General features: G+C 40.3%; 2 protein-coding genes and 1 long non-coding RNA gene across 28 annotated transcripts; 1 reads left to right on the top strand and 2 right to left on the bottom strand.

Moving 5' to 3' along the window:
- Window positions 1–13,276: 13,276 nt before the first annotated feature.
- SHISAL1 (shisa like 1) lies at window positions 13,277–99,934 on the bottom strand. 24 transcript variants are annotated; one of them, XM_050709151.1, is made up of 8 exons: window positions 99,751–99,925; window positions 66,014–66,112; window positions 57,768–57,981; window positions 50,516–50,845; window positions 23,513–23,575; window positions 20,241–20,366; window positions 17,048–17,265; window positions 13,277–14,771 (listed from the first exon to the last, which is right to left on the bottom strand). In XM_050709151.1, exons 2-6 carry the CDS (start codon window positions 66,078–66,080, stop codon window positions 20,312–20,314), a joined length of 729 nt encoding a protein of 242 aa, XP_050565108.1. In that variant the 5' UTR covers window positions 66,081–66,112; window positions 99,751–99,925; the 3' UTR covers window positions 13,277–14,771; window positions 17,048–17,265; window positions 20,241–20,311. The 24 variants fall into 24 exon arrangements, with proteins under 24 accessions (XP_050565108.1, XP_050565111.1, XP_050565102.1 ...); XM_050709154.1 differs by lacking the exon at window positions 23,513–23,575 and adding an exon at window positions 74,897–75,040 and having other exon boundaries at window positions 13,277–17,265; XM_050709145.1 differs by having other exon boundaries at window positions 13,277–17,265.
- A 2,314-nt stretch (window positions 99,935–102,248) lies between these two features.
- Window positions 102,249–106,501, bottom strand: LOC126913282 (uncharacterized). The gene is given in 3 exon segments (XM_050710328.1): window positions 102,249–102,482; window positions 103,937–104,113; window positions 104,522–106,501. Coding segments are annotated over 3 exon segments (2,391 nt in total).
- Window positions 106,502–109,966: 3,465 nt separating this feature from the next.
- LOC118250159 (uncharacterized) lies at window positions 109,967–123,611 on the top strand. 3 transcript variants are annotated; one of them, XR_004779338.2, is made up of 6 exons: window positions 109,967–110,112; window positions 111,932–112,038; window positions 114,267–114,407; window positions 117,924–118,042; window positions 121,953–122,238; window positions 122,346–123,611. It is a non-coding gene; the product is annotated as an uncharacterized LOC118250159 (long non-coding RNA). The 3 variants fall into 3 exon arrangements; XR_004779337.2 differs by having other exon boundaries at window positions 121,929–122,238; XR_004779336.2 differs by lacking the exon at window positions 117,924–118,042 and having other exon boundaries at window positions 109,970–110,112; window positions 121,929–122,238.
- The last annotated feature ends 10,700 nt before the right edge of the window (window positions 123,612–134,311 follow it).

Raw genomic sequence — 134,311 nt, 5'->3', positions numbered from 1 at the left:
CTTGGGCTATTTTTGCTGGGGTGGGTGAGCATGACAATAGCAAACCTGGGAGACCGAGGCTGCTCCACAACTGGAAGTCTGTAAGCACAGGTTAGGGCAGCTCAGCAGCTGCTTGGTCCTGCTTTGTGCCCTGGAAATGGATGAGGCAACCACTGAGGCTTCTGCTAGCACTGCTTCTTGTGATTTGATAGTTTATTAATGTTCTGGGTAATCTGGGCATCTACAGTCGATGAGACAGAGAGACAAATAGGGTTTCTTTGCAGATCTGCCTGCATGTAAGCCTGCTGGAACCTAATTGTGTTACAGTGGAAACAGAACAAACAGACCACAACAGGGTGCATGTAACTCTCTTTTAACGCTGAGAGGGGACAAATCCATTCCTTTTGTGTAAGCAGTTTAGAAGCTGCAGCTGATCTGTATTGTGTTTTTTATTGTTATTCTGGGGCAATAGTAATTTATGTGTCTTTAGCCTGATGCCTTGTTTTTCCTTTAAAATGTAATATAATCCTTTAAAAGCTTTGATACAGCTATGTAATTGAGGAAAGAAGGTAATAAAGGCAAAAAAAATGAAGAAAAAAATGAGTAAAGGTGAAATCAAGTAGATAGGAAAGCGAAGGAGATGACTTATTTCCTAACTCTGTCAGCAACCTGGTATGGAAAGTCAGAGGAGATGGCTACAGCTCCCTGGCAAATGGAAACCCACACCTGTGGGCACCTTTGCACCCCTCCCAGGTCTGAAAAACCCTCAGGAGCTGGGGTATTGCTTCCACCCCAAGTGATGTGGGTGCCACTGGCAACCCCTAAGAGGACATGGGTGAATTCTCTTCAGTCTCTTTTCTCAGGTGACAACTGACAGGATGTGAGGAAACGGTTTCAAGTTGTGCCAGGGGAGGTTTAGATTGGACATTAGGAATATTTCTTCATGGAGAAGGTGGTTCAGCTTTGGAACAGGCAGCCCAGGGGAGTGGTGGAGTCCCCATCCCTGGAGGTATTCAAGAGATGTGGATGTGGCACTAAAGACCATGGTTTAGAGATGGGAATCAGTAGGTCAGGTTGGTGGTTGGGCTTGGTGATCTTGAAGGTCTTTTCCAACTTAGATGATTCAATGATTCTGTGAACTGAGGAGGACAGCTTCCACTGCTGCTGCTGCAGCTGGGCTGCTGGCCAAACTTGTGCACCACTGAAGGCAACAAACGTGGTGGTGGCCAGGCCACCACTCAGGCGTTTCTGAGTGCCACAAGCTTCTCAACAGCTTGCTTGTTTGGCAGCATCTTATTTTCATGATATGAGGCTTTTGTTGTGCAAGTGAGCACCACACCAGCCTCTGAGGCAAACGCCGCAGAAGGTTCTCTGTGTTGCTGGAAAATAGCCCGATAAAATAAACAGATGTTGTCAATAAAAATAAAGCAGAAGGAAAGCCTACTAAATAGAGCTGCCCCTGAAGAAAAGAAAATGTTTCATGCAGCATACATTGTATTTGTTGGGTTATATTTTGGTAATTTTGACCTGCTTGAGGTAGGGTTACTGAAGCCCCAGTCATGTGCTTGCTGCTGCCATGCTAGGGAGGGCTGTGGACCCCACACTTTGAAAATGCAGCACCTGAATTTTTCAGTGATACCTCAACGTTGGCAGAGTGCATGCTCTGACTTTTTAGAGGAGCTGTCTATTCAGTTTTACATGCAAAGAAAAATAGTTGAGGCATTATATAGTTTGAACTCAGGAGACCCCAACTATTATTTTTTTAAATCTTATTTGAAGAGAAGGAAGCTGCTCCTTATGGAGCAGAAAACTTGCCAAGATGAAATTGGTAGATGTTGAGAGTAGGCCAGTTGTAGGGGGGATGCTGAAGTGGAAACTCTTCTGCTTTGGGGCAGCCTCAGCTCTCTGGAAGTAAGAAGGGATGAGGACAGCATCAGCCTGTGATACTTCCCGAGGATGAATGTTACGGTAGTTCAGAGGAGACAGTAGAAGTGCCTCCACAGACTTGGGAACAGTTTCTCAAGGGAAGTCAAGAAAAGCAGTAATCCTCCTTTGCTCAGTGGTCTACTGACACAAGCCAGACTTCAGTGTTATTGAGAAGACAGCAAATGATTTAGTTCGTATTAAACCTGCCAGTTTTATGGCTATGTGGCTGAATTACTGCTTTCCCTGAGGGATGCAACAGGAACTATTAATGAGCAGACAGGGAGGAGGTAAAGTTGGTATGGTAACAGGGATCCAGGAACAGCACTAACAGCCTAGCCTATTTTCAACCCCCTCATATCATGTCATTCCTAGTTTTAGCTTTGCTGACATCTTATTTTGTCCAAGACATTCCCATTTTAAGGTCTTGCACTCTGTGTGATTGCTTTTTTTTTTTTTTTTTTGGGGGGGGGGGTTGTTACTTTCTAAAACAGATTTCTTAAGATAGACTGCGGTTAGCAGTCTATTTGCCAATGCGGTGCTTGGATACTGCGGTGCTCTGGCACATCTGGGAATGTGTTTACCTCTTTGCACAGCTTTTTGAATAGTTCCTTACGAGAGGCTGGTTTGGATGTGGTTGAGCTTGTGCTCTCATAGTCATCCTACAGGGAAACTTGATCAGGCCCGAAGTCCAGCAAACAAATTCGTGTTTTAAGGTTTCTCTGATAATTGCTTTTCCAGATGTTAGGGGAATTCATTCCATAACTTCTGTGAACTTTGAATTTCCCATTCCTTGTCAGCACTTCAACCTCTTCAGAAGTTTTTGATCCTCCTGAACAATTTTCCTAGTAAGCTGATGTTGGAAAATCTTTCCCTCATTATTTTAAAGAAAAATGAATTAATAAACAAAAGCGTCGTATGCTATAACATTGAAGGCTAATCTTTTTACAACTCCACAAAAGCAAGGAAATGGAAAATGGCACTCCATCTTGGTTCATGTGCTACTTACTAACAGAGGGAACTCCCAACCTGAGAGTATGAACTTCTTCAGCTTGAGTTAAGCTTCCCTTTACCTCTGACAGATGTTTGTTTTCTATGGATCAGGGCAGAGAAGGACCTGAGCAGCTAAGGGTGTATCTGTGCTAGTAGTTCTGATCAGAGAACAGATCATTTGATCCTGAAAAAAGCATTGAAATTTTGAGGGAGCTCCCCCTCCTCACTACAAATTAAGCATTTCCAGAGACTGTGCTAGTGGCAATGACTGACATGTGACAATGCATTTTATTTCCATTTTAGACTTTAGAAGAAAATGTAATATAGTACATACACCTTGAAACTGAAACTGTATGGTTTATTTAAATTCACGTTGGAATATTTTTTTCTGAAACATTTGTATCAGAATAGGGTCCAGCTTCATTTTCAGGAGATTATTTCTCTATACTTTCTTCCAATTTTGGTAGAATTGAAGTGGCATTTCCCACTGAAAAGCTGTCAGTAAAGAAACCATCATGTTTCTGGCCACTTCCTGTGTGTGCCCTTACCTGTGGACCTCCTGGGAGTTGTGGAAGAGGTGCTCCTTACTTGGTGGACTCAGCCTTGTCCTCAGGCAGGGCAGCATTCCTTCATGGCCTTCCTTGAACCATGCACAAACCTTCTCTGTTGTTCTTGGTGTTCCTCTGGACAACTAGCCTCGCCTCTGTATGTTTTCCATAAAGATGGAAGCAGGTTCCTTGTAATCTCAAAATGTGAAATACCTTTTATCATGGGGCCTTTGTGGATGTTGTGACTACTGCCGATGAAAAAGTTGTTGTTGTTGGTTAATCAAACATGGAAGGACCGTAACTCTGCTACTAAAAGTATATTTCTTTTTCATGAAGAAGAGTGATACCTATAGTTACCATTGCCTAGCTATGTATTATGAAATTCATTTGCACTGAAAAAAAAAAATCTATGTAACGAGTACATAAATAAAAGGTTATATAAAAAAGTTATAATTAAGTTTATTTAAGTTATAAACGAAAGGTTATAAGTAAAAAAATATTAAGTTAAATACACAAATTATGTTTGACAGTGCATCAAGGAATCCAGGAAGGCTTAGAAAGACACCTTAAAAACTGGCATGTTGAGGCCAGATCAAAGTATATTTTTGGTGCCATCTTGATGTTTTTTATGCTCTTTGTTCTGGCTAAGGATGTTCTTCCTTAACTTTTCAGCTTGGATATTTGCATGTTTATTTGTTGTTCTTTTTTTCTTTTCTTTTCTTTTGGAGAATATATATATATATATTTTTTCCTAGATATATTTTCTTGCATTAACCTTCTACAAAGTTCCTCCAGTTCAGCTCAAGGGATAGCAAATATCTGTGTCGTGTTTGCTGGAGCTCATAGCAGCGCTCCTTGCTTCTAGTACCCATAGAGAGGAGAGTGCCACCTGAATATCATTTTTCATCTTGGCCTTTTATTGGGATGTAAAGAATTCTGTTGTTACTATTTTATATGCTGAGCAGATGGCCTCGCTGAAGCATGCACTGGGGAAAAAGTCATTTTTTTTACAAAGTCGCTGTGGGATTTAGGGGGGTTACTTTGATTCTCTGGTCCCCAGATCAATAAACAAACATCTACTTTCACAGTGGCAATCATTTTGAAATGGCCAGGACCCCAAATGAAGGTGGCAAGGTGGTGGGCTTGTTTCAGTGGTGGGAAGCAAGTCTGGATCCCCCTGGCTGCCCAGAAGCTCCTGCAAGCCAAACCCCTGCCTGAAACCTTGGCATCAGAGCGAGATGCTTCCCAGACATGCAGGGGGGACCATGCTGTGTCCCTTCCCGTTTTCTGCTTGAGGGGAGGAAGCCTGGCACAGAGGTGCTGGGGGTCACCTGGGTACCAACATGCATAACCCCAGGGGTGAGGAAGGCAGGCACGGGCAGCAAGATCCACTCTGCAGCTCCACATCGCTTCCCACCAGGGCCATAAGGAGATCGTTGCCCTGCCTCAGCACTTGCAGAAACAAATGCAGGCCCAGTGATTCAACAGACGGAAGCGAAGTGTGCAGGTGTCTATGGCAGCATCCGAGAGGGCTGCTGGTACAAGGTGAAACCTTCACTGCCGTTGGTAACGTCACCTACAACACTGATGCTATCGCTGCCAGTACCACACAGGCTATCAGCAACCTTAAGCTTCCAGACATTAAGCCTTTTAACCTCTTTGTATTTTAAGCAATGTTACAAGTTAGCAGAGTTCCTTTTTTTTCTTTTCTTTTTTTTTTTCTCTCATCTCATCTTATTTTCCTTTGGCAAACAAATTCGATTCACTTTATTCTTCTCAAATGAAAGGCAATGCCATGGGAATTGTGTCAGGATTGAAATGGTGCTTTTCTGCTAATATGTTTTTGCCACTAGTTGTTTGCTCAGTGTGTTTTAATTTTTGGATAAAAAAGAAAAGTCCAGAGACAGCTGGATATACATTAAACTTAGCTAGAAGCTTGTTAGCAGATTGACCCTGGAAGGCAGAAAGGATGTGAACACAGCTGGAATGAATGATTGTTTTTTATTTCAAAGGAATATCCATAAAGCTCTCTATTTTGGGGTCTCACTCATAGTATTACAAAATTCTCTCTCTTTGCCTTTCTTCAGACTTCCCTTTAGAAGTGTCCCAAGACTGACTTACTATATACATTTATTTCTCTTGAGCTGTTGAAATACTTTCCCAGAATCCTCCCAATCCCTCTTCCACACTATCAGTGCTAGCTACAATTTCTTAAGGATTTTTATCTGTTTATGGTAAACTTGTTATGAATCCATTAGCTGTAAGACTAAAATCTAGTATCACCAAGCATACACATAGCTTGGTGCTTGTGTCACACTACTGTATTAGTAATCTAGTTTCCTAAAAAGTGCATCTTTTAGTGTTTTTGCCTGGAGGGCAGCCAGAATCCTCCCTGGGGTACGAGCTTCAATTACTAACCATCTACCACCACCAAAGAGTCAGAAGTAAGATGTCAGAATTTCATCTTGGAGGCAGAAACTGAAAATAGAGAAGAAGAATAGTGTGAGGGATTAAAAAACAACAACAACAACACCTTAATCTTTGAACAAAACCTTTTGCTCTCCAGGTGTCATGATATGCATGTGCAGATGTACTATCCCACCCAGGCACTTGAGGAGAGAAGAGAAGGGTCTGATTCCTCTGCCACGCGGCATCTGCCGAATACCCTGCCTCCACCAGGCAGGAGATGATCTTGCTTTCATGTTGACTTTACGTTGGTGAATTGGACCAGAAACCAAACCCAGATTCACTCAACCCCAAGCTACCTTTCTGGTTGGTTGGTTGGTTTTGGCAAGTACAAGCTCTCGTTTGCACTAAAGTTTGCACTGTGCTTATGGGCAGACAATCCCTCCTTCTGTGCTCAGTTCTCCTCCTGCAAGGTGGGGGCACAGCAATGCTTCCTTTGGCCCTTTCATATCACCAGCTCTCTGGTATCAAAGCTCACACTGTGCCCAGTGCTAACTGTGGTGGGACAGGTGAAGAATTGCTGCAGTGATATCCATGAACATGCAACCTTGCAGAGACTGCCACGTTGCAGTCACTGCCATGTTGCCACTTTGATCCTGAATTTTTCTACCTCCCCTTTACATGGAAGTGGCTTCTGCATTTGGGTTGGCTTTCAAAAAAAAATATTTGGGTTGGCTTTCAAAAAAGAAAAAAAGCTCATCACAAAGGAGCAATTCAGTTTGTCTGGAAAGGGCAGGTTTCAAGTGTCAGCTAATGACGCTGGACTCTAACTGCTGCTGTGCAGGCAAAGTGCGCCGAGTACAGTTACAATGATGTATGGACTATGTTTTTGCCATGACTGACAGATGCAGCACTGAAACATGAATGTCGCAGTTCGGCTTGGGGACACTTTGCAAGTGGAAGGGGAGCAGACACTCAAAAAGGGCACGCCACCTACAGAGACAGTGTAATTGCTCCTTTAGCAACTGTATGATATGGGGGCCCTGAAATGGTAGGAGAGGTGAACCAGGGAGCCCAAGGGCTTGCAGACAGCCACTAACAGCCAAAACCTGACCCGACCTCCCACTGCATTCAGACATTGGAGCCATAACACCTGCCTGCATCATTCATGAGGGCAGATTGAATCCTGAGAAAATATTGCAGGGTGGATTTGGAGACGGTAATTTAGATGAAAGTGGTATTAAGGAGTATTCTGAGGCAAACATCCAGTGGTGACTTTTGACAAATTGTTTATTAACCTGCAATTTTTTTTCTACTTTTCATTTGGGGAAAAAACAAAACAAACAAACAAACAAAAAACAGGATAATCCAAACCTCTAAAATTTTCAGTGCCCGTATGACATCAGATTTCCTGTTAAGCTAAGGGTTTTGATTAGAAAATATTGCAATTACATTTTATCTGATTCTTTAGCGTCATTTTGGTAGGGGTTTACCCTGTTGCTGGCTGAGGATGCATGTGCTTGAGCTCCCTGCTTTCTAACAGAGCTGTAGCCACTGCGGCTCATAGGGGAGGAAAAGTTCCTCTGTTTCTGACAATTGGAGCACTCTTTGTTATTCTAGGGCTAAAAAATTATGAGAAAGACTGATGGCAGCAGCACTGTGGGCATCCCTGCAGCATCTTCCCATTGCCACGGCTGCTGCCTTCCAGGCAGAGTACACCAGGCACCTCAGCTGGCTGCGTCAGTGCCTGGGGCTGGAGGCACAGGTGCTGCAAACTCCTTACTGAATTTCTGGCAAAGAAAGAAGCCTTCCCTCTTGTTCATTTATCAACATTATAAGGGATAACTCAAGCTCCATGGGGAGGGGGACCTTAGTACACTTCTATGATAGTGTAAGCTCATGTTGTGGTTTAGCCCAGCTGGCAGCCAAACACCACACAGCCGTTTGCTCACCCTCTCCCCTCCCTCTCCGGGATGGGGGAGAGAAACGGGAAAGTGAAGTCTGTGAGTTGAGATAAAGACAGTTTATTAAGACAGGGAAAAGAATAACAATAATAATAATAATAATAATAATAGTATTAATAGTAATAATGTGTACGAAATAAGTGATGCACAATGCAATTGCTCACCACCCGTTGACCGATGCCCAGCCTATCCCCAAGCAGCCGCCCCCCCCCTCCACCCTGGCTAGCCACCCCTGTATATTGTTCAGCATGACGTCAGATGGTATGGAATACCCCTTTGGCCAGTTTGGGTCAGCTGTCCTGGGTCTGTCCCCTCCCAGCTCCTGCTGCATCCCTAGCCTGCTCGCTAGCAGGACAGAGCGAGAAGCTGAAAAGTCCTTGGCTTGGTGTAAGCACTGCTCTACAACAATTAAAACATCAGCATGTTATCAGCGCTCTTCTCATTCTAATCCAAAACATAGCACCCTGCCAGCTACTAGGAGGAAAATTAACTCTGTCCTACCTGAAACCAAGACAGCTCATAATGAAATTTTGGCTTTGGTTTCACGGTAGGCATTTATCTCCTTTGTGCATTTCAATTTGGGGGAAAAAATGGAGAAAAACCTCAGACAATCTATTTTATTCTTTCCTGGGGTTTATTAATGACCAGAAAGCAAGCAATACTTTCTATAGAAGGTGGTTATTATTGTTTTGTTCTTGCTTATTGTATAAATTTTTGTGAGGTGTCCCAATCTTCTGAATATGTTTGCACTAAATCAGTAGTTCTATTTTGTTTATTAAAATGAAGCTCTTCCTTATTGTCTATTGTTGTAGAATTAATTACCACCCTTTTATTAAGTTCCTTCCTTTTTCAACAAGGGAGCATTTAAGCAGTAGACACTGAGGGTACATAAACTACAATGGTTTTCATAGAGCTCTGACTTGAATTGTCCATTTTGTTGTGCACACGACTTGACCTACAAATTTTCTGCATCAAGGTGTTAGAAGAAAACCCTTATATTTACATTCAGTAAGGCCCTTCTAGGATGACCTGAGAAGAAGACAGTGCAATATTTTGCAGAGCAGGCATTTTCTCTGTTTCCTCCCTTTGATACAGCTGATGGCAAGAAGTAGCTTAACCTTTTTCTTTTTACTCTCTTCTGTGAAAGTCCCATGAACTGCAGTACCATGCTGACCTGTTGTGTCTGGTTGACACCAATGTGGTACACCCAAGCTGTCTGCATTATTGTCACACCCTGCTTTGGCTTTGTGGGACCAGACAGCACGTAGAAACCCATGTGTACTTCTGCTACAGCCAATGGTTTGGGGTAAACCAGGGTATGGTTTTTTGGCTGAGAAACCTGGCTACTTCCCTGAAATGGCAAACCTTGCAGCTGCTTTGGCAAAAGCCTCTTGTTTTTGCAGAAGCCCCACCAATGCCATCCATGTTTTCCTGTGACTTCTGATATTTAGGAATTCAGGAGGTATTTCTGATGTACAGGTTGGAACAGCAGGGCAGAGCGGGTGGCTCACGCTGAGAGCTGGCACAGAGGAGGTGAGTCCAAGCCTTGCAGACCCAAGCCAAGCAGACTGAAACTCTTTGTCCTCTTGTTTCTGTCCTAAAGAATAAACAAGGGAATTGCATTGCTGCCTGCTGATGCAGCAAGGTTGACAAGCAGTGGTGGGGTGAGTGAGGGCTGAGGGCTGGAAAAAACAACCTGCAACAAGGGGGGGACCTGGCCAAGGCAACTGTAGTGTTTCAGCAGTAGGGCCTTTGGGGAGAGGACAGCAAAGGGGACCCTGGACCAAACCACAATAAGCAGTGTAGAAATACAGCCCAAGCATACAGCTGCAAGAGCTCATCACAGCTCTGGCAGAGTCTCTTTTGGGAAATGCTTGGTCCAGAAGCATGCTAGATGTGCAGCACTGGTCCTGTGCTGCAGGCTCACGCAGGAGGTCTTTGCGTCCAGTGACTGCAGATGTGGGCTTGCAAGGACTGTAGGGGAGAGCAGGCTTTTAGCACCAGCCGGAGAGAGATGGTGAGTGCAGACCATGATCCAGCCAATGTATCCTTCATTTAACTGTCAGGGACGAGAAATGAAGTAGAAAATTAATTTGCCCAATTTGTCCATTCCTGCTGAGAAGGAATGTGTGTCTGTGCATAATGATGATGGAAGATTTAATGCATACTTCATTTGTGGGGCTAGAAAGAAGAAGAGGTGATAAGAAAAGGAGATTTCTTAATACTGGTTATTCTGCCCTGCAATACCATGACCTGATTTCCTGTTGTCTAAGCACTGGGAAATGGGAGGAGGAGTTAAGAGGAAGTTGCAGTGTTCAAGTAATCCAAGTATTCCTAGACTTAAAGGATTGTTTGTTAAACACTTGCCAGAATTCGGAAAACTTTGCCATGTTTATGTTTCATTTGATACCTTTTCTGATTGTACATATGTATAGGCGTACTCGGGTTTCCTATGAATATGTAAAAGCAATGTTCTATATATTTAGAAAGTTAGACGGTTGTGTGTGCGTGTTGGTAGAGCGTAGACTCCCCGCGCACTCAGCGCTGTTTACTTGCCTTTTATAAATATTACTAAATTCAGATTGAATTGTATCTTCACTTATAACACTAGAGGAAGCTGAGTTCACGGTGCACAGTTTGATATTGTGTAGTATTAATTATCAATGACATAATTAATTTCTAGGCCAGCAAATACTGGAGAAAGAAGCTAGTAGATCCTCTTTTTTTCTTTGGTCTCCAGCAGACGTCAAATGAAACATAGCTTTTTAGTTGCTTAGATAAAGAAGCAGAGAGATGGTCAAGAAGTATTATGTTCATATCCCTAGCTTAATAAATAAATAAATAGAAAAAAAATGGCTTGCACAATAGTAGAGGCAAGTATGCAGGCACACACCTCACATTAAAGTGCGTTGTTTTAGTTTTTGTGATGAGCACAAGTCACTGGGGAGATGTGAACTGCATTCCTGCTGGAAAGCTGGGAGAGTGTGTGCTTCAGGAAAGGTTTAGTCCTAAGAGTGCTGTCCTGCAAAGTGGGGATGTAAAAGGGAAGTACAGGTGTCTCTAATGGTAGGCTTTGTAGCAGAGCAAATCACTTTATATTTTTGTTGGAAAAGTACATAAAAAGAAAGGTGCAAAGGCTAGCTGATGAAAATATATTGAAGAGAGCCACAAGAGTTTCCCTCTCTTTAGGTGACCTTTCAGTTCTTCATAAAATTATTTTGATTTCTCATTATCCTCACAAATAAAAACCAGTGATGGGATTGCACTTAAGGATGAGATGATGAACAGAAAATTTAGAAAAGCTTGAGGCTCTGTACAGTCCAGCAAAGAACGGTTAGAATTCTGATTCAGACATTCAAGACATTATATGCTTATACACGAATGCCCACACATGCCTAAAATATTAGTGTCTCCCCCACAATCTCCCTTTTATGCACAGATTGTAGTAAGTGTTGAGAACATCTTGAGTGAGATGTACAGGAGTGTGTGTTCCTGAAAGTAAATATCAACATTGAGATAGGGTTTCTCTCCTTGTCCTTTGGTATGTGTGAATGACAAGCAGCTCAACACCATCTTTGCTTTCCAATAAGAGTCATCTCTTAATTTAAAGGAACTGAAGCTCCTGTTTGTTTGTGTGTCAGTGATAATGGCTTGGTAATGTCAGTCTCTAAGTCACTATCAACATCCTAACATCTTCTGTGGCATTTTCAGAGATACTTAATTTGCTTGCTTGGTATATAAAAGCTGTTCCTGCTGAGCATAATGTGTTGAATATAATGCTTACTCAATTCCCAGAAACATGCTGTAAAAAATGTTGAAATTTGGTAAGGGAGCCGTAACACACCCAATGTATCAATTTATTTTTTTCTTCTCATTTGTCTGACATTGTAAATGTATTAATGTTCATAATTGTAAATACAGTTTGAGAAGGGAAGCGGGTTGTGATTGTTTGTAGCTATTTTTAAAATTGTCTTTTGTCCTCTCTTTCTTTCTGCAATATGTCTCCATACTCTTAGCACAGTGGGATGTAATGGTAGTCTCTTACAGTTGCAAGTAAACTAAGAATTATTGAAGTGTTGCTTTAATGAAAATGATCTTTCTCCATTTTTGAGCTGACGCGTGTAGTTACAGAAGCTGCAGGAATGATCTGTATTGCATGCAGTAACTGGCATTACAAAGGATTTCTCATATATACACATACTTTAATTTTGCTTTAAAATTCCTCTACCTTTTTGATCATTTAGTTTTATTCCTGCAACCTAGTCTCTAGTCTGGTGCTAGTTACTACCTGATACTATAACCATTATTTTTAATTTGAAAAGGTACATTTTGTGTTTATAAATTCTTGTGTTTCACCAAGACATGAATAATGCTGGATGAGTCAAGAAGGCCAACCAGGCTAGACAGAGGACAACAGCTTAGGAAAACCTACACTTGGGAGCTGTAGGACAGAGAAGAGCAAGAACAGCTTCTGCCTAGGGAACCAGAGGCAAGAAGGCCCCCATGACTCTCCCTCCTGTCCATGTCTTGTGCTAGGACCTAGGCTCACTGTGAATGTTACTGCAGATACCAGTGAAATTTTCTTGAGGATTGGGTGGATGAAGGAGAAACTTTGCAAGGCTACTAACACAAAACAGCCGTTGCATTTCTATTGGTGTGTTTGTGGAATCCAGGTGTCAAAAATGTCTCATTTTACTAGTTCAAAAGCTGAAATTTCAGCTAGGCATGTGGAAGATTTTTTGGAATATTGTCAGTGATGCTTCTGAAATGGTCTGTTACAAAGGGACTTGAGAGCACAGTGTGTTTAGTAGGTCTAAGCCTTTCTGGAAAACACTGTTGCCTTCAGCCCATCAGAAGAAAAATATAAGTCCTGCCTTTGTGAGCTGTTGATCCTACCTTTTTACAAAGCAAGCTGAACTGTATTTGCCCCTGCCTCAGCTGGGTAGGTGGAGCTGCCATCACATACATGTGTGACACTGCATCACGTATGGAAAGCAAAATGTTGCATTCTTTCTTTCTCCTTAGTTGCACATTTGGCCTTCTCAGCTAGCCTTGAGAAGTGGAAAGGTGATGTTTATTTCTAGCAGTCTTTGTTCAGCATCCCACATTTCCCTCTTAAGTATCTGGTATTAGCATCTGGTGGAAATGTGATGCAGACTAAATAGCCCATGTGTTTGTTGGCAAATAATACCTGTGACACCAATCCAATGGCCTTCGCTTTTTTTTTTTTCCTTTTCTTTTCTTTTTCTGGTTCTTCAGGTCCAAGCATCATTCTTTGCACTGAATATACTTTCTTTCTTTCCACCTGTATAAACTATAGAGTATTGGTATCAAGGGATTTCCCTGCAGATGGAAAAGGAAGACAAGAAGTCTGAAGCTACTGAAAGAAGTTGGAAACTCAGATCTATAAAGCTATTCCAGAAGGTCTTGAAACATTAAAGCAAGTTTTATTACAGAGATTAGTTTATGTTACACTCATTTATTAAAACCTAAGGACATCTTTATAAAAACTACTGTATATAAAGACAAGAGCAGTGCAATAGCAGTGTAAAACACATTTTTGGTTTACTTGGCAATCACTTTAGAAAGACAACATGACTCATAATATGAAGTTAGAGTATGCTGCAAAAATAGGACAGGATTAGATCAAAAACTAGATTAGCAAATCACTGGACACTGGCACGTATTGATTTTAAACATCGAGTGTTATGTAAACAGTATTATTGTCAATGCATCAATAAAGAGTGAGTAATCACTGTAACCCTAGAATTTCTAGTTAGCTTAATTAGCCTAAAATTTGATTGCAGACTATTAAAATAGACTATCGTACTGCATATCTTAGCTTCTTAGTTATTTACTATTTATGTAAAAGGAGGACTAGAAGAAATGCCTCTTTTACAAGAGGATTTTCAAGGGTGAGAAAAGATGTTTCTTCCCAGCAAGTTGGTAGGGTTTTGTTTTTGTTGCGCTAATTTTCATATACCATCACTGGTAGTTAAATAGAACTGAGTTTAAAAATCACTTTGATGTATTACTTCAATGCTTCTGCAAATGGACAGTCCTCATATAGAAATTACAGCCATAATAAAACTATTAAAAACAGTTATCTAAAATAGCTGCTACAATACGCTGATGTATACATCAAGAGGCCAGGTTGTTTTCACTTTGTGTTCTTGTAAGATCGATAACCAGGCACAACAGATGGTTAATTACAACACCAAGTCCTGCACAAGCTTTATAACTTATGAACTTATAACTTTTAGAACTTATGTTCTATGTTATACACAGCAATTATTAAGAAGTTGGGTACTCAGTTCTTAGTAAAACATGGGAGAGAAAATGAGTTGGACAGGGAAGGAGGTTTCTGGAGTACGAATGTCATTAATAGCCACTGAAATAGTTGCTATTGGTGAATGGGATGCACAATGAAATTATGCGCTTTCATTAATGTTAATTTTATATCCCTTATTTTTCCAACTATATCAGGATGGACATAGAGAAATATATCTATTTTAGTCCAAGTCTTTTCTTTTAGAAAGAGATTGCATTTGAACCAGGCTTTTCCTGCAGAAATAACTGAGTGATTCATTGCCATTCATCTGGTTCACAATAATTACTTTTGATCAGGTGAATGCATAAGGGTATCAAAGCACTGCTATACAGATGGTTGGGATGTTCAGCCAGCGCTCTTCTGCAATGTCTCATCAATAAGGGAGAAGGGCTGATAGCAATGGTGGTAGGGAAGTACATGTGGTGCAATGTTTCCCTTTAGTTTGAGGCCCGGCAAGCATTAGCCTTATTCAAGATCTTATATTCTGCTAAATTAGGTAGGCTATCAGATGATTATAACAACACAATTGATGAACATCATCAGCTACGATGTGGATTTATCCATAAGTTAATTGGTAGGCAAAATCAGAATTTCAGCCAGAGAGTATCTACCTTATATTAGCTGGCTCTGTATAGAAAATCAAAAGAAAACAAACAAACAAAAAGCACATCGATTACAAGGTATACATGTACTAGAAGTAAAGCATAAAACTGCTCATTAATAACGCACAGTTCCCAAAGGGAAAAAAAACCTTTACAAAATACAGTAAGTAACACAAACCAGTATCTAATACAAATTCCTTCATGAACATAAGCTTTTTACAAAGCTCTCTGTGGTGGTCATCACCTCACAATGAAAGTAGGTGCTGATAGAAGGTAAAAGGAGCAAAGCGCCAACGTAAGACTGATTACTGGAGATATATACTTTGGTGGCTGTCTGCAAGGGTTACGGATCTTGGAGCCAAAGTGGGAGTGGGGAGAAGACATGATGCCAGTAGAGGCATTGATGTCATTGTTCCCAGCTACTTGGCTTCCTTTGCTTTTCTTGCAAGTTGGCACCACTTTACATCCTCAATGGGATAGGTCTCCCAGCACCAGGAGCTCCGACCCTTTCCCTGCTGAAGTGCTAATCTCCGAGGAGAGAGCAGCCAGGACTGTCTGCCACTATCTGCAAGCTCCTTACAGTGCTTGTTTGCTGGAGGTCCTTTTTGTGCCCAGCCGAAGTGCTTTAAATGGTTCTGCAATGCTCTAATTAAATGTTCTTGTTAGAAAACTAAAGTCTCTTATGTTTATAGTGAAACAAGGTTTAAAAAATACTGTCTGCTTTTTATTTGAAATGCTGCATTTCTTTCAGTGTCAAACACCCCAGTTGCACTATGACAGCTCTGCAAGCAGGGTTGCATTCAGAGGAGCCTGCACAGGAGCTTCTGTGAAGAGCAAGAGTGGGCCAGGCGTATGCTTACCTAGAACAGGTTGGAGCCTAATGCCTGGAGGGTGACACACTTATCTGTGGCATTTGAATTCTTGCTAGTTAACTGTTGCCTGCCCTTACACAGTGATACTCTGCTTTTATTTATTTATTTATTTTACTATTTGGATTGCAAAGAAAAGGGGCATGAGCATATTAATATGCCACTCAGATTGGGTCTTCTTTGGAGACTGGACACTCCTATGCCCTCCAGTCTTGGCTCCCCCAACAGTATTTATTCCTGGGTGGGTTTGGTCATGTACCATCATACACTCCAATAACTATAAATTAGCTCATATCACACTCAGTAGTCTATTCCTGTTGAGTTCAATGGAAGGCTAAAATGCACTCAAATCAAAGAGGTACAAAAAACCACCCCAACTTGATTGTTCACTAACAAGGTGTTTCTTAATACTCATTGGCAAGGTGTTCCTCACACTGGTTGTACAATAAAATATAACATTATTATAAAATTACTGATTTGCGGCATGCCTCAAAATATGAGGCATGAAGAATTAATTTGGCATTAGCATGGCACTGTGCTACAACTTCTAGATGAACTACTCTGTTTAGCTGTCATTGCCAGGTTCTCCATTTCTCTTTCTCTCTCTTAATAAATGACTAAATTTCACAGGGTCTGCTCATATAATTGATACTATATGATTTTAAAATAAACCTGTCCTGTGGAAAGTTAAGTCAAGCTATCGCAACTTAGTGACCAAGTACTCCACGTGCTTCCGTGGTAGCATCATTGCCCTTTTGGCTTACAAATGAATTCTTAGATTTGTGAGGGATAAACTCTGATGCCAGTCAGTAGATGGATTGTAAATTGGATTATTGCCTTGTAAAGCAGAGGGACAATGGTATTATTGCTTTTGTAATATAAAGTTTGTTGCTTTTCTTCTAATTTTCTTTCAGCTTCAAGGAGTATGGGGGAGGAATGGGGTATCTGTTTTGCTTTTTAATAAAAGTTCCCCTCCTCAGGAAAGCATGCGAAGCTGAAGCTGAGCTGTGCTCAGATGTTTGATGTCTTATCAGAATCACTGCCAATGATCCTAAAATGTGTACTAAGACTGAACCAGTTGCTACCCTGCAGTTTGATTGGGTGGGAAGTCTTTACTCATCTTGTAGTTCATGACAACATGGGTAGCAGTGACGGGGATTGCCAGCATCTACCCCATTGTGACAAAATATTCATCAGAGAACTTTGGAAAAACTCACATTCAGTATTCTGACACTTAGATTAGGCTCAAATGGCAATAGATGGATGGGGAGGCAAACAAAAGTTATCTACCAAAGGTTTGTCTTGTGATCTTTTTCCACCTTTGTGTGGATTTGCCAGAGCAACTTAATTTTCTTCCTACTGAGCATTTTCTCAAACATGATGATTCCTTTGAAAGATAATATTGTCGGTCAAAAATTAAAATATTGCTTACAGACTACTTTCTTCTGGAAACTCTTATCATTTGCCTATAGAAGTTGTCTGAAAGGTGTTTCTCTTCAGGTGACTTGATCAATCTCCATCCTGTAGCTTTTCTCTCTCTGCTGCTTATCAACCATTTTTAATTCTTTGTCATTTAATTGGTTTTCTTGAAAGCTGCTCCGTGGAGTCTGATCTTACCTCTCCCATCTTGAGGCACATCAATATATTTTTCTGGAAGACATAAAACACACACGTTCCTGTAATGTTTCATAAGCATGCAACATCAAAGCATTTTCTGTAAATATATATGTGTCATTTTCTGAGATGTGGATTTGATCTGTAGAGAAAACAGGTGAGAAAGAAAGGTGTTGGGAGGCCTTTACCTTCCTTCATTAGCTTTATTTAGCCTAGTGTGAGCTCATGTGCTATGGATGGTTGCATTCCCCTTCTTTTTTTTTTTTGTTTGTTTTGTTTGTTCTGTTTTTTTTTTATTTATTTATTTTGGTTTGTTTTGTTTTTACAGTCAGAGTGGGAGGCTAACCCTGTTTCTCCTTATTCATTACAAATTGGTCCTGGTCCTGGACATCAACCACATATTAGGTGTGCAAGTTGCATGTGCTCACCTGAGCAGGGCTCAGGTGTAGGCTACTGAGCACCCTCAGCCCACGGAGACGTGGATAACAATCAAACCTACAGATATGGCTGGAATCTGAGACAGAGATAAAAATCAGATTTTATTCCAAATACCTCTTCTGTGCGTATACCAGCATACTGTTCCATGTTGCTGAGCTGTCTACTACCTGAGATAAAATGATCAAATATTTGCCTGAAAAGGTGAAAGAAGAAATGCAAACAACTGCTAAACTCTTCATTTCTACTGCATGAAGTCTATTTTGAAAGTGCAAAATGCAGAGGACTTCCTTCTCAACCATAAATTTACTTCGAAGCAAATTTTATTTGCTTATACAGTCTCACCAGGGCTGTTTGCCTGAGTAAAGTGTATTCCCGTGACCATATGGTAAAGCCTTTATCAAATGTCACGGAGTCTTCTTGTTGCACTGGTTACCAAGGTGAGCATCAGACCAAACATGGACTGCTTACTCTAACTCCGATTCCTTTCACATGATGAGAAAATGCATTTCTGTTTCCACGTATGTAAATGAGTAAATATATTCATGTGCTTTCCTCACAGAAGTGTTTCATTTATTTATTTATTTATTTATTTATTGCAACTTGTCTGGAACATAACAAATGTGTTAAATCTGCCCATCTTCACCTTGTGCAGAGAGGGCATGTGTACCTGGCTATGTTGATCCTTTTGTATGTGAGCTATGGTAGTGTGTATGGTAGCCTAACTAGATTAAGTTTTGAGTTAGACCAGGATTATTAATCATAATAATAAATTAAAGTGATCCATCTGTTTCCTGGAGTAGGAAAGCATAGCAGTATAAACACAAGCTGCTGGAGGCACAATTTGGTATCCTAGTAGCAGCGACACTTAATTAATTTTTCCAAACAGTGTTCTTTACATGTTGGGTATTCACAAGTCTGTGCACTACATTATACATATTGCATTCCACTAATGTATAAAATATAAAGAAACACCTGGTTCAAACACCAGGATATCTGTGGGAATCAGCATGTCTGAGGTTATCTAGCGTTTCCCATCAAACCCGTTGAGTATATGAGGCTTGATCTCCAACCTTTGTCTCAGTGTCACGCCACTGAAATGGCAGGGGTGGGCTTGCTGGGATGTGCAAGTCTGTCGGGCAACCGCCTCGGATGCAGCTGAAGTATGCTGCCTTTGGCCAGGTTCAGGTCTTCCTCGCAGCGCTGCTGGTCAGGGAGGACCGCTACAGAAATATGCTGTCCTCCCTCTAGCTCACGCTGAGGATCTAAGCCTTTATCCAATACTCACTCAAAGTAAACCTACATCAAGGTTTTACTGATAATTGCTTTCTAATAATTGAATATCCTAGTCAGCCTTATTTGCCTTGGAAATACAGCAAAATTACTTTGGATTTTGTTCTTTCGCTGTCCTTTTTTGACCTTGGTAGAAATTGGCACTAAAGAAACATGCAGATGTGCCTCTTGTAAGGTCTGCAGACAGAAGAAGTTTAACGCAAGTTTGTTTGTATCTAGAAGAGAACCTCCTGAGACCTTGCTATAAGTAATTAAAAAAACAAAACAAACAAACAAAAAAAACCTTGAGAGAGGGGAAACAGAAGAGTAAGAGCACGTCATGGCTTGGAGACACTCGTGTCCTTTGCAGCACCTTCAGTTGTTTCTTTTCACTCTTCTGTAGAGTGCTACACGTGCTTTAGCTCAGATGAAGTGTTTTACAAATCTGCAGTCTGCATAGTTTAAATTCCTTCCTTCCTTCCTTCCTTCCTTCCTTCCTTCCTTCCTTCCTTCCTTCCTTCCTTCCTCCCTCCCTCCCTCCCTCCCTCCCTCCCCTCCCCTCCCCTCCCCTCCCCTCCCCTCCCCTCCCCTCCCCTCCCCTCCCCTCCCCTTCCCTTCCTTCCCTTCCCTTCCCTTCCCTTCCCTTCCCTTCCCTTCCCTTCCCTTCCCTTCCCTTCCCTTCCCTTCCCTTCCCTTCCCTTCCCTTCCCTTCCCTTCCCTTCCCTTCCCTTCCCTTCCCTCCTCCCCTCCCCTCCCCTCCCCCTTTTCCTTTTTTCCTTTTTTCCTTTTTTCCTTTTTTCCTTTTTCAAAGTATTCACCCTCTGTTCTCTCAGCTCTTGGCTAAGGCTGGTGCCAAATCAGTTGCTTCAGACTGAAACCAAACCTTGGCAGCACAGGTAGGTGCCAGGTAAAAGCTGCCAAGCAGTGCTCACTAAATGGGTGACAAGCTGTTGAATAACAAAAAGGCCCAACAGAGACCACGTTCTGCACGTGTTCTCCTTCCTCTCAGCGTGATCCACTTCTTATAGTGAGGAGTGAGCATGGATGGTGAACAACAGATTGACTGATGATGGATCAGTAAAACTGGGAGGTTCTGCTTTAGATTAATTGCTCTGCAACAGTGGGATCATCGAAAATACTTGCATTTCCTAAGAAAAAGAAATGCTGATTTCCACACGTGGTCAGCCAGAGTGCACCTGGCAACAGAAACCCCATGTTTGTCACTTCTGGTCACTTCTGGACTTTTATGTATCAAGAGAGTAGAAGTGTGTGCTCTGGAGGTGGCTCAGCTTGCTCCTACTCACTGGCAAGGGTTACCACCAATGTGGCACCCCAGACTGCATCGATTTTCATTGCCCGGCGAGGAAGTAGCTAACTAAAAGATTGCCTCTTTTTTCACATCAATGACTTTGCTAGGCGGCTTAGTTCCACTGAAAAAAAAAAAAAAAAAAGACATCCATTAATAACAAAGGAATGATTCAGAGCCTCTGCAGACAAGATTTTTTTTCAGGAACTTTTGTCATTTTCTGACAAATGAAGTAAACAGTTGCCACACTCACAGTTCCACGGAATCTTGCTAAGTTAGTGTTCACATAAAAGCACTATCAATCACCACAGCCCCTTCAGACCTGAGATAACACAGTAAGCAGCCTCTGCAAATGTCCAGATCCTCTCTCTGGTATAAAATTGCATTACACTGATCTAACAGACCAACCCTAATCTACGACTGCTGAGGGTCTGCAATGCCTTCAACTCTGTTCATACTGGGAGTGGAAGAAAGGCTTTTGCTCTCTCTTGTCATAGGAAGAGCTCGGCTACCAGGCTAACAGACAGCTTTCTGCTGCAAGTAGCCCTTGGCGGACACACTGATTATTATAGGCAAGAGGAAAGTCCTCCTTTTCCATACATGGAAGGACAAGGGAGGACAATGCACAATGCACTAGATTAAAAAAAAAAAAAAAAAAAAAAAAAAAGCCTCACGAGTTTGAAAGGAAAGGATGCAAGGAATGAATTGCAGGACAAGTACCAAATGAAAAGCCATTCAGTTGTCTAAATATATTGCAAACCAGAAAGAAATAGAACATAATCTAATCCCTCTGCCTGCGGAGTCTGCCAAAGAGCAGGGAAATAATTTTCATAGCTTGGCATCTGTACAGTGCAATGGTTGTATTATACATAGCATATAACATTGCATCTAAAATGTATGCTGAAAGACTGCTCAGGTTACTCAGTCTTAAAAACTATGAAATACACAAATGAACGCTGCCTGTGTGATCTTAATTTGTCCATCTAGTTTGTGTGAAAGAAAGCAGAAAGTTTTAGTCTTTAAATAGGCCTTGTTTGTCTTTTTTTTTTTTTTTCCTTAGAGAAATCTTTTCTTTCATTGGGAGAACATCAAAATAGCTGAATGATTCAGGTTTTTCTCATGCAGAGGAAACACTTCAGACACAACTAAAATTTGTTTCAGGTTCGCTCAGTAACTTGAAGAGGTTGCAAATCTTGTTCTTCTGAATTGATTATGAACATTTCAACACTAAGCAGTCACATGGGATGTTGCTATCTTGCCAAAAAGAAGCAGCAGCATGGCCCCCAGGCTGAGTGATTGTTCTCCTCTGGTGCCACACAATTTCCCCTCTGTTCTAGTGAAATGGGTCATGACACATGCAGGAGGTCAGATGAAAGGACTGCCTTAACTGGTGGCAAATCAGTTTTGTTGCAATCCTCATGTAAAATTACCATCATCACTGGTAGCCATTGCTAATGTTTCTAATATATTCATTGGCTCAGGGAAGATAGACGTCTGGTGCTTAAGAGTTTAAAAAAAAACAGGCTCTGGAATTTTTCAACCTGAGAAACAGACTCTGAATTTTCAACTCGTGTGTTATTTCCACTTTAGCTGACAATTCTGCAAAGGTGGAGAGAAATTTCTAAATGTGTTTGAAAGCAAATACCTCAGGAAGGTGTTAGGGATTAAACTGAATGAATGTGTAGTGAATGTCAGATTGATCAGATTTAAGCTTATTCCTTAGCTACAGACCTAAGAAAAGGAGGCAGAAATACCAGGGTATGTGAAGAACAAACCCAAGAGCTTCTGCTCTGATAGGTGTGTTCTTGGCAGGTGGGGGGACACATAAATGGGGCCAACTGAGAAACCCCTTTGCTAGGTAGTCAGAAATGTCTGAGACATTTCTATCAGTTGTTAAGAAACACCAAGGGTCTTATGCCCAGGGCAGGCATGGGACTAATGGATATATTGAATTTTGCTCATATTCTGCAGGAGTATTTTGGGGGGGTGGTCCTATTTGTGGGCACCTACCAAATGTATTAAGCTGGTGGCCCATTGGTTACTCAATGCATGTGTGAATGGCAACTAGAAATGTTATTACATGCTCTGAATTAAGCACCAATGGAGAAATGTGAACTTCAGCTTGTGTGCCACGGTTCTGAGGTGTAGCATCAAAGTGGTCAGGAAATCACAGTAGCTCATGAATCACGATCATATGAAAGAGGCTGTCTGTTCATAATGTTTCTTCGCTGGTGGAAAAAAAACACAAAACAAAACAAAAAAAAACAGTTTCCTTTCGATTGTTCTTGCAGCAATGTATTTATTTGCTCATGCTGCAGTGCTCGACCATCAATACAGTGGAGTACTTGATGAGGAACAAGTCAGACAGAGGGCATGAATGGGACTAACTCAAGAGTGCAGGTGGAATAGGCCATACCTGTCACTCACTGGAAATGGGGCTGCATGTCACCTCTGACAATCTCTTCTCCTCCCTTCCACCTGGAAAGCAGGTAGGTGGGGAAATAGGCCTGTGCTTACTTCCATCATGGGGCATGATGCTGAGCTTATTTCTCAGCCCTGAATTGTCCAGTGTGATTGTCCAGGAGATGGTAGAAAGAGTCCCTGTGGAGAGCTCATTTATGGTCAGTGTCTTCTTCTACTTGAGGGACTCTGCCACCATACTGTGTAGCACTTTACTTTAGACTGCTCCGGTACATGTCCTGCAGCCAATTATGCCCAATTCTTCCCCTGTTGCTTAGCTTACTTTTCAGAATCCTCTTCGCAGAGGTCCAAACTGGAATTGTTTGGCAAGGGCAATTTAAAAGTACACTTTTTTTTTTTTTTTTCATCCAGAGGTAGGAAAGGAAGATTTCTTCTCCTTGTGTTTTGGGTCAGAGTACTACTACAAGCTGCAACTTTGTTTCCTATATGACTGCTTTCATACCATCTCTCTTTACTTACCTCCCAGGTTGTTTTGAGTGCAAATCACAATTTTTGAGAACACAACATTTAATTTATTTTAAAAATTCAGCAGAGATAATGGTCTGTGTAAGGGGAAAAGGTAGAAGAATGGAAGTGACAGTTTAGGTGCAATTTTTTTTGGAAAATATTGGTGACAAAGAATTGAGAGTGCAAGGAATAATCTTTCAAACCTCAGCTAGAAAAATATCTATCCATGTCAAGGAATCATTTATTTGCCAATAATTAGCAATAAATCTACATGTGGGGAGGGCAAATAATATGTTTGGGAATAAGGTGCAAAGGAAATTGACTTTAAATCTGAGGAAGTACCTTGAGTTTCTCCTGAATGGGGTGTTTCCATCACCAAAGTGTAGAGGCAGAAGGGATGGTGACCTGAGATACAGCAGCAAACCTTCATTTTGTGCCAATTTCCGAGAGACTGAGCTGCTAACCTAACAATCTTTATGAAATACTTTTCAACTAATACAATGCAATATGATAATCAGCACTGAACAGTATTTGAATGAAAGTACTGGTGTGAAGAAAAACACTGCTATGCATCAGCTTAAAATGCACACACAAATTCTCATTTTACACATTTCGATAACTTCATGCTGTAATATGAAAGTGCAAACTATGCACACCTAAGCAAATCACTGATAGCCATCTTTTCCCTGTGCTGGAATCCCTTTTGGTGACTTTGATCTGGAGCTAGCATGGAAATTGTCAAGGAAAAGGCAAAATTTTCACCCTCAGTTGAAGCCATTCATCCCTAAAATATATTCCATGATAATAAATGGATAGATCAGTAATTGGCTAAACTGTTTCATGACCTGATAATAGAGATGGCAGGAATCCTTCACCAGCAGCAGCTCTGAGGTTCCTTTGCCCCCCAAGTCCCTCTTCTGAACCAGTCACTGAACTAAACATTGAGGCTGTCCACCACTTTTGCTCAAGGTGCATATTCTTCTGTTGACCCTGGACACTGGAGTTTTTTCCCAGTCTGGTACTCCCTATGACCTTGTCCCAAACATAAGCCCACCTGATTTCAGAAATTTACCCAGCACAACCCTATGCTCGGAAATTGAATTGCAGGGAAGAAGTTTGGTTGAGATGCGAGAGCAGTGAGTTGATGAGGTGTCGGCTGAAATCTGTTGAAGCACTACCCCGAGCGCTAGGCGCCACTCAGCCACAACTGGCATGGGAAATGCTGGTTTTGCACAATCCTGTGTGTGAATGTGAGGGTACACACCAGTCCCTGTACAGACAGAGGAAACAGCTGGAAAAGCAGAGGGACACAGACACTGAAAGGTACTCAGCACCTGCAATCAGAACCGAATCTCCTCTAACGTGCAAAAGAAGTGAGTGACAACACATAAAGAAGTAGAATTTGATGTTGTGTGGAAAACATATATGTGCCTGTGATATTCTCCTGTGGGGAGAAGGTGGTGGTGGTAGAGTATCTACCTTTTGAAAGCAGATCTAGCCATTGGGTCAATCTGATTTTCAAGTGCCACAGTGTTGTCATAGGAAGGCTTTAAGAAATAATGATGATGTTTTCAGAGACTCCACAGATAAAATAAGGAGGATTAGTACAAAGGAACTGTAGAATATCAGTATGTAAAAACTCAAATCAAGGAGACTGGTAATAAGATTTCTTTTCGTATCTAACATAAATTCACTAGTAGTGGATTATTTAGAGTATTTAAGAACAGTATGCTTTTATATCCTGGGAATGCTGGTCTCATGAAAAATTATTTTTTTTAATTTTAGTATATTTGTGCAGAATATTTCCTAAGAGACAGTGGCTTAAAATTCAAGACTTTTTTGCTGAGTACTGGGAAGAGAAAATACATTGAGCTGAATTGATGGTACTTTATGTATGTATATATATATATATTTAAATATAGCTACAGAAAATTCTCAGTTTCTAGTCAGGAAAGTGTTAGAGCTTGGAGTTTTTCATTATCTGTAGCTATGGGAAACATTAAATAAGATAATCACCTAACAGTTATTTTCATAAATTAAACTGATCAAGCAGGAGGAATGTTCAGGATGTACTTGCTAGTTGGTTTTAAATATCCTTATTTTACATACAAGTTAGCTACGCGCTTTCAGGGCAGAATTGCCTGTCTGTATTATGTAAGGTAATTCTCATGTATAGGCTTAATATGTTGTAAAAGTGAATGCTGTGTCAGCTGTCTTAGAGATTGGAGCATTGTAACAATACATTCAAGAGTAGCAATGACCATTTACAATACTTGAGAAAGGGTTACTCAAAAAAGTTCAAGTGCATGAGTTATGAAAGTGCAAAAATGAAAAAAAAGAAAAAGAAATTTTAATAATTTAGGTTATGAGTGTTGGTAAACCTGGACTATAAATTGCTCTTTCCACATGTTAAGAATCTTGCCTGTTTTAGTCTAGATTGAGAGTGTGCAAGTCCTTTAAAGACTGGGGGCTACAAAATAACCTGCCTTTCACATCACTGCTTTTAGCTGCTCTTTGCCTTTAAAGGCACTTTAGGGAAGATGTGCTCCCCAGGGCTTGGGCCCTTGCACGGGAGAAGGAGCTGCTGGTGGATGGCCAACCCTGCCGGCCAGGCCTTGGCTGTGCTCCTGCCCTGCGGAGGAAACGCCTCGGGGTCAGGGGAGGAGCGGGGCTGCAGACAACCTGGCTGCTTCCTTGGTATCCTTGGTACATGGAGCTCGGGATCTGCTTGGGACGGAGACGAGGCTTTTGGGGCACAGCTGGAACTGCAGGGGCAGGGACCTGCCTCCCCTGCCGCCTTCCCCAGCATGGCGGGTGCTGGAACAGCAGCTGGCTTTGCTTCTGTTATTAACATGGTGCCTGGCTAACACACCAAAACTAAAGGAGAAGAGACGAGTTTCCTGCAGAGGTTCTGCGATATCCGTAATTGTACAAATTAAATACATCTTTTGTCCCATCAGCTGGGTTGGATGGGAGAAGAATGAAACCACACAGGATACAATTTTCTCTATATTTTACTGAAGGCCATATTTTACAATTCTCACAAAGCACAGTGTACTGAAATCAATAGGGTGGCTAACATAAATAATTCTGAGTAATGGCTCTGAAGTAATCCTACGCTTCTAAAGGCAAGTATTTTTCAATTAGTAGCAATGTTTTTCATTTGATAGTTCCTGAAATGGTAGATACTCCTGAACACAGTTCTGGAGACTGAAACCATCCAGTTCTCTTGGAGAAATGTTGAGTATTTTTAAAGGAAATACGAAACATTCTAACTTCTGATTTATGTGTTGAACAGAGAAACAGATGAAGGTTTGAGGACATAAATTGAAAGATGATCACTCAAAAGTTGTATGTGTCTTCCCTCACTGAAGCATACCAGGCTGATTTTTTAATGACTTGAAATGTTTTATTCTTTCTGTTAAGGTTATTTAACATAAATAGTCAAAACACCCTGGGACTCCCAAAGCATCTTAAAAGAGTGGCTAGTGAACTATAAGTAAAACTGAAAGTGGGCTGGACTTCCTGATTTGCCAGACATCCATGAAACACTCAAGTCTTCCCCACAGTGTCTGAATCAGCTGCATGAATTGAGGTTGAAATTCATCTGGCTGATTGCTGCCAATTTTTCCTGCAGGCTATTGTGTGGCAGCCATTAAATTACTGATACACTTGAAAGCCAATTAATCTGCATGGTTTACAAGAAAAACTGGTTTTATTATATATAGTTTGAACTACTTTCAAATTTTTTTTGAGACTTCTAGGAATTCTGATGATAAACTCAGTAGGGATATCATATAATGAACTCAGGCTTCTTCCTTTTTTATTTTTATTTTTTATTTTTTTTCCTGCTTCTTTGAGCTCTGGGGCAAGCATGCTGCTTCAGAAAATGGCTAGATGCCTTCATTTTGAGGGAGTCACCTTGGGCCCCTTTATTGTCACTGAAAATCAACAGGCGCCTCTGCAGAGCGGTTCTCCTCCTGTGACAGGCATCAAGTTGGGCAAGTGGTGCTGTGGAGATTCCCTTTGTCCCCACCAGCTCTACAGTAAGTTGCTGGGTGATTAGTTCAGGTGCAGGTATCCAGAAGTAGGATGTCTAACCTAGGGCATCAGAAGACCAACTCTGCTGAAAACTGAATTAGAAAAATTTATAATGCCAGGGTGGATTTCTGTTACCATCATGTTCAATCTCTTACTCTTACAGGCAATTATAGAATTTTCTAAGTAAATATACTCAACTGTGCTATTTACAATCCAGTATTGCTAAGTGGAAGCTGTTCTGTAGTCTCCATGTTCTGGTTAGAAACGTTTTTGCCTCAGGTTTATTCACGAGCAGTTCTGATGCATGTGTTTAAGACCTACAACATACTAAAAGATTTTGATGGAAAAACCAGGCCATGTGAGTATTTCCTCACATATAGCTACATCTGGTAAAGAAAAGCAGCTTCTTACACCAGATGTGCATGTGCAGCCCCAAACATTTTTCCCCCTCCCTCTTGAACTTCCAGTGGTTCAGGTGCAGCCCTGAGGCTTGTGACTGCAGCAGCCTGGTGACAGTCATGCTGCAGTCCTGCCTGCTCCTGTGGATGGGTCAATAGATGGGCATTCTTTGGAGCTGGGCTCAACATGCTTTTTTTTTTTTTTTTTTTGTGTGTGTGGTTTTGCAGTCAATGCTCTTGATATTGCTGTCAAACATTTAAAAATAAAAAATCTGTGAACCTTTGAATATTTCTACATCAGTGGTAAGGACTGATTATCTGAATGTCTCCAATTTCAGCTCATCCCAATTTCCCAGAAGCTGATGTTACAGGCTTTCAAGATCTGTTTCCACAAAGGGACTCTGGCATACCTAAGATATTCAAGTATTCTTCACATTTGCTGAGCTCTTACATAGCAGTGTCAACCACACATCTAAAATCCAAGAGAGCACAACGAAAAGTACAAGAGTCTTTACAAGAGCATGCCCTTCTATGTAAAACTGAAGTACATGATATGAGGAAAAGGCTCCTTCCTTGCTGGCTGACAATTTGAATTTAACAGATCCACATTTTTTATAAGATACTACTTGCTGTAAATGCAAAGCCAGGTCGAAAAAGCAGACAGTAAAACTCGCCGTGTGATATATGATGTTGCTTGCTACTACACAGCCATTCTCTGTTTGTACAACCTCTTAACGTACCCCAGAACAATACAATGGATACTTTAAAAACAAAAAGCTCATAGAAGAAAAAAACAAAACAAACTTGCTTATGACATTAGTGTTTGATTCAGAAAGATGAGCAGTTATGGAGTGTGTTATTTTATTAAGTATAGTAACTTTTTTTTCTTCTTCTCATCTGTAAGTCTTTGGCCACACAGTGGCCAATAATTTATTTATAAATGAAGGACAAAATTTAAAACGACATTTATGAAGGCTATACTCAGTGTATCTTTACTCAGGTGGATGGTCAATACTAAGAGTTGTAATTGGTCTTTGCCACTTAGAGCTGAGGCCAAATGCTGGCTTTAAAATACAGGACAAAGTGTATGGTTTTCAACTTGAAGTTAACTGAGCTGTGCAGAAAACATACCATGTGAAGGAAAAACGTGGCCATGTGGAAGTGTGTAGGTATGCGCATAGGGGTGCAAGTGCAAGCATGTATTTGTATATACAGCTGTGTATCACATTACATTTTTACCTATTATTTCTAATTCATATTTGTTGGGTCCTCAGTTTCTGTATATACTCTACCAGATTCTACACATAACTGTACACAGACAGGATAGAAATTGTAGCTTAGTTTCTTTGTAAAATTCAAGAAAGATGGACTGAGCTAAACCAAAGTGAGCTAACCTTCGTCAGGTGAATAGCTTGCTCCTTATATTACAGCTCTTTTTGTCTCAGTGCTCTTTGCCACCTTGGCATCAGCCAAATCTCTCATTTTAAAATTGCTGCCTAGCATGTCCTGAAGGCCAACAGAGGATAACACCACCTACATTCCTGGAAATGGAACAGTTGAAGTCTGCTGAAGGCGTGAAGGCAGCTATCCAAACATTACATCTGAATGGGCTGGTACCATTTGCAGAGCTGCAAGGTGCTGACTTCTTTCAGGTCCCAGAGAGGTCACTAAGACTGAAAGACTGAATTTTCTGAGGAATTACTTTAGAAGAAGGAGATTTTTTTTCTGTATTCCACCAGAAAGATGGCACCAAAGTTGGTTTCCAAAGCAGATCAGATGAATGCCTGGCTTGAACTGGATCTCAGCTGGGTCACCCACCATCGTTCCTGATGCTGCAGAAGGGTCCAGGCTCAGCCTGCCCAGCCCCCGCACTTTTTTCTCCTTATTAATTCCTCCCCTTTCTCTCTCTTCTTTCCTTTTTTTTTTTTTTTTTTTCTCTCCTCTGCATTAAAGGCCTTCTAGAATAGCTGCTTTTTCCTCCAGGAGAGTTGAAACAATATGCCTATGCTACTTCCTGTAGCCTTGCCAGAGGATGAACTTGCTCCAGCTGCAGAACAGTCAATTTACAGGGGAAAAGTCTATTTCAGCACCTGAATTTCAATCTCCAAACCTGTGGTTTAACCCAGGGTCTTATATTTACTCCCAATTAAATCAGACTTTTTAATTCTCTCAGCATCATGCAGGAAATTCTTTCATTTCTGGAAAGAAAAGGCTTATTAACGGCGTATGGAAAAAATAGTATTTCTTGAAATACTTATTTCTTTTACCAAAAAGCCTTGTTTTCTGCTTTTACTTTTCAGTACTAAGAAGGCTAGCCTTCTGATTCAGAGCTCAAGAAAAAATATGTAGTAATTTCTGTGTTGAGAGATGGATTTCCATGTAGGATGAAACATCGTGTCATCATGTTGCCTGTAACTGTTCTTTTTCTGTAGGATTTTTCTTTTCTTCAGCCATTTGTGTGGCTTTTCCAGCAGTATGAAACCTAAAACTATTTTTTTTAATAAGTGTCTGAAGACACTTCAAAACAAGAACACAGAACAGCTTTTTAACATTAATGGAACAATTGTGGCAACAATTAAAAAAAAATAAAAGCAAAGCTGTTGCAGTGTAACATGGTTATGTGTTTGGCTTCCTGTTGCAGTTCTAGTATATATTTCTCTACACATAACAACCCAAGCAATAAATAATTTTTAACTTCATTTGTAGTTAGGAGCAGAGGTGTAACACCTGCAAGGCCCACACCAGAACAGTACCACATGCTGGAAGGAACGTTAGAAAGAGAGTTTTGTGCAGAATGTCTCCTCCCACATAAAAAACCATGGGAGAAGTGGAGGTGTGGAAAGAGAAGAAGCCAAGGAGCCTGGCTAATTTTAGCAGAGTGAAGGAGGGAAGAAAACAATTTCTCTTTTCTGGTTACCCGAGATGTATTGCCAGCTTCACAAAGAAACATGCTTTGGCTCCAGTGCTAGAACTGTGACTGGTTTATTATTTTTGTATTGTCCCAGGGCTGCATCTGCTTCCTTTAGCTGCAACAGGCGCCTTGTGCATAGATTGGTGGCAGTGTGTGAGCCCTGCTGAGGAGCATTTCTTGAGTGCGGAGAAAGAAAAACAGTGCGTGCTTGGCGTCATCTGGAGGAGGTATCCTACTTGGTATGGCTTGGTTTGAATGATAATTTATGAATCATGGAGATTTTTGTTTTGAGCAATTATGAAGGCCAGCTGGTGGTTATTCTCTGTTAGTTCCATGTTTTATTTATGTTAGTTCCATTATTTATTTGTTTGTGGATGCGCATGTTTGTATTGCGGATCCAATACATGCTCATTTTTTCATGACAGATATTTATGCGTTTTGCAGTTGCCCAGTGATGACTGTGGTTTTCAGTTGTGCACTTTAATATTAGATGAGAGGCGGAAAGAAAGTAATAATTCACAATGAATAATTCAACTACAAGTATCACATGCACGCACTGCAACAGAGAATCCTGATGCGCTGTGTCAATGTTCTTGTGTCCACTACAATCTTACAACACTTGTAAATAAAAAATTGGAAGCCAGCTACACACAAAAATAATCCTCACCTTCTCAGCCCTCCTATGACCATCGGCCTTCTGTGCCCACAGAACAGTAGAGATGAGGATTTCGCAGGTGATGCTGAGATGAGAATTTGCCCAGAGATTTCCATTCTTTGGTCTGATTATGCAACCACCACGTAGTCCCACTGGCATCAGCAGCTATTATGCAGCAGCTGCATAATCAAGCATTTATTGGAAGAGGTGGAGAGAAGGAAGGACACGTTTGTCCCCCGTGTTCCCAAATGGTGGAGGCAACCATTGGAAAAAGCATTGTGTGATTTTGATGTGCAGCCGTGGCCCCCTGTTTTCTGACTACTTTGTAAGTCTGATGAGAATGCAATGCCACGATAGAAAAACTGATGTTGGTGCGAGTCTTTTGGGAACCCAGCCTCACATATTCCCCAGCTAACCCAGACTTCAAAGAACAGTTCTGCTTAGGGTCCTCTGCTTGCCCTCCTGTGCAGACCTACATTCCCAGCCTGATGTACCACGTATTGGATTTTTTTTTTATTTCTTTGTTTGCTACAGTCCTCCATTATCTGAAATCTCCTCACAGAGAATTTACAGACTGGGATCAAATTGCTTTTTAATGTTCTTCTAGCCTTGAGCTTCTTAAACTTCTCACAGTTTATCAGACTTTCCAAAAGTCAAATAAGCTCTGCAGCTCTTTTCTGAATGCCTTTGCATCTGCCATTACAGTGTTTTCTGCTACAGGCACTAGTGAAGGTGATGTTTCCCTCCAGCATTATCACCACTGCTAGTGAGATAACAACTCGCTAATTAGCATCTCTTCTAACTAGCATCTCCATCTTTATATACTCAATAATATAATTAGCTTGCTTAGCTATCACACAGCGTAGGAAATACATGGTGTGTAGTTGCCTAATGTATTCTGGTATCTTAGATGGTTCCAGGACACTCTACCAGCAGTGCCTACAACTGAACAGTCAGGCAGGTGATGTGCTTTTACCGTGGACCTTATCTCCCCTGTTTCTACTACATAATACAAAATATGTGACCTCGGAGCTGTGAGGCAGGAGCGCTGCTGCCCAGGTAAGGTGTTCTATATTTCAGATACCAAAGCAGAGAGCAGTATGCTCTGTCTTTAAGAGCCTTATTATAGTTTGTCATATGGCTAATCTTTGTAACACATTTGCAAATCTTTATGGAACTAAGGGAGTGACACGTAGAAACTGCACGGAGTGGCAGCAGTTTGTAAATCCTTTAATGACCCCTTTGTCTCCTCTCTGGCAGTCTCTTAGAACCTCACCAAAGCACTCGATCATGTACTGCACTGCGCAAGCAAACCTACTCAGTGTGCTGCCATGTCATTTCCTCATATTATGTCAGGTGAGGAACAAAACCCAAATGGAAAAATCAGCGTTCACTTATGTTTGTGTGTAGAGCACATTGCACTCAGACTGCTGGAGCCCTAATCTACAGTCTTCTGTTCACCTCCACGATCCCAGGCTTATTGCCTCCCAATTTTCAAGGAGGTCTGATCCCCTGGAAACTGCAGCCTGTGGGGAGAGGGCTGGGCCAGTTTCTTGCTCTTGTCAAATACTTCCAGCAAGGCCCTCTGCAACAGGTAAGCTTTTCTGCCTCATCTCTCAAACTGAAATAACAGAATGCACATAAGCACTGTGAGGATAAATACATCTCAGACTACCAAGTATTCATTTACTTCTCTAACATATAGGAGCAGAATGTAACTCCAGCTATAGCCAGTGGTCACAAGAACTGACTTTAAGAAAGATAGGATAAATGCTAGCCAGTTCCTTAGTTTTTCATTATTTTTTTTTCTAAAGCTTTCCAGACCAAGTTTGCACTAATCTAAATGGAATAAAGGAACTAAGAAAATGAGGCAGAGATTTCCCATGCAACAAACACTGGAAGATCGGGACTTAAAATGGGAAGATGTAGATTACTTTTGTCACTACCCTAATGCTGAGCAAGCCCTTCTTCTGTCACTTTACTTGTCTGTAACCCCTCCAAAACCTGCCCCTTTTCAGCTAGCATCATCTTGTGGATATACTCGAGTTAAGTATTTGGAATAATTGTTGGACTGCTTCAGGCACTTTCACTCTGAGTTCCTTTTACTTTATGTATTTCCAAGGAAAATAGAAGAGTCAACCTGAGCGAAGGCTGGCAAACGAACCAAATTTATTTTTGGTTTCAATAGCATCACAATTTGTTTGTATTTTTAACACATTTACAAAAATTCATCCACATTTTTATCTTCTTTTAGTAGTGCAAGCAAACGGTGGGGCTCTTTTTAGCTGGAACGCTGTTCTTACTCTGAGCGTTGAGAGGCTTCACTGACCAGTAAAAAAGAAAAAGTCAACCCCCAGCCCCTCACATAATTTTCTTTAAAATGTCTAAAAGAAAATAAATTAAGCAAGCATTTTTTTAGATGGAATCAGTTATTAACTTCAGCCACTGTTTGAGAGTTTTTTGGTGATCAGAAAGGGTGAATTCTGGCTGCTTTCCAATCAGAATTTCTTTAGAATATTTTAGGTGGAACTGTGACTGAGATGACCTGCTAGCATAAGACTGATAAAAGGTACTGTGCCCAGCAGCTCCCAATGACGTATCACATCCAAGAGCTGAGAAGTTGGTAATGCAATGGAAAATAACTTGCTGCCCTTGTCTGCATGACTGATTAAAATCTATATCACTTATCAACCTAGAATATACTTAATGACTTTAATTAATTTACTGTAATTTTTGATGAAACTCACTGCAACTACTTTTCCACATGCTGCTATTTGATAGTAATGATTTTCAACAGGAAGGAAGCAGGCTGCTCACTGTGTTTCAGCTCTCAGAACAGCATCACTTTAATGACTGCAAAGAATTGCTCTAATGCGAATCCACCTCAGTGGTATGATTCACCACTATTAACACAAAGTGCCCTTAACTATGAAGACTCCTTTGTGCATAAACTACTCAGCTACGTACTAGAGCACCCATCCTTCAGAAAAATTGCAGGCAGACCTTGCACCATTTTAGATTTAAGCCCATCAGTCACTGTTCTGCAAAGTGATTGCATGAACCTCTGAGCAAACACCTTTCCATCGCTGCTTTTAACGTTTGCTGTAAATGGCCATGTCTCCACCACTATTCCATCTTTCAGGCTCTTTGGAGCCCAAGTAAAGGTTACCAGTACGTACAAACAACAGGAAACAGATTACCCTGCCGGGACGTCAAATGAACTGGTCTATTTATTTTCCACATAGCTACTTTTTACATAGGTTCCTGTAGTTTAAGATGTGTGCCCACTTTCCACCAATTATTCCTGTTATGCTGCTCTGTGTAGGCTACGTAATTGTGCTGACTAGCCTGTCTTCTCTGATGTTTAAAGTACTATGTCTCAGGCTTGCCTACTTGTTCTGTTTTGGGATCATGTCATCACCTGCCATTGGACACTGCCATTAGTGGCATTTTTAATTGTTTGAGCTGCATTTGTCATCTTCCTGCTGTTTAGTGTCTTAAACTTGGGTTCACCTCCCTAGCATTTGTGATTTCCAAGAAACATTTTACAGTGCACTTCAAAGTTTTTTCAGAGGCTTTTTTTTTTTTCAGTGAATAGATTTTCTTTACAATTATGGTTATAGATACCTGTGTACATATATTTATGACAATGTTGGTCACATAACTTCTCCAAAACATTTTCTGTTCTTGAAAATGGTTTCCTGACTCGCATGTGTTCTCTCCTGACCTAATGGACAGTAAAATGACTCTAATGTTCCCCAAATTTCAATGCTTTTTGATCTATTTTGCTTTTGAGACTTAAACAACCATTTATCTGATACTTTCCTAATGATGAACAAACTGACTGTGTCTAATTTCTGGCCTTTTCTTGAACTGCGCAGTGAAAGATCATTATAAAACCAAGGTCATACAAACATGTTTTATCACTTTTCTGATGAAATGCCTATTTGCTTGCTGCATCATGATCTAATCGGGGAACAGTAACAAAGTAATGATGTGGGAGATCCGTGACCTCAGCTGTCACTTCAAATAATTGTCTGACATTGTTACCATTTACGGTCACAGATTCAGCATCATCACATCAGCTTTTTATGATTATTGTTTGGAATTCTGCAGTGTGCCATTATTTCATGCAGAAATGTTAGCATACTTGAACAGATCTTCTGCAACCCTATAAAAGAATTATTACATACAGCTGTTGTTTAGTAGTAACTGAGAATAATGAACTGGTCTGTACATGACCTTCAGCCGTACTACCTGCTTGTTCCTCCTTGAGTTAGGAGGTAAGTTATCTGTTTCTTCATAACCAAAATATATGCTGGCGTTGACTTTCCCAGACACTGACAGCAATGGGATTTTAATTCATAGGCTCTTATTTCCACTGGATTTTTGCTTTCTTCTTCTTCATTCTCACTTCTGTTAAAAACACACAGTGTACATAGATAGTCATTTTGCAGGTTTTTAGTAGTTTTCTGGGGTGTAGCCTATTTAAGATGGACAATATTCTGTCCATCATTTCCTTTTTTCCCCCCCTTCTTTAATTTTTCAAGATATATTTTCTTTCAGTTCTGAAATCTGGTAAGTTATGCTAAATTTCCTACTCAGAAATCCTGCTGCAACTTTCCATGAATGCAGGAAGGCTTGCCTGTTTGGATCAGTAATGCCAGCTCCTTGCCACTTTCCCTTTCATCTCTTCTGCCACCTGCAAAGTCACTGGCTGAAGCTATTGATTATCCGTCTCACTTCCTTGTCCATCTGCCTTATTTAGATTCTAGAAAACTGAAAGCAATTAATTGCATTTTATTAGTAATAATTTTTGGTCCCTGCCAGTTAAACTTTAACTCGGCTGAGGCTGCATAATTCAATACAAAGTATGGGAGCAACTCTCTCCTTCTTCCGTTTGCCAGATACAGCTGCTCTTAACAATATGTCAGATGCAGCTAAGCTGATTTGCAGCTACATTTGTATTTACAGATCTAAATCAAGGGTGACTGTGAGCAGTTGACTTGGATTTTTTAAATGCAGATATGCAGATATGCAGATATGAATTTCAAATCACCCAGCCTGGACACCTTTAAAGTGCTATTAAGAGAAATGAACAGACTGCTGCATGAATATATATATGTGAGTACTTTTCCTTGAAGCTCAGCAGTTGCACTCAGCTTATTTGAAAAGTGCTTGGGGATGCTTTAAAGTTTCTCTGATTCTGATGCTTCAGAATCTATGTGAGGAGCTTCAGAATAACCTAGTCATTTTATTTCTCAGTGCATATATAAAATGTATGAAAAGTGTATGTGCTGTTGAGCATCTGACTCCAAGGTGAAGGTAAGGGGTAGGAGAAAGAACTATCCAAATAGCTCTAATTGTCTTTAAAATTAAGTGGTGTTTGCTGCGAGAGAGATGATGGGTTTTGTTGATAAAACTTGTGATGTCATACTCATTCCTGTGTATGACACTATAGTGTTGTTACATTATACAGTAAAATTGCAGTCTTAATTGATTTCTTCTGATTTCACATGAATTGCATGCTGCTATCTGCTACTTCAGCAGTGCTACACTCTTGATTTGTTATTATCTAGATAAGCTAAGGATCTGGCTGCAAGAAAATCTACTCAAAATATATGAGAAAATTTAAATATGGAAGTTGTTCAGAATTGGTTTCCAGTATTTTGACTAACCTTCATCTCTCAGCATGCAGAGTTCATTTATCAATAACTTTCAGATATCCATTTAACTACTCACTTTTCTACTAATTGCTGTTTTCTGACAATTCATTATCATATTTAAGATAGTTAAATCACTTTAACTGTACAGTCCATTTAAAGGAAAGACTTTCATAAAGTTGATGAATATGACAGTCGCAGATTGATGGACAGGCTGAGAAATAACTACATAGGGAATATCGATCATCTCATATCCAATGAATCTGCAGTTTACACAAATGTGAAGAAATAAATGTTGCATTATTGGGTCTATAACTTACAGAACAAAAGCAAAAAGAGAATAGGCATGAAATGAACCGTATGTATTATTTATGTAGCAGTGTCTATCAACATATAGAAGGATTGCTGGGATTCAGACTGAAGTGGGCAGAAGCCTTGCATATTGTCTTCATGTCAGTAGTGAATTTCTAAAAACAACAAAGAAAGCACTCATTTATGCATCTTGAATTGTTTAAATGAAAATTATGAAATTCAAAACCTTTCCATTTAGTTGCATAATTATAGTGTGGTGGCAAGTAAACAAGAATTGGAGCATTAAGGCATTTGAGATGCTTGCTTCCAAGTCTCCCACCCGTTTTGCTGGTCTCCTGCCCTGACATCACGTAGGAGTCCAGGCAAGAGAAGGGATACGCAATGCAAAACCAGTTTCGTGATCTGGCTCTTCCAGGAGCAGAAAGTGAGTTCCCTAGTTTTGTTTTAGTTTTTAAGCTTCTTATGTTTTTACAGTTATGCGGGTCCTAGCAAACAGGCAAGAATATTGAGAAGAAAATTATTTAACAATATCTGTTATTCTAAATTAATGTCTTTTGAAGGGAATGTAAGTGCATGTGTACTTGTAGATGTTGTCTGATACACTTAATGTTTCTTACTAGATAGATACTCCAGGATGTTAACTCTTAAGTAGTTTTCTCATAAAAGCTCTCATAAAACAAACTATGGTGCTTTGGTTTGCCATACTTAGTCTTGAGTGTAGTTCAACAATCTAGCTAGGGGATGTAAATAAAAACAGTGCCTTGAATGGGCCAGATTTTGTTCACTCTGTTCCTGTAAATATTTTCTATCAAGAGCAGTCTCTTCACAGAATCCCCCTGCCACACTGCTGTATAGTGCTTTTTCTGGATGGTGGCCATGGTCACACCGCACAGCTGACCCACTTCAGAGCCAGTGTCCCAAGCTAGGTGACACTGGCATGATTGTTTGTGCAGCTCTTTGAAATTGCTGAAGCACAGCACCTACCAAATGTGGGTAGTTAGCTCCAGTGATAACACGTATTCTGTTTCAAGATGTATTATCAAACGGAATTATTTCACATAGATGTTTACCCACCAGCACAGTCTTTATTCCACGTCTGTGTTTTTTTTTTAATTATTATTATTTATTTTTTTTGCACAGCTACTGTGGACATGCTTAGCTACTTGCTAGCCTTTAAACATACTGGCAGAGTTTGTTTTTATCCCCCTCTTTTTAAGTGATTTGATAGTCACTTGAAGAGGCATGGAGTAGTGGTGTGCTACAAACGATTCTATTTGGTGTCTGAAAGACTCAGAGGAATTCACAGCGAAAGCAGACTGCAAAATCTAATAAGGAGAAGTAAAATAGACTTGCCTTTGTCTAGCCCATTCCCACTGCATAAAGGAAAAAAGCACAGGCTCACCCTGCTGGGCTGGTAGCTTTCCTGATCCTGGACAAGCAGCAGATTTCTGAAACTGTGACTCCTGTAGCTTAACATACTCAGTGCAGACATTGCCTCTGTGTTGTGTTGTGCAGACAGACAGGGATGACAGAGGCAAAAGTTAGCCTTGAAGACAGTATGCCCTTTGATATGCATCTGTGACGGGTGTGAGGTTTAGGATCAGCAGAACAAGGCAGAGAGATGATCATCAGTTCTGCTCCCACAGCTAGAACACAGTGCAGCCACGGTATGTCTGGAAAGCTCTGCCAGGCTGCCCCTGCTCAAACTTCCTCTTAATGCAGTCTTCCTTGCTAGCTTGACCTTTTTTTAGCCATTATTAACTAATAATGTTCCTGTGGTAGTGAGAACAATTTTTTTCAGTGGTCTGGATTTTGATTCATCAACTTAGAATATTCCATTTTACTGCCCCCCGGCTGATGCTTTGTTGAGCAGCAGTAAGGAATTCCTTGCTGCTTGTTGCTGTTTGATGTCCAGCTGTTAAAGCCTGCCCAGGCTAATTGGACTGCAGGTTCTTACACGGACCAGTCAGCATGGAAGGGCCTGGCTCATGCACCTCAGTGATGGCCCAGAGGGAGCATCATGAGGCAAGCCGCAGCAGTTTAAGCTCAGTCACTTGCAGGCCTCTTTTCTGAGTCTGTGACGGTGCTTGGACTGCGGAAGGTACATCCACCAGGACCCGGACTCAGACCACACAGGCCTTTGTACAGCCCTCAGATGGTTTCCATGCTAAAGAAGAAATCGGCATCAGTTGGGCCACAAAATCCATACACTACATGATGAAGCAACGTTATTCTAAATCAGGCTTGATGTTTCTGAGATTAATGGCTTTCCTTTCTGTCCTTACACAACACTGCAAGCCCTCTGCAGCTCAGCCAGCAGCATGTATAATGCATTCCAGACTTCTTTAGATATAATAATATTATGACTGTTCATAGCCCTCTTTGTCTCAAGTAAATAACAAAGTGGTCTGCTAAGGCAAGATATTTAAACATCTTGGGGATGGTTCTAAACACTATATACTATGACTTGCTTGATTGTTTGCTCTCACATCTCTGTTTCAGTCATTGGTTTCCTAGCCAATTCACAGAATCACAGAATTATCTAGGTTGGAAGAGACCTCCAAGATCACCTAGTCCAACCTCTGACCTAACACTAACAAGACCTCCACTAAAACACTAAACCATATCACTAAGCTCTACGTCTAAACATCTTTTAAAGACCTCCAGGGATGGCGACTCAACCACTTCCCTGGGCAGCCCATTCCAATGCCTAACAACCCTTTCAGTAAAGAATTTCTTCCTCATATCCAACCTAAACCTCCCCTGGCACAACTTTAGCCCATTCCCCCTCGTCCTGTCACCAGGCACGTGGGAGAATATACAAACCCCCCACCTTGCTATAGCCTCCTTTAAGGTACCTATAGAGAGCGATGAGGTACCCCCTGAGCCTCCTCTTCTCCAGGCTGAACAAGCCCAGCTCCCTCAGCTGCTCCTCGTAAGACTTGTTCTCCAGACACCTCACCAGCTTTGCTGACCTTCTCTGGACTCATTCGAGCATCTCGATGTCGTTCTTGTAGCGATGGGCCCAAAACTGAACACAGTACTTGAGGTGCAGCCTCACCAGAGCCACGTACAGGGGGACAATCACTTCCCTAGTCCTCCTGGCCACACTGTCTCTTATACAAGCCAGGATGCTGTTGGCCTTCTTGGCCACCTGAGCACACTGCTGGCTCATATTCAGCTGACTATCAACCAGTACTCCCAGGTCCTTCTCTGCCAGGCAGCTTTCCAGCCACTCATCTCCAAGCCTGTAGCGCTGCTTGGGGTTGTTGTGCCCCAGGTGCAGGACCTGGCACTTGGCCTTGTTGAACTTCATACAGTTGGCCTCAGCCCATCGGTCCAGCCTATGCAGATCCTCCTGCAGAGCCTTCCTACCCTCGAGCAGATCGACACACGCACCTAACTTGGTGTCATCTGCAAACTTACTGAGGGTGCACTCGATCCCCTCATCCAGATCATCGATAAAGATATTAAAGAGAACTGGCCCTAGTACTGAGCCCTGGGGGACTCCACTGGTGACCAGCCTCCAACTGGATTTAACTCCATTCACCATGACTCTTTGGCCCCGGCTACCCAGCCAGTTTTTAACCCAATGAAGCATACGCCAGTCCAAGCCATGAGCCAGTTTCTTGAGGAGAATGCTGTGGGAAATGGTGTCCAAAGCCTTACTGAAGTCAAGGTAAACCACATCCGCAGCCTTTCCCTCATCCACTAAGCGCGTCGCTTCGTCATAGAAGGAGATCAGGTTCATCAAGCAGGACCTGCCTTTCATAAACCCATGCTGACTGGGCCTGATCACCTGCTTGCCCTGCAAGTGCCGCAGGATGACACTCAAGATAATCTGCTCCATGAGCTTCCCTGGGACTTAGGTCAAACTAACAGGTCTATAGTTTCCCGATTCTACCTTCCGGCCCTTCTTGTAGATGGGTGTCACATTTGCTAGCTTTAAACTAGAACAAGAAAGAAAATGATGAAATATTAAGCACTTACATCAATTTTTTAATCCAGGAAGATCCCAAACTACTTTACAAATCATAGGTTAATCCTGACATTGTTCTTGGGATGCTTTCTTACACTTTCAGTTCTCTGCAATAGGAGACTGCAATAGGGAGTGCTGCTTTGATTCCTGATATACAAGAATCACTTCCCCATTATCACAATGTACCGTCTTCTAGAATGGGCTTTTTTTTTCTAACTCTATTATGATAAATGTAGTACAGGAAGTTAATAACTTTGACAACTTTTGTTGTCATGAAAACTTGTGAACTTTTTTGCAAAATGTTTTAAACAGTATTCAAGTTTTTATGCCCTGGGATATATGCATATCTCACAGGATTAAAAATCTATTTTCTATTTTCCTGTTCTTTGAGTTGAAAGAAAGCCCATCTGCAACTGGAGCTGCTCTTATGGCATGACACCACCCATATATATGTAAATGTGTTTGTGAGGTGCTAAAGAAAAACACTCATTTTCTCTGTGACTGGAAAAGCAGGGATAAGTTTATGACACTTCAAAAACGTGAACACAAACTGAAAAGTTGATTTTATAACTCGAATCTTGCTGTTACCAAAGCAGTTCAAGAGGCTGGTGTCATCATCTGCAGTAATGGAAATTCAAGTATAAAATGGAAAACAAAAAGACGTGAGTAATTGAGCAATCTTAAAGACAGTGGTGGAAATGATAAATCCTTTAACTCCATTGCACTTCTTCACTAACAGCATGATTAAATTTTGAGAAGACAGTACTAAGGTCGTTCATCAAATATAGACTGCAGCAGAAACAGACTCTAAACAGAAGCTAAACTTAATTTATATATATATTGCAAAATTACCATATTTTCCATGTATATAACCTGCAGATTATCTAATGGAGAAATAAAGAGCCAGGGAACCTACTCTTACTCCCTACTGTCTTACCACTTGCTGTAGTACACAAGTCTATTTTTCTGAAAGACCTCTTTACTCAAAAGCCTCTTCCACATGCTAATCACCTTGCCTGCGATCACCACTGCCTACTGTGTTTGTGAGACACCTGTGCTGGGTCTGGCTGGGATGGAGTTAATTTCCCCCACAGCAGCCCATATAGGAGTGCAGTGCTCTGCACCTGTAGCTAGAACAGCATTGGTATCAAACCACAAACAGCCCTGATATTGCACCAGTGTTTTGTCTATTGTTGTGCTGTGCCCCACAGCACCAAGACTCCCTCCAGCCCCCAAAGCCAGCAGGCTGGGGATGGGCAAGGGGCGAGGAGGGGACATCACCGGGGCAGCTCACCTAAACCAACCAAAGGGATATGACATACCGTGTGGTGCCACACAGCAATAAAAGCTGGGGAAGGGGAAGGAGAGGGGAGGCTCTTGTTATGAAGATGTCTCTCCTCCCAAACAACCACTACGTGTATGGAGGCCCTGCTTCCTGGGACATAGCCAAATGTCGCTCGTTGATGGGAAGTAGAGAATATTTTTTTTCTCTGTGCTTCCGTGTGGCTTATTTTTTTTCCTCTTTCTTTTCCCTTTAATTAAATTACCCTTACCTCAATCCATAAGCCTTTTATTTTATTTTTTTAATCTGTCCTGCATGTTTTTCTCTCCCCTTCTTCTCCTGAGCAGGGGGAGTGAGAGGGCGCTTGTGGTGGAGCTCAGCTCCACCACACCCAGACCCACTGTACACACCCAGACCGACTGCCCGTCCAAACATGCGGCAGTTCAGGTCTCCAGATGCGGGGAGTGTCTGAGCCTCTTGCTGCCATCGGCGGGAGGCAGAGGGACTGCTTGCGTGAGGTGCAAGCAGGTGGACGACCTGGTCCGCATGGTGGCGGAACTCAAGGAGGAGGTGCAGAGGTTGAGGGATATCAGGGAGTGCGAGCGGGAGATAGACTGGTGGAGTGACTCCCTGCAGGACCGGAGGGAGAGGGACCAGGGTGAGACGTCCCAAAGGGGGGTGGACCCCCTGCCCTGTTGCCATCGGGCAGAGGGAGGGGACCTGCGAGTTGAGGAGGAATGGAGACGGGTCCCTTCTCGACCTCGTAGGAGATGCCCTCCCCTTCCGGCGCTGCCTTCCCAGGTGCCCTTGAACAATAGGTTTGAGGCCCTGGAGCTTGAGAGACCGGTGGGTGAGGACGAGGTAGGAAGCCTACCCAGGAGGATGCCTGAGGTGAGGAGGTTGACTCCACGCCTCAGGACTGCCTCCACCAAGAAAGAAAGAAGGGTGATTGTTGCGGGCGACTCCCTCCTCAGGGGAACGGAGGGCCCTATTTGTCGGCCTGACCCCACACATAGGGAAGTCTGCTGCCTCCCTGGGGCCAGGGTCAGAGACGTTACCAGGAAGCTTCCAAACCTGGTTCGCCCCTCTGACTATTACCCGCTTTTGATAGTCCAGGCTGGCAGTGATGATCTTGAAAAGAGAAGCCTGAAGGCTAACAAACAGGACTATAGGGGGCTGGGACGATTGGTGGAGGGAGCGGGAGTGCAGGTGGTGTTTTCGTCTATCCCTACAGGGGAAGGGAGAGGCACGGAGAGGACATGGAAAGCTCACGTGGTTAATAGGTGGCTCAGAGGCTGGTGCCAGCACAGAAAGTTTGGGTTTTTTCACCATGGGGAGCTTTACTCGGCACCCTGCCTGATGGCCCCAGATGGGTCCCTATCTCCAAGGGGAAAACGGATCCTAGGCCAGGAGCTGGCGGGGCTCATAGAGAGAGCTTTAAACTAGGCAAGAAGGGGGACGGGGCTCAAACAAGGCTTGTTGGAGCCGTGCCGGGGGAAACAATAGCTAGGCTGGGGAAGAAGGCGATGGCCCAGCTGAAGTGCATCTACACTAATGCACGCAGCATGGGAACAAACAGGAGGAGCTGGAAGCCATCGTGCAGCAGGAAGGCTACGACTTGGTTGCCATCACGGAGACGTGGTGGGACCGCTCCCACGACTGGAGTGCTGCAATGCCTGGCTATCGGCTCTTCAGGAGGGACAGGCAGCACAGAGGGGGTGGTGGCGTGGCTCTCTACATTAGAGAATCTTTTGATGTTGTGGAACTCCAGGCTGGGAATGATAAGGTTGAATCCCTGTGGGTTAGGATCCGCGGGAAGGCCGGCAAGGCTAGCGTCCTGGTCGGGGTCTGTTATAGACCGCCGAACCAGGATGAGGAGACGGATGAGGAGTTTTATAGGCAACTGACGGAAGTTGCAAAATCGTCGGCGCTTGTCCTCGTGGAGGACTTCAACTTCCCGGATATATCCTGGAAACACAACACGGCACAGAGAAAGCAGTCTAGGAGGTTTCTGGAGAGCGTGGGAGATAGCTTCCTGACGCAGCTGGTCAGTGAACCTACCAGGGGTGGTGCCCCGCTAGACCTTCTCTTCACAAACAGAGAAGGACTGGTGGGAGATGTGGTGGTCGGAAACTGTCTTGGACAGAGTGACCATGAAATGGTAGAGTTCTCTATTCTTGGCGAGGCCAGGAAGGGGACCAGTAAAACTGCTGTACTGGACTTCCGGAGGGCTGACTTTGAGCTGCTCAGGACGCTGGTTGGCTGAGTCCCTTGGGAGGCGGTTCTGAAGGGCAGAGGAGTCCAGGAAGGCTGGGCGCTCCTCAAGAAGGAAATCTTAACGGCACAGGAGCGGTCCGTCCCCACGTGCCCAAAGACGAGCCGGCGTGGAAGAAGACCGGCCTGGCTCAACAGAGAGTTGCGGCTTGTGCTTAGCAGAAAAAAGAGGGTTTATAATCTTTGGAAAAAAGGGCGGGCCACTGAGGAGGACTACAAGGATGTAGCGAGGCTGTGCAGGGAGAAAATTAGAAAGGCCAAAGCTCATCTGGAGCTCAACCTGGCTACTGCCGTTAAAGACAACAAAAAATCCTTTTACAAATATATCAACGCGAAACGGAGGACTAAGGAGAATCTCCATCCTTTACTGGATGCGAGGGGAAACCTAGTTACTAAGGATGAGGAAAAGGCTGAGGTGCTTAATGCCGCCTTTGCCTCAGTCTTTAGCGGCAATACCGGTTGTTCTCTGGATACCCAGTGCCCTGAGCTGGCGGAAGGGGATGGGGAGCAGGATGTGGCCTTCACTATTCATGAAGAAATGGTTGGCGACCTGCTAAGGAGCTTGGATGTGCGCAAGTCGATGGGGCCGGATGGGATGCACCTGAGGGTACTGAAAGAACTGGCGGAGGAGCTGGCCAAGCCGCTTTCCATCATTTATCGGCAGTCCTGGCTATTGGGGGAGGTCCTAGTTGACTGGCGGCTAGCCAATGTGACGCCCATCTATAAGAAGGGCTGGAGGGCAGACCCGGGGAACTATAGGCCTGTCAGTTTGACCTCAGTGCCAGGAAAGCTCATGGAGCAGATTATCTTGAGGGTCATCACGCGGCACTTGCAGGGCAAGCAGGCGATCAGGCCCAGTCAGCATGGGTTTATGAAAGGCAGGTCCTGCTTGACGAACCTGATCTCCTTCTATGACAAAGTGACGCGCTTGGTGGATGAGGGAAGGGCTGTGGATGTGGTTTACCTTGACCTCAGTAAGGCTTTTGACACCGTTCCCCACAACATTCTCCTCAAGAAACTGGCTGCTCGGGGCTTGGACTGGCGTACGCTTCGTTGGGTTAGAAACTGGCTGGATAGCCGGGCCCAGAGAGTTGTGGTGAATGGAGTCAAATCCAGTTGGAGGCTGGTCACAAGTGGTGTCCCCCAGGGCTCGGTACTGGGGCCGGTCCTCTTTAATATCTTTATCGATGATCTGGATGAGGGCGTCCAGTGCACCCTCAGTAAGTTTGCAGATGACACCAAGTTAGGTGCGTGTGTCGATCTGCTCGAGGGCAGGAAGGCTCTGCAGGAGGATCTGCATAGGCTGGACCGATGGGCTGAGGCCAACTGTATGAAGTTCAACAAGGCCAAGTGCCGGGTCCTGCACCTGGGGCACAACAACCCCAAGCAGAGCTACAGGCTGGGAGATGAGTGGTTGGAAAGTTGCCTGGCAGAGAAGGACCTGGGAGTATTGGTTGATAGTCGGCTGAATATGAGCCAGCAGTGTGCTCAGGTGGCCAAGAAGGCCAACAGCATCCTGGCTTGTATAAGAAGTAGTGTGGCCAGCAGGTCTAGGGAAGTGATTGTGCCCCTGTACTCGGCTCTGGTGAGGCTGCACCTTGAGTACTGTGTTCAGTTTTGGGACCCTCGCTACAGGAAGGACATGGACGTGCTCGAATGAGTCCAGAGAAGGGCGACCAAGCTGGTGAGGGGTCTGGAGAACAAGTCTTACGAGGAGCGGCTGAGGGAGCTGGGCTTGTTCAGCCTGGCGAAGAGGAGGCTCAGGGGCGACCTTATTGCTCTCTACAGTTACCTTAAAGGAGGCTGTAGAGAGGTGGGGGTTGGTCTGTTCTCCCACGTGCCTGGTGACAGGACGAGGGGGAATGGGCGAAAGTTGCAACAGGGGAGGTTTAGGTTGGATGTTAGGAAGTACTTCTTTACCGAAAGGGTTATTAAGCATTGGAACGGGCTGCCCAGGGAGGTGGTGGAGTCACCATCCCTGGAGGTCTTTAAAAGACGTTTAGATGTAGAGCTTAGCGATATGGTTTAGTGGAGTACTTAGTGTTAGGTCGGAGGTTGGACTCGATGATCTTGAGGTCTCTTCCAACCTAGAAATCTGTGTCTGTGTCTGTGTCTGTGTCTGTCAGCTGCCCAGCAGCGTAAAAACACCACAACATCTATGCACTTAGTTGAAGGGTTGTTAAGTTTCAAAAGTAGCAGGTTATAAACTTGAAAATATGGCAATTCCTGTAGTATCTTATGTGCTGGAATACAAGGGATAAACATGGATTTGCTAAGGAAACATCTACTTATTTCTTTCATTGAGCAATGAAAGGATTTAGAAAAAAAATAATGTTATGGGAGCTGATGGGAGCATAGTCACACAGTGCAGTGGGGAAGGGGTGAGGGTTACAACAGCGATTTATCAAGGCTCATCTCCTGCAAACACAGGAAAAGGTGCATGTGTGATATGCTCACCTGATCCTAACATACAATCCCCGCTTAATGCTTCAAAAAAAGCAAAGAAAAAGAACAACAAAAGTCAGTAATGGAAATTGATTAAGAATCCTTCAAAAATTACTGGACAGTTTCCTTTGATTTGTAAAAGTATGGCAGAACAACCAACTAGTATAGCCAGGCCTAATATTTTAAACATATAAATACAGATATAAAATAGTTATTGCATTTTTGTATACACACACAAGTATGAAGCTAAACCACCAATACTGTATTACAAACGTTGGTTTTAAGCTATATGGCAATTCCAACTAAAGACTGGGAATTTCATGTGCAAAAAAGCTGCAGGGACTGGAAGAAGGAAAAAAGAAGGGAAGAGGAAGAAGAGGAAAAGAAGAATGCTTATAACTAAGTACAAGCAAGCATCTGTCTTATGGAGCATTATTGGGACTCTTCCATTTAGACACCATCTGCTGTAATATAATGGTCCTTAAGTCTGAGCTGCACTGAATATATTCAGTCAGTACTGACTGTTACACCAAATGAGCTCCTCTCTCACTGATCCTTTTCCTTGGTCATACTATCGTTACCTTTTCTATCACAAAAAATCTTCAACCCTTTTTGCTCTAGATTTTCTTTTAAAACTAAAGAGCAAGTTATGAAATAAAAGGACTGCTGCTGCTATCATCCTTTTTTCAAAAGAGTGCTATCCAAAGGTTTCAGATCAAGACCAACACTGTGTCTTTATATGCTCTACAGCTTCAGGAACTGCCGTCATCTTTTTCACCCTGCTCATTCTTGGATCACTTTATTTTGCCAAAACTCGGTGTCTAGCCCTCTGGAACACTTCTAAATTGCACTGGTGACTCGGCACCCTTTCCTTCCAGGACAAGTCTAGAAAACTCTTCTTGCCATGAAAAAAATCACCTGCCTCTTTTGACACCTCAGTCAGAGTATTGGTTTATTCATCTCTCTTCCTTTAATTCTGTTTTCTTTGGTAAAAACAAAAATCATTCAACGACATTTTGTCCCGTGGTTATCAGTTCTTAGTTTCTTCTGTTTGTATTTTATGTTCTTGCTACTCCTGAATCTGTCTCCCATTGGGCATGTTTTTTTTCTTTTGTTTTGTTTTGGTTGCATTTAACTTTACAGTAGCCTACTTGTGTCATCCTGTCAAATGAGATTAAGGTATGCTTTTTCAGCTATGCATATAAAAAACTAACCTGGTTTTCACATTGCTTCTGTATCTCATGCCACAAATGGTGTGGATTGGTGACATCTCACATTGAAGTTATTGCACTGTTGCTATTTATACAGTCTTTTAAAACCAGACCAACAGACATGTAGATACACACAGCAAATTGTCTTTGGTACCAGATGAAAATTAACTTATAATGGTTGATGCAGAAACAAAGATTTGTAATTTATTTGTACTATAGAGCAGAATCACAGAATGGTTTGAGTTGAAAGGGACCTTTAGGACCACCTAATTCCAACCTCCCTGCCATGGAGGGACATGGGCAGGGACATCTCCCACCAGACCAGGTTGCCGAAAGCCCCATCCAACCCTGCCTTGAACACCTCCAGGAATAAGGCATCCACAGATTCTCTGTGAAGTCTCTGCCAGTGCCTTGCCATCCTCTGAGTGAAGAATTTCTTCCTTATACTTAAACTAAATGTCCTGGTTTCAGCTAGGATAAAGTTATTTTTCCTCCTGGTAGCTGGTAGTGTGCTGTGTTTTGGATTTAGGATGAGAATAATGTTGATAACACACTGATATTCTAATTGTTGCAGAGCAGCGCTTACACTAAGCCAAGGACTTTTCAGCTTCTCACACTGTCCTGCCAGCAGGCAGGCTGGGGGTGCAGCGGGAGCTGGGAGGGGACAGACCCAGGACAGCTCACCCAAACTGGCCAAAGGGGTATTCCATACCATATGGTGTCACGCTGAACAATATATAGGGATGGCTGGCTGGGGTGGGGGACTGGCTGCTTGGGGATAGGCTTGGCATCGGTCAGTGGGTGGTGAGCAATTGCATTGTGCATCACTTGTTTGTACGCATTATTATTAGTATTACTATTATCACTACTATTATTATTTTCCTTTCTTTTCTGTCCTAATAAACGGTCTCTATCTCAACCCACAGGCTTCATTTTCCTGATTCTCTCCCTCATCCCAGAGAGGGAGTGGGGAGGGTAAGTGAATGGCTGTGTGGTGCTTAGCTGCCAGCCTGGTTAAACCACAACGCTAAACCTCCCCTCTTCTAGTTTAAAACCAATACCCCTTGTCCTATCACTACATGCCCGTGTAAAAAGTCTGTCTTATAAGCTCCCTTTAAGGGGGCAAGGAGATCCTCCTGGAGCCTTCTCTTCTCCAGGCTGAACATCCCCAACTCTCTCAGCCTTCTTCATAGGAGTGGTGATCCAGTCCTCTGATTATCCTTGTGGCCCTCCTCTGGACCTACTCTAATGGGTCGATGTCTTTCTTGTGCTGGGGGCCACAGAGCTGGATGCAGTATTTCTAGATGGGACCTCATGAGGGCGGAGTAGAAGGGGAGAATCACCTCCCTCCACCTGCTGGCCATTCCTCTGCTGTTGCAGCCCAGGACACAGTTGGCCTTCAGGACTACAAGTGCACATTGCCAGCTCACGTCCAGTGTTTCATCCAACAGTACCCCCAGGTCCCTCTCCATAGGGCTGCTCTCAATTAATTCATCCCGCAGTCTGTACTTATGTTAGGGATTGTCCCAACCCAGATGCAGCACCTTCCAATTGGCCTTGTTGAACTTCATGAGGTTCATGTGTGCTCACTTCTCAGGTCTATCCAGGTCCTTCTAGATGGCATCCCTTACCTATATAGTGCCAACTGCACCACTCAGCTTGGTGTCATCTGCGAATGAGCTGAGAGTGTGCTCGATCCCACTGTCTCTGTCATTTATGAAGACATCAAACACTACCAGTCCCAAGATGGACTCCTGAGGGACACCACTTGTCACTGGCCTCCACTTGGACAGAGAGACGTTGACCACCACTCTCTGGGTGTGGCCATCCAGCCAATTCCTTATCCACTGAACTGTCCACCCTTTAAAATCACTTCTCTTCAATTTAGAGACAAGGATGTTGTCTAGGAGTAGTAAAACTATTTACCACTGAAAAATGGCAGCATCTGTTTCTCTGAGAGAATAATATTAAAAGATAATTTAAAATACTCCAGAACAAGAAATCACTCCTAAGCAGTAATTATGTAAGACAATTCACAATATAAAGAATTATGTGCTAGGTTCTCAAATGGTGTCATTCAGCCTGAATTTGCAGAAACTTCTAAATGCAGATGATTGTTCAAACTACAAAACGAGAGACAAAAAATACATCACAGAATGGCTTAACATACTTACCAGGCAGATGTACTCTGAAAAGACATCAGAGGTGGGCTTAAAGCATCTCCTTTTAAAGTATGTACTGTCTGTGACGTTTGAGGCTGTGGCTGAGGCTGAGTTTGAGGCTGTGTCTCTGGCTGAGGCTGTGTCTGTACTTGGCTTGGATCCTGAGCAGGGTTAATCCATCGGCTCTGTCCTTGAGTCATCCACTTTCCCTGGATTCCCCACCGTGCCAGGTAAAATTTGCAAATATCATAGTTCATTGAAGAGTAATATAAAAGGTCCAGTACCAGCAAGATCACCACAAAAAAGCCATAGATCCACACCCCTAACAGTGCACTGTAGTTGCTGTGAAAGTAAAAAAGGCAAAACAAAAAAGTCATGTAATATGTGTAGTGGTCATTGTAGTAAAGGTTTTTTGTTCCATTAATTATGTAAAAATAATACACAGATGAATGATACCAAAAATTTGTTTTAAAGAATGTTGTTAAATATTATCTATTATTTTAATCTGTCTAAATACTGCTGTATGCATGACATGGGAGGCTTTTAAAAATTAAGGCCCCCATCCTGCAAACATTTTTTATTTCTCTCTCATCTGTGTACATATACCAGTATATAAACGTAGTATGTGATTAACTCTGATGCTTTAAGTGATACCATTGATATACAAATGTTTGATGGGTCTTATTCTATGTCTTATTCTGCAAATTCTCTCTCAGAGAGCCACCCTTCTGGAAGCAACAGGGCATTTATAAGAGTGAGGATTAACAATATGAAAATATGCTGTAATCATTGAACCCAAGGGTGCCTCTGCTATTGAAACATTCACTGCTGACAAGCATTATAAACCCCTTGTCTTAAAAATTGTTTAACGTGTTTGGACTTGCTCTGAATTTTATGACTAATAATTGTTGGCTGCAGAAGAGGCTTTCAAGAGCAACTGCTAAAGATCCATTAGTTAGCTCATGCTCAATTTAGGAAGGAAGAATATGGACAAGATTGTATTATATAATGCATTCAATAAGAAAGAAAATACATACTATGTTTGCACGTTCATGTTGGTGTAGCTATAAGGTACATATGGGTAAAGGCAGTGAAAATTATCAGCTGCCGGCATGGTGCATGGAGCTTTGTAGCTAAGACAGGTGAGTAAAGTTACTAGAGGACAAAGAAAGGAAGAAAAGGTATAAGGGATCAACAGTACGGAGATCAAAAAAGGGAAAAAAGCTAAAGCTCTGCTGGCGATGCAATATTCTTAAAAGAAAAAAAAAATGATTACCAGTTCTAAATGTAGTTTGAATTGGGAACTCTGTGAGTGGGGAAGACGAGACCAGAACAGAGATGGGAAGAAACAAGTAAGAATGAAATTGTTAGGTACGCAGAGAAAGAAGGCCGATCTAGACCTAAGAGCTTATGTGGAAATAATGTGTAGTAGAGACTATAAAAACAAGAGCAAGCAGAAAGGATACTGGTAAAAAGTATCATTAGGAAGACAGTCTTGGGGGAAAATGACATCTAAGCATATCAGCAGGCAGCCCCCATCTATTTGAACCTGAACTTACGTGAATACAACTGAACACATGTTCAACACTGCTCTCTTTCACAGACTTTTGAGGGAACTGTTGTATCAGAACATTGATCAAAACTAAAGTGCTCTGAGAGGAAAAAAGTCTGAGAACACACATTATAGATACAAGCCAGAAAGATATATTGACAATTTAAAAATGTCCCAAACCTTTTAAAACCTAAAACTTTTCAAGTCTCTGCTTCGAACTTTCACTTCCATTTAAACTTTTGTACAGATCTTCCGTTTTATAAATAAAATCAGCATTTGAAGATAGAGATCAGATAAGAAAACGGAATTTTAATTTGTGTTGCTGCCTGTCAGCAATTACTGAGACTGATTTTCCTCTCCAGTGAATGATTCTTCCACTACTGATATAAAATGCTTAGATTAAATGGGGTTCCATAGCAAACAACTGTGAGTAATGAGAGCTGTTAATGGGCCCTTTCTGTCTAACTTTATGATCATTCATTCTAGTCTAGGATTTTCAAACTTTTCAGTAAGTTTCTAGGAGGATTAGAAGTAGACAAAATGTAGTGATTCTGAAAACTCTTAATAGTCTTTGCCTCTGCTAAAGACCTGTACCCGCATGCCTAAATTCAAACAACAGTGGGTAGGCTTTTGTAATGCATTGCAATCTTTGCAGTCCAAAGCACTTGGAACTGTAAGTAGATTTGGTTAAGCTAGGCTTCTTGGTAGTGGTACTCTTCATTTTCAGTGGGTTTATCCCTATTGGAGTAAAATTCTCTATTTTCTGCTAATATAAATAAAAGGGAAGTGAAGGCCAGAGAAGACAGGAAGAAATCCACTGTGACAAATCCTGTTCCTACTCATTACTAGTACCAATGCATGTTAGGAATAGGTGTGCTGTATTTGATCCATAGGAAGAATGGAAATATTAGAAAACATGTTATTTTTGTTTTGGCAGCAATTTGAGAGGCAGAAACATTTCTTTCAGTTACCTCAGAAGAATTCTTTTGTATTTTAGGCATTTACTTTTACCCAATGAACTTTATTTCGTGAAAATTTGAGCTATTTTGAGAGTTCCAATTTAAAGCAACAATTTATTAATCATGCCATGGGAGAGCTCTCCATCTGCTCCTTCTAAATAACATCTGTTTCTCACAAGTACAAAAATGAAAGACTTCTTTATTTAAAATAACAGACAGTGGGACTATAGCTCTATCAGAGGGGCCTTCTGACAAACCGCAAGCAAAATTAATACGTAGTATGCTTTGTACACAGAGGGAAATGCCATACTTTGATATATTTTGTTTCTCAAACTATTAAGATGGTAGAAAATACTAATTTTGCTGATGCTTACTAATCACATTAAAAATTAAAACTTACCTACAAATTATGAAGATGCCTTAATTAGAAAATAAACAACCTTACTTCTGTATCACTGAGTAACAGTAGGGCCAGAGACACAGCAAAGAACTGGGAATCAAAACACCTAGGACATGCTCTCATTTCATTGAACTGAATAATTTAACAGTAAAAGTTTCATCTTACAGTCCAATTTTTCTGTACTTCTGTGCAGAAGTTTCATTTCAATTAAAATAAAGTGTGAGTGGATTCCAAATCTGTCAAGATTCAAATTATTGGGGTTTGCTCCTTCACTGGGACAATCAAATATATTAAGATTTTTTTGGTGTGGTTGTGTATCCTCCTCCCCTTCCCCAGCTGAAAAGCATGGCTTCGCCTCCCAATTCTCCTGCCCTCTCAGTCAGTCACTTTGGAGCTTCTCTTTAGGTTCAACACAATGCTTTGCAATGTAACATTGAAAACTACTTCCACAGCCATGTTGCCCAGTCCTCTGCTGTTGCAGGACCAACAATACAAAAGCAAAATCTGGAGTAGAGTTGCATGATAATTTTCTTCTAGCTTCTATGTAAGAGAGGATAATCCATAGGTATGTCAGAAAAGCTTAGTGGCTCATTATTTCAAGATACTTCAGCTTTTACAAAAGTACAGTGTATATATGGTATACACTTGACACAGAGCCTACTTGTGTAAATGTCAAGATTTGCTCTGACTTCAGGAAGCCTTGAATTGGGCTCTTGGAGAAATACATTTTCTACCCATCTCATCCTATTCCATATACAGAATCCTAATCAGATTTCTCTGACACCTCTACAGACAAATGAAAATGGATAGATTATTTTATTATTATTTTTACCCATGTGACTCCTTCCATCTAATTCATTGACTTTTTGATAGAGATGACAAGCTGGTTAGGACTAAGCTTTGTTTTGGAAGAGTTTGCTGGTTTTTTATATGCTGTATATGAACAGAAAATAATTCATTTGGGAATTCAGGCTTTAAAAAACAAACAAAAAAAACCAAAAAACAACAACAACAAATCAAAACAGTTGTGAGCAAAATTCTACAGCTGCAGTTTAAATGTGGGCAGATGGCCATGGAAACTGCTTCTTTCCCTACTCTCCTCAAATGGGGCTGTTACTTACAGTAGTAATACATTTTAAGTGTTGCCCCAAGCAAATATGAGCTTACAACCTTGGAAATGCATTGGTACTTCTATCACTGAGGAAACCTTTATATTTTTTTCATGTACACTTTAATTAGAATTTTTCTCTATTTTATTTTTATTAAAATAGAAAATACCTAAAGATCTTTGTCCCATCTTACATTTTCCTGTAGAATCCACTACTGTAGTATCTAAGAAGTCTTCCCAACTAAATTACATCTTTTTGGAACAGTTGGTAGTGGAATTGAAAAAAATATTTATTTATTTAGCTTTGCTTTCTTGTAAAGATGATTTTCTGGGAGATACTTAAGCAAACATCGGCTCTGCAGAGGACATGCTATATATGGAGAAAGATTCTGTCCTTACATTGCTTTTGGTACAATGTTGTAATGTGATGTGCAAACGCCATTCAACCCTGGAAAACTTAGCGATAGCTTAGTGATATGGTTTAGTGGAGGACTTGTTAGTGTTAGGTCAGACATTGGACTAGGTGATCTTGGAGGTCTCTTCCAACCTAAATGATTCTGTGATTCTGTGAAAACAGGAATGAGAGATAAGGAAAAACATGGATGTATTACAGACTGCCATAATGTTTTTCCACTATCAGATTAAGGATCCCTGCTGATACCCATCAGATCTGCTGATACCAATCAGAACTTGCATAATAGAAAAACAGAGAGAATATGAATACAAGATTCGAGTAAATACTATTTTTAAGACTGATTAAGTAACTTATTAGACAAAGTTTTATGGAAAAATACTTTCGATGGCAGAACTTTTATTTAGTCTGTTGGATATCATTAGCATTTCTATATTTAATACTAAATGAATTGTTCACATTCAAAAATATTATAAACTGATTAGTATGCATGATTGCAAAGATATAATAGCCCAGTATTCTGCAGTTACCAAAACAGAGGAATCTTTAGTTACGGTAATGGAAATAATGTAAATAAATCTGGCTACAGTTACACAGTATGACTGTAGAAGAGGAATGTGTTTCTTCATCTGCACTGTGACAAAGAAGTTACCTGTGACTTCATTAATTTTTCCCATCAACTGTATGATAAAACAAGAGGTGTGTTTTGATGATCACAAGAATGACTATGGAGAAAAATAAATTAAATAATGATATCGAATCACTCTTCCCTTAAACCTATATATATTTTTTCAGTTCAATGCTATTCCCATATCCTAAATTATTCTCCCCAGCCACAGTGCAACCACAGCCACAGTTTCACTAGAAGCTTTTTTTCAGTGGTGTGTGAAATTAGATCTAAATAAATAGCTGACTTTCTAACAGTAAAGTGAACCCTAGATGTATTAGAATCCAGATGAAGTTAAATTATTATACATGTTAAATAAAGTCAGAGTGTATTAAGATGCTTATTACAATGGTCTTAATGTAGGCATCTAAGCTTCTCATTTTTTCTGCCCCTCCACAGCATATTAACATTATTAGGAAGTCTTCTGCCAACCTAAGTAAGCTCAGGATGATGATATCTCCCTCTCACTATACTGGAGGAGTTTTAAATAGAAAGTTAGCTTCCCTTCATTTTCCTGGCCCTGATGGAATTATCAGAGGTAATATTTCAGGAACTTACACAAAGGGAATACTGGTTCCACTCTGGCACTTCTCTAAACTACATCTCCAAAAGCTTTTTATTGTATTTAACATGTTTTCACCTATATTCGCAAAAGATCAGCATGTAGCTAATGTCCACAGGAAATTCTGGTCTGAAGACATACGTGGAAAGAAATCTGAAGGTGGTTCTCAGCAATGACTCTTGCCAATAAAGACATATACATAAGTAGCTTTCTCTTTTGCTTGAGACGACTTAAAAAAATGATTACTAGATTATAACTAAAATAACACATACATTAGGCTCTAAGTATTTTAATTAAAATGAGACACTGTAGCCCATAGAATACCAAATAGCCTTCTTTCCCATTGATGAACTGCTCACACAGCACAGCCCTATAATATGAACAGCTCTACATGTTTACTTTTGTGGGTGCAGGTGCATGTGTGTACATGTACACGAGTGGGCACACGAACAGAGAAAGCAGGAGGCAGGGAAAGGTACTACATGCCAGGGGATATTTTGCAATCATAACTCTTTTATACTACACATGATACAGGCTTCTTTATACTACGTGATTGCCACTAACACCTGTGAAGTTAGGGTATGCGATTTTTACATCTATACAAAATTCAAACTTTGCTAGGCAGAGCTGTATGAGAGGTGGTTGTTAAGGAAGACAACAGTTTGCTGACACTGGGTTGGCTGCTGCTGGCTGCAGCTGCACACAGTGAGCTAAAGAGCCAACATCAGTATTCCAGCACCATAGTCTCCTAGCAGACTTGCACCTTGTCTCATATGAGTGAATGACAACATACTGACCAAGTTTTGCTCCAGAGAAGAAAACACTGAAATCCCTGTAGTAACCAAAAATCAATAGACTGGAATTCCAGTTGTCTTTAATCAACCCCTTTCTTGCCCTGGAGGGGCTGGATACAAGAATAAACTGACAGGGGAAAGCAGATAGATCAGAACTTGACCCTGGGGGTTTACATCAGCTGGAATTTGTCCTCTGAACCAAAAGAAGTAACAGTGGATTACTGTGGCCAGAATATCAAATAAGAAGTAGGATACAGATCACAAGTGAATACTTAGCCATTATAAATAGGTAATCAGTAACAAACATCTGCTTGCTACATATTAGTTCCTTAGGAAAAAAATCAGTGATATTTAACTTGGAGGATAGGTCTCAGAACAACATGAAAGTATCTCAGGTAACAGGCAAGAAGACGACACGGTGTTGGCATATAAGCAAATACTTTTCAGTATTTAGTTTTGTGTTTTTTTTTTTTTTTTTTACCGATATTCATTTAAATATAGTTTGGATAAGATTGAGGTTGGGGAGAGACATTTCGTTTGTAACTTTTATATGTAACTCTTTATTTCTAACATTTAAATGCAACTTTTACATACATACTGTCCTAGCAATGTTTATAGTAGGTGTCAAAGCAACAAAAGCAAAGCTAAATATCCTTTTCTTTTAGGAGTTCTGTATGCAAAAACCTTTTAGCAATGTTTCTGTGTGTACACAATTATTCTAATTGCTTCCATCATTAAGTACACCTCACACTATGTTTCTAGACCAGGAACAGTTTAGTGAAGAGCACTTTAAAAAACTCATGTACTTACTTATGCATATATCCATCTGCATTCCCTGTTAAGTTCATCTGCATAACAGTCTGAAATTCTGTCTCATTGCAGCAGTATTTAAATACTGTGTTGTTATGGTGACAGCAAAAGATGTAAGATTTATTGTCAGAAAGACGGGGGCAGTGAAAACCGAAGTGGTAGCGACCTTTGTAGTCTGTATATGGCTCGCAGACCCGAAAATGTGCAGACAACACTATAAAACAAAGAAAAATATTGGCTTTGTAAGTTACTTGTGTTATATGTATGCAATAAACTGTAATTTTTCATTGGTTAAGCTTAAACATTTTTCTTTGATTTCTGAAAAATGTTAACATTTCAGAACTTTCAACTTCGTATCATTTAATACTAAAACATTTAGCATGTTTTCATGTTTTTTGACTGTTATTATTGCTGTGGTTCTGATTATTATTTCTTTTAAGGTATGAGAAGAAATGCCCTTCATGCAAGAAACCCAAAATTATTCAGGGAAACATTTTCATACTGCATACACTAAATATACAGATAACCACAAAGACCTAACAATGTTCATGTTTGATTTTACTGTGATGACTTCATAAAAACAAAAAAAATATGTAAAAACTGCAATAAAAGTTTGATGACACTTGATTTACAGTCACAGTTACTGATAAAAAATTGCTCTTCCACTGTAAAGGTAATTCTTTGATAAGGATTATTCTGCCATAAATAGTAAGTACAAAACAGTATAACAGATCTAAACAACTCTGAATTTGCAATGATATAGAACTAATAGAAATGTAGCTACCCCTGGGAGTTCTTACAGGTCTTCTTTATTAAATTTTCATGTGAAGTGTTTATTACATCTCTGAGAACATTTTTTTTCTGAAGGATGTCACAATGATTTCACCACCATTTTCCCTGAAAATAAATAAACAAATAAATAGAAATGCTCTCCATATATATCCTTAGAATGCAGACTCGAGGCTGCTTGCTGTGTGGTGCCTGGCACACCACGGTTACATCTATGTGGTAAGATTGCAGGCAGCCTAATGGTTACAAACAGCTCTGAACTAGAAGCTTTGCAAGCATCTCAGTTTGCCAGAGCTAATCAAGCATGCAGAGGAGCAGCACAGGAATCCCTTCCAGCATGGTCCTTAACCACCTGCATGTGACTTCCTGGTACATCTGAAAAGGCTTGCAGAAGAAAAGCCTATAGCCAATATTTGGCTCCACACACTGCCAACATTTTAACTGATTTATAATTTTTGTTGCGGTAGGCCCTGTGGCGTTGTTTAAGATTACATGTACCATACAGAGCCTCTCACTTGAAGAAAAGCAAAATGTTGAAGTCAAGAGTCTGAGTACAGAACTGGCAGTATAATGTTTTCACTCTCATTAGAGAACAGAGGCACAGCAATGCTGTGGGCAGCTGCACTTTGTAAGGCTACACAAGTTAAAGATACTCACCTTAGACTGACGGAATTAACTCTTGTAACTTGGTGTATGATTTTTCTATCAGTTTACCAGTACAAGTGGATACAGATAATGACTTGCACGGATTTAGCTTAACTGTGCTCTATCTCTCCACACACAGTCCCCATTGATCAGAAATTGCATTTTCTCAATTTTCTAAAGTAAATATATTATTTTCAAGTTTCTCCCATTCTTTTTTCTGTGGGCCTAGTCACATTTGAAGGATTATTGCAGTGGAGATTATTTCTCTATGTGTATAGAGGGAGCATAAAACAAATAACAGAGCGCTACAATGAGGAGAAAACAAGGTAACTTGTACTCCCCTCTGAGTGACGGAAAACCATTCTAAACATTTTACAGCTTAAAGTACTTAAGTATTTTGTTTATTATAGCTAAAGTAAGGCCTAAACAAATTGCTTGAGGATCTCATGACGTCTACAGCAGTGCAGGAATCCATTTTCCATCTTCTCATGCCCAGTTTAGTTTCTTAGCTACCTGACATTCAGTCCGCCTTGGTAATAGGACATACATGTTTAGGGTGAAAACTCAGTTTTTGTAACCACAATTTTCTTTAAAAAACAAATAGATGAGTACCTCCAGAGGACAATCAAACCTATATAAAATATGAATCACCCTCTATAAGTTCCCCTCTCTACTTGCCTCTATCTCTATGGTTTGTAGACCCTACAGCAGCTATCCTCCTTTATCATACCTCAGCTTCATTCCTAAAATTAGTTGAGATGAACCTAAGCTCTAATATTAGGAAAGCACAGTATATATATAAGCACAGAAGTAAGTAATTTCAGCTGATTGGTAGGATAATGCGTCTATTGTTCATGTTATATATATATATACATGCATATGCATGCCTGTCATCATTACTTTAACAACAGAGAAGATCCCTTTGTAGATGATGTCAGTCAAAAACTGAGGTGCTAGAAGAATGCTATTATTCCCAAAGGAACACAGATACTAGGAAAACTAATTGTATATCTGTTCTTGCCCTGCTTGGGAAAAATCTGTGTTCCAAATCCAATGACACTATAACCTGTAAATAAATTTTCTTTCTTTAGACCTAGGTGAGCCTCTGTAACTCTTACAACAAATATGCATGTTCAAATCCTGTCGCAACATCCACAAAGCAGGTAATTGCATGAACATGTATTTGTTTGAACATATACTAACTTCCCTGTCCCCTCCCCCTTTAATTAACACAATGATGTAAGTGTTCCAGGATTGATTAAGTTTAGAAAGATCGCCATGGCTGAGGTTGGAACAAAGACCACCTGGTCCAATCCCTGCTCTAGCAGGGCCACCCAGAACAGGTTGCCCAGGACCTGGTGGCTTCTAAAGATCTCCAAGGAGAAGACTCCACAACCTCTCTGGGCAACCTGTGCCAGTGCTCCCTCACCTGCAAAGCACAGAGGGGTTCCTGATGTTCAGAGGGAACCTCTTGTCTGCCAGTTTGTGCCCACTGCCTCTTCTCCTGGCACTGGGCACAAAGTCTGGCTCTGTCCTCTTTGCATTTCCCATTCAGGTATTTACATACATTAAAATTCCCACCTGAGCCTTCAGTTCTCTGTACTAAACAACCCCAGCTTTCTCATCCTTTCCTCATATGAGATGCTCCAGTCATTTCATCTTAATGACCTTTTGTTGGATTCTTTCCAGCATGTCCAATTCTCTCGTACTGGGGAGCCCAGAGCTGGACACAGCGCTCCAAGTGTGGTCTCACCAGTGCTGAGGAGAGGGGAAGGATCCCCTCCCTCGACCCGCTGGCAATACTTTACCTAATGCAGCCCTGGATACCATTACCTTCTTTGTGGCAAATGCACACTGCTGGCTCACATCCAACTTGGTATCTACCAGGACACCCAGGTCCTTTTCTGCCAAGATGCTCTCCAGCTGGGCAGCCCCAGCATGTACATGTACATGGGGTTGTTCCTCCTTAGGGACAAGACTTTACACTTTCCCTTATCAAACTGCATGAGGTTCCTGTCAGCCCATTTCTCCAGCCTGTCCAGGTCCCTCTGGATGGCAGCAACATGACCCTCTGGCCTATCAGCCACTCCTTCCACATCTGTATTATCAACAGACTTGCTGAGGGTGCACTCCGTTCCATCATCATATTAGTTTTATCTATGCATTATTTATTTATTTGAAAATCTGAGACATGTGGCAGGAAAGAAATTCATAAACCAGAGCTTTTAGCTAATTATTTGTTTCCTAAAAAGAATGGGAGCTTGATTCAGTTCCTTAAATACAGGACTCCAGTGCCAGCTAAGATTTCCCTGGCCTGTCTCTAGCTTTCAGTGGAGGAGGTAGAGGTCTCTCATAGGTCCAGTGCACACATGGATGATCTAGGGCAAGCCAAATGGTATTAAATGCACATGGTTAAGCATTTGTAAAGGGCCCTAAGTGTTTGGTACCAGCTTGCAAGGGTGCATTACATGCACTACATTGCGTATAGTAACATTAGTCATTGTTTCTAGTGAAAAAAAAAAGAAAGGAAGTTGACCCATTTCTAGTAGTCATACAAAGTAGCATGTCAAGGTAATGCTTGCCTAGTGTTTTACTGTAAGTCTCTTCAAAATCAGGAAGCTATCTTCTAAGTCATATTATTATTGTGCCTAATAAATTTGAGTGAAGTGGTAGCCTTCATAGCATAGCATTGCACTTCAGTAGTGACGTTTATTCACAGCATTTTTATTTTCAGTATTGAGCAGGAGAGCACCCATCTAACCCTTCTCTGATAAATGGCTAGCTTCAGATGCTTCAAAGGAAGATACATGTGCCTTATTGAAAAAGCTGTGCAAAAAAAATGTAGTAAGACACATACACTTATCTCATTATACCTGCTTTTCACTTGTATATTTTATTTATAGATATCTGTATTGCAATATATATACAATAAAAAATGCAGGCATAATTATTTTTGGTATAATGCCTTTTAAGGCTTAAGATATATTAACTTATTTTTCCTTTTAAAATGTTATATTACAACTAATTACACATTAGTAATTTTTGAAGTGTTTAGTATAGATTGTTGTTTCAAGTTTGGGACATTTTAAGGAAAAATGCCAGAACTGGTTTTGAAAATAAAAGGATAGCAAAAATACCATTTTTCATATGTTATTACTACAGCTTATCTTGGGTGAATTACACCCAGGTTAAACTACCACAAGAGAACAGCAGCCCAGTGAGGCTATACCTGACTTGTGCATGCATTTAGTGCATGTTGTTAGAATTTAAAATTGTTCTTTACGTTTCACAAGCAATTGAATACTTCCACGCTTCTGAAATTATTCAGTGCTGTGACAGAAACTGAATATTGAGAATGCATTAGAAGGCTATAGAACTTCGAGAGGTTTAGATTACTCCTCACTGAAAAGTAGTTTATTTATCCACATATGTGAAATATTCCCTGATCCCTAGACAGGTTCTCAGTACATTTTAAAAGGAAAATTAAACTCAAACTTCTTTGGTGATCAAAACTCGGGGAAGGATGACTATAGAAAGGAGGGAGAATGGAAAATAACATCAGGTCAGATCATGAGTTATGCCTCTAATAAAATGTATTCCCAAACAAACCCCTAAATAGTAAAATGTGTATCAATGATTAAAATAAATAGACAAGAAAAAGCATAAAGTGATGTATTAATTCAGATCTGAATCTGATAGTCACTGTGCTAAACCCAGTATGCAGCTGATCACCACAGAGCCGCTCACTCACTCCTCCCCACAAGGGAGATGGGGGAGAGGATCCGAAGGGCAAAGCAAAAAAACGTGTGGGTCAAGATAAAGGAAGTTTAATAAGTGAAGAAGAAGAAAGAAAAAAATAGGTGATGTGAAAGCAATCACTCACCACTAGCAGACCAATGCCTAAGCAGTCCCCAGACAATGGCGATTTTCAAAAAAACTCTCGCTCCAGTTTTATGGCTGGGCACGACATTATCTGCTCTGGAGTATCACTTTGGTCAGTTGGGTTCAGGGGCATCAGCAATGTGCCCCTGCAGCCTCCTTGCTGGTGAGAGGGACAGGAGCAATGAGAATCAGAGAAGGCCTTGATGGCGCTCAGCCACAGCTATGACACTGGTGTGTTACTGATGCTGTTTGGTCACCAGTCTATAACAGGGTATCACGGGGGCTGTTGTGAAGAAAATTAATCCCATGCCAGCCAAATCCAGTACACAGTGAAAAACCTTTATCAATCTATTACAATCTGTGTAATTTCAGTTGCTGTCTTTATTGGATCTCCGATTTCCTGAGAAAATGAAGCACAATGTTTTACAAAGTATTCTTCTGGAAAATAACTTAAATCCTGAGCATGAAAGAGCCTTACCTCTGCTGAAATCATAAGGATAAAACTGGGGCAACTGAAAGGCTTTAAGCTGTCTGTTGCAAAGATTGCAGCTGTTACTGAAGTGGAATTGCTTGTGCAAATTCTCATCCTATTTTTGAAATGTATTATTGAACAGGTTAGTGATATAGATGCTCTTATCTCTGTTCCTAATAATTTCTGGAGAATGGTCTGTCATGCTTCAAATGACTGATTTGAGCTCATCTTAAAATGTATCTACCATAAAAAGTAAACAACCAGTGTACATGAAGTTACTACTTCACTACCTGTTAACAGTTAATCTGTGTATTTTTTAATTTAGCTACCAAATTTGTAAAGTACCAAGTTTTGAGAATGGTTGATCTTTATAAGCTTTCTGTATGAATCTATACAAATGTTCATATATATACATTTTATTTAGCACAATGACAATAATTTGAAAGCCTCTGACAATTTTGATAAACAGACATTAATTTTTTCCTTGAAAGGATAATTACTGTAATGTGCAAATAATCCCTCACTTTTTGCTTTGCTGCCATCCCTGATTTTATAAATGTGTTTCAATCTATTACATGAGTTTAAGCATCAACATTCCTGCAAAATAAATCTAGGAGTTAAAGTAGCCTGAAAGAATATTCTTATGGTATGACTGCATGCCAGTCCTCCCTTTATTACGCAGTCTGTATCAGGTTAGTACAATTAATAAGTGTCGACAAATCCTAAAATTGTGTGCATTGTGATCTTGATAACATTGAAATAACGTTAGTCTGAAGTCTCGGTATTCCCAATATGATTTTATACTCCCTTCTTCCCTGCACAGAGCCACAGCCTACCTACTCCAAACTAAACCCTTCCTTTTCAGAATTATTTCTCCTTGCTCTGAGAGCTTTTTGCCCACACTGGGCAACTGCATCTCCTTCCTAGCCACATAGGTAAAGCTGCCAAACTTTATCCTCATTCTGAGTCAACACCTTAATACCTAACCTAAGTTTGTTCCACTGCCACTGCTTCTCTCCTTTTCTGACAAAACAAAGACTGGGACCTGAGAACAGCTGCTCTGAGAGCCTGCCTGTCACTTGTGCCTATACTTTTCTTCCATTGGCAGTCACATTTCCAATTCTTAACTGCAGTTTTCAGCCATGCATATAGACTTGAGAACTTCAGCATTAAGACTGCACAACTTAATATATCAGACTCGGAAGTAAAGAATGATCTTACAGACAGAAGTCTGTAAATTAGGGAACTCAAAAGGACTTTTGCATTTAGATTTTGATTTCAGCTCAGTTTAAAGGAGTGTGTCAGTTATAGCTAGAGAATAAACTGTCATTAGTAAGAATCAGCTTGAACACTTGCAAACAAGCATTGAGACTGTAGGCAAGAAAATGCATGATTCAACTAATTGATGAGGATATTACACTTGATATTATAGGCATTACACAGATACAGTACCGTAACAACTCTTACTGGAGCACAAAGATACTTTAAGATATATAATACCCGGTGAAGTTTTAAGTATGGTGATTATGGATGCGTACTACAAGGGAGTATGAAGCAATGATGACAAAAATCTCCTTTTGAATTAAAAAGCAGTTCAAGAATGGAGGGTAAAAGAGGTTGTATGTACTCAGAGTTTGAAATACGTAGAACCAAATATATTGGGACTGTGAATATCCTTCTCCCCCCTTCTCCTCTTTTTTAAAATCATCCATCACTACAAAAAACTTTAATGTTATAGATAACTCCTGAAGAACAAATGCAACTAGTAACCATAGCACTCAACTAATTCTCAGTCTAACAGCTGACAGATTTCTGCACAAAACATCTCTTTGTGCTAGTAGCAAACATCTAGGGCAAATCTAACAAACACCTAGAGAAAAAAAACGTGCCTACTCCCTGGAACAGTCAATTCTTCAGATTCAGAAAAATAACACAATACTTGCATACTGCAATGTCATGCACTTTTATTTAAGAACGTATGTATTTAAAATAAATAACATCATATCTAACTTATACTCATCTCAAAAACAGCTTACGTTCCATATTCAATGCTTCACATGCTCATATAGTCTTGTGTACACTTATAAAAATCTGTAACCCAACTTACTCTTTTTCTAAGAAATGGTCGTTTAGCAAGATGGTTGGATTTTACGCTGGTGAAGAGCTTGCTTTTTTTCTTTTAGATGAGCTGAAAAACTAGTATATCTAAACAGTAGTTTTGTTTCTTTTAAATTTTCAGTCTGCTTTACCATGTCTGTGCCCACCACCTTTGATATCTTGAACTAAATTTTCAGTTACATTTCAAATTTCAGCTTCAGTTATTAAATGCAAAGATGCTTTATGCTATTCAATTAACAATTCATTTGATCTTGTTTTGTAGGAATTCAGTATTAAACTGAAATTAATTTTTCCCTGTGACATATATCAGTGAAAGATAAATTCAAGGTACAAAAGTTACCTGCTGACAAGAGCAATGAAAGCAGAACCATTAGCACATTCAAGGGCTGTTGACCACAACTTGTCATCGTTGGCTTTCATTGGTCCATTACAGAATCACCTGTTTGACAAGATGCAACAATATGGTTAAGTGTCTGTTTCATCTCATTTTCATTTGTTCAAACATGTGCTTCCCCACAAAGCTTTGGTTAACTGAGATTGTTTCACACAATAAGAAAAAAAAATAATCATATGTCTTTCCGGACTGGGTTTTAGAAGAGGAATAAATTCTTGTTTCTATGATTCCTTTCCCATTTTACCCTGAATGTATACAGCTATTTATATACTTTTCATTAACCCAGGGTAAAGATAAATGTAATTTAAATTAAGTCTTTTTTGGATGTTCACACTTCCCCTGTAATCTAAATTCAGCACGATTGTGCTTACTTTATTGTTTCATGAATGGGCTGTTGTATTTTGCCTATAAGAACTAGAAGGATATAAACAATATAAAAGTAAATTGTCTGCTTTGAAAGTCATCTGTTTTACCGCATTAGAGGGTGCAGTCGTTCAGAAAGTGAGATGGTTGGAAACATTTCAAAAAATGTCTTTTCATTAAAATCAAAGCATTTCATGGGATTATTCTTATTTCTTGTTTGGCTGGCAGTTGTTCATAAAAAGGCTCGCCTAGTCTTTTTGTACAACAGCCCCACAACTGGTGGAATCCACACATCTTACATCCACCTTGATTCAACATCACCAGCTGCAGATCATGTAGCTATGGTGGAGCTTCTATCCCAGTGCAAACATCATCATCAACACCAGTAGGAACATCTGGTACCCTATCCTCTTGTCATTGCTAATGCAGACTACCACTGGTCTTCAGCATCCTGAACTCACATGGACATCGGAGAATAATGAAGAAGTAATTTGTTGATCTGTACAACACTAGAAGCTCAGGCTATAAACCAGAGAGATGAGGTGATACTGATGAAGGTTGGTGGGATACATCAAATACTTGGGTGTTTTTACCTCCCCCCACCAAAAAAAAAATAAATAAGGTGTTTATAAAGGAGCAGCTTGGAAAAATGAGAGGAAAATGGCAATTTACGTCAACAATTAAATTGTTTCTGACATCTCAAGAGAAACATGATACCAAATGCTTACGAAATCAGTACTGTATAACAGATAAATACAATGTAGTTTACTAATTGATGCCTACTATAGGCTACAGCAGCAAATTAAATACCGAGGCAACTGCACCCGCATTTTAAAAAAGGGAGAAAATATTAGCATTATTATCATAAATAACTGCATTCTGAGTAACATTTGTTGGCACAGGAGGAGGGGAGACAGTGCTATTTACAAAGTGTTTAGGGACAACAGATTTCTCAGTAATAAAAAAATACATGTTCGGCACAAGTAAATTCTGTAAGAAGGCATCTTAGCAGATGAAGAGAACAGATCACAAACCTAAAAATCAGTGCTAACTTCTGTACAAGAAATCATGATAGATTACACTGTAATCTGCAAGTGCGACTAAAGTCCAAACCACTATAATGCTTGTAGCTTTAAAATAAATCAATTCCTCAAAGGGGAAAACTATTAGAGGCCATAACACTATGAAGGGAAAAAATGGGACAGAAAATTATGAATGCTAATTAGGAGCATATTAAGAATATTTCTCTAAGCATCAACTCTGTTTGAAAAAGCCATCACCTTTTTCCGAAGGAATATCACATCAATTAAAATATCAATCAGATTTAAAGGTAGAATTTCATTAAAAAAAGAGTAACACTGAGTATAAGACAAAGGTTAAGAATGTGGAAGTTTAGTCAAGCAAAACAGATTAAAAGAACAAGCTATTACCCATATTGTAAGGAATAAAGAGAATACGATTTTTTTCCTGTGTAAACCAAAGCTGCAGGAATTCCAATAGTGATTCATTACAAGAAGAAAATCTTGGCTTTAGTAACAGTTAATTAAAAAGAGATCAATAAGCACTTATGTTGTGTATCTGGGGAGACACAGATGTTTGGTATAGCTGAGACTATTAAATAATTCCATACGAAGAATAATTTGGGATGACATTAATAAGTTAATACCAAAGTTCATAATTTTAAATCTGCAATTCTGTGTAATTTGTATCCAGTTATTTCAGAAGAGACGACTGGGGAGCATATATATCCTTTTCTTGTTACTTTTGTTGGTAAACTATGGTGGCTTTCAGAGGACATGAAGAAACCTAATGACATTTTAAGCAGTAAATTGGATAATCCAGGTAATTTTAAGCTTGTGAGAATGATAAGGAGAAAGTTAATAGAATGGTTAATATAGAACCCAATTAATAACTAGTTAAGGAGAGTAATATAATTAATGCATATCACAGTGGGCTTGTAGAAAGTAAATTGTATGTTTCAGTATTGATGTCAATGAAGGCTGCCTAATAAAGACAGTAATAACATCATAGATTTTTGTAAAATAGTTTATTAAGTAGTATGTAATTTGATCAGGAAATGAGAACAATGCAAAATAACAATATAGTGTGTCAGCTATGGAAGACTAACTCAGACTACAAATAAGATGCATCTTTTTTAAAAAGTACAGTCTTACTGGCAATGGAGTGCAACTTTACTAGAAGAAAAAAATCTACAGAAACTTAGAAGCTTTTCAGTGAGGGGAAAATTTACCCAATTATGTCCAATAAAAGTAGCAACAATGATTATGGCATTTTAATCTGCCAGCTCAGAAGATCAGAGTGAGGAGACTTGAATGGTAGAGACATATAAAAGAGGCCAGGAAAATGACACAGAGAGAGAGGGAGAGCGAGAGAGAGCGAGAGTGTGTGTGTGTGTGTGTGTGTGTGTGAGAGAGAGAGAGAGAGAGAGAGAGAGAGAGATATCTGGTGTATCATGCACCAATCAGTGTATATGTATATATACGGTGATATGGTGTATCATGACACCAGTCAGTGGATGTATGTATATATGTATATATACATACACATATAAATGTACATATAGAATCACAGAATGGTTTGAGTTGAAAGGGACCTTTAGGACCACCTAATTCCAACCTCCCTGCCATGGAGGGACATGGGCAGGGACATCTCCCACCAGCCCAGGTTGCCCAAAGCCCCATCCAACCTGGCCTTGAACACCTCCACGGATGGGTCTTCCTCAACTTCTTTGGGCAGCCTCTTCCACCGTTTTAATTTTTTAATTTTTATTTTTTAAAAAACAACAACATTTGAAGAAAGACAATTTTTTGTTGTTGTTTTCTTTTTATAAAATTTGAACAGCTTGTGACAAACCCAGTGGAAAAGGAAAAGGGCCTGGAAGCTAAGAGATTAGGTTTTCTTCCTTGTTCTGTACATTGGTGATTAGATGTGTGGTCTAATGCACCAATTTTAATTTTCAATGCACCATTTCAAGCTTATTTGTGGTCAGTGTGGTGGAAAGGGGAACACCCATTCTTTTCCCTGTCCCTTGACAACCTATTCCTAGCCTTACACCACCTCCTCTTTTCTGCGAGCAATTGCAAGTGTCTCTGCAGCTACATCATAAATTAGGCTGAAGAAATAGCTTGGGAATCACAGTTTTAGAGGGTGGTGGTTCCCCTCCCTCCCTCCCCCAGCAATTCAACATTTCTACTGTGAGACAGAAGTAATGGTCCTTACTCTTTTTTTTTTTTTTTTTTTTCCTAAGCGCTTTGCTGTCTTTTCACAGAACAAGGATTATGTTAGGAATATTGCTTTCGCTTGCAGAAGATGCAACAATGAATGATTCAAAGAGAACAAAATTCAAAAGAAAGGTGCTGTGATGTTATGATCAAGGAGAATAGACATTAATATGAGACAACGTTCCTTTTTGTTCCAGCTTACAGAGCCTGTGGTTGCACTGCACCTTCTAATCTCACCACCACTACAGAAACCAAACTCATTTGCGTTTAACCTCCCCCCTCACCGTGTGATCACTAGATGCAGTGATTAGATATATGTATCAGATCATTATACCAGACTTTACTCTTTAGTCACACACTGTGACATTCTAGCTCATTCTTTGCTGCTATGTACACTGCTTTGGTTATCCATATGTTTTTATCTAGCAGTGTTTTCTTGAAAGGAATCAGTGAATCATTTGAAAGAAAAGCTGCCAAGAGAAATAACCATTTCACGTGGCAAGATTTTATGCAGAAATATTTTTTCCCTTCACTCTGAAGGAAGGGTAAAGCTATATTTAGGTGAGATGCTTGAAAGATATTGTACTTTTTTGCTGTTGTTGTTATTAGAAAGAAAAAAAGGTGCTAGCAAGAGGATTATTAAATACATCAGCACAGTCTCATAAGTTAGCTCTCTGCACAGAATAACAGAAGATAAGGCTAGTAGCAATCCAAGAGATCATCTAACCCATCTTTCTGTCACAGGATTAAGTACACCTAAGTACATTCTTAGCAGAAGTTTACAGAATCATCACCACCAGAGGGGTTTTCCAGCCTCTGAGGGCGATACCCTCCCAGTGTTTGTCCAATCTCATGGCTAGAAAGTTTTCCTCTACCTAACTTGCAGCTCCTTTGCTTTTATTCAAGCCCATCCTCTTGAGTCCAATGGACCTGGTGAACAATTTGCTCAGAGACACATTGGTTACACCTCTCTCTGTGTCAGTTTTCAATTAATACATACAAAAAGTGCCATCATACCCACACTCAGTCTCCTCTTAGCCTCACAACTTCTACTTCTTGCAATCTTTCCTTTAAGAACACATTCTCTACACCTCTTCATAAATCTTGCGCTACAGTTTATGGTAAGGATATCACACACTTCTGTGGTGTGCCTGCAGTACTGTTTCAGCTTCAGTTGTTTAATTCATACTTTGTTAGTGCTCAGAAGGTCATATTAAATACCCCTGTGCTTGCCAAGTTAGATAAAATTACAACATTGCAAATGTGCGGAGAGCCACAGGGCTTCTGCTAAATCTCACAGTTAGTCGAAAGATATGTAGGTATGTTATAATCAGATAGGAACATCTACATACAGACATAACAATATGCCATACAGACATAAAAACATGCCACCACATAGGACATAATTAAGGACTCCTACTCCTTTTCACACCAATCTCCAACAGGTCTTCCAATTTTAGTGAGTACCAGCGACTGGCCCTGGGAAATCCTGCCACAACGGCAGCTGCAGTGATGGGCTTCCTTCCTCTTTGTCCACTGTACTCTTGGGGCACAGAATTCATCTTTCACAGTTCTGATTAAATGACAGCTTCAAAAGGCTTCAATTTCCATCATCTCTTATTCCCCAGTCTCCTCCTGAGAAACGTCCTCACTAACCTCAGAGACGTACTGGCTCTCCTCCACTTCATACATTACTGGGACAAGGAGGGTCCCTGTCAGGGAAATGGTCTCTCTCAACCTGTTTGCTCATTTCAAGTCAACAGACGACACAGGCTGGATTGTGGCAGTGGTAAGGGGACTAAATATAATGGAGCCAAGGCCAAGTTGAGAAAACTGTTTATGATCAGACGGAAAAATAAGGCTGTGGTCTGAACCTAACTTCTAGTTCAGCTCTGTTAGCTTCTCACATTAACATGGGGTGAAAAATGCATCTTGAATGAGTTCATGCATGCTATTACAATGAAATTACAGTCTTACTACAAAGGCAGCAATGTAATTGGTATGAAAGAAAACCTGATTATTAAGAAAATGTGGTCCCACACTGCAATAACCTCAAAAAAATTATGAAAAGCAGATACTTAAATTTTAAGTTAACAGTTGTCTTACTTTAAATAACTAAAACAGACCTATGCAAAAGAATTGCTGGTAGAAAACCTTTTGGATCAGAGTGGAGCATTAATATGACTTGTTACTTCCCTAAAAACATCTTAATACATATGCTTGAAGTGTCTACACAACTGCAGATAAAGCATGCAGTTAGGGTTTAAGTACTGTGAAAGATGAAGAAACTTATATTACACTTACTTGGTTATAAAATTCTTTCCCCTTATTTTTTTTAAAATTTAAAACTGAAAATATGAATTAGTTTGTTTTATCCCTCCTACCCCTTCTCCTTCTCCCCCTGATTATTATTTCCTCCCTGCTAAATAGCTATAAAGAGACAACATACATGAAAAAATACAGCTCTTAATGAAGGACAGCCTGGAGACCACCTTGCGAGATTTAAGCAGTCTATAGTTGTTATTAATAAGAGAAGGCCAAGAAACTCGTACATGCTACAACTGTCTATTACAACACCAAAGCTGCTCATTTATCTCCTTCCTCTTTATCTCCTTCCCTTTTCACAATACATTTATCCCTTTCCTACACCCTGAGAGACACATCATGTGCATGCAAATTGAAAATTAATTTTAGCAGTTCCTACCCTGACTGTGTAGTACATTGTGCTGCAGAGTGACAGAGAAGTCAAAGGATTCAATACAAAAGCATAATTAATTTGAGAGAATCAGTGGTACATTCAGACCTTTCCATCAAAAAATTTAACTGATGAGAAACTTTCCTATGCTAACATGAAATCTTTATTGACAGCCAAATTCCTCACCATCTCTGCAGCAAAAGTTAAGATATTAAAGGTATTGCTATAATGTAGCTGTATTGCAGCATTCCACAAAAATGTTAAATGATCAATTTCTTGGTGCAAATCATTATATATTTGCATTTGGTAGGATAAATACTTGATATACTGAATTTATTGCTGATGAAGGTCAGAAAAATATATATATATTTTTCTGTTCTGCAACTGGCCCTTCACTGTATACATTAGATCTCATTTTGGGGAAAAAATACCTAAGTTACTTCAGTGAGACAGTCAGATGTGTAAAAGTAACAGCTACAGCTGTGTTGATTTAGCCTATGTTCTTATTTGTGTGTATTCAGCATAGATGGAGGCAGCTGACAAAGACTTGTTATCGCCATCCAGGACTCTTATTTTTAATCAACTAAACTCAGTCTTTTGAAGGCACACCTTAGATCAGATACATACCTGGACACATACCTGAGCTAAACAAAGCAGATGAGCAATTTTGTGCCACAGTGTTCTAGTTTCAGCTCACGCAGCTGGCAATCTGGCTGCTATATTAAATTAATTAATATATAAAACTCATCATGATGAAACTGTCAAGTCTGGTCTATTCACAGAACAAACAACATGAAACAAAATTTTGACTCTGAAATTATGAACGATCTTCTTGATATCCCATGCGGGAGGAATGACAACGAAACACACAGCTTTGCAATTATTTTTTAAAAGAGCTAGAGAAAAGGACAGGATTCATTCCAAGTCATTACAAATCTCTACTGTTAATCAAGATATCATTTCAGACTTTAAGAAATGCACAGCTCTTCTCTAAGGAAACTTAAGCTTGCATTTTGAGCTATCTCCATTTTGAGAATCTCCATGGTCTAACAGACAAGTATTTCTTATCTATGTATTACAGAATAATACTAGCACCTGAGAATGCCTTGCACACTCAGCAAGTTTGCAGCTGAGTGGTACAGTCGATTGATACAAGAGAAGGAAGGGATGCTATCCAAAGGGACCTGGACAAGCTTGAGAAGTGGGCCCATGTGAGCCTAAGGAGGTTCAACAAGGCCAAGTGCACGGTGCTGCGCTTAGGTCGGGGCAATCCCACACATGAGCACAGACTGGGAGAAAAACTCATTGAGAGCAGCCCTGCGGAGAGGACTTGGGGGTTCTGGTGGACCAAAAGCTTGGCATGAGTCAGCAGTGCGCACTTGCAGCCCAGAAGGCCAACTGCATCCTGGGCTGCATCAGTAGAGGGGTGGCCAGTAGCAGGTCGAGGGAGGGGATTGTCCCCCTCTGCTCTGCCTTGTGAGGCCCCACTTGGAGTGCCACAGCCAGCTCTGGGGCCCCCAGCACCGGAAGGATGTGGGGCTGTTGGAGCGGGTCCAGAGCAGGGCCACAAGGATGATCAGAGGGCTGGAGCACCTCTCCTGCGAAGAAAGGCTTAGAGAGCCGGGGATGGTCAGCCTGAAAAGAGAAGGTTCTGGGGAGACCTCCTTGTGGCTTTTCAATACTTAAAGAGGGCTTAAAAAAAGATGGAGGGCAACTTTTTGTTCAGGCAGATAATGAGAGGGCAAGGAGAATGGTTTTAAACTAAAAGAGGAGAGACTTAGACAGAGGTTGGGAGGAAATTTTTCATTCAGAGGATGGTAAGGCACTGGCACAGGCTGCCTAGAGAAGCTGTGTATGCCCCATCCACCATGGAGGTGTTCAAGGCCAGGTTGGATAGGGATTTGGGAAACCTGGTCTGATGGGAGGCATCCCTGACCATGGCAGGGGGGTTGGAATTGGATGATCTTTAAGGTCCCTTCCAACCCAAGCCATTCTAACATGTACAAGTCAACATAGCAGTGACCCTGGCTAGTATATTTTTGCTATCCACCTGAGAAAAAGGTAGTATCTCAAGAAATGATGTATCTGGTGTAAAATAAGTAAGTAAACTTTAGTTTCAGCAACATGTGGTCAGCTGTATATGTACCAAAACTAGGAACTACTTATAGTCTCTGCTGCATCACTTTTGACCCATTTTCATTTCAAAATTGCCTCTCATGAAAAATAAACCTTTCTGGTAAAAGTCTATTGGCATGAGAATTATATTTCATTCTCATATTCTTGAACATTGACAATCATTTTCTGTATCTAAGCAGATTTGTTTCTAACCTTTTGTTACTCTGGGTTTGTAAAATGGTTTTAAAAAAAATCTTTTGCTCAAAAGTGAAAACATACAAGCAGTAAGTTAAGCAAAAGTTAAAGTGGACCCAGAAAAAACCTTCAATTTAGACATGTCACCTGAGGTAACTGGGAACATTCTACACAATCTACTGTTGTGTGTTGTTGGTTTGGGAAAATGATGTAAAATACCTGTCAGAAAATGAAGAACTGGCCCTCCTCGAGACATCTGTGATGGTATGTCCAAACGTTTCCCACGTTCTTCTCAGTAACATCACAAGTGAAGGCAGTTCTTAAAACAGACAGGAACAGGATAAGGAGCTGTCACTGCACCAGCTGAGCAAAAAGGAAATCGTGTGGGAACCTTGAACCAACAAATGTTGGAGAGAAAAGCTGTGTGGCAGAAGGTGAAAGTAACTTTTTTTCACCTCTTCTTTTGCCTCATTCCAACCTTGTTCTGCAGCTGAAAATGCACTCTTCACAGCTATACCTTGAATACTTTAAAAAACAAACAAACAAAACAAAACAAAAAAAAAAAACAGCTTTAGAGCATTATGTGCTGGTGTTACTGCAACTACACTAGCTTATAGCCACTCTAATTAAACAAACAAACAAACAAACCCCTAAATTTTGGAACCCTCAAACTACTGAACTGTTAACAAGAATTTTGTTTGAAAGCTCCAAGGCACCAGAACCATGAAAAATGCTAGTGAATCCATTCTCCTCTCCTCTTAGGCAGAAATACTTGCAGGACAAAAGAAAGGATGATTGTTGGTAGGTGTGGAGGCTGCCAAGCAGAAGGATAAAAGGGATACAGAGCAACAGAAAAGTGATTTTTTTTATCGATTTAACCTTTTTTTTGTGTGCGCGCACTTTTGAAACTGAAATACCAGGTAAAACAAAGCTGTGTAGCTAGCTGATGGTGGCATCACAGGCTGCAACATTTGCTTCGCCTCTTTTGTTTCACTGAATACATGAAACGCTTCTTTCATGCATAGCTCGGGGTTTCTACAGATCTTCTGCTGTTCAGAGGTCTGTGTGAGAGAAGCTACTTGAAAAGACTTGTATAGAATTCCATAATAATTCTGCTTCTTGATGGCACGTGGATCAAGCACTGAGAAACACCCGTCCCACTGAACCCACTGGAGCTAAGCAAAAAAACAGGAATCGGTCAGAAGTGTTAACTGCAGACAGGCCACAATTCATTCAGAAAGGGCTTTCTTTATTTAGCATTTATTTATATATGCCCAGTGGGCATCCATACCTTACATATACAGAGTATACTCCTTGGTGTTCAAGTACAGAAATACAGTGAAATCTAGTCATGAAGTGCAGGCATCAACAGCATGCTTTTCTCCATTCAGCCATGTACCTGTGAAATGGCTTCTACCCAAACACTTGCCATTTGTATGTCTAATAGCTTCAGCAATACAGAGAGGACAATTTTTATAGAAAGAGACTCTGAAAGCCTAATATATAGGCTGGAATGGCCTGCAGCTCAGCTCGTGCCCAAAACAGGTTCTAACATGCTATTCTGGGTCATTCCTACAAAAAGCAACCACTGTTTATGTGATCTGTATGTACACTTCTCTCTGCATAGCTATTTGAATAGTTTACTTTGATGAAAAACTGATAAGAATTAGTTTTGCATTTTTAAATGCATTTTTAAAATGGTGAAGCATAAATACAAAAATTGAATGCCTAAATAATTTAATTGCATTTAATGAACATTAATTGCCATTATGAAGATTGATGAATATACTTGGCTTCAGTCATAGGATTTAGCTGGGTGCAGAATTATGGCTCTACTGAGTTTTGTTGTCAACTACACTTGAAACACAATTTCACCTTTGTCTGGTACATGTGCACCTCTGAGAGGAAGTCAATGGGCTCACACCATATACTGGAGACTGTAATGCAATCACCCCATGACCCAGTCAACAGTAAAAGACCCTAAGAACACAGGCTCATGACTACAAAGCAATTGACAGGAATTACCACCCTGTGTATGTGTCAGCCCCTAAGCTGAAAACTGGCTCCATGGTGGAAAACAAAGCATTCCTACAAAACCATTTACCCATCTTTAAACCAGTATTTCATTTCTAGTTTCAACATCCTTCTAAACCCACCTTACATCAGCATGCAATAACAGGGAGCACACTGTGACCTGCAGATGGAAAGTGCTCTGAGTCATTCATAAAATAAACATGACCCATCCATGCATTTTTATTTGGACCAATTTGTTTACACTTCTTCGACACAGAAAAGGGCATTTATTTCTGCATATTGTGTAAAGTAACTTTTCCTCGGTGTTTTGATTAGCTCCTTAGGTAACTTATAATTTAAGTTCTAGGGTAAAATACTGGTTTTATTGAAGTAGTGGGAGTTTTGTCTTGAAGTCAACAGGATCAGCTGCTCACATCTGCAGTAACAAACTATTACTCGTCTTTGGGTTGCAGTAGCCAATGTAGTTCCACGTGACAGAACTTTCTGAAATGGTCCCTCTGAAAGTGACAATTGCTCCCTTTTCACCTTGTACACCAGCATCCAGAAAATCATTGACAGAACATACCAACTCTAAATAACACACACAAAGTATAACATTTATCGTGTATGTTACGCAGCAAAGATTATTAGCAAGCAGTACTGCAGTCATGCAGTCTGTTTCTTCTCCTAGATACTTTAGAGTCCAAACAAATGAAAAAATAATAGTGGAGAGTGGGTACTATTTCTATTTTCCAGAGAGAAAATGATGCATGGAGAAGTTACAGTCATAAACGAAGAACGTATCAAATTTGGGAACTGCACATCAAGTTTCTCGATCTGATGATTTAAACAGGAAACACTGATTAGAAATGCCATGCTCCTGTGAAAACTGACCAGGTTAGGGGAAACTGAAAAAAAAAGACTCATTCTCTATGAGAATATAAACTCATTTGATGTTTAAGTAATTTTCATACAGTTTACATATGAAAGACTGCCTGGCTAGGTAATTTTGCTTACCCTACGTATTAATAGTCAAATTTGAAGTCATTATAAGCCTCAGTGATGCCTTTGGTCCTAGTAAAGCTGGAAAGCGGAGTCAGAAGTCCAACTTAGGACACGAACTAGATGCCTGCCATTGTCTCTGAGATACTTCTGCAAAATCTCTAACCCAAGGAACTCAAAGGAGAATTACTTAACCTGTGTATAATTAAATACATACCTTAATGTATGGAAAGATTGTGATGAAGGACACCAATAATGCTTTAAACCACCCTTGCAGATTTTTATTTTTTTTTTAAATCACAGTTAAGTATCTTAGAATAGCCATACCAACCTTCAAATTCAGAGACAGGGAGGAACAGGTCACAACTTAGATGTGCTAAAGAAGCCAAATAAGAATGTAGAGTTTTAAATCACTGGAATGATTTGAAAAAATAGATTTTTTTTTCTGGAAATTGTGGCTGATTAACTACATTTCCTATCTGCAGCAACACCACATTATATGCATTACTTCATCACGGTCTAAGTGAAGAATCCATTATCAGCACAGGCAACTGTTTCTCACAACCTAATCCCAATGATGCATTCTTTTGGGTATTTCAGAAAAATGAAATTGGTTAATTTATTAAGTGATAATTTTATTATTCTGTAATACCGATAGTGTTAGCTGTTTTATTTGAATGAGCAACAGAGAAAACTGGTCATAAAACCTAGCATATGACCAAAAAAAAAGCTGGTGCTACAGCTTCTAAGGGGGCACACTATGCACGCAGATTTTATAAGCAGAATATTACTTTAATCTTAATATCTCTATGGGCTTTCAAGGTCTGTTTGCAAACGTCCTATCTATTGTCACATAGTTTTTTGGACCCTCTTGTATAATAAAAATATAATCTTTTGGCAGGTACCACAAACACTCATTCTGCAGTGAGTTTCTTTTCACTGACCGTAAGACTTTTCATGCCCATCGTGTAATGCATTTGTCAGTATGGATGAAGTCATATACCCTAGACAATCAATTGTGTCTTGGAACAGTAAATGACATCCAAAATATACTGAATTATGAAATCCTTAGAACTCAAGTATAGTTGCACTGAACCTAATGAGGTCTGTGAAGTGCAGAGAAGCTTTTTATTTAGGCTTAACTCACTTCAGCTAGAAGTTCTAAAACTGAATTCCAGCCTTCCCACAAAAGAAAAGGTCTTGTATTCAGAAAGAACTGAAATCTTCCTTTTTTTATATCATTTTATTCATCATTTTCATCATTTTATTCATTTTACCAATGAATATCAACTCAGAGAGATATTTGTGGAAAATTCTGAGGAAAAAAAAAACAGTTAAGGTTTAAGAGGCAAAAGAGGAGATGAGATAGAAATTAACGAAAAGTGGGGTCTTCCAGGTAAGAAAACAGAAGCCAGATGCAGAGGTGATTGCCCCTTCCCCCCCCCAACCCCCTTCCGTCTAACCCTATCCTATTCCTTCCCATCTTCTACCCACTTCAGCTACCTGCATCATGGTTTAGTCCGTACAGTCAAAATAATGGAAATAGAAACAACCAGAGGACTTCTGAAGAACACTTCCTTGAATTTTATTTTGTTTATGGCTGCCTCCAAAATCCTGCTCTACCTACTTGTCATCTCTAAACTTATTGACATGATCTTTTCTAGCCAAAAATTAAAGTCACCAGTCCATTCTTCAGCTTCCGTGGTAATCAACTATTTTCTACACTACTGAACATATTGCTTTGATTTGTGAAATTTGAACTACATTCATATATTAATTTGTCCTCTCCTGGTTGTGCTGTTCTCTCTTCCTCCACAAAAATCCTTATTTTGGTTAATCCCCTTGCTCTTGAACTCTTTATGTTTTAATACCTGGTCTTCACATCAGTTGTATGGGTGAGTGTAGACTGCAATATGTTCTGGTGCACTTTGTTGCATGTCATCACCCATCCGGGATTACCATCCTATTCCAATGATGCACTACAAACACCACAGCAAAGGCAAAGAACCCTCTCTAGCCTTTTCCACAGGCTTTTGAACAGTAAGCGCGTCTGCCGTCGTATCTACTGGAGGTCTTAAATATAACCACAAGTGAAACAAACTTTTAAATATTCTGTCAGGAAGTTTTGCCTTAAGAAAATTATCTATTTTTGTGGTTATAACAAAACGTATCAGAAAAACACCAGCCTTCCCAAGAAGCCTTAGGGAATCTATGGTCTTTCACGCAAAGATTTAATTCTTATTTAGCATCTTACCCATCCTATGGGAAAGTTCCTATCCTATTCAATGGAAAAGTTCCTATCCTATCCAGTGGAAAAGCTGAAAGTGTCCTGTCCGCAATAACAACAACAAAAAAAATCTACTCACTGAAATCTTACTGATTACAGGAAATCAGCTGCCCTAATAATAGTTTACACAGTTTTCAAAAGCCAGAATAATAAATACCTTATTCCATGTGCATGAATTCTGAGATTTTTTTCTGCTTCTCTATTGCATTGAGACACTGTTCATCTTGTTGCCTCATCCAAAAATGTGATATAAACAAATTTTCTGAAAATTATGTGTATTTGTGACACATTTAAACATAGCAGAAGTGAAAGATTAGCCTAATCACTGGAACTTCAAACTGTTGTAGCCTGTCCCCCCCCTTCCTTCCTTCCAGGTAGTATTATACCTTGCTACAACTGCTGTAACTATAGTTTAAACATTCTGATTTTCTGTTTACTGGCCAGGCTGGTAGCACCATTACATGGCTATATTGTAGTTAGTTAAGTTCACCTCTATCCTTTCAATCCAGTTCTCTATACTTCTTTCCCATGTAATTTAACTCATAAGAGTTTATACAAGTTCCTGTTCTTAAGAAGTCTTCTTTGAGCAAAAGAGCCTATTTCCTAGTTTCCTACTTGACTGTAGCATAAACCGGAATAGGTCATTTTGTCTACACTGCATGCACCAAAGCATCCATAAAGTCAGCTAAAAAGGGCTGTTTTTTAAAAATGTGAAATGTTTCACATTCTAAATGCAGACACTGAAGAATAAAAACAGGAAAAAAACACCAAATGTTGCTCTAGAAATGTCTAAGTGCTTTTTTTATTTCTCTTTAATTTATAGAGCAAGAGAAATATATGTTGTCCTGGGTCAAGTGAAACATTCTTTGGTTGACTTGACAGTTTTTTCTTCCTTCCTTGAAAAAGCAAAAATATTTCTGTTTAACCCTATTTAATGTCACTCTGTTCCCCACACAGTATACTTTATTTTTTCCATATGGCCACTCAGAAACCTACATTTAATGACAACTTCATTACATTGAAATCAATGACAGAATTTTCAATAAAAGAACAAAAACTGGAAGTTTTGTTTCTTAACAATACATTTTTAGTAGTATTCCTGTAGGTTAGAAAGAGACTACAGTTAAATTCGTATTAAAAACTTGTCTGTCATACCAGTCACAGGTCAAATTCATTTTTCCTTTTCCAGAACAGACTGCTAGATATTTGAAAATGGACATGAGCAAAAGTTTATCTTAGAGGTAAATTTCTTCTATATCCCTATAATTAGAGGCTCTGGAATGTCTGGAATTAAAACAAACAAACAAAACAAAACACTGAAAACTCTTTAGTTACTGGAACAGTGAATTACTACACAGTTATTTCATTGTGTCTGTTAAGTGCCTACTCTTCTCTGGAGCTCTTGTTGGCACAGATACCTTTTAGCTCAATGACTTCTATTGATTAGTTGTAAATAAATAGTAAAGGCTACTTGATCAGTTTAACATTCTCTTCGCTTTATCACCTCTAATTTTGTACGTCCTTTTGAATCCCACTTCCCAATAAAGAGTTTCAATCTTTTCAGTATTCTTTCTGGAGCAAGTTTAGTGTCACATGCCATGTGAGGAATATGGGAGAAATTCAAGAGTCCTTGATTATGAAACTAGAACTGTTTTAATAAAACTTGGATCATAATGCTTATTACAAATACATGCTTAGAAAATGGAAGGGTATTGAAACATCAATTAATTTGAAGAAGTAGGGAAATGATTTTGAAATGTTTTAAATTAGATTGACGTTTACATAGCTTAAAAAACTGTGTTTTCTTCAAGAAGTTGCATCATAAGCAGTTCAGAAACCCTATAAATTAGAAATACTACCCAAGGAATATCAAAAAGTCCGTTAAAAGGAGGCCTTGTTCTTAACCTAATATATTCCTAGCTAGGAGCTATTTGTTCTCTCTGGATACTTTGGATCTGTATCCCCATCCCAAAACCCACCCCTATCTTTACACCAGTTGTATACTGAAAATACCAAACTAGCACGGTTTAAATGCAATTTCACCTTGCTTCTGATCTCTAGGAATAGCAGCTTCTGAAGGTGATTTTAAACAGATGAATTTCCAAAGCAAGTCATGCAATTCATTATCTTCCTCATAAGGTAATTAAAACTAATTGGGAAGCCCATTCCAACTTATACGAATCACAAATCTCTCTCAGTCTAAAAAGAAAACGCATCTTGTGGTATAGCACTGATTAAGAAAGAATTTGTCTTAAGAAAATCACATTTTGGAAAACATTTCCCAGTTAATCAGGCTTGCAGCTTGAAATTGCACCAAGACCAAGCTCTACTTAATCCTTCACAGAAAGGTTCACATAACCAAGTTAATCATCTGCACTGGAACTGTATTCTAATGTCATAAACCTTGTCACAAAGGAGCTCTTCAAATGAAAACTATAGCCAACTGTGCACAGAGATGAGACCAAAGTTCACCTGAAGAAGTAGTAATTTTTTCAGGGAAGCCAAGAGGCAGCAATTAGAACTTAAACATCACAGTTTCCTTCTTTGCAGGGCAGTCACTTGATAATTTATAAAGGTAAAAGTTGCAAAAAGCACACATCTAAGAATCACTGATGCATATCAAAGTGTAAGTGGATCTGTTTATCTACTAGAAAAATATCTGTGATCTTCAATTGGATGAAGCAAGTCATAAAGAAATCCAGGGAGCACTGTTTATTAAGTAAGCGGAAAGGAAAACTGTATAGGAATGAAGACAAATATGACTGTTAGTGTTTATAACCCAACAAGCTATGAGAAGAATCAAAACAGCAGCTTATGTGATGGCAATACATAGATTTCTAAACTAAAGATCTCTGACCGACTGCTAAATGCCTGCAACACAAAATAAACTGATGCACTTAAGAAGAGACCCGTGGGGATATCAGCTCAATGAACTTGAAACAAGCTGATAATAAAGTGCTGTCTCAATTGCAGCCATATAACACTAACACCGTCAGTTCAGACAAATAGCCATGTGAATGGCTAACAAAGCATTTGCAATTAAAGTCATACATTTAAAATCTTGATAGTTGAATGGTATGACTACCCCCACAGACTTTTTTTTTTTTGAAAGGCAGTATTACAATTAAAAAGGCAGCTCTGCCACAGAAGTAGGTATGCAAGATTTCAAAGCCAATCAGAGACCAAAGGTGTTGCCAGTTAACCTGAGGTAAGTGTTTGAGTTCTGTTATTTGTCTAACAGGTGGAGGAAGGCAACAGCCAACTAAATTCAGCCTTACACAGCATACCAGCACGTTAGTGGGTATCTGAAACTACTCATAGATCACAAACATCAGTACCACTAGGAACATAAGTGAGAACTTCCATCGCTGTCTCAAAACAAGGGAATAGCATCCCAATTATCTAGGTTTTCTCCAGAGTCAGGCCTCTTATCACACAAATAAGCTATTAGCTCACAAGAAACCAGTATTTCCAAAAAGAAGAGATAAAAACAGAATGGGGAGCCAGCTGAGACGTGTATGCCTCCCACAGCATATCACCTGGCTACACAGGCTGGTCTTTCAGCATGGAAGGAAGTTTCTTGCAAAGAGGCAGACGAAGGAAAATGTACGTGCATGTCTTTGTATTTAAGAAATAAAATGCGATGTGAGAAGTCTAAAAGCCACTTGGTTTTATTACAAGAAGTTTCATAGTGGGCATTACAACAAAAGCGTTTCCACTATAATGGATGTATCAACCTGTCAACGCTACACCAGCGCACCAAAATAGCGTCCTACTTTTTATCCACCATCCATGGTATTTCAATTTGCCTCTGTAGTTGGAGCATGAAAAACATTCTGGAATGGTTTGTTGTACTCTAAAGAAAAAAAATAAATAATGAACCTTTAATATTTATATTATACAACATGCTGATGTCACACATTCTTACCACAAAAAGCCAGACTGCAGGCTTTTTGGCTTTCAATAAAATTTATTCTTGAAAACAAAAACTCTTTGTATATTCTGTATAATTCATATTGTTCTGTCATGCAAATCCATAATTCATGTTGCTCATTCATATGAAAATAAACATGTTTATTCTTCCATTGACTCAATGCTATAAGGAAATTAATGCAACCTAAAGCTACCCAAAACATAACTAAAAAAGTGAATAGTCAATGCTTCAGAACTTTCTTACTGGAAAAAGGTAATTGGATAATTAAGGAAAGCTGTTTTTCATCAGGAAAATCAGCAGTGTTGCCATACAAAATGTCTACTGGTACAAATACATTAATATTTTCTCCACTGTTACAAACCTGATTCAATTTGAAAGTGTGCATCCAGATTATTTCCAAATATTTAGGTGCTGACAACAGACTGCTTAACAACCTCAAGCGGTACTCTCTATTTTATTTTTTTAGCTACACACAGGCTAAAAATCTATCCAGTTGCTTCAGCACTCCATGACCAACTGATAACTTAGGTCTCAAGCTTGACAATCAAGTACTACAGAAATACATGATAATTACAGCAGTGTTAACAGGTCAGTGTAAGCACACCTTAAGCACACCTTCTTTCCCCTATGTAAATACAGTTCTGTCACAATACTGCAGTATACAAGTACCAATGCAGTCTGATTTATTCAGGCTTTGCTAAGTGAGAGCTAGATTTGAAAAAAAAATCAAAGATCCTACTTTTCTCAATGGACTTGGACCTTTTTGACATGTCACCTTTAAAAAATAAGCTTTTTAAAGATAAAAAATGGTTCCTCTATTAACTACGAACAGAGTAACTTCTATTCAAATGCTAGAAGATTTTGCATCTGAAGAACATGTGCATTATGTTAAAGTGATTTCCCCTCATTCCCCTTTTGAAAAATTCCTGTAGCATTTTGGGACAACGTATTTTCAAGTATTCATCTTAAGTGACAGGGAATGCTCTTGGATATTAATGTTTTGATTTGTTTTTATTTTTTTTCCACCAAAGTATTTCTGAAGGGTTTTTAAAATCTGTATATATTCATACTGACTTAACAAGAAAGCCCCCATTTGCATGTAGTAGATCAATTTTCACCCACTGGATTTTGCAAAGTTATTGTTACACTAGGCCTTTTGGTCCTGGAGAAGGATTCTGGGTTGGAGAAAGTCAGAATACTCAATGCAAGCAACACGCAGGGGCAGAAATCGGTACCAAAGACTTGGCAACATTCTTGTTTTTTAATTAAATTACAAAAAAACTTGCCTCTGGAAGTTTAATGTTACATGTACTTCACAGCACAATGGAAATTGCATTTCAGGCTTTTCTGCTTTAACATTTATCCTCAGTTGTTTGTGCTAAAGTGATTCAAAATCAGTTACCTAATTTTCTTAAATGATTATGGCTAGGAGCAAGCCATAATGCTGGGAACTCATACTCCCCCTCTGAGCGGTGCTACACCTGTACCAATAAGGCTTTGCAGGTGCCCACTCTACTGCAGCTCTGCCCTGTAATTTGCAAAGCAGGAGACATACTACCCTGTATGATTTGATATAATGGGGCCTTGTTTTTCGGCAGATTCTCATGAGATTTGTCATGTTCCACCAGAGTAACTTTTCCTGTTATCCAGACTTTTTCTGAAGCCTGAGAAGGGCACCAGACAGGCTCAGAAAACAGGAGCCAGTCAGAATACTGGGCAGTCCTGAACCTTGACTGATCAGCAAAGCAATGAATTACATTACTGTAATGCATATTACATATTCAGTGTAATAAAAACTTTTAATTTTTCTGAGTTTATGAAGATGTGTCCACATACCAGCTTGATCACTTGGAATCTCCATGAACTAAGCTAGAAATCATGGTACATTGTCACAAGCTGCTAGATATGACAAGCCAAGTTTTCAAACCCACTGAAAATATTTTAAAATTTACTCCAAAAACCTTTTTACTCTCTTTCAATAGTATCACCTAATAACTATGTCGAAATATAGTGCACTACGTAACAGAAAACAAAACAGTAATATTAGATAGGATATCAATAAAAATGAGTAGTGAGAAGATGGACCAATGAGTAAGGAAGTCTTAGCAATATGATGCATAATGAAAATGATGCTGCACATATATACCAAGTTTACACAAAACAGACTAGTTTCCAACTGAACAAGTATCTGTCTTCAGGTGATAAAAGCACATTTCTTTTAGATGTTTAGGAAAACGTACTTAGTTAAAAGTGTTAGCACTTATTCACTATTGATAAGTGAACTATGAGGTACAGGGAAACTGTTTTTGAACACTGTGATGGTTCAAAGAATTTTATGCCCTAAATACACTTTGAAACCAGGACCAGTTGTGCAGGATGAAAATTCAAAGCCTGTTCCAATTCTTGTAAAAATCAATGCAGCTGAAAGACTTAAAATATCAACAGTAGTATTTTGTATTTCCATAGTAATCACCATAATATACTTCAACATTTAGCAATGTTTTAAATTGTCACTTTACAGACTATCTAAACGGAACAATTCGTATAGCACTGGAAACACTTTCAGAGTTTTGTTATCCGGTATTTCAGATCCAAATGACTCTGATAACATCTGCTTCATTTTGGCACGCATCTTTTAATCAGTACCATGCAACAGGCACCTGTGTGATTTTCACTGACTCATCTCTCATTTCCACAATATCCCATCTGCAAAGAATACTGTTAACAACTATGACCAACCAAATAGAACAAGACACAGAATGTAAGACACTTAAAAGGAATAAACAAAATACTCACTTGAGTACTATACTTAATACTTAAGTATTACTTATTAATTAACTAACTACACAATGCTGCACATACCTGTGAAGGTCTTGGATTTTCTACACACTAGAGCTCTGTTGTCTCAGCTTGCCTTGCTTGCCCAAGATCAACTTCTTCAAAAAGATGGACTGAGTATTTATCCAGTATTAGATATTAAGAAGAGAGGGATACTGGGAGTAAGTCCTCTGGGTAAGCTTACATTATGTGAAGTAGAGACTGTCTACTATCTCATCATGATGGACTGACTACCTGTGACCATTGCTGTTGCTCCCCATCTCTAGACCCAGTTATTTCTGGTGCTCTTGTGGGAGGAACTGCTGTGCTCCATGCTTCAATTCTAAAATCAAGTACATAATAGTATTCTGAGAAGGAAAACAAAAATAAAAACAAAAAACACATGCAACAAAAATAATTACATTAGGACAAGAAATCTGTTCTGCTGTATATTTGATGCCTCTAGTAGAAGAAAGGTAAGTTAGGGATTCCTAAGCAGAAATCCCTTGGCAGATATTTAAACTGCTGGGATGCATCTCACCTATCTTTATTAAATGTTCTGCAGCACGCAGATCTAGATCTATATTTAATTAATGGAGAAGAAAGCATTTTCAGCATGCAAATCAATATCAACATCTCTATTTGGAAGATAAGGAACATGCTGTTGACTCCACTGAATGATGTCGGATGGAGAGAACTCCACTGTGCATGAATACATCCAGTTTAACGAATCACATCCTACCTACTAGCACCAAGAACCAACAAGTGTATGACAGGTTTAGAAAACCTAATTTGTGAAAGTAGTTGATTGCCTTTTAAGTATTTTTAGTTCAATCCAGCAGATGGGACCAACTATAGAACATCCTAACAGATAAGTAAGGAATACTGCACTGACACCAGGCACTGGCAACAGGCAACTACACTGGCACCTGCACTGGCACCAGGCACTACAATATACAACAGGAAACCGAGAAAGACCACAGGAAGATGAAGGCTTGACCATTTGCAAATAAATGAGGATTTGTCAAGTGAAGCAAAGCTAAACACATGGTGGACAGCCACATACAATTTGCAAAGAACCCAAGCTACTACAAGCAAAAGAATTCTGATACAGAAAGCTGCCCAAGGGCCTGTGATGAACTGATAACAATATAGCTTCTTGCCTTATGAAGAAAGGATACCGTGACTACAAGGGAATTGTCACTTATCAAGACTATATAAAGCACCAGAACATGCATAACGTGAATGATAATCATACCAGTAATGTAATTAATTCAAAAGTATTCTAAGAGTTACAGACAGGGTTTTAGCAGAAGATAAACACGACAATCAGCCTGAAATTAAATGGGCTACTAACTACTGCTGTATTTGAAACATATGTAAAAGTTGTCATGGTTAGCCAAATTATGATATCAAAGCTTTAAAAAAGTCTTCAAGAAAAGAAGTTGAGGTTCAAGAGTACTTTTCTATGGGAAAACATAGAATAAAATGCTTACATGGATAAATTGAGAAAGGTACAATTGATAATAATATGGTGGAGGAAGAATTACCCATCACTGAGCTTTACCACACTGCTCACTAGACAGGCCATTTCTGTGCGTCTAAAACTGCTAATGAAGGATCCAAAACCACTGTTAATGTGATAGAGGGAAGGACAGGAGAGTGCTCAGGAAGTTCAAGCACTCCGCAGCCCATGCCTTAAGACACAGATCTCAAAATAGGTCTTTTGTTGTTTGGCTGTTGGATTAACAGATATTAAAGCAAATAATAAATACACCTGCAGTAGAAAACAAGGCAGAACTTAGACATTGGGTAAGAAGAACCAATCAAATACATAAAAAGAGAAAGAGGAGAGAGATCTGGGGAGACAAATGATTCCAAGTATTTCCTATGCCTTAGGCAATCCAAGCTGCCATCTTCTTAAAGCTCTCAGAAAAACAGAACCTTTATGCCTTCTTGGTACCCCCATGAGGGAATGTTTTCTGTTGCTAGATCAGAGAAAAAAAAAAAAAAAGAACCACCATGACCACAGCACAAAGACCGCTTGAATATTTCTGCTGCTAACCAATCAAGCATCTGACTGTTGATATGCTGTTTTTCTGATAAAACAGATTTCTGGTAGAGTCCAACCTTAGTCCCTTTCTTTGTGACTCCAGGTCTTTTTTATTCTCCCTCTCAACCACCTACCTATCTCCTGCAATTGCATGTTCTCCAGCTGTTGCCCTTGATCCCGAAACTAGTAAGGCAGGCTTTCCACAATCCTGTTGTCACTCCTCCTTCACAACCTCATTTGGCTGTCAAGTCTTGCCCATTAACTCCTCCAAAGACTGTGGCAGAAGGGCAATAAATATGCAGGCTTAGTATGAGAATTTCTTGACCAGATTTATTTTATAGAACTTAGGAGTTCCAACTCCACAAAACGGTATCAAGCCCTGAGACATACACTCCCTTATTCTGAGCTGACTGCCTCTTCAAAGTATCCATGGCTTGGCAGAACACTTCCTTGCCTTCACCCAGAAAGCATTCACACAGAGTCCACCACTCATGATACCAAGTCACTGGGGGATAAAATAGCAAATGAATTTCATGACAGTAAATGCAAAGCAATGCAGGGTTGAAACCTCCTCCCAACACTAGCTTTACACAGTGGTGGCCTCCAGCATAGCTACTGCATCTTAGAAAGGAAATATGAAGTCTGAAATAAATAATCTTATGCAAGTCAAATAATTCTACACAAATGGTGATTCTGTTCTCAGTAGCAGTCAGAAAGCAGACAATTTTAGAAGCTGCTGGGAAAAGAAAAAAAGAAAAGCTCATTATGTCATGGTATAAATTTATAGTTCCTCTACGTATGTAGAGCTGGAAGGGGAACAGGAGAGAATGAGGACAGTAAAAGGTGTAAAAAGATTTTCTCTACACATGTAATTAAATGGACTAGGAAGATTCAGCTGTGAAGGGAACTCATAAAGGTCTATAAAACCTACAACTGCCATGGGCAAGCTGAATAGGCAATAGTCATGCACTGCTTCTCATAATACAAGAACTGTAAGCCAAACAGTATTGTCAGACAGCAGTTCTAAAATAAACAAAAAGAGGTGCTTGCTTTTTTTCCCCACACAACATGCAGTTTAACTGGATTTTGTAGATGACAACAGCTTATATTCTAAAAACTATTAAACAAATTTCATCAGTAAAGCATCCACCAACATCTATTAAACTCTAAGCTATGATCTCTAATGCAAAAGGTACCTGTGATGCAGATGGCCAGAAGCTGGGAGAGTGTATCTATCTGTGGAAATGTCTGCTTTACGCCATGTGATATCTACTCCAGCCAGCATCAGAGCTATGACAACAAGCTAGATGGATGTTTAATCTGACCCAAAATATCCATTCTTACATTTCTTTTCTGTGTCATCTACCCTATCCAAAAAAGCCACATAAAAGTCCAGTCCCCTCACCCTGTTTGCCATCCTTACAGAATGCCTACAAAAAAAAAAAAAAAAAAAAAAGCATTACTCTGAAAGAATAGATTACGAGTTCAAAGTCACCTTGATGGTCCCAAAGATGCTGGTTTTCTGAAACCTCTTGGTACCAATTGGTAACCTCTTGGTACCAACGAAGTTGCAACCCAGGGTCAGAGCATGCGAGAGAACTCTTCAAACAGACTTTTACATCTATAAAGTAGATTTTTTAGTAGTGATTTTTTAAAAACTTACTGTGTGTATAGGCAACTACTATCTAGATAATCAACTTAAAATTGCCCTATACCCTACACAGGGTACACAGCAGGCAAAAACTTCATCAGACTCCTGTGAAGTGGTCATCTTGTACATTGCTTAGTTCTTAGCCTCTGCAGGAAAAACAAACAAACAAAAAAAAAAAAACCAGACTTGTGCAGTCCTTAACTTGCTTCTAAGAAAACAGCTGATCCCTTTTGTTATTGTAAGGAGACAGGAATGAGAATCTTTCCATGGTCTTTTGTTGTTTCCAATCTAAACCTCATATATCTATATCTATATATATATATATATATATATATATTTATGCCTTACTGATCAGCTGTGTGTTTTAGGTGTTCTACTTTCTATTGCATTATTTATTTAATGACAGTGGGACTTCACCACTTCTAGCTTAAAGAAGCATATTCTTCAGGCATTATTTCAGCCTTCTAATGGGAAAGATCCACAGCTAATTACTCATACTATTACATTTTCAGAGATCCTTCACTCTTGTGATAGAACAAACTTCAGCATTGCTTAGCTGCTTAATTACTGATGTATTTTAATGCACTGAATTTACTGATGTATTTTAATGCACTGACAGTCTTGCTGGAAAGTCTGGATTCCTTTCAGAGGTGGAGGACAGCCTGAGTTTCTGCCATTCCAATGAATTTCAGTTACATCCATCACCAATAAATGGTTCAAAATCCAGGCTCTGCATTTGTTATATCATTACATTTGTTAGCAGTAATGAGCTGTGCAACAGATGGCTTACTTTATTGGGTCTGCTTTGTTACTATTAGCTAGGCAATTTAATTTAGGTGACATCCTCTTCCAGGCCTACTACCCCTCAAAAGGAAAAAACCCTTCATACTCATGGATTGCATTCAGATTGGATATATAAACTACATGTGAGATAATGCCACCATAGCACCCAATTAGTATCTATCAAAAATGTTTTTACAGTTCATACTAACAGCACTTTTTTGGAATTGGATAAAAAAGTTTGTGATTCTATGGCAAGCATAGCCAACATGGGTATAAGATTCAAATTACAAAGTTCCTTATGGATCGCATCTTAGATTTGCTTTCAAGAAAAGGGTATGTGTAATCTACTGTCTTAAAATGAGCTCTTTCCACCCTCCCTTCACCTCTCCGCCAATTCATGGTTTCTTAAAGTCTTCACAAACTGTGAGTCTTTCTGGCTTCTCAGTCATGGAAAATACTCTTGTGCAAGAAGACAGGACTTCTGTTCCAGAAAAGAGGACTTGCTGTAATGACAGCTCTGGAACCAGTCTGATTGTATCATGTGCTCAGGATCTCAATTCACAAGAAAACATTCTTTTCTTTTTTTGGGGGGGGGGAGGGGAAAGAAGGCATTCTGTGCCACATATAAATTCTCCAGTATAAGGCTATGCAACCGACTGGTTTTTGTTGTTTTGGCAGCTAAGTTGGAAAAAAATAGAGAAGACATTCATGGTGATATGGGATAAACAGTTGTTTGGTTTTGGTGCTTGAAACTAAAACAACCAGAACATTTACTTCATACCAGACAGAAAGGAAAAGCAAAGGAAATAGAAATTTGGCTCACAAAACAGGAAAAAGATTTTCCTTGTTCTAATCAGTATTGCATAAAACCAAAATCACTGCCACTGTTCCTAATACAATTACCTGGCCTAGATACAAAGAGGAAGAAGGCACAATGAATGATTTTTGAGACAGAAGTTGAGCAAATTTTGGAAGCTTGTAGGCAGCTGCTGGACACCATAACTTTATTTGCCGAGCCCATGCCATCAGTTTGCTGCAAAACACAGTTACGACTGACTTTGGACATTAAAACAAATGGCAAGAATCCCATTACTCTCCACCGTGTGGCTGCCTAAACCCACCTAAAGAGGGATAGGTGAGATAACTTAGAAGGCAGAAGGAACAGAAAAGGAAGAAAAAGTTCAGCTTTGATTGTGAGAAGTGACAACACGACAGTTTCATTTGCATTATTTAAATGTTACACACTGCTTTAATTGTTTGGTGTAGATAAATATATTACGCAGAAAGTTGCAAAAAGCAACTCTTGCTTTTAATGCCTAATTATCAAAACAAACACCGATATAAACACAGCCTGCTTAAGAAAGGTGCTGACTTCACTGAGAATATTGCTCCTCTTATCTCTCCTTAAGAAGCACCTAGCACCATGAGTCTTCATTAAGACATTTGGATTCATGTTCATGACACTGCCAATCTTCCACTGCAGTCCAATGTCAGAAGATGTAGGGAGAGGGTAGGTGGAGTTGAGAAATAGTTATTATAAGGGTTACAAACTCTGGATCAAAATTTGCCATAAGCAGTAACCTTGTTGTACCCCTCATATTATCACTGAGAGATTAGAGCAATTACAAAATTACAAAATGAACATACATTATGCAAATTCATTTTAATGAAAGCTATGCATGTATGCCTATATGTGTCCATGTGGATATATGTTAATTTCTCTTATGCGTAACAGATTCTAGGAAAAAAAAAAAAGGAAGGAGGCTTCGAACTACAGCCTTAGGGCTTAAAGTGACTAATGACGGATAGAACTTTCCCTGCTATGAATGTGTCACTATGAGAAAGAAGACAGAGACTCTCTAACAAAGACAATTACTAAACTGCACAGCTCTCTGCCAAGAATGACCCAAAAGCGTGGGAGTCTAGTGATAAAGAGTAGAAAGGCAATGAAGTATTATTACTGCCAGTTCCCTTCCTCATAAATTTTACATTGTTATATTTAGATTACTGGCCACGAGTGCATCCTGATTCCTGCATAGGGGACTCACAAGGGTTTGCTTTGCGTTCACAATTGCATCCCTCACAGATATAGGGCTTGACCCTGCTTCCATTCAAATAAATAGGAATGTGTCCATGGACTTATAAAATTATAATGTATGTCTTGAAACAGCTACTTCAAACTAAATAAAAGTTTGAGCATTTGAACATTAATAAGATCCCCTCTACATTCTCAAGGCTGAACAGACCCAGGTCTCTCAGCCTTTCTTCACAGGGGAGGTGCTCCAGGCCCCATATCATCTGTGTTGCCCTCTGCTGGACTCTTTCCAGAAGATCCCTGTCTTTTTTGTACCGGGGAGCCCAGAACTGGACACAGTACTCCAGGTGAGGCCTGACCAGGGCAGAGTAGAGGGGGAGGATCACCTCCCTTGACCTGCTGGCCACGCTCCTTTTAATGCACACCAGGATCCCATTGGCCTTCTTGGCCACTAGGGCACACTGTTGGCTCATGGTCAACCTATCGTCCACCAGGACCCCCAGGTCCTTCTCTGCAGAGCTCCTCTCCAGCAGGTCATCCCCTAGCCTGTACTGATACATGCGGTTGTTCCTTCCCAGGTGCAGGACTCTTCACTTGCTCTTGTTAAACTTCATTTGGTTTCTTCCTGAACTTCATTTGGTTTCTTCCTTAAATATGCTGACCATACAGCGATTTGTACACCTTGCCACTTTTCTAGCGATAGAACAACTTGAAAGCTGTCACAGAACACAGATCAGAAGCAGAAGAGCACCAAGCCCAAAGGAACCTTTCCATTTGCCATGAGTCCTGGAAGGGTGACAGGACAGGATGTGACCCAGTAACCATTGCACTGGCAAATGCCCCTGCACTGCTTACATGGCTAGTGAGTTGCTTCACATGGGAATTCACAGATTTACCCAAACAGAGATGAGAGCCTACAACAAAAAGCGATAATTAACAGTCTCTGACTTGTGCGTATAGAATCTCCTTGCATAGTTGGATTCAGTGATTGTTTATTCTCTGGCTAGAATCCAGCTTCCTAAATCGCTGCCAATAGTATTTCTAAATATGAAAATTCAGCAATATGTTAATCAGGGAAATGCTGCTGTGTCACCATACTTTACAACAGGATTGCAATGAATTACTCTTAAACTGTACACAATCAAAAAAGATAACAAGCATGATTATACCGAACTTACTTCACAAACATGTTTACACTATTGAGGACAGTCATGGACTAATTCCTCTCATGACTTTTCAATTCTAGCCCAATCCATCAGTGAGCAAAAAGCCACATATGCATGTCAGAGCTTCTCTACCTCCATCTGTATAAAGGGAATTTGTTTCAGGTGCAAATGAACACATTGCATTTAGAAGAATGAGCCTTAATATTTTTCACAAAACAGCATGAAGACTGTCCTGTAAAGATGTCATTGTTCCGCTTCCATTCACGCATGCTTGACTTTTTCATCATTTTGAACAGCTTAAGTTCTTCATGAAGCTTCATTGCTTCCACTGACACCATGTCTGCCGTTAGTTTTACGTTGTCTTTTATGGCTTTAGAGTAAATCAAACAGCTTTGTATTGAATTTCTGCATTTGGGGATATTTCGTGTGAGTAACTTCTCATTTGGTCTACTCTGGAAGCTTTCTGTCCACATTACATGCCATGGTTATACTGAAAAGACAAGACAGGAACAAAAAACCAAATCTCAACTGTGTAAGAAAATGCCAGTACTTTGGATTTTAATGTTTTTTGAAGATTCATATTTGCTATTTAAGATAAAGCATCTGAAGAGAACAGAATTTCCCTGGAAAAGTTTACCACTGTAGAATTTTTCCTATGTTTTTGAATGGCAAGATGAACCACCTGGGAAGTGACATAATGGGAAAAAAAGTCAGCTACGCACTTTCCAAGACAGAGTTTTTTTCTTTTTTTTTTTTTAATGTATAAGAATTGTTGGGCAGAGGAGTATGTTGATGGTGGATGCTGTTAGGATTCCACAGGAAAAAAAAGAAAAAGGGATGCAATCTCCCAAACTCTCATCACAAAAAGCAAACCAGTACAAGATGGGAGATTACCAGGTGAAGCATGGTTATCAAAGGAAGTGGTGTTCCAATTACCATAGGCTGAAAATTATGTGGAAAATCAGCCCTGACACTCTCATATTTGGGAATGCTACACAGATGACAAATGCACAATGTATATGACTCAAGCAACTACCTCCCTGCCCCCTCCTTGCACCTCGACAGCTTTGTAACAGTGGCTCTCTATGGGCAAAAATAGTGAAATATAGGGATTTTGGAAAGCAAGCGCAGAGCTGCAGAGATCTACAAAATACATTTCTGGAACAGCCTACTTCCAACAGGCTCTATCTAGGTACTTCACTTGAACTCCTTTTAGAGAAAAAGCCTGTAATTGAAAAAGTTCCTCTGTTAAGGGAACCACAGGAACATCTACATGGTAATCACCAAGGGTAAGACCAAAGCAGGGGAAAAAAGTGCAAAACTAAAAATAATACCCAGGGTATATAGAAAAATCAAATTGTTCTAGTTAGGAATCAGTCTTTCTAAAGTATCACAATTCCCAGCAACAGGACGCAATCTGAAGTTTTCTGTGATAACTTCCAACTGTATCCTCATCAGTGTGGGAAAGGGCCTTTTGTTTCTCCAGGTGAATTGAAATCCCTCTGCCTTTTCTGCTTGAGGCAGTGAAACCTTTGTGTAATAGTTACTAAGTCACACTTCACTACTTCCAGACTGTAGTAGGATTGGAATTCTAAGGGACTGAATAGTGCCCATTAGAATAAGCAGGATTTTATCAATGAGATGATCAAGCCTCAATTGCTTCTCAGAGCAGGCAGAGCTGGCAATCCTCCACAGTCCTTCCAGGAATGCCCTGAGGTTTGTTGTTTGCAGTCCTTTGTCTGCAAGCATGTTACTGTTGAGAGGTTTGAGGCATAAAACAAAGCCTGATGTTTGGTGTAGTGTTATAGTCCGGTTCTTTATTAGGAAGTTTCTTTCTAGCTACTGAAGTATGTTTAGGAACACAATTTGTTCCTGTGGCAATCAGCAAGAATTTTGCCCTTGACTCCCAATAGAGCAGGAACAGACTCCCTGTCTGCAACATCAGACGTCCCAGCATTAAGTGACAAAATTGTGTGGGCCTGCTAAGCTTCACTAGAGTGAAAAGGTCAGCCCACAAATCAAGAGCCTCAAAGGGAGAAGCATGCAGATTGTTGCTGGGGCTGCTGTGCACGCAGAGGCTAAGTCCCTCCCTGCCTTATCCCCAGAGAACATCACAGAACAGTACCTTAGCTTACACCCTGTGCAGACAGCCTGGCAGACCCACCAAGTGGTGTGCTCAGAGTGTATCTCTTGCTAGTGAAAAAGCCTAGGCAAATCAGTCTTACCATAAAACAGTGTAATACTAGCCAGATGAAGGTAAGGCAGTTCAGATGTAGCATCAGCATCAAAAGGTTGAGATGCCATCTGAACTCATGTAAGTACTCAATGGCTCCTCTCTACAGGTGAGAGATTTTTTTTATTTATTTAAAAATACATTTTAAGGTACTAGCATTAGAAGCAATTCCTCCATTACCTCTTCACACTGATCTATAACAATCTTACTGCCTCTCAGACAGTGGCTAGAGATCATGCTAAGACCACAGTGACTGATACAGAAAAAATGCTGGCTATCATTTCTTGTTATTGTACCGCAGTAGCGTTTTGCTGCTCCAGCAGAGATCTCTCTGGGCACAACAGATTTTACACTGAAGATCCTACACTCCAAATAAACAAGACTGAATGATAAATAGGAGGATGACAAATGGAGGAATGATGAAATACAGAGGTAAAGCAACTTGTCCAAAGTAGATCTGTTACAGAGAAAGGAGCTCAGCCATCTCCACTAAATACTAGTCTTGCATATTATTCACCAAACCACCTGAGGGACTTCCAACACCAGAGAAACAAACAACACTTAAGTCTACTTCTACATGCCACCGAAGTTTAAGCAATACGTGGCTTGAGCAACGCATAGCTTCTTGAATATAAACACTGCCAGAAGCATTTTTGTTTTAGAAAAAAAGTGTACATTATATCAAAGTTATGTTGGTATACTACTAAGTAAAATATAGCATAAACCCATATCATTCATACCTATGGATTTAGCCTTCATGTTTGCTTTTTTCTCCACTCCCTCAAACAGAACACCTTTATCAGTAGCAGCTCATACACTTAGGAATCTATTTACAAACCTAAGCAAATAATGTTCTGAAAAACAACTCTAAATACAGGCTTTTTATGAAATATCTTTCATAAGAGAGCCCTGCTATCAATATTAAAAAATGAAATTAAGACCGCCCCCTCCTCCCCCAGCAACTAGCATCTGAGAATTGAATTGGAATATCTGTTGTCCTTACTACCACAAGTAATAACAGATTGAACTTTGCAGAGGACATAAAGCACAGAATAAAGCCCAGCTCACTTTCTGTCTACCTATATAGACTGTGCAGCACTAAGTAGTACAAATTTAGTAATTCAGTATAAGAATTCAATGACATTCAAAGGAGATGAGATATTAAGGCATCATTTCTTTTTCTTTCTTTGCATAGGGTTGTCACACATTTGCTTCACTAGGGCTGGTAACGGTCAGAAGGTCCTCAATTCCCAAGAAATATTTTCAGGCAGATGTTCCACTACTGAGCTGCTAAGAAGACCAGAATAGAAAAGGTAAGGTCACAGGCTTTGATTCCTTAGAATGCTTAAATAAATGCTTGAAGCACAATTTGTCTACTGATATTAGAGAACACTAATGCATTTGGAATGAGGAATATATGTTTTAGCACTTTGCTCAGCTCAACTTGGGATAGACTCTTCCTCAGATTAGGAAGGAGATACTTAATTTAAAATAGATATGGTTTGTTCGCTTAAAAAGAGCGTTTAAACAAAGAAGAAAAATGTACACTTCTTACTAAAGTTCCCCTACTGCTATAACTTTTTACTCATCTTAAGTGTTTATAATTGAACATCAATTAGACAGTATTTAGGTTTCGAACTGCATATTCTAAAACATCTCTTACACACTCCCTTCCAATGCTTCTATACAGAACACTACATATTAAAATGTTTTTTGGAAGACTATGAAAATTGGTAGAACAGTTTCAGATGTTTAACTTGACATACAGTTAAAAGTGTGTGCTTGCCCATTCTCTCTCTTTGTCTCTCTCCCTCCCTGCCTTCCTCTCAAAAAAAGCTTTTAAGTCCTTCTCTGGTTGCAATACCAAGGCAAGTGATCAAGACTGTCATTCAATTTTACAGTCTTTTCTTTACTATTGTATAACCTTGCTAGATGTATACTCTTTGTCATAGTAGGCATTCCTACAAATTTAAAACTGCCAAAGAGTCACATTTTTACCTGCATCTGATGGAGTTAATCTGAGAAAGCAGTGACTGGTTGTTAGCATAAATAGGATTAGAATTATCGATTTCAGATGGGTAACACTACACATTACCTGAAGAGCAAGCAGGACTGTGCTAGGTTGATTAAGACTGAAGCTAAAGAAGGGAATTTTCACCTAGATCATTACAGAAGAGGAACATAAAATATACATTTACTATTCATAACAGAAAACAACACATTCAAATTTAACAGTTCTTCATCTTAGAAGAATTGCTTGATTAGCTCAGAACACTTCGGAGGTACGAGCGGGCAATGTTTCCTTTTTGAGACATGGTAGGACATGAAGAAGTTATGAGACCTGTCAAGGTCACACCACAAGAAGGTGACAAAGTTAAACAGTAAGTCACTCCTGACTCCCAGCCCTGTGCTCTACCACACAACTACAGAGAAGGCGACACCCTGCCTCCCAGAGGGTTCTGTGCTCAGAAGCAATAAGCAAAGATAACAAGCATCACACTTGCAGTACTAACATGGCTAAGGAGCGCATGCTTGAGCAAGTGACAGTTCAAACCGTATTTTGGTCCCAGCTTTATGGCCAGAGGAGATAAGCCAGTAAAGGAAAAGGTGAGGAATCTCGTCCAACTCTCCACACGAGTCCCATCCGCGCATCGTTAAGGAAGGCAGGCAATTAGCCGGGTGGCAGAGGACCGCTGCACCGGGAGTGCAGGATCGGTCAGGTTTTATTTGCTCGCTTTTCTCCTCGGTGACAAAACACGGCGTTAGCACGAACACATTTCACGAAATGGAAAAAAAAATAATAAAAAGCGGGCAAAGAGACAACCCCGAAGGCCCGGAGGGGTCTCGTTGTCATGGAAACGAGTCACCAACGAGCTTTCTAAGACACGAGTGATTAATACCAGAACCCTGCTTCGATTCGAACCATCGATTCAGAACCCAAACACACACCCCAGCAGCCCGGACGAGCAAGGCAGCCGTCCCGGTGCCGCGCTGCCGGGCTGGCAGGAGGCACGCAAAGTTTCCCAAAGGCGAGCTGGCACGGCTCGGCACGGCTCCCCCAGCCCCTTCCCCTCCCCAAGCCCACCCCAGCTCGCTGACCTCTCACCAAGCCGCTGCCGGGCACGGCCGCTTCCCCCAGCAGTCCCCCGGGACTGTGGGTCGAGCCGGGCGGCTGCCTCAGTGCCCGAGGCGGGGGACGAGGCGACGGCGCTGAGGATCCACCACCTCCGTCGCCATCTCCCTGCTCTGCGGCTGCCCCGTCCCCTCCTCTCCCCGCCCGCGTCCCCTCCCTCCCGCTCTCCTCTCCCCGCCCCGGCTCCGGCGAGCCGCTCCCCCTCCACCTGCCGCCGGCTCTCAGGTGCCTCCTGGCTCCCTCCAGAGCCCAGCAGCGGCTGCCCCGCGTCAGCCCGCCCCGCTGTCCCGCACGGAAACTTCCCCGCCCGCCTCCCTCCTTCTCATCCTCTCCTGCGGGGCTGTCGCCATCGCCTCACGGGAGCCCTGAGGGGGCTGCGGGGCAGGACCGCTCCCCTCAGGGCCCCGGGTAACGGCCGGCCCTGGGGGTTAAACGGCCGGCCCTTCGCTCCGGGCTCCCTAGGCAAACGCGGCTCCAAGCGAGGAAGGGAAGGAGGACGTGCGCCGATTTTGGGGCTCAATTGCCTAAAAATGGTAAAACTTTCTCCCCCCCCACCCCCGCGCTCTTGCGCCCGCGATCGCGGAGAAACAGGCTGCTTTAAGCCGGCGCCCATAAATGATCTCCCTCGTGCGAATTTGTAATAAAAACTATTTTTCATTTACACTTGAATGCATAAGCCGTGCAAAGCAGGGAGCTCCGCAGACCTTGTTACAGGAGTGATGACTCATGCCCACCGCATGTATGTTACTTACTGTTTGGGGACACAGCTATATTTAAATAGGCCACTCGGTAACACAACGGGATGTTGTAAACTGCCTCCCATCACTGGGATCTCGCTCCTTGACATGTCTTAAGCAATGGTCTGGCATGGAGGTATGTTTTGAATATTCAAGCAACACTTTTTGCACAGGAGGTGCACGTGGAAAGGAGCAATCACGGATGTACTTCTGAAATCAGGAGAGAATATAACTTTACATTACCAAATTTAGCCACTTGTTTAAAATCTGAGTTGAATGATTTCAAACAGAACTCAAGGTCCCCTGTCAGCTTGTGCCGGTTTCTTACGGTAGGATCTCTCATTACACAGCCACATAAAACGAGGCTATACTGTCCCATTGGGACTAATTCTTTCACAGACACCAAATAAAACGACTAGGTGGGCTGCTGTTATTTTTTCGTAAAATAATTACAGAGCACAGGAATTGTGGACCACCAGTTAATCCATTTGTTTTCTTTTTTCCCCCTATATTCTGTAGTATCGCTGATTCCTCAATTTAACTCAACCTTGAAAAGACAAGAGCAACAAGCCATTCAATTTACTATTTTTTTTTTTTCTTTTTAAGCAGACAGTAAGAAGGAAGCTCTCCCTACATGGACACAGAAATTTGAAGCCATGCTTGAGAGGGACTTGGGCTTCAGACACTCCTGTTTTTTTCTGGGCTTCTCTTTCTATTAGAGTGACGCTCTTGCACTCTCATGCATTTTATTGTTGTAAGTGACCAAAGGAAAAGCTGGAGTCTTCTTTAAATAAGACACAAATGGTTCTGTTAGCGTAGCAACCACATAACCACCAAGTGATTATATGAGGTGCTTTATTCAGCGCTGGAAGCCAGGACAGGTGCCCAAATCTGGCTTCCAGTCCCGTTACATCCCGATCGTTATTTATATGTTCAATATTACGTAAGGTATACATATTCATTACAGGTTGCAACATCAGCCTCGCATTCCATTCCAATTAGCTCTCCTCCCATTTGCACATGCGTGGTGCTCTCTGGTGGTTGTCCAGGTGGTCGTCCAAATGAAGTAAGGAGTCTTCCTCTCTGTTAAACTTTTCACCTTTCTCACTCGACGCATGCTCTCTCCGCTCCTTGGTTCTGGTTCAACTCATTTCAGCATTTTCAGGTTCTTATCAAAGGTCAGGTTGTACCTGTTCTTTCACAGGGGTCCCTTTCAAGGATTTATTTGACTGTTCGGTATACTCCCTAAATATCTTAGTATAGATAAATTTGATAATGTAAATACACTTGATAATGCTTATCTATATTTTATGACCCGTCACCTAAGAAACATTAAAACATCCATTTGGTTTTCCCCAACACTAACATTTTCCCCGTTTGAAAATACTTCACTCATACCGAGGGCAAGTATTTTCATTATTATTAAGTTGAATCAGGTTAGTAGAGGTTAGGAAGTGTAACTTAATACATCTTTATTAGTCTACTATCTTATTGATACCTCCATGCCTACTTATTAGTGCTAGTACTATAAGGCGGGGGTGGAGTAAGTGGGACAGGGTGTTCTGGGTGATCCTTGGTAAGGACTCTCATTATTCGGCGATTCCATGCACTACTCCTAACTATTTCACCCTTTACACACAAATACATTAGTCCCATTGCAAGGAATACAATTAGCAGCAGCACAATGGTTTGTAGGAGAGACTTGAGCCATCCTTCCAGGTGGAGGCCTAGTCCCTCAGAGTTGCTCCCAACCAATTTTGCTCAGCGCTATGTTTCTCTTCCTCTAGCTTATATTCCACATGAGCTAGTTGGGATATGTCATTTTCTACATCTGCAGTTACATTTGGAATATGTACACAGCAATGATCAATCTTCTCTTTCAAATATCCACACACCCCATGCTCTTTTAACAAAAGCATGTCCAAAGCCATTCTGTTTTGCAGGGTCATTTTGGTCGTAGCCTGCAATTGTAAGTTTAAATCTTTGAACCCCTTCTTGGTTACCTTTGCCAACCTGTTTACCTGGCTCATTAAGTTATATATTATTTCCCTATTCCTGTATGTTGCTATTGGGGCAAATAGTGATTCTATTATCCATCCTATCTTGATTGCAGTAGAGGGGTCTTGCCAATCATCATCTTGGTCTACCTCCCTTCTTATTCTAGTCTGTAAGTTTGTCGAATTTCCTTTAAAAGGAGATTTCTTCCAGAGCGGACACAAGGTGGGCAAGCCTAGTGTTATTTCTTTCACTGGACCATCCAGTCCCAGGTGTGTTGTCCAGGTTCCATCATTAGCAGCCCATATGAAGTGTCCCATACTCCATATTGTTGAATATTTGCAATTTACCTTAATTCTCTGGCTGCTTTTCTGGCTGGTTATATTTCCGTTAACTTGCAGTCCCCTACACACACATCTGGTAGCTAGAGCTATTTTCACCGGGAGTAAAGGTATAGTTTTCAGGTCTGTATCGCAATCCAGGATCTGAGTACAGTTCCACCATGGGACTGCCTTCACTCGTTCTCGACTACTAGTTTCCTTCTGATACGCCGTATATTCTTGGTTCCTTTGGCTATCATTTGTCTTACCAGTCCATTGTATGCACCAGGGAGTATCTCCTCCATATTGATATCTCTGTAATATGCTCATGGTCCATGCACTATCCCAGCCTTCTAATTCTTTTGGTTCATTTACTTCTTTGCATTCCCATTTAATTTTCTCCTGTGATTTTGTACGTTGCTCATCATACTCACACCATCTGAGTTGTCTGCTCATAGTGTTTAGATTCGTGAATTGATAGTTTCTTTTCACATTGTGAGTAGTAGCTAATTACTTTTTCTCTGTAATACCCCTCGACCTTCACCGTTTCCACAGTCTTTTCCGCCTTACATTGAATTGTTTTATTCCGTTCAGTTTGGGGCAATGAAGATGTTATAATGCCCCATGGTATAGGATCCCCTGCTGACTTGGGTATGGGTAAGCAAGCAGTTACCTGACTCACATTCTACATTTTTGCAAATTCCCTAATCAAACCTATCATCAGATTTTCTTCTCGATTCTTTACTGCCCGTTGTATTCCTGGTGTTGTAGGTTGAATTGATCTTTTCCTTCTGGTTTCGGAGGCTTTAGACAAATCTATCGGGGAATCATTTTTGACCCTGCAGGTCAGAGTGGCATTATTTCCGACATATACAGTCTTGTTTTCTTGCTTCTGAGGTATTTCCAGAAAAGCGGCATTTATCTAGCTATGATACGACAGTACCCACCAACCCCAAAACACTACCAAAATTTGATACCGATATCCAGCCATATCAAATACTTTGGATTTTTAATTTTGTAGGGCCCAGTGACTGTGCCTCCCAAAGTCTCGGTACTCGTTTCACCCGAGTATAATGTATCCAAGCATCTACCCCTTCTACCTTGATGGCGGTGAATGTTACCAGTAGAACTTGGTAAGGTCCGTCCCACCGTTCCTTCAAGGGTTCCTCGTTCCAATTTTTGATGTGTACTCTGTCTCCTGGCTGTATATCATGCACTGGATTCTCCAAGGCCAGGGGTCGGTTCCACACCAGAACGCTGTGTAGTTGAGCTAAAGTCTTACCAAGGGATAAAACATAATTATATACATCCTGTTTACCGGTAACATGTATATTCGGATTCGGTTCAGGGGACTCGTAAGGTTTCCCATACATGATTTCAAAGGGACTTACTGACATCCCACTTCTTGGCTTTATTCTAATTCTTAGCAAGGCTATTGGTAAGGCCTGTGGCCACTGTATCTTAGCTTCCTGACAAATTTTGCTTAATTGCCCTTTCAAAGTTTGGTTCATCCTCTCTACCTGACCACTAGATTGAGGCCTCTATGGGGTATGTAAATTCCAGGTAATTCCCAGTAACCTACTAACCTCCTTAACCACATTGGCAATAAAATGTGGTCCCCTGTCTGAAGAAATACCCAATGGTACACCAAATCTAGGGATTATTTCCTGTAGTAACCATTTTACCATTTCCTTTGCTTGGTTGGTGCGACAGGGAAGGGCCTCCAGCCATCCTGAAAAAGTATCAACCCCTACCAATAGGTATTTGTAGCCTCTTGCTTTAGGTAATTCCACAAAGTCAATTTGCCAGTAATCTCCAGGCTCTATCCCAGTCCTAGTTCTTCCCATCTCAGCATGTTTCCTTGCTACCGGATTATTCTTTAAGCAAAGCTCGCACTTCGACATTACTGACTTTGCCATTGTTAACATGTGTACCGAGATGACACCCCGTTTCAAATAAGTCACCATTGCTTCTGCACCCCAGTGACACTCGTTATGTTTTGTTTGTAAGATTTCTCGCATTACTACAGGAGGCACTATGACTTGCCCTGTCGTAGTCACATACCATCCATCAGAATTCTTCTGAGCCTTCATCAAATTTGCAAGTCTCTCATCTTCTGCCGAATACTTTGGGTCTTTAGGTAAATTAGAACAAGAAAGGCCTACCTTTGATGGAATTAGAGCCATTACTTTCCATACTTCGCGCGCAACCTTCAGTGCCGTCAAATCTGCCAGTCTGTTACCTTCTGCAATCTCTTACGCCCCTCCTTGATGGGCTTTACAATGCATTATAGCTACCTGTTGGGGTTTCTGTACAGCTGTTATTAATTTCAATATTTCTTCTTGGTATTTTATATTAGTCCCTTGTGAGGATAGCATTCCCCTCTCTTTCCATAATGCCCCATGTACATGAACTACTCCAAATGCATATTTCGAATCTGTCCATATATTCACATTCTTACCCTCGCTTAGTTCCAAGGCTCGTGTCAGGGCAATTATTTCTGCTCGTTGGGCTGAAGTTCCCGGAGGTAGGGAGTTTGCCTCAATCATTACCTTTGACGTAGTTACCGCGTATCCTGCATAGCGAGTTCTGTTTTCCACAAAGCTGCTTCCATCCATGAAAAGTTCCCAATCCGGTTTCTCCAGAGGTTGGTCCTTTAAGTCTGTCCTGCTGGCATAGGTATGTTCGATGGTTTCCACACAATCATGACTGAGGTCTCCTTCCTCCGTAGTTGTTCCTAGAAACACTGCTGGGTTCAATAGGTTAGTGGTTTTTAGAATTACATCATCTTGCTCAGTTAGTATGGCTTGATATTTCATCATTCGGCTGGGTGACAGCCAATGGCCCCCCTTTTCCTCCAATACCGTAGTCACCATATGTGGCACGAACACCTCAATTCGTTTTCCTAATGTGAGCTTCCTGGCTTCCTGTATTAAAAGGACTGTGGCTGCCACGGCCCTTAAACACGAGGGCCATCCAGCACTTACTGCATCCAATTGTTTAGAAAAATACCCCACAGGTCTTTTCCAGCTCCCAAGTCGCTGGGTCAATACTCCTAATGCCAATCGTTGTCTCTCATGCACAAACAGTTGGAAGTCTTTTGATAGGTCCGGCAAACCCAAGGCAGGCGCCTTCATCAGGGCTTCCTTTAATTTCTTAAAGGCCTCTTGTTGCGGCTTTCCCCAGGCAAATGTACAGGCCTTTTGGGTTTCATAAAGGGGCTTTGCTATGAGTCCATAGTCCATTACCCACAGTCTGCACCACCCGGCCATACCTAGGGAAGCCCGTAGTTCATGCAAATTTCGCGGCTCGGGGATTTCACAAATAACTTGTATTCGGTTAACTCCCAGCTTTCTTTGTCCTTGAGAAATTTCACATCCCAAATAAATTACTGTTGTGCACGCAATTTGTGCCTTTTGTTTAGAAACCTTGTATCCGTTTAGTCCTAGTTGATTCAAAATATCAATAGTTACGTGAATACATTCTGACTCTCCTTCAGTAGCTATTAGTATATCGTCCACATATTGTAATAGCAAGTATTGATCCCTTGGTACCTGAATTTGTCCTTGGTTGATCCAATCTTCTACTTCTTTAGCTAATTGACTGCCGAAGAGGGTCGGGCTATTCTTGAATCCTTGAGGTAACCTTGTCCAGGTCAGTTGCATTTTTCGTCCGTTTCGTGGATTTTCCCATTCAAAAGCAAAGAGTTTTCTACTATCCTTGTCAATGTGTTAGTGTTGGGGAAAACCAAATGGATGTTTTAATGTTTCTTAGGTGACGGGTCATAAAATATAGATAAGCATTATCAAGTGTATTTACATTATCAAATTTATCTATACTAAGATATTTAGGGAGTATACCGAACAGTCAAATAAATCCTTGAAAGGGACCCCTGTGAGAGAACAGGTACAACCTGACCTTTGATAAGAACCTGAAAATGCTGAAATGAGTTGAACTAGAACCAAGGAGCGGAGAGAGCATGCGTCGAGTGAGAAAGGTGAAAAGTTTAACAGAGAGGAAGACTCCTTACTTCATCTGGACGACCACCTGGACAACCACCAGAGAGCACCACGCATGTGCAAATGGGAGGAGAGCTAATTGGAATGGAATGCGAGGCTGATGTTGCAACCTGTAATGAATATGTATACCTTACGTAATATTGAATGTATAAATAACGATCGGGATGTAACGGGACTGGAAGCCAGATTTGGGCACCTGTCCCGGCTTCCAGCGCTGAATAAAGCACCTTCATATAATCACTTGGTGGTTATGTGGTTGCTACGCTAACAGTTCTGTATTGTTCAAGCCTATTTCCTGAGGAGTAGACATGGTAGAGTGTGTACGAGTAGGAGGGGAAAGAGCAGGAGGCAAGGTGTGTATTTTTGTGTGACTTTTTTGAGGAAAGAAATACTGGACTTTTACTGGTATGAGCCTTCCTTCAGCTGGCTTTTTGGTCAGATCCCAAACCCACAGGGCTGAAATGCACCAAACAGTAGTAGAAAATGCAAATTAGGACAAGAAATGAAAATTAAATCCTGATCAGTTGTTCTGCCATCCCATGCTAATGCCACATGTAGCAACCAAATGCTTGTGTCCCAATAGCCTCATCATCATCTGCTTGATGCTGTATGGCTCTCTTGCAGTAAGTATAAAATAAAACAAATCTTACATTTTAGGTAGCTAGAGGAGACTTTCTGTTTTTTTCTTACATAGCTACAAGTCTTCCTGCTCTAACACTCTCATACAATAAAATGTTTAAAATCACAACTTTTACTGTTTAAAATCACTACTTCTACTGCTGTGTAGACTTAAAGTTCATGCCTTGGTATGGAGAGTAACACTACATAGAAAAGAGGAGAAGTGAGTGATTTATCTATCGACCCTGCCTAAACCAGTGCTGGAACTGATATTAGGATCAGCGTTCCTAAGTCTGGTGACAGAGCTCCCATTTAAGCCTGTACTACTTTAAGTTTTCAAATATGAAGTTCTGTATGAAAATACAAAAGATGGCTGCAATCCAGGCAGCAATTTCTTGCGTATTTGTGGTATAAAGAAGCCTTGAATGGGAACCTCATTTGGGCCTTGAGATGATGTCACCATAAATAGTATAATCACAAAAAAGCATAGCACCACTATTCATATATTCCTCCTCCCTTCCCCCCGGCCCCCCCCCCAAAAAAAAATAAATAAATAGAGGAAACAGTATGTTAAAGCTCACCACATCTGAGCACCTATTTTACTGTTTTAGCCACTTATGGACCAGTTATGGGAAGGTGCCATTGACTCCAGGAATGGCAAGCTTGCACCCAAGATTTTACATTACAGAACTTTGCACTGAAGCAGACAGGGCAGAGGCCAAATGTAACAATCTGCATGCATGAGTTATGCATAAAGATAAGCATATGTGTAAGCTCTTGTGGGACTGACCCCAGATTTCTCAGGTTTTCATCACTGAAGATCGTGCTTTGCCAAATCCAACAAGGATGTATTGTTCCATCCTTGGAATTCCACACATTTTCACCCTCTGTGTAACTGCTAACATAGACACAGCTTTTTTTCCTGTGCCACGCAAGGGAGTCTTAGTAATGCATTATAAGTGCAGAAGTACAGCACATGTCAGTATCAGACTCATTCTTGAAGTGGCTGATTCACTTTTCCTAGTACTTTAAATGGCTTTAATTGGACTGTCAGGACATGGAACACACAGTGTTTCCACGTAGTATTTGGAAAAGAGAGAGTTGTCAAGTATTGCTTCAGCCATCTTTCATAACTCATCTTTATCTAGGGGGAATTTCCATGGAATTTTTTGTGAGGCACTTGCATGCTAACCAGGTACACCCATGGCACTAGGTCTTACCAGATGAGAAGTGTTGACATCTGTAGAGAATTAATAGTAAGAGTGCTGACTGCCAACAGGGAAGTCCAAACTCAGGTGGTTTGGACGTGGCTCTGGCTACCACATGGTCCTGAAAGATTGCCAAAGATGTTTTTCAAAACCAAACATCAAGGAAATGACTCAGGGAGAGACCTTGCTATAGCTGTCCAAACTGTGTATGTACATGTATATATGTACGTGTTATTTGCAGGAAGAAACTGATACTTAAAAAGTGGATGAGAATCAAAAATGCTGGCATATACTGTAGGTTTACTGGAGCCAAGAGTTTGGAAGACCTAGCTAAAGCAGAAACATTTTGCTATTGTTTTAATTTGCCTGGGTTTCCAGGAGGAAAAAAAAAAGTAAAACAATACTTAGTGATAGTAACACAAGCATATGCAGCTGTGTGATTTATACCACACACACACACACATACACCACACAAACACATTATGTGCACATTCACACAAATATATGTGTACTTTCAAGCCCTTATCCAGGGAAGCAGAATGGTTTGCAACATTACAGAGTGCTGATGGCCCTGCTGTGCTAGCTTGTGGTAAGGACTTGTACTGATTCACCTCAGAATTCACCTCAGAATACACACCAGTGCGTGGGATTGGCATTAATCCTGTTATCAAGGAGGGAAGGACACTTGCTCCTCCTCCCACAGAGCAGTCGACTGTGAATTCAGGATGCGCTCTCCTCCATTTGATTGCTAAGCAAGTCAGACTGCAGCACCTCTCTCCCACTCACATGCACCCCTGCCAGCTGCTGTTCAGCAGGCAAAGACAGGAGGGTAACTATTTTTGTGGAAGCAAATAAAAAATATTGGCTACTCCTTTGTGTAGACAGTGGGTTATGCTACAACACCTGATGTTTAAAGCCTATTAGCACTTGTCATAGAAATATTATGCAATGGGTTGGTTATGCCGCAGTAGCCATGTGAGGCCATCCCTAGCCTAGCTATCTCTCCTCTTTTCCTTAGATACTTTTGGCTCTTTCCCTTTCTACTGATTGCCTAGGAGAAAATGTACAATTTCCATTGTTCCCAAAAGGTTAATAGATCTGTGCTTTTTGATTGTGTTACAATGGACTTGTAGAGCAGAAGGGGGAGAGCTGGAGCAGTGTTCCTGTCTGACATTCAAAGCAAAAAGGGGTCTCTCTAGTTTTCTGAAAGGACACTTTTTTTTTTCTTTTTCTTTTTTTTTCTTTTCTTTTTGTTTCTTTTTTCTTTTTTTCCCAGAGATAACCTACCCTTCTGAATTATTCTGCACGTGGCAGAGAAGGTACCAGTTCCAGAAGAGTCAGAACTGGACGGGATCACATAACTTTGTGCTGATGGAGAATGGAGGGAAGATGTGGAAAGAAACAAAGAGGATTTGGCTCTACAGAATCCCAGTAGGTATTTGTGGCCACAAGGTCCAGCCAAACATTCCAGTTCTGAAAAAAAGAGATGCAGATAGATGCAGTATTAGGACTTGGATGTGGAATCCTTAATAAGAAAGAAAAAAAAAAAAGTGATGGAGAACACTTGTAAGTAGAGTTATGCAAAACAAATGGGGAAGTGTGAAGAGAAAAGTCAGTAAATGCTGGGATGAATTTTATATTTTCCACAATTGACAGTTTAAATTACTGTTCAGTGCCTATCAGCTAATAGTTTTTCCACAAGTTTCATTTTGTCACTGTTCACTTCCTGTCAGGGATCATACAGAGCTGGATTGCTAAACAGTGGCTACATTTCATTCCCAGTAAGATTACACTTAAGGGGTGGGATTGTTACTGCTGAGCAGTATCTTTTACAATTTTTAAAGGAGTCTGAAATCCTTGACATGGAAGAGCCATGCAGATATGTGATGACTAAATTTTACTGGGAAATACTAAACCAAAGCAGGGAGAATAGCAAATAGGATAGGTTTTCTTGTGGTTACAGCACAATCTTGGGAATCATTTTTTTTCCCCTGATTCTGTGGCTACCCTTGACAATTGGGCAACATTTTAGTCTAGCTATCCTTAACATAACACAAAAATATGTGGTCTCCCAGATGTGTTGGGGGACACATTGTTTGTAAGGTATTTTAAGATTCTCCAAAGGAGAAGGAATTGGCTTTGTTGTAATTTGCTTACTATAAGCCTGCAGGAGCTCTCTTGCAGCTAAACGCCGGCCTGCATGCTCGCTTTATGGGATTTGGAGGGTGGTGGAGATGTGTGGCGCCAGTGAGATGGGCTGCAGGCACATGGCACTGACTGCATGTCCTGATTTCTCAGCTGACATACGTAACCTTTGCAGGGTGGATTGCTTAGGATTTTTGCTGGGAGTACAGGTTGGCTTCATGTTCACCAGTCTCCTTCAGTCCTGCTACAGCTATAGTACATTTAATAATCTGGTCCAATGAAGGAGAAAAGGACGGCTTTTCTTTGAGTCAGAAAAGGTTTTATTTTGATGGGTGCGCAAAATGAAATTCATTCAAGTAATCTCTTCGTAGGCACATCGTATTAATCCCTGTTATTACACAGAGAGCCTAAAACATTTAAAGTGTCAAAATATACTGCTCAATAGAAGAGGCCAAGATGTTGAATCTCCCTGCTCTTTCTACTATAATAAAGATTTACATTGTTCATGTGCTAGCATATCACTGGAGGTATTCCCTGAAGTTGGTATTCTCCATGAAAAAAAAAATAAAAAATTGAATGATACACATGTAGTATAAAATTAAGCAATGACAACAAAGGGATTTTTTTGCTGTAAGGTAATCAACTGCAAAAGCTGGCTCAAGGGGCTTTTAAGGGGTAAGCCAAATGCAGAGACTGAAGTACACTTTGCAAAGTTGCTTATGTTTACTTTTATATTCAATTTCCATGGAATCTATCGGTGCAGAGCATACACTCAGCAAAAATAAATTATAAAACCATCATGTATATAGAGTTCTCTTGCACAATGTTCCATGTTCACAGGTTTTAGGTTGCCAGCTTTGGTCTAGGATTTCCATACAATAGATATGTCTTTACTGTTAATGGGAGTGGTTTGTAAGCTAAATCCCCTGTGGATTAATAAGTGATTACATCCAGAAAAGTATTCCATCCTCCTGTTTCGGATTTGTTACTGATGGACTAGAAAAGGATTCAGAAGTTCATTTAACTCCACAGAATAATTTCTTTCCTGCCTGAAATGGAAACTGGGATAATTACCTTCCCTGTAATGGCTTGCTTCTCCCTCAAGGTCCTGCTGAATCCTCTCTTCTACAGTTAACCTACTGCAACCATTCACAGAAATACGTGTGAAGAGACAGTAAACCAGACTGCACCAGTACTTTCACCAGTGCCCAGGTATTTCCTGGAAATTCTCAAGAGTTTGTACAGTGCTTTAATTTCTCTGTTATTTGATGTATTATGCTCTCTTCAGTATCTTCTTCTTTGCAAAAATGAACACACTGACCACAGGCAGTTTGGAGGACAGACTTTCAAGTGTTCTTCTAAGTCACCTCTGCCCATATCCTTAAAATTATTTAGGCATCACAGTAAAACTACATATCCTAGATGATCTGTGTAACAGATTTATTAGAAAATGGTATCTTCACTTTGAAATGCAACTTCAGTACAAATTTGCTTGCTTCATGCTGCTCCTTCCCTTCTTGCTTATTCATATCAGAAACCTTTTTTGTTAGTGAAAATAAACCAAAATAGTTTACTTGGTATTTCAATTCTTTAACCATGCATTCTTGAGGCACCGTGTTGATCTTGAGGAAAATGGTATTTTTTTTTTCTGTGTGACACCAAGATTAAGACACCACACATCATTGCCAGAAAACAGAAGAAATCATTTTGACTGATAGACTGGGAGTCAAACCCAGGGAGAAAGCAAGCAGAGGTGACCCAAGTATATTAGAAACTCTTGCTCTTTCTGGAATCATAGGTTGAAACTCAGCCACATCTGTCTGAGCTAGATAAAGGCTGCTCTGTGTGTCTTCTTGCTTCAAGGGATTATGAGTGAGACTTCAAAAAACTAAGGTCCTTTTCTGTTCAACACAACCTTAATAAGATGTTGCAGTTTTGCTGTCCTTTTCTAAATGATGGCTGCATAGCTATGGTGTTCTGCGGGCAATGACTCATGGAATATTTTCAGGATGAAATATATTAAACAGTATCAGTGTCTGGAAGTAGTAACTACTAGCCACTTGATGTCATAAAATATTACGATTATTCTTCCATTATTGTCATATAAATAGAGGACTGTTTTGCCTGCTGCTTTATTGGGGACATTTTGCTTTATCTTGGCTAAAATAGTTTTTGCTTCTCATAGAAGAAACTCCGTAGGTTGTCAGAAAGCGTATTAGTTCGTATTCAGTCATACTCAGGTTGCCTAACCCACCAAGAAACGTCCACTGCACTGAGCTGCCCACTGTGCATGAACAGGGAGAGCAATCTAGACTTCAGCTCAGTACGTGGTAGGGGAGAGGCTTGAGGAAAGAGAGAAATGTCAGGCTTCTGGAGAACAGAAGCTACTGGAGAACAGAAGTTGGAAAGATAAGGTGTATCAGAGTGTCAAAAGAGAAGCGGATAAGGGGTTGCTGATGAAAAAGGGAAGAAATGTAGAAATAATAGAGAGAATCCAAGAAGACAGAAGAGAAGTGACTCGAGAAAACGCATAAGGAACTATAAGGGCTAAAACTAAAACCAGCTCGCTATAGGGGCCGAAGGGCTCCTGTATGAAATGTGCAGAATAAGGGGGCTGGAATTCTTTAATACTGACCATGGTGAAAGTGACCATGGTTGTTTCTTGTGCAAATGCATGGTGATATTTACATGTCAGGGTTTCTGAATCCTGTTGTGTTGACTCTCACACTAAAGCCTTTTCAAGGTAGCCAATGCTACCAGCATGACTGGCCATGCCCACTGAAATTCCTGACATTCTCTTGAGGCAAAATACACTTGCAAAGGAAAATGTACACATAAGTAAATAAAAAGTCACAAATATTTTCAGAGCTTTTTTTCAGTTGTGAAGGCAAACATTCACAAATACATCCCCCTCATCCCTCCCACATATCAAGTGCTTGTCACAGTCTACTGAGGACCAGAACTGAGTATTAGAGGAATTGCAGAGTCCAGAACAAAATAATATCTTTTTTTCTTTATTTTACACAATTCCAATATTTATGTCTGAATTTTCATATATTCTTATTGTATTCTTGTATGTATCTAAAAGGATATGGTTTAATCATAAACTGCTTCTGCTTTAGCTATAATAGCAATATTTTTTCTACAAAGTTATGTAAATCTAGTAGTCTCACAGTTCAATGTAACATTTCCACATTTCATTTATTTGCAATATTCTTAAGAATCTTGTGGGAATTATCTAAGGTGTCTCTGGTCTCCTCTGCTGAAGGAGAATTGAAGCCAGCTTGGCATTCTTCTCTTGGGCTATTCACCACCCAGTTTGAGATGCGGACAAGAACATAAGATTTTCTGGGAAACAGTATCTACCTGTTCACTTTTGCTGCACAACAGCAGGAAAAAAAAATCACACGTTATTTTGTGCTTTTTCCTTCATTGCCAAGACTTGCCCAGAGTCTGGGTGGATTAGGAAGAGCTGCTAGAAGAAATACAGATTCAGCTGACAATGCCTGCTGTGACTTGGGATCAGCCAGTAGGAACTGAAGAAGGGCCTTTTTGAAGGTGTTCAAGTGGCAGACAAGAAGGTAAGTATTAGTAGCAGATTCTAATAAATCTTCATGGGACAAGAATCAACATCCAACTGTTGCAGCCTTTTAAGCACATGCAGCTGTGGTAAATCTTGCAGTCCTGACAAAGAGAAAAGTCCCACTAGAATTAATATGCATTTGCATGAACCAGGACTGAATGACCACAGACTTGCAGCCCAGCCTGACAAGCCTTTTCTCATGACAGCATCCAACTAAAATTAATGAAGTAACTTGTTCAGGATCACTCAGGAACATGTTGGGAGAGGCAGGAGGGGAACTCGGATTACATGAGTCACTGCCAGGTTTTCTCGATGTTACAAAGTCAAAAACACATAAAAATGCTGAAGAATACTGAGAAATGCTACCCATTAGTTAAAGTGGCTCCCAGGCAATCTGTCTGGTGTAATCAGTTTGCTTATGTATCACTACTGAGGTAAAAAGTGCTGCTTTCTGACAATATTTCTCACATGTAATCAGGTATTCTGTTTAAAGTGTGAGAATTGTCATAACTTGTCAGGTAGACTAGATCCCTACTCTCTTCATTTACATCATTTCAGCTTCCACTTGAGATTTCAGAGCAGCCTGGAGATGATGCTCTTTCAAATGTAGCTGGCTGTCACTGATTTTGCCCCTTGCCTATCTCAATATATTAAAATGTTATGTCCATGACCAACTCTCCTCTTTCCTCTAGCTGACTCTATACACTGGGTACAGCTGAAGGGTGATGATGTCCTTTGATAAGCTAGCTGGGAAGACATCAATTTAATGTCACCTGTGGTATTAGACTGCATGAGGGGATAGGGGAAGATGTAGGGATTTGGTGTGCTACTTATAGATAAACAAGTTTCCTTGCTTGTGTTGCAAATGCCAGAAGGGAGTGACTAAAAACAGGAATAGTTTCAGAAATCTAATTTACTTTTCATTGTTTATGCTGCTTGATTACCTTGTACATTTCTGTTTGCAATAAAAATAGTTACTATCCAGTCATTTTCATTTGAGATCTCTCTAGCACCCACACATCAATATAACATTTGAATTGCAAATACTGAAAGATTTATTAAAAATAGTAATTTCCTTTCAAATTTTATGTATATGTGCATATATATCTTCCTATTGTTTTCAGTTCATTTAATGTACTTTCTCAGAAAACTATTCAATCACAGTTTTTGCAAGAAACATTTGAGTATAGTGCAAGAACTTAAACGCTCAGAGAAAAGCCTCCTTGACTAGACGCTCAGTACCACGTTGTCTGACAACCATGCAATTTAAATGATCAAAGGAATTCAAGAATAAGATCCTAAATTGCATCCTCATCTATTTTTCCAGCTGCTTCCCCCTCTCCTGGCTTGCTTTACTCAAAATGAAGAGCTTGCTTGCTGTGGTCTGTTGTACTCCAAAAAGAAGTAGAAAGAGTGTCTGAACCATAAATATAAAACATGTCAACACATGTCCACAAACACCATGGTGGTGTCATCCAAATCTCTGAACCCCTGAATTCAATATATTTCCTACAGTATGCTAACTGCCCTCCTAGAAACAGTACAAGAGGACTGAAAAAAAACCTCCCTAACATGCAGCAGAACAAATTAGCATAGGCCATTGATAAAAGCAAAACCGGTAAGTCCCCCGCGGGACAAAAACTACTTTCCAAGCTTCTTTCAGGGAGAACTTGAAGTATTTTTCCCATTAGTGGGGACACTTGAGTTTTTCTGAAAAGGATCAAAGGCCACACTGGATTTTCATTCCGTTGAGCTGAAGTTGCAGAATTCTGTGTGGCTCTGCAGTTGCGATATGAAAAGAAAGAAAAAAAGAAAAAGGAAAATATGGACCCCTGAAATGAAACACTTATGTTATAGAAATAAGATCTAACAGTCTTAGCTTTCTGCTCAGCATTACGACCAGCATTTCAAAACAACTTATATTTGCTGCTCAGTGGATATCAATTCTTTTGGGAAACTGTTTATACTTTTTAGACTTTGATAGCAGAAACAGTTATTAAGGTAATACAGCAATACATTAGTGATTTTTGTCTGTTCATAAGGTCTGGCTTATCTTTCATGGAAAGCAGTTGTAGATACATAACAACTGGTATAAAGTCAGGACCTTTCCTACTTTTGTAAGATCAGTGATTATAGTGGCATTGCCTGTGATATAGCCAGTATATCTCTCTGGTTTCAATGACTCATGACATTCATAAACATAAATAAGATTAGAAGAAGGCCCCTTGATTTCTCTCCATTCCTGTATTTTCTGTCTACTCCACTGGCAAACATGAGTTTCCATCTTTTTTCTTAAATAAGTTGGTAGAACATTGACAACTTAGGCACTTCATGCTTGATCAGTCGTAAACAATCACCTAAAAGGGAAGAGAATCAAGAATCCATATTTTTGTTTTAATGTGCCTAGAGCCATGTCTCCAACTGATATAACTCAGCACAGATCCATTGTTCTCAGACAGTGTCTTTGAGGAAGGACTTTCTGCTTCAGATCTAAAGGAATGTGATTTTTCCACTGAAATTCATGAGAACACTGACACTGGTTTGAATAGATGCAGGATATAGGCCTCGAATAATCTGATTTTCACAAATTCTCGGCTCCAGCTTTTCCCATTGACCTCAGCTGAAATGGAGGAAGATAAACAATAAAATGCTGGTCCTAAGATAACAGGTCACCAATGCTTTGCACAGGTCATTCGCAGTGGTGGAAAGGAGGTTTCCACTCATTCATGGCTATCCCACACTGGCTACAGGAGTGAGAACATCGAGCTTATGTTCTACAGGCAATATTCATGTTGCTGTCAACCCAGCTCATGTGTACTGTCTTTCAGAGTGTGCAATATTTTACATCGTATGGTAGGCTGTCCCGTATATTAAATAGCAGGGTACTGCAGTGTAATACAGCAGAAAGCTAAACAGCAAGTTAATATTAAAACATGCTATTATAGTATAAAATACTATATAAAATAGTATATATAAAAATATACTAAATAGCAAGTTATATTAAAAAAAATCTTTGAAATTGTTCACAGTGATACATAAAAGAAAAGTTAGAGATTCAAGTGAACAGAATATGCTACTTTCAACAAAGTCAATATATGAAGCACATTGCCACATTGCAACTTATAATTAACTCTGGCCATTCTTGGCACAATGACATGACAGTGCCTGGATCATGAAGCCAAAGAAAATTCCAGTGTCTTCAGTTTCCTGACAAGTGTTATTTTACCAGCAGGATGTCCTATTATCCTACTGTCTTACTGCATTCATAAACTGAAATCAATATTTTCAGTCTTATTTGCAGTCTAAATGATGAAAAATGTTTTAATTTGGGGGTAGATGTATTGTATAGTGTCATTAGTGGAATTTTTCCCCTCTCTACCTCCTCTAAATAATGTCCCCATTTTCCCTTCCAAGATAGTCTCCTGACTACCTTTTCAATGCTACCAGATAGAAATAAGCTTCTATTGTTTATTAAGAAATGTATTTTTAAAGTTAATTTATTTCTTTTTCATAGCAGGAATATGTATTAAGCTGTTTCAGAGCAGTATCAACTGAAATATGATTTGAGATTGGAACAATATAATTACTAATGTAGAATCAGTGGGGAGACAGACTATACAAAATCTTTTTCTGGTAAGTCATGCTCATAACTCAGTGAGTCTAATGGTTTAGCAATTTAGACCATATACTTCTTGTACAGGTAAATCTAGTTGCTGATTTCATTCTTCAAGCTTCTGCCGCAGCTTCAGTTGGGATCCCAATGAAAACAGGGAGGTAAATTCAACTATGGCTTGTGTTGGGTCTTTCTTCCCCTGAAAAACGTACACATTGTTCACTATAAATTCAAGCTTGTAGCTCACCTCATCTATGACAAAAAATTGCTAAGATGCTTTATTCCTTCCTTCATAAGAAAACAATTGCTTTGCCAAAATGTCAGCTTACTATAGCCTGGAAGAATGAACGCTCTGCACTGGTGGATGAACATAAACCTCAGTGTCAGTCATAGAGGACAGAAGGCAGAGAGAGGACAGAAGGCAGAGAGGCAGTTTTTGTTGAGGCCACAAGATGAACATGTGGTATTTGAAACAACTTTCCGTTTTCATTCTGCCATGTATGCCCAGTTAGAGAGAAGACAGAAGAAGTTAGGGTAGGTTGGTGATGCTTGTCTGAATGAACTGAAGCTTTCTTTCACTTACAGAGACAAAATAATACAATTTATTTCAGTCACTTTCACTTCTGTAAGGTGCATGTGCACATTACCTCAACCTCTGGCAGAAACTGGATGATGTGTGTGAGTATCCTTGATGTTTTTGCTTATGCTATTGACAGAGCACAGAGGAGGACATTACTGTAAGACACAGCCAATGTAGCCTTCGTGCTTGCCCAGGAAATAAGACACTAAAAAGATGTACTGAGAGAATCATCTCTCTGACCATGCTGCCACAGCGTTTAGGTAACATTTATGTAATTTCTGCTGACTAGCATTCCATAATGTCTTCTGCCATTAAGATCAATAAAAGCCTGTTAAAATGCATGGGGCCATGTTTTGGCAATAGAAGGAGCTTGTTATTTGGTTGAAGTGTACCAAGCCCTTCAATTCTGACTGAATGGCAGTACAGCTTGATACCCTAGGCACTGGCAAACATAATTAAAGAGTCAGAAAGAGAAATACTGATACTCTAGAGTGGAATACTAAAACAACCTGTGATACCACATTTTTACCAGCTTGTCTTTTATAGGGACCATGACATTACAGAGACTATATAAGAATCCAATTCACTTTTGATTCTAACCATATCCTATCAAATAGATGAATACCAAAAAATTAAAAAAAAAAAGGTGAATTATAAATGTGGACAATAGCACAGCTCCTTATACATTTTGAGGCATACTGTTGTTTATTTGAGAAAGTTGATTTTGTTCTTGACATTTGCTCTTATATTCATGGCAATAAAGCTCTAGAAATCTGTAGAGGCAGTTTCTTAATAGATTAGCTTATAAAAAATCCAAGAATATCCAGCCTGCTAGATAGTCCAACCAACAACATATGCCAGCTTCACTGCTAATTGCCTGTTTTAAGCCAGACCAGCTGAGTGTCTGCTACCTTACATTTTCAGTGGGCTAAATCCAATTTTATTTTTATTTTTTTCAGTAACAGATTGTAAAAGAAATCATTTGAAGTTACTAAATATTTTTGCTGACCAGAACAGAAGTGTTAACCTTCATTTTTAATCCCCCCCTTTTTTTTTCATGTTGGCAACTTTAAACTAATTTTGAAGGCAAAAATGGAAACATCTTGTTTGAAAACATTGAATTGCAGCATTTTTATACTTCCAATATTTTTTTCCATTTTTAAGCTATCAGCCAAATCAGTGAAGAATTGCGACTATTGAACATACACATTTTTGGTAAATAAATCATTAGTAAAATTTATGAGTCTGAGTCACTCCACTCGAGACACTGTGCCATAATTTTCTAAGATCATTCCTTGCTTAGAAATATGTCTCAATTTGATCCATTTGTAAAGCACTGAGTGCTGATTACTAAAAGACAATCCTTCTTGGAATGAAAAGACAAACCACACTTTTTAGTTCATTATTTGCTGAGCTCCAAATGTGGTGAAGCTGCTAGGCCAAGACCTCTGTCTCTGTGAGCGTGACATTAACTGCTCAGATCTGGTGCAGAGTAGGGTGAGAGTCTTCAGTCCCACGTGAACTGAGTGGTTTTCTCATTATTATTCATTATGTGTATTGGTATATTGTCTTTGAGTCTAAGCCATTGATCCACATCAGATTGCGGTAGGCACTGTACAGTCAAGGACCAAATAAAATAGCATTTTTCTCAAAGAGTTCATAGTTTAAGCACTGCTGGTACTTATAGTACCTAAGGTGCTTATGATCACAAATGAAATTAGGAGTGTATAGTCATGACATAAGCAAGACTTCACTGTTTTTATAAATAATGACAGGCTGAGAGGCATATGAGGATCTGAGTTTTAATATGCTGGTGAAAGATTCTGTGTTCATATTCTCATAAAATGAAGTATCTTTGGAAGACATTTATCATAACAGAAAGTTCTTCTTTTCTCTTGGTTGGAATGTTTTATTCTTTGGGAGACTTCAAGTCTTGATTTGAAATAAAATTTCCGGAAGAAAAAGACAAAAGGAGAAAAGATGATTTTTTAATAGAGAAATTACCAGTAAATATGAAAGGGAGGAAAGATAGCTATTTTTCTTCTAACTGGCATGCAAATGAAATAGATAAAGTTGTCTTTAAGAAAGCTTATTTGCTAATAGTAGTGTAGCTATTTATGAGAAAAGAAAAAGAAAAGATCATGAGAAAAAAAAAGATTCAAATGAAGGAAAGAAAGAAATAATTCTTTCCTTTTTTTTTTTTTTTTTTTATCCTTCCTTTTAATTAAGAAGGAAATAATCTGGTAAGATAATGCTTTTTAGATTCTGAATACAAGGACACCAAAAAGATGAAATTCTGAAATTGTTGCTGGTAGCATGGATTGTGTATAAATACATTTAAATTAGAACATGTTTACCTCTTTCTTGAGCAAACTAACTTTTAAATCCTTATTTGTTATTATTAGATAATTATAATGAGTTGAACCATATCACAGAGAATCACCCAGCAAGAGTTCCACTCAGGTTGAAAAGCTGTTTCAAGAAAGAAGATATTGTTATGTTATGGCTTTTCACTCTTCATGCAAAAACTTCCTTATGCAACGATTGTACCTCAGTGGCGAAACAAGACCTTCAGCAAGAGACTCAGTAGAACAAGGGTCTCCTTCTAGGAAGAAGCAGGGGACATATCCCTTTAATGGTCAATAATGTTTGACACCATAGATCAACTTTGTTTAAAATTTTCTTACATTCTCTTTGGAAAGTTTCTTACAGACTATTAAAAAGCTGGCATCATCTTAAGCAAATGGACTGGAATAAATCCTTCACTTCCCATTAGTCTAGCAAAGAATGGTTACTTTTGCATGGGAAGTGTCTCTGTATGATTGCAAAAGAACAGTTAAGTTTCTAAAGAGAGGGAAGTGGCTGAAACAGGAGCATCAGAATAACCAGGGACTGAAAGAGTTTTTAATAACCTCTTCAGCTTCTGTTAAAATCCCTGATTTTCATCATTGTAAAACATAAAAAATACTTACCAAGAAAATTGCAGTTTTCAGCCCAGTGGTCTGAACGTACAGTGATCTGACTTTATAGAAAAAGTTTTTTAAGGAATATGTGAGAACCAGCAACTTATCGGTGCTTGATTTACCACCTTGCAAAAATCACCAGGTTTGAATCTTTATTTGCAATGGTAAGAGATTTCAAAGAAAGTTTCTTTCGTGTAGGAAGGCAAGTTGTATGTTTGAAAATCATCACTGAATTTTTTTCAGAACAGGTTGCACTACCATTTGTTTCGAATTATGTGAATACAGTTGATTTTTCCTTGGGAGAGTGTGATAAACTAAATGACATCCTGAGGTCTTTTGCAGGCTCCATTTTTGTTGTTTCAGGCTTTGCTGGTGTCTCCCTTCCAGGAATAAGAACATGTGTTTCTCTTGGTGTTCACACAAGATTCCATATCATGCTAAGAGCAGTCGGCATTATTCCCAGGCCATGGATGAACTGTTGTCAGGCCTTACAATTAAAGCTCAGTAAGGCTGAGTTGGAGCTGAAAAAGAAGACCTTTGGAGAACACCAAGTTGCTGAGAAACAGTAGAAAAGTTGGAAAATGACAGAACTGCTGTCTTTTGCATGAGACAGAGCATCACAGTTGCAGTCTCTTCCAACTATTGTTCAGGATATTACCATAGTGGTTTGATGGTATGTGAATATCCTGGCCATACTCACAGTTGGCCAAACATTTCTTGTTCCCTAAGCTCCCTTTGTGGTTTAATAAATAATAAGGCTGTTCACTCTTTCTGTCCCAGCTCTATGCCAAATACGTGATCCCCGACAGCCAGGAAGGAAGGTCCACAAGAAACTCTGGGGGAATCAGAGCTGTTCCTCTTTTTTATGGCTTACCAGGAGAGGATTTTTCTGTTGACAGGTTGGAGCTGTACCACACAACACAATATAGATGTGCCTCAGTTCTCTCCAAATTAACTGGTAACGCATCCAAGTGAAGTACCAGGCTAAAGAATCTACATTGCTTGTAGCACAGAAACAGCTATCTACTTCAGGTATCTTTTTATACTACTGTATTGATGTATGTTAACTTATGTGATGAACAGTCAAGGTTGAGATTTATTGGTCTTGTGTTGGGGTCCACTGTTAAACTGAAGCTGTACCCCCTTTCATGACTGAAATTACTTCTGGGATGAAAAGTCTCTACTACACATCAGAAAAGTTTATTTTGGAGGGACTGGAGTGGACTCTAACACAGCCTTCCCAGACAAATATTATTGCATGGCTACTTGTATTTATATGAAGATCTGTGCTACTTGGTGCTTTGTGACAATCTCAAGAGAAATGATCAGTCTCAATGAAGAAACAGAGATGAGCCTCTGTGGATACTCTGAGGTCACTCAAGCAGGAGTCTTCTCATCTGCAAAGTGAGAGTACTTTCAGACAGGCATTCCAGACAAAAGAAACTTTAAAACATCACTGAAAAAAATACTTTCTGGTAAACCACCTATGAAAACAGTGCACAAAGTTATTTATGAATTATCCTTTCATAAAATTAAAACTAAATTGGTAAAATCTTGAGAATCAGCATTTTACCCTCATACTCTGTGTGGGTATTACCAAAACTGAGACCTCAAAACTACTCTTCCTCCTCTAATAAAATTCTTCAGGAAAAAAAATAATGGTTTCTAGAGTTCTGCTGCTTGTGATAGAAGCAATACTGTACATTTTCACATGCTTCCAAAGGAAGGCTATGGTAACTGCGTGTCTGTGTGCATTACTAATAAGAATTTTTAAGTGCTCATTTTTAAGAATTGCATTCCAGTAGATTGCTTACAGGAAACCTCATTTATGCACTGCTTCTTTTTTCCTAGGGAAATGCAAAATTAAGTTATTATTACATTTTATTGCGTACAAAATTAGCTTGATTACTAAATTAAAAAGGAATTCCAACAGAAACAGATATAACAATAGTATGGCAAATAAAATCCTTATGGGTCTTTCTTATCGTATTTGGAAAATGAAGAACAATTAGCCACATATTATAGTAGGACCTGTATTGTTGGATGGATAGGAAAAATGTTGATTTTACATGGTGTTATGTGTGCTCTGTCCTGCTTATTAAATTTGTTCGGTTTTATCCTGATAATGTTCTTTGTCTGTGTATGAAAACTGTCTGGAAATGAAGGATTCTGAGCAGCTGACCTTCATTTTTGTTTATTGTATATTTTGATTTTACATTCATGTCACAACACTTGTTCTATGGTTTCTGTGGATTAGAAGTTTGAAAGAGCAAATGACTTTTCACTACACATGCACGTAATAAATCTAGAATGCAGGTACAATGATAGCAAACACTGTTCCTAGCTAACTTGAGGACTTGACAAGTTAGTTACTTAGCTGATGTGCTTAAATTAGAAACAAGGTCATGTTAGGCTTTTACATAGTTAATTCATGCTTCCTGAGGGAGATGCACACCAACTATGCTATGAATCACCCAGTGGAACTGCCTAGCATTCTTCATTGACTGCAGAGGAACCCTACAGTGACCTTGATCCAAACATAGATTCTTTAGCTTGGTACTTGAAGCTAGGTTAAAGGAATCCAGGACTCTCTAAATAGTTAGGTAAGTTTAGATTAGATAGGGAAAAAAAGAAAGATGATATGGGAAAACATGATGATTTTAAAGAACCAAGTACATTTTGTACTGAAGTTTTGATAAGAAAAAAGAACAACAACAACAACAAAACAACAACAACAAAAAAAAACACCTTACAGAAGAACTTCCAAGCTCAGGGTCAGTGCATTGGTGCATCCCTAAGACTAGGAAATCGGGGAAGGGGGGCAGGAGACCTGTGTGGATGAGCAAGGAGCTCATCAGTAAGATCAAAAGGAAGAGGAAGATCTATGAAATGTGGAAAAAGGGCCTGTCCTCTTGGGAAGAGTATAGGAGTGTTGTCAGGGCCTGCAGGGACGTGAAGAGGAAGGCTAAAGCCCACGTGGAGATGAAGCTTGCAAAAGAGATAAAGGATAATAAGAAGTTTTTTTTTTAAGTATGTAAACAGTAAAAGGAAGACTAGAGATGATGTGGGTCCCCTGCTGAATGAGGGGGGTGTCCTGGTAACGGGGGACACTGAGAAGGCAGAGATATTGATGCCTTCTTTGCTTTGGTATTTGCTTCAAAGACTCCCCCACAGGACTCCTGGACTCTGGAGGGAGGAGAAAGAGTCTGGGAAATGGAGAGCTCCCCCCTGGTGGATGAGGGAGTTGTTCAGGAGAGTCGGAGTAGAATCAACACACGCAAATCCATAGGCCCCGATGGGATGCATCCACGTGTGCTGAGGGAGTTAGCGGAGGTGATCGCCGAACCGTTCTCTATCATCTTTGAAAGGTCCTGGAGAACAGGAGAGGTGCCTGAAGACTGGAGGATAGCCAATGTCACTTCGGTCTTCAAGAAGGGCAAGAAGGAGGATCCGGGAAACTACAGGCCAGTCAGTCTCACCTCCGTTCCTGGAAAGGTGTTGGAACAGCTTGTTCTGGATGCCATCTCCAAGTAATTGGAAGAGAAGAAGGTTATGAGGAGTAGTCAGCATGGATTCACCAAGGGAAAATTGTGCTTGACCAACCTCGTTGCCTTCTATGATGGCATCACCAGCTGGGTAGATGGGGGGAGAGTAGTGGATGTCATCTACCTTTACTTTAGCAAGGCTTTTGATACTGTCTCCCACGACATCCTGCTAGCAAAGCTGAGAAAGTGTGAGATAGACGAGTGGACAGTAAGGTGGGTTGAGAACTGGCTGACTGGCCGAGCTCAGAGGGTGGTGATCGGTGGTGCAGAGTCCGGCTGGAGACTTGTGACAAGCGGTGTTCCCCAGGGGTTGGTGCTGGGTCTGATCTTGTTCAACATCTTCATCAACGACCTTGATGAGGGAATTGTGTCCACCCTCAGCAAGTATGCCGATGATACAAAGTCAGGAGGAGTGGCCGACATGCCAGAAGGCTGTACTGCCATTCAGCGAGACCTGGACAGGCTGGAGAGCTGAACAGGAAGAAACCAAATGAAGTTTAGCAAAAGCAAGTGTAGAGTTTTGCACCTGGGAAGGAACAACCGCATGTATCAGTACAGGCTAGGGGATGACCTGCTGGAGAGGAGCTCTGCGGAGAAGGACCTGGGGGTCCTGGTGGACGACAGGTTGACCATGAGCCAACAGTGTGCCCTAGTGGCCAAGAAGGCCAATGGGATCCTGGTGTGCATTAAAAGGAGCGTGGCCAGCAGGTCAAGGGAGGTGATCCTCCCCCTCTACTCTGCCCTGGTCAGGCCTCACCTGGAGTACTGTGTCCAGTTCTGGGCTCCCCGGTACAAAAAAGACAGGAATCTTCTGGAAAGAGTCCAGCAGAGGGCAACAAAGATGATATGGGGCCTGGAGCGTCTCCCCTATGAGGAACGGCTGAGAGACCTGGGTCTGTTCAGCCTTGAGAAAAGAAGACTGAGAGGGGATCTTATTAATGTTTACAAATATCTTAAGTGTGGGAGACAGAGGGATTTGGCCAACCTCTTTTCACTGGTTTGTGGGGACAGGACAAGGGGCAATGGCCACAAAGTGGAACACAGGAAGTTCCGCACCAACATGTGAAAGAACTTCTTCACGGTAAGGGTGACGGAGCACTGGAACAGGCTGCCCAGGGAGGTTGTGGAGTCTCCTTTTCTGGACATATTCAAGGCCCATCTGGACACCTACCTGGGCAACCTGCTCTAGGGAACCTGCTTTGGCAGAGGGGTTGGACCTGATGATCTCTTGAGGTCCCTTCCAACCCCTACAGTTCTGTGATTCTGTGATTCTCTCCCCCAATCTCAGTGTCCCATTCTGGCCTCTGACATGCCATCCCAGAAAAGAACCCAAGCCAGAAATACCTCCCTCCACCCCAGTTAAGTGGTTACTTGCTCAGGAATGTAAGAAGACCTGTCCTGCGTCAAACTAAAGGTCCATCTCTGCCAGTATCCCATCTCCAGCAAGAGACAGAAATACCCGTCTGAGGGGGAGTGGAAGTATTAGAACAGACAAAGCATGACATTTTCCAGTAATATTCTTCCAGTTTCTAACAGTCTGTGTCTCAGGGGCATCCACTGTATTTAACAACCTTCAACTGTATTTCTCTTATATTAACCTGTCAAATGTCCTTTTAAGTTGTGTAAACTGTTGTCACCCACAATTTCCTGGGGCAAGAAATTCCACTGCTTAACTGAATGCTGTTTTAAGACTTTGTCCTTTTGATTTTGTGGTGTTCTCTGTACTGCATCCTCTTCCACTCAGCACCAGGAATTCTTGATGGTTCTTTCCTCCTTCAAAACCTCTGAGAGGTGAGTAGGTTAACTATTTGTTGTAAACTGACAAGTGACTGAAATACATGAGAAACATTGTCTCATTTTCGTGTATTGCCAGGTTCATATCTTGTGAACACTAATATTAAGGAAGAGGGAGGATGCTAGTGATGCATCAGGTTCAAGATCTTTGAAGCCAGCTGAAGAGAAACATTCAAAGATATGTCAAATCTAAATGGGAGAACTTCACAGGAGGTTATTCTGCAATAGGAGTTCCTGATGGGACAGAGAATATCAGTCTCTGAAACTGCACCCCCTGACCCTTTAAAAGATTTTCACCCAGATGGATGAAAATAAATTTAATTTTGATAGGTTACAGGCTTCTAAAACAACATTGAAAGCTAAACCTCAGGAACTGATTGGTACATTTTTCAAATTCTCCTTAAAAAAAAAAAAAAAAAAAAAAAAGAATGCAGCTAGCCTATGAGCCTGTGATTAAAACAAAAACAAAAAAAAATAAACTGTGTTAAAGAAGTGTATAATATGATAATTATTTTTCAAGATTTAGGCGAAAGACAAGGAAGAAGAGAGATGAGACTTTTCATCTATATGGTAAGCAGGGGAGTCCATGTTTTTTTCAGCCCAGCTTTACTTCAAGATTCCTTTTCAGAAAACAGAAATAAGATTAAATATTTGTACTAATTCTTTTTTCCACACTAAATTCTTTCTAGTTGTTAGAGTTGTCTATCCTACTTGTGTACAAAAACTTAACCAGTGGCTGTGAATAATAAATCTAGTAACCTTTTCAGCTCCAAGCATGCCAAGCACGTTCTTTATAATCTCCTACAATAGGGTATAGCATGTTTACTAAATGGCTGAATCTGAAATGGTCCAGGATTAAATAATTAAAAGGAGTATCTAATTCCACGGGGTTCTTAGGGGAACTAAATATCTGCAGGAATAATGCATTTAAATGGTGTTACCAGCTACCTGAGGTGTCTTTTGCTCCTCTAGCTGTAAAAGGGAGTTAATGACGTTGGCAGACACACCTAGCTGGACAGATCAATACAGATAATTTGTTTGCAGATAGTACAATGTTATCTCAGCACTGAAGTACACCAAAGAGATTGTTTCCCTGCAGGAAAGCGCTAACTTCACTTTTGAGAAGCAGTGCCCACAGAAACCTCCTCTTTGCCATCGTGTCTGGCTTCTCAGAGGTCACAGAAGCTTGTGACTCCATGTGTTGGAAGTACAGACAAAAGCTGCTCTTGCAAAATGGTACAATGTGATGTGTGAATAATCTGAGTGATGCACTGATGGGGCAGCTGAAAGAAAATAAAGGTAATACAGGTTGCTGAGCTATGGAGTACATTGACTTCTATCCATCTAGAGCTTTTCTTCTGTCTTTCTTTTGTTTCTTTTGACTTTTTTTTTCCCCTTAAATGTTCCCCCTTTGCTCCTACCAGTCCCCTCTCTTCCACAGGCCCAGTCCCTTCCCCTGTTTTCCCACCCTTGCTCACCCAATATCTGAGATTTTCTGTCCCTATCATTTAGTCAGAGCCCCTCAAAAATGCTCAGACCCTGACTATAGCAACCTGGTGTATGAGATGTACCATAGGAACCTTAATACAAAAGTTTATGATTAGTGGCAATCAACTTATTTTTCTCCAGTCATTTCTATCTGCCTTTAATACAGGAAAAGGAAATAATCTTTGCGTGTAAAGTCTCTTTGTGAGGATGTAGAGCTCGCACAGTGTCAAAGGTCCCAGTTCAATCCCAAGTCACTGTGACAAGTACTGCTGTGCTATGTTAGGCAAATATATTCAGATGAAGCAATAATAGGCAGGAATATTTGACATCAGTTAAAAAACACTGCATTTTCTAAGTTTCCATTTTCTATGTCCCCATAAAGTGCTTACTGTCCTGTTATATGGGGAGAACCAAATGATCTGAGAAGGTACTAAATGTTGGAAAAACTCCTGACCAGAATGTCACATCTTCTCTCCATGTCCCACCCCCTTCTCCATCTCAAATACACAGTTTAGTAAGCTTGTTTGAAATGCTAAGTGTTGTTTTTATCATAATTTGATATTTAGCTGATGAATGAAAAGACATTAACAAAAGTCAAGGAACAGCAAGGCAGACTGCAAGGAGCTGAAGGCAACTGCAAGACAGGCTGAGGCGGTGTCCTCACCAACAAGGGGTCAGACCCATTATTAGCAGTGGAAGGGGAGCAGACAGGGTCTGGTGATGTTGATCAGGGTCAGCCAAGATTCCTATGATTTCCAGATATGTCTGCAGTGATGGGGCAGCTCTGAGGCACCAGCCTGGGAAGTTGAGTCTTGAAGACAGTCAGGATCAGCAAGGTGCATGGCCAGGCAGAACATGCCTGCAGAACAGCTAAAGCAAGGACCAAGGCTGAGGCTTGAGTGAAACGTGGAACTCAAGACAGAAGGGGAGGTCACTGGCAAGATTTCTCACAGCTCTTTCTCCTGAGCTAGCTGGCTTCCCTGCAGCCTGGCATGTCTGCATCACATCAGCCAAACCCGCAGTGTGGGAGAACAGGTTGCAGAGCTTGGCAGTATCCTTCCCCAGGACCCTGACACCAATGTGAAAATAAACCTAATGAATCACTGCTGGTCTGTTTGTATGAGCCCAGCCTCAGGGATTATGATGCCTTTCCAGCTCTTTTTTTTTTTTTTTTTTTTTTTTTTTTTTTGGGGGGGGGGTTGTTATATTAAATTACACACATGGATGCTATGGTTGCTTTGGTATTTTGATTCCCTTTAGGGGTACATCTAGCCCCCAAAGTCATAAGCCAGACAAAAGTACAGTGGTGATAGAATTACATTTCAAAGATGTACAGGTAAGTAATATCTGAAAGTTCATATATCCTAAAGACAGATATTATTCATACTTTTGCTGTTATCTGTGTCCTGTGCTTGGGCAGATTTCTTTCTGCTTTGCAAGAAAGCTCGTTAATTTTCTAGCTGACTTGTGTATTGCTACAACTGTTTTCTCTGACTGAGCATTTACAATGCTATGGTCATATAATATACGGTCATAATACGTATGGTAATGGATCCAAGGAATACACATGGGAAATAGATACAAAATCCAAACATTTTATGGAGGAAAGTAAACTTGCTAGTGAAAAATAAAGAAACAACGCCCCCCTCAACCTCTAACACATACACAAACATTGTCCTGTTGAAATTATTACTATTATGGAGAATTCTTCAGATACCTTGAGAAAAAAATGCAAATTATTTCAATTTAACTGATGTTGTAGACTGTTTACAGATCTGTAGCAATCTCTGGCTAATAGCAATATGAATGCCAAAAAGTACACTCACATCAGACTAAATTTCTCTTTCATGGACATGCATTATTTCTGGGAATTAGTTGAAAACACAGGCATTTCTCAGCTGATTAAGGCTGAAAGGTTTTATTACTTTAAATAGTCCTTTTGCATAGAATAGCAGACCTCTATAATAAGAAACAGTCAATTATTAACATAATCTAAGGATATCTGATAATATGTAAGAATCATTTCAATTCTCAGAACATGAGGTCTCATTGGGTGTAAGCACACCAGCACAGTGGGGCTACTTACTCAAAAATTGCCAGGGGCTATGGCAGTCCAGCAGAGCTTTCATCATGCTATGGGCAGGGACACCTCCCACCAGACCAGGTTGCTCACAGCCCCATCCAACTTGGCCTTGAACACCTCCAGGGATGGGGCATCCACAGCTTCTCTGGGCAACCTGTTTCACTGCCTCACCACCCTCATAGTCAAGAATTTCTTCCAAATATGTAGTCTAAATTTAAACTTTTTAAATTTAAAACCATTCCCCCTTGTCCTATCACTACATCCCTTGACAAAGAGTCCCTCCCTAGCTTTCCTGTAGGCCCCCTTTAGGTGCTGGAAGGCTGCTGTAAGGTCTCCCTGGAGCCTTCTCCGGAATGAACAACCCCAACTCCCTCAGCCCGTCTTCATAGGAAAAGTGCTTTGATGATCTTTAAGGTCTTCCTTCCAATCTAAACCATTCTTTGATTCTATGATCATCTCATGAAACAGCAGCACATGAAGAAGTTGGAAGTGGGGAAAGTCTGGAGGACATTGTCACAGAAACCCACACACCATTATACTTCGCTCCTTTTAAGGTACTTCGACAGTTTGAGTCATTTTTTGGAGAGTGACATTGAGGAAAAGTCCTAATATCGTGCTCCCTAACTAAAGCAGGGATGCCATGCTATGTTTTAACTTCAAATTGATGTCTCTTTTCAACAGTGCTGTCAGGAGACTGGTTAAAAACTAATACAGACAGAATGAAGTCCTAGCAATGAGCCTGAAAATGCTTTTGGGCTCCTTTTTTTTGCATCCATATCAAGTTGGACTTGTTAAAACCTGACAGCCATTGACAACTTATTCATACCATAGCATGATATCCACTGATTTCGATGTAGTATTTTAGGCTTAAGTGGAGAAAATATTTATCTACCATCTACAAACTTTTCAGTTTGAACATCTGTTATTTACAGCATTCAGATCTTGTATTCTCACCAGCTTCTCACACCACAAGCTAAAGAGTTGTTGATGTTTTCATTATCTTCAAAGGCATTAAGTCATCATCATGTTATTCCTTTCAATTTGCTTCTGAAGCAAAACTGGGTGAGTTCATCTATACAGCAGACATTACAGACTCATCCAACAGGGCATAAATTTATAGTATGTAGTGATAATACCCCATGGTACACATATCTGACTCTCCAATCCAGAAATTCAGTCCTATTATCAGTTAATTCCAAAAATGAATCAATATTTCAGCCTGAAATTAATTGGGAAAAATATGAATTGTTGGAAATCTCCCAGCAGCCATGTAAAGGAGAACCTCTCTCCAAGGATTCTCCACAGGGAAATGAATGCAATTAAGGACAAAGGTAATAACCTGCCAAGAAATTTTAACTAGCTAGAGAAGACTTATTTAAACCCAGAGTTCCCCCAGTGAGGTGAACAGCCTGAACTACTACAGAAAGATTTTAAGTACAAAAATGAATATTCTACATAAATACCTCTCTATCTTCTGCTGCCTCTCTGTATATGCACTCCTAACTTATTAAATAGAAATTGATAGCATTTGTAGAGTTCTCCTGTGTGATTCTGGTTAGCACCCTGTCCATCATTTGAAGAAATCAAATATAGTATTATAGGCAAAGTGTCGGAGATATGTTTTCCCTTTCCCAATGTGGAACAGAGTTCTGACATACTGCCTTCACTACTGTGCAGATAATTAAAATTAAGAAGCTAGATCGGATACTCCTGGACTGTCACAGGTCCCAGAGTGCCCTACAACCTCTCTCCCATACACTTCGCTAATGAAGAACTCTGCAAGCCTGAAGCTCTTTATGAAAGCAGGTCACCCCTTAAAAGGGTCCCAGTGGCAGAGTGTACGTTGTAATAGTTAGAGGGTTTTTTATGGCTTGCAGACAGCTTCATACAAAAAATATAAATATCAGCTTTATCAGGCACTATGGAGTTTGAGCTGGGCAAAGGCCTTTTTCTTTTAATGCCTGGGAATACTGTAATAAAAAAAAATAGGGCACTGGTAAGTGTTGCCTGGGACTCTCCGTCAACCAGGCAGCTGAAGGAACAGAGAGAGACCCAAGAATTAAAGCCGTATTCAGTAGCCAAACTTCTGCTGAGAATCATATTCACTATGCTTATTTGCCAAAATGTATTAAATCAGGCCACAATGACTTTGTTTTTTGATGGCTGCAGAGATCATGCCTGCATCAAGTGCATGAGTTTACAGAAAACTAGGAAAGAAGCCTGAGCCCAGAATAGAAAAAGGGTACTTGGCTGTTCTGAAGCAACAGCCACAGAAGGAAGAGCTTCCCACCCTACAGAGCAACAAGACAAGTTCAAAAACACTTGGAGCATGCAACTAGATACAATTGTTTAAGAACCACTGAGACTGCTGAAGGAATTTCAGCCCTCCATTTCCCTTCCTGCCCTCGATTCACTCCTTTCCCTATTATGCATGTCATCTCTTAATTTATAAGTAACACAGTCTAATGTGTTATGTCTATGCTGTATTGTCTGATCTTGCATTGTCTGCAGCTTTTACAAGTTTTAAAATTGCCTAATTGCATAGTTTTATCTGAGATACTGGGAAGCACACAACATTTGGGAACATGTTAAAAATATGGTACTTTTTATTTCCTTTTCTGACTTTGTAGAAAAGTTAAGTAAAAAGCTTTCCACGAACAGGCCAGAATAGAAGTTCTCCAAAGACAATGTGATAAACCTTGTTTGTCACTTTAAAAAGTTAGTGTCTGCTTTTACACTGCAGTCACCAAGAGGTACTTTGCTTCTGCTGTGTGACGGTGAACAGGGAGCACCAGCATAAACAAGCAGCATGGCAGAGGCTGGTGCTAGAGCAGAGAGGTAAGCACAGCCCTGATTCTGCAGGAGAAGCTCTGCTGAACCCAAGGAGAGAGTTATATCTGACAGTAACAAGAGAAAGAATAGTTTAAAAGACAAAAGAAAAAGGCGAGGAGAAGATGTATGTGCCTGGAAGCACTGGGATTATTGCCAGACAGAGACTTGAGTCTAAAGACAATAGTGCTGGAGCTTGCAAACAAGGTCACAGGAAACAGAAGTTTTTGGGAAGCCACAACACTCTGGAAGCTGTGTGAGTGAATGAAGTGAAGATTGAGAGACTGCAATGGCCAGCATGGTGCAGAGTATAACATACAAAGTCCTTGTGTAAAAATAGATGGGTTTGGGGAACAGAAATAGACTTGATGGTTTGGATGAAAGACGAAGTCAGGCCAAAGTGCACAGTTAAAGATTTCATAGATTTTGCCAACCCAAAGGATTATAAAGTTGTCTACTATCTGAGATTGAAAAAAATATATCTTTCTACATATCTGAAGTCACATGTGCAGCAAGAAAAAGCTTATTGACAAATTAACATGGAAATGTACTCTGGAGCTGCAGTTCCTAAGTATTCTGCCCAGTAAAGCTTCTCAACCATCTGAATTCCTTGTGGGTCACTATCTGAATAGAAAACACACTTTATCTGCAAATGAAATGATTTCCTAGACCACTTATTGTTGTCCCATTGACTAGTAGTTTGAGCATTAAGCCATTTTAGAGGCTCCAAAGGTCATAAAACTGAAGAACGAGGTAGCAGAAGGAGCTGGGCAGTGGCCTGGGACAAGAAGAGGTGACTGCATCCTGTCAGGGAAAGGAGGAAGGTCTGGGGCTAGAAACATGGGGAATAGGACATGAAGGCAGGATAGTGGGATATTTTGATTTGAGAGACCGTGCCGGTAGGCCTAAAATGCAGACATAGGACAAGAAACCATGGATGGAGAAAACTGGGTCTGCATCAGAGACAGGTAGGTAAGTTAATATCTCAAAACAATAGTAACAGGCAA

The sequence above is a fragment of the Cygnus atratus genome, chromosome 1 (genome assembly GCF_013377495.2).
Source record: "Cygnus atratus isolate AKBS03 ecotype Queensland, Australia chromosome 1, CAtr_DNAZoo_HiC_assembly, whole genome shotgun sequence".
NCBI classification, from domain to species: Eukaryota; Metazoa; Chordata; class Aves; order Anseriformes; family Anatidae; genus Cygnus; species Cygnus atratus.
Note: the sequence above shows the minus strand (reverse complement) of the source record. Positions and strands in the feature narration are given on the sequence as shown.

What these genes read in the sequence shown, in the direction of transcription:
- SHISAL1 (XM_035550949.2), bottom strand. Translation starts at nt 66,080, where the DNA reads ATGACAAGTTGTGGTCAACAGCCCTTGAATGTGCTAATGGTTCTGCTT. An exon ending in TTCATTGCTCTTGTCAGCAG is followed by an intron (nt 57,982 to 66,013) that starts GTAACTTTTGTA and finishes TTTGTTTTATAG; the next exon opens with TGTTGTCTGCACATTTTCGG. An exon ending in GCAGATGGATATATGCATAA is followed by an intron (nt 50,846 to 57,767) that starts GTAAGTACATGA and finishes TTACTTTCACAG; the next exon opens with CAACTACAGTGCACTGTTAG.